The sequence below is a fragment of the Amphiura filiformis genome, chromosome 2 (genome assembly GCF_039555335.1).
Source record: "Amphiura filiformis chromosome 2, Afil_fr2py, whole genome shotgun sequence".
NCBI classification, from domain to species: domain Eukaryota; kingdom Metazoa; phylum Echinodermata; class Ophiuroidea; order Amphilepidida; family Amphiuridae; genus Amphiura; species Amphiura filiformis.
In genome coordinates this window covers 57,424,383-57,568,561 of record NC_092629.1, presented here as the reverse complement: position 1 = coordinate 57,568,561, position 144,179 = coordinate 57,424,383, and the positions used below count along the sequence as shown (strand labels likewise).

Genomic DNA, 144,179 nt, shown 5'->3' with positions numbered 1-144,179 from the left:
AAGTTATTCATCCTGGCAAAACAAATCTAGCATGGTATATTATAATCCAAGCTTTAAATTTGTTGACAATACCTATTATTCTCCTGGCATTGTTCCTTTGTGTTACCTATTGTGTGTGTATTGTGTTAACTCTTCAACAAAGATATCAGCTTCAGGAGTAAAAAAAAAATCCAAAATATGGCACAATTTTCCCCTTCACCTGCGATCTCAAGAACCACTAACCCATCATGATGTTCAAGCATTTTTAAAAGCTCTTTTATTGTGTACATGTTAAGTACAATGACAATGTTCATCTTTTGTTTCCTTTAAAAAAACTTTCATTTTTTAGTGATTTGTATAAGCACGTATAAGGTTATTGATAGTGGCTTTAAAAGTCTGTCTTTTGACTGATTTTAAGCTTAGTGAGAATTGCATTGTTGGCTCTAGTTATTATGCATATTATGACATATGAGACCTATTATACTTTATGCTAATTAGTCACTTACAATTGTAGACTTTTGGTTTTACATAATTAGAGAGTAAGGTTGCTAAACCCAAGATTTGGTAGCCCAATTGGGTGACTTTTGCAGATTTTCCCCCTGACTTTTGATGGGGTTGTGTCCCATAGAAAGTTAGAAACCAATGGTTAAGAGAAAAATTTGGCCGTTTTTTTTTCAAGGATTTGAACCGTAAATTCAGGCTGAAAATTTGAGAAAACCTAAGACTGCATAGTTACCAAATCTGCATTTTTTTAAAGAGAACTACATGTAAGACTGCTTTTTTGGTCATTTCCAAGAGAAACTTTTAAATTTGGGTGGCTTTTCAACCTGCCACAGCATAAAATTTGATACATAAATTATTTTTAAAAAATGCCAAAAAATGTTTACCCCTCACACAGTGACATCGCCCCGATATCTTCATGGTAGAAATCGCCATGGTAGGTTGAATCCACAGCCACCCATGGCCATTTTATTCGGACCTTATGACATGCATAATTAGCGAAGTGACCTAACTCAGGCTACTGTCAATAGACGGGGTATTTGATTTCTCGCTGTGTGAGTATGCTTGTATACGACATTGCGGTCAATGGTTATACTGTCTCCACTTGAGTGAGTGCCGCTATAGCCTGCTGCACGCTGTAGTCTATACAGGACCAACGCAATATAAAATTAGAGTTTTGGTCAAATTTTGAGTTCAAAACGCACGGCCAATTTTCAAAGCGCACGCTAACGACTATCATATCTGTTCAACACGTATTTTCAAGTGTATGAGACCAAATCTGGTTTCTTGAGAAAAAAAATCATGGCGGAGATATTCATCATTTTCTAACCCAGTATCCGAAGATTTTCGTCTGATATCAAAATCGCATAGCAATTCACGTGTATCGATCCCGTGTATTCATTTTAATGTCTCTGCTACACCAAATAATTATTAGCCAGGCGATGTCGGTGTGCCTCACCCCTTTGTCTTGCTAAACAATTCTCCCCTCCCCCCTCTCCATATTTTTTAACCCTCCCCGGGTCTCATATAATTATATTGCACCTAGCCCCTTGGTATAAATGCAAGTACTCACAATAACAACAAGCACATATCTATACCCATAGATTTTAAAAATCTATGCTACACCTCATCATTAAACCTTTGCCAGTTGGTGATGCTATCGATGCTTCTATTTTTAAATTATCTCTTAAAAGGGCATTTCGTGATCCACAGCCTCATCCCCCACTTTTCTCAAAAAAGTTGAGATTTTTATATCACTGGAAACCTCTGGCTACATAATGTTTATGTACAAAATATTTCTTGCAGATTAATTCGTTTTAGCAAAGATATCGTGAAATTTGAATTTCGTTCTGGTGCACCAGAACGAAATTACAACGCATTGTCTATGGAGCAGTGTAATACACATAATCGTGCATAACTCGCGAACGCAAAATCGGAATTAACTGAAATTTTGGGAATAGGTTTTTTCGTGGATATCTAATGAAAAATGACATAAATAGAGGATGCTAGGATCACGCAATACTCCTTTAAATGGAAACAGCAGAGTTGGGGACTGAAGGGACATACTGCTTCTAAGGTCTCATACCCCTCCCCTTGATTTGGTTGTGGACAGGTTATTTATGCTGGTTTTCTGTGGAGTTATGATGGAGTGCACTCAATCCATGCAGTTACCAGAATAGTTTTAAAAATCCACTCCTTTTACATCCCTTGGTATCTTTCCCCAGTTTTGGTTTACTATAGAGAAAAGTGACAAGTCATTATCATTGATGCATATCATGAATAATTAATTAGGGACACAAAAGAGGTGTGTGGTATCCTTGTATCCTTGCCTCTTGCTACTAAAAAATCAATGGTAATAGGTCATCATGTATTGATCACGTGAATGGGTATTAGGTTGAAATAATGCTTCTCATAAATATGATTATTATTTTCTGGACATATCCAATCATGTAGGGTTTAGTGGTGAGACTGGATTTGATTGGAAAAGCCCTGTTCTATCGTCACATGTTTGTTAGCATCAATCTTTTGATTTGTTCCATTATTTTTATTAACAAAATAGTTGCTGTATTTAAACTTGGGACAATATTTTTCACGTACATGTAGGTTAAATCACGGCATGTGCTCTAACCAGTGACTCACAATGCTCGGTTTGTTTTATCTAGCCACAGAGTTCTCGGTAAAGAATAGGACAACAACAGCGAGGAATTATTTAATCTTTTGTGTCAAACCAAATGTTTTAATAATTGTGTGAGTCATTGATATGAATATTTTATGTATAGGGATTGCTATTATTTAAGGCTCATACAAAATGTGAATAATCATAGGTCATATGGGTCATAAACCTCATCAGGGTGTATAGACCCTCATGAGAGTGTCCCCTGAAGAGTGCTTAAGATTGCTAATTATACACCTAGGTTTCATTATCATTGAGGTATAGGACTTTTTATTTTTTCGGAGAAGAGCAGGTAGGGCAACTACTTGATTATATTTCTACATGTTCATACTACATTACTCTGAAAATTTTAGAAAATTTGCACGAGTCCGTTTTTTTTTAATCACATTTTTGTTCCTAAAATGGGGGTTATAGCGCCCTCAACGGGCACTCTCTCCATAGGGCTACATGTAAAAACCAGTTATAGACAGATGGCCCTAAAATAAAACTCGTGCGAATTTCCTCAAATTTTGCATATGATGTAGATTTAACATCTGGAATGTAATGCAAGTGATGTCGTTGCTGCTCTTCTAAATTAATTTTTAAAATGTCCGCCCCAGACCAAGGTGTATACAATACTGCTCTCCTTATGGTGAGAGGCATGGCAGGAGCCAGATTTTACTGCTTTTACTTTTTTAGCCATTTCACTCAAAAAAACTGTGGTGCATTTCTCCAATGAAGCCATTACTTGCATTTCTACAGATCTTGTGGTTCTTAGATAAATGGCCAATATTATATTAAAACAAGTTTTTGGATATTTTACCCTTCCGGATAAAAATCAAGCACATGGGGCGGAAATGACACCCCTTAATTTATCAAGCATTGGGATCTACTTTCTAGAAACCATACCATACCTCTTGGTTGTCAAAGCTTTTGTTTCGAGAGCATGGTGGTCAAGTGGAATGGGCTTTGACTCATAATTGGAAGGATGCAGGTTCGAGCCCTGGCGACGCCATCGTGTTATGGCCTTGAGTATGGTACTTTATCTCGATCACTCTTCTCCACCCAGGTGTATAAATGGGTACCTGCATTCTTAAATGCTGGGAAGGTAGCAGACTCGCTGTGGAGGAGGTGTGGCGACCCCACACACACACAGTAACATTTCATGGTGGAGTCTGCCTAATCGCTAACAAAAGACAGATGGGCACTCCTTCCTGTAAAATACAGGTTCGACTCCTTTACCTTACCTTTTTTTTGTTTCGATAACTTAGCAGTATCTTTGCTTAGTGTGAACACCAGTAGGTCATGCTCCCCTTGGGCTGCAGGGCCTCAGAACTCCAGAAGAGCATTTTTATTGCTCCCTTGCATGCTTATTTTAGGACAGTCTCTGATTGAAGTAGTGTTTTTAATAATCATAGAACTTGCCAAGTGTAATTCCATAGCAGGATCTCAGCTAGGATTTGACAAGTGCCTGTCAAAACTGCCTGTCCAAAATTTGACTCCAAAAACATTAATCAGACCTCAGTCAGTTCAATTGCCATAACCTTGATTTATTAATCTGGTCTTGTTTTGAGTTCACAGGATTTGAACCAGCATTATTTTTATAATTTATAGACATTAATCACACCATTCCCAGAAGCAAACTGACCATCCAAAATGACATACAGACAAGTGGCTATATAATGCTTGGACCAGGTCAGTTTATGTTCTAAATTGTCAATCAAATCAGAGATCAAATTCAGTGCTAAAAAAGACAAACGACCTGTCAAACGTGGCAGCACCAAAATACCTACAAATTAATTTGATAAAAGGGCCACAAAATAAATTAAATTGGTTAAAAAAAGTGACAAGAAACAGAAAAAAAAATTGTTTTGCTCTGAACAATACTTGAATTTGTAAAGGACCACTTAAATCGTCCCAAACCTAGCACAGCTGCATTAGATTGTATTTTCAATTTGACTTTTGGATTTGATTTCAAGGGATATAATGGTAAAACAAATTTTACGCTCATAATATGTTTGTTCATGTCAGAATTTGCATTTGGAAAAGGCTCTCATCTAAATTTATTTTGCTCAAAATGTTTTCATGCCAGAGAAGGTATCTTACACTTCCCATAATGCATTTCTCCCATTTCAATTTCCTGTACTGATTTCCTTTCGATAGTGACAACATGTACCTCAGTGAACAGAGCACATCCAGATAAGCACAGGCTTCTGTGCTGTACTCTGATACCTGTATGAGGATCTAAAGATTTTCCAAAATCGCTTGCTGCTCGCTTCACTCACTGTTTGAGAGGCGTTGCAGGTTGAGACCGGCGCTAGTTCTAATCCAGATAAGAATGTTTGAGATCCTGACTGTACATGCACTATGAGCCATAATAACCTCGTCCCTAATGGCAAAGCTATATGACCTCCATTAAGAAACATAGCTCAAAATTTGACCTCAAGTTGTGGAGTATGAGTTTTTGTACCCAACAAGATCAAAGGTCATTCTATGCATAAAGAAGCCTTTTGGGGTTAAAGAACTGTGTACTGACAGATGAGCATGTATAGGAATCTTGTGATGCTAGACTAGATACTTTCTCAATGAAAACACATAAGAATATTATTTATCCAATTGCGCCACAAAAAGAAAAAGTTCATGCTTGCAGTAATGTTCATTAATTTCCTTCATTATTATACAGTAATAACATTTGTAGGTAATATGTTTCCTTGAAAATCAAATTAAACACAAATAATGAAACAAAACCCGGTCAAAATGCTGGTCATACATGGACTGGTCGAGATTAAAAGTTAATATTGATTTTGGAAAGGTCCCAAGTATGAACATTAATGTTGTGATCACATTCATGTAGATATTCAGTAAATTATTCATGAAGATTTATTTAAATTTATGGCAATTAGACCACCCAATAGACTTTTCATATTGCTGGATGTTTGTATCTGGCATTTGGGATGTTAAACAAGAAATGTCTTTAAAAAAGACAACGACATGGATAAAGTTCATGAGAAACTTCATGAGATAAATGTGCATTGAGACATGCACATTTGTTTTGCTTGATAAATATATAGACAAGAAAAAATTCAAATGCATGTACTGCAATGTAGATTGAAGCCACATTGTAGCATTTCTGTACAAACTAGATTAGTACACTGTAAAGTGTGCTGAGGCTTGTGGATCAAGGTGTTGTGCCTGTGCGTAGCGCACTAAAAATCACTGCGCTTTTCCTTTTTTTTTTTTCTTTGCCATAAAATATGTTAGCTTTTATGTTCAGATATGTCCACTTTTAATTTTGAGTCTTAACAACTGAAGTAAAGCAAAGAAAATTGGAATTTTCTACCAGCGCTGATGTCGCCAATGCATATCACTCTGTCGATCGACTTTGATGTGTGTGCCACCGTCCCGCACTCCATGTATGTAATTACGTACTGTGCTATTAACATTACATATGCGTTTTACTGGAGTTAAACAATGGTTCCTGCATTTTTATAATTTTGGATTTTAACAAAACTACAGCACCTGCAGTCTTGATTTTTGCAAGGTACACAAATGTATGTTAGTTTAATATTTAAAGTACAATTATAATCATGTAAAAAACAGAATTTTGAAAAACATTGAGGCTGTCCTCACCAGCAAATGTTACAATATCGCTTTAAATTAAGTATATTTTACACAATTTTTACCTGCCTTAGAACTACTTGCGCTTTGTTAATTGCTTTAATAATATCCACATATCCAGGTCAGTAGCTCCTAGGTCAAAGGTCATTCTGGTTGAAAGTTTGTTATCTTGATGTAGAAGAAGCCCGGTGCAGATATGGTAGAAGAAGTCTACATTTTGCAAGATTAAAAAATGAGGAAACATATTTGAAATTGTTGTAAATAAACAGTATGACTTCATAACTGGAGCTCAGATTAACTCTCTTCACGCGGGTGTCGACTGCAGACGACAAGTTTCAAAAAAAATTTAAAAATTCAAAAATTTCAGAAATGTAAATTTTCATGACAATATTTGGAATCAGCATGAAAAATGCATTAAAATGAGTACAAACAAGCCTAGTATTGATTCAGTTGTTCTTAAGATAGCTCTTGATATTTTAAGAAAATATTTCAAAACTTGAACTTTTCCCATTGAAGCGCATGGCTAGCACGCAGAGCATTAAGAAAGGAAGTGAAATTGCACTTAGAAGTCAAAGTTTACATGAACAACATTGCAAATGCAATTGATGTTGACTCTAAATGTTTCATGACTATTTCAAAAACCACTCTATAATGATATACAGTGTAGAACATGAAATATGGGTTGATAATAGCTATCATAAATTTAGGAAAAATCAAGATCATGTTTAGGTTACAAGTGTATGTGATTCCAATAGATGTGAAAGGGGAAGGTTGGTTGGTAATGGGCCATTCTAGATAAATGTTTAGGTTTAAATGTAAACTCCTCAAAAAAGGAAAGCTCCCACCTATTTGAGTTGTCATATCTTTGAGCACAAAGTGATCAGGCCCGTCCGTAGCCAGGATTTATTTTTTTAGGGAGGCCGATTCACAGATTTAAAAAAGTGGACTTGGGGGCAGTAGACCTTTTTCAAAATTTGGATATTTTTTGACCAAAAAGGGCTAAAAACCCTTTTTTTTGCTTGCTACACTCGCATCGGGTCTTTTGGGGTCAAAAAAGGGGATTTTTTAAATGGCATTTGGCATTTATGGAGGTATCCGCCCCCCCTTACTCCCTCCCCTGGTTACGGGCCTGGAAAGTGATGAATGTGAGAAGGATCACAGGTATGTGGAAGGATAAATTGTGTGCATATCACTAGTGGGGTCGGTGCCAGTTCAAAACCACAACGGAGAAAAAGGTTTTCTCCCCTTCTTCTTTCTTATCTTACCCCTTCTTCTTTCTTATCTTTCTTTCTTCCTTCCTTCTTTCCTTCCCTTGAACACCAAAAAGCAACTGGGTTGTTAGGGTTAATATGAAATTTGGTGTGATCCGAAAAGTCGCTGGTGACTGACTATGTAAAAGAGTGCTTTTGAATGGGGGTATCAACCATGTATAATGCACACCAATTTGAATTTACTGTCATTAGTGATGGTTCTTACCAATTGATAGCACGCTTTAATACCGCCACTTACTTCAAGTGAGTGGAACACGGTAGGCTATGCAATTTCATGTCGCACAATCTGTTTGAATTTGCAGCTTTTCTAATCACATCAAATTTTGTTTTTGATTTTTCGATGGTATTTACTGGAGCTAAAAAAAATCCCTTTTTTGTGTGTGTCATATGACCAATCATTGAATGGGAACTTTCTTTTTGTGAAGTGTTATTTTCATTATGTGAAAGGACAAGGCTGTATGGTTGTTATGGTTTATCATGGCAATGTTCCAAGAACATTTCCAGAAAATAACATTGAAATTTGTTTTATGGATACCAAAAATGCTAATAAGGGACCGATCGTTATTTACGGCAGGGGGGGAATGGGTGTTTTGGCAAAAATATAGACAAAAAATTTCGCGTTCCCCCCTCGCGTCCGCTCAAAATTTTCGCGTTCCCCCTTGTTTTCCAATTTTCTCCATTTAAAATTTAACAATCCCTCTCCTGGTTCAACTAAAATTTCAGGTTCCCCCTCAAGACCACAAAAAAATTTGGGAACACAAATTTACCCATTCCCCCCTGCCATAAATAACGATCGCTCCCTAAACATAATAAATGAGGACTGTGAATATAACACCGGTATCCCAAATGTCATGTGATGTGATCAAGCAAGATGAGTTGGATGTCGGCAATATTGATTTTTAGATTGAGCCAATAATATAGTATTCTTGGACTTTTTGTTAATTTCCAAGTTCTTGTGGCCCATATATGAAAAAATGGTGCAGCCCGGGCAGGATACATAACCCAGCATGCAATGTCCACTGTCCCCCCATCCTCCTTCTCCCCTCTCCTAATAGGGCTTGACTTCTAGGGAGAAAGTGGGTACAGGCAGAATAAGACATTGTGCCATATATTACTTGTAATTTTGCTATATCTACTGTCTGCCTTCATTGCATGGAAGCGTAACAGGGTTTAGGGACGTAAACTAGCATAACCAGGGGGAGGGTGGTAGAATGTTTGTGGGCCACAGAGGGCCAAATATATTTCAAAGACTTGTGTTTGAGGGCCACACACCTTGGTTTGCTATGTTTACTAAATACTTTAGAGCCGTTCAAGGACCAACCCCAATTGGTCAGCGGGCCATATCTGGCCTGAACCGGTCCCGGGCAACCGGTGGGCTGGGTACATGCATTTATATGTATGGTAACATGAATACTACGATTCTCATAGCCTGTATCAACATCGCTGCTCATGTAGGTATGTTGCGGGTTTTGATCATGATTGTGATGTGGTTGTGGTCAGTGTGGGAAACTACAAGGTGACAATTTATGGTAAATAATGTGATTTGTTAAAGAAACAAATTGTAAATCTGTATGATAAAATATGAATGTTGTAATTTACTTCGAATGTGTCTAAAGGCAGCGGAAAAACCAGTCCATATTTGGCATATTACATTTCTTGTATTAAATCATATACCTAAACCAGCGAAAGGCATGTATGTAATCTCAGGATTTTCCGCTGCCTTTGGTTTTCTTTCCAGCATCTGTGGTTTGATTTACTCCTTAATACATGTATGTTAGGCCAACCAAGAGCTTTTAAGGGGGTACTACACTCCTCGATAAATTTGTGTCTATTTTTGCATTTTTCTCAAAAACTAATAACACAGCAGTAACAAAAGTTACGTATATTATAGGGGCAAGGAATCCAATTATTACACTGGAATTTCAGTGACCCATAACAAGTGGTTCGTTATTTATGATAAGAAAAGAGGTACCGCTCGGATGTACCTCATTTCCAATCTTATACATGTATACTGAACCGCTTGCCTTGAGTCACTGAAATTTCAGTATAGTAATTGGATTCCTTGCCCCAATAATATACATAACTTTTGTTACCAGTGTGTTATTATTTTTGGAGAAAAATGCACAAATAGTCACAAATTTACAACAGGGGTGTAGTACCCCCTTAAGCCAACCGTCCTACATGTACATTTGTATCTGTGATCTGTGATGAGCTATATAATTTGCATGTAGTTTTCATGTCTTCGCTTTGCAGGAGCTATTGCTTAGAGTGCGCCAAATTACGTTTTCTTACCAAATTGGCACAATTTCGGCTCAACAATTCCTTCTAGATGAATTTTAACTCGCTCCCAACTTGTATTTGCAACCTGTAATTAACTAAAAACACCTTTAGCATCAAGTATGCTTGTAAAAATAGAATCGTACTACAACATTCTGTGAATGTTAAAACCTGAACAGGTATTTTTCTCACCATGAACGAGTTCATTTGATATCTTTTGCATTGATAGCAGACTATCCATTTCAATGCAAGATCTGACTGGACCTCCCAGAGCTGATAAAAATAGCAAAATCTTCCATAGTGTCCTTGCTTAATAGGTGGGAAGTACAATGTAGGCCTACTCTGTGTATATTGTGCAGGGGGAAGGGCTATAATGTGCATGGGGAGGGGCAGGGGGAGGTTTTTAGTGGAAAAGTGATGTGTGGGAGATTCAGATAGCAAATTCATGCTTTTTAACAAATTTGAGAAAACTGGTTTATAGAGAAGGGGTGCGTTTTAAAAAAGAAAATACCTAACACATCTGGGAAAAGTGCCAATTTTTTTGTGGCAATTTTCCAGACTTTTAGGAAATTTTCTAGCTTCATGACAAAAGTCAAGAACATATTTTGGGGTTTAATGATGTAGGATATTTATATGTAGCGATAAACTTCTTTAGTATGCTACTCAAATTTGGTACACTCACCAGCTCAACCGGCATCTTCAGCGGATGTTATTGCTGTGAAGAGATTTCTTGTTGCTACTGATGTTGACATCATCTACACCTGTGATGTCATCGGAGGCATCTGAAAATCACTAGCAACAACAACTCTTCAGAGCAATAACATCCACTGAAGATGCTGGTTGAGTTGATGAAAGCACTCACAGTGAGTGAGTGTACCACATTTGAATAGCATTTCCTCAGACAGAACAAGTTTGTTTCGGTAAGTGGGCCAAGATCACCCGAGGTCATCCAGTGGTCATCTGAGGTCAAATTAGTAAAAACTGTCGTATGGGCATGAAACTTGATGGGTACAGTCAACTTTTAGAGTCAAATTTTTTGATGGTCATTTTGGGGTCATCCAAGGTCAAATTACTAAAACTGTTGTATGGGCATGAAACGTGGTGTGTACAGTCAACATTTAGAGCCAAATTTTGGAAGGTCATTTCGTGGTCACAAGGGGTCATCTGAGGTCAAATTAGTAAAAACTGTCCTATGGTCATAAAACTTGGTGGGTACAGTCACCATCAGCCAGGTAATCGCGACAGCCGAGAACCGCCAAATACGGGTAACCGCCAAGTAGAAGTTAAATTCACATGGATGATCATTTTAATAGCTATCATTTGACACTGTGTGCTTGGTCCACACTAAGATATATCAAGTTCTACAATAAATGTACTTTTATTTTCGTATTGGCCTATAAAACACAGATCACAGATCCTGGAAATATTTAGGCCAATACCAAAATCATCACCACCAAGAAAGGATGTGGCTCCCCTAGAGTGACATACTACCACAGAAACCAGGTAAAAAGAACAAAACAAGTGCATGGCCATGGCAGAGTGTTTTCTATTGTCTACATCATTAACCTACAGGTCTACATTCCCTGCATTGTAGTCTGTCTACAGTGTTGCCAGGTCTGCTACATGGTAGCCCAATGTGGCAACTTTTGAAGATTTTTCCTCTGCCTTAATGTACAATTTCCATCAAATTTTGATTTTGTCATTCTTTATTCAAAATGTTGAAATAATATTAGTAATTACTGATGGGAAGGGTTGCTGTCCATTTTAGATTGAAATAACAAAGTAAAGTGAAAGAAACCCCACTGGTTATTTTGGTCATTTAACACATAGTTCTATAGGGGTACATATTATCATAATTTTTAAATTATGATAATATGTCGATTTTTGCTCTGTTGACCTACAAAGACAACAAATTCAGCCTATTCCATTTAGGTGCAAGTTAGGACATGTGTAAACATTACAAATATGCAAAAAAATCAGGTTTGAAAAAAATTAACCAATTTCATATTATAAGATCGTACATTAAGGCTTTAAGGAATGGGATATTAACGTTTAGCGATGTTTTCACATATTTTTTGTGGGAGCTGAGAGTACACCTCTCTCTCTGGGTCAGATGGCGCACACCAGACCTGCATTCTGAATACGAGGAATGTCCTTCTGATATCAAATAATTTTGATTTTTTGAAATTCAGCGATATAATACAAATTTTATGACAAATTATTAAAATTTGATATTTTAAAAATTTTGATATTTAACAGTCCTCGAAGTAAACTTTATAAAACTAATGATATGAACTGAAAGTATATGTAGCTGGGATGAAAAGACTGACGATCAATTGAAAATTTTGACCTTTCATATTTTTGATATACATTTTTTCCCAAAAAGACCTGGTTTTTTTTTTTTTTGGTGTTTTTGGAAAAAATTCCATATCTTCAATACGGGATGTCTAAATTTTCAATTGATCGTCAGCTTTTCTTCATAGCTACATACACTTTTTACGTACATATCATTAGATTTATAAAGTTTACTACGAGGACTGTTAAATATCAAAAACATCATTTTTTAATAATTTGCCATAAAATGCGTATTTACGGTATTATATCGCGAATTTCAAAAAATCAAAATTATTTGATATCAGAAGGACATTCTTCGTATTCAGAATGCAATTCAATATGCCTGATGTGCTCTCATGTCCCACAAAAAATACTGTCCAAACGTCCATACCCCATCCCTTAAACCGCATCCTGATCCTGCCCCATAGAAACAAATGGGTATTTGCACAAATCGTCTGACGAGTTGCACTAATTTTCTGTGCCATAGAAATCAATGATTTTAAGTGAAAAATTGGGTGAATTTTCAAAGGTTTTGGGCTGTTAATGTCAGGTAACCCTGTACGTGTCTACACTATGGCATAAAACAATGGCCTTGTTGTTGTCGTGATTTTGTGCACCTAGCACAAAAGCTTGGCTGTTCAAGAGGAAATAAAAATCCCTTTAAAAGGGAGTGCTCAAGCGGTATGAAGTCATGACTGTTTGGTATAACTGCTAAGAAGTAAGCATGTAGTCATTTAATAATGCTCAACTCATGGAGCAACTGCTTAAACAAACATTAAGCAAAAAAACATGCCCTTATATCACGGTTGTTTGATGGGATCATTTATTCGTTTTTCAAACAAAACATCGTGTACAACCAAAATTTAGGCTTAAACAGCTATAAATGATATCATGCTAATGTATACAGATGCTTTTGAGTCATTCTCAACTTTAATTTCCCCTCTTTTACAAAATGATTCACTTTTATAGCATTTTTTGGATATAAAATGTATCTATTAATGACAAAATTGGTGGCGCTATTTAGTTACTGGAAATTACTCTTTCAAGCTTTTAATGCAAATAATTCCTTTTATTGTTTGATAAAATATGTTTATAAAATTTCCTTGTTGCTTGTGTCACCTATTCCAGGTGTTTTAATGGCAGTAATAATCACCTACCCCTTGCAAATAGAGAAATATGATTTAGGATAAATAGCGCCATCTATAGTTTGCATTTAGTTAATAATGAAGCCAATTCTTTATACATCAAACAACCGTGATTATAAATATATATATATAAGACAAAGTGTTCTGGGTAAAAAATAGTATTTTTAATTTTTTTTCCCAAAAACTGTAGGCCCCACATTCATCCTGGAAAATGCATTTTGGACTTAATATGATTTGTTTTTTAGCTAAAGTTCTTCAATAAAATTACAACTTTGAGCATGTTGCACATGGGGTAAATAATGCTTTGTTCTATTGGGTAGTATGATGATATTTAATTATAAATGTCAGTCAAAGTGATCCTGCTTAGATCTGACTGTATCATTGATCACACACATTTAATTTTCATGGGTAACTGAACTTGACAATGCTTACGTTGTCAAAATATTATGCTAAATATAGACAGTCATAAGAAAGGGAGTAGTGAATTCAGTTGCACTCAAAGTTATTTATTTGGTTTATCTTTTATCTTGTGATTGAAACAATTTGGGAGTTGGTATTAATATGTGGTTATTCCTCAATGCATATTGTATTGTCATTGTGTGCAAAAAAAAGTTGGTTTATTGTTTTACACATATCCCAAAAGTTCAAATAGTTATAGCTCATTGTTATTACATAAGTGATTTATTGTTGTCTTTGGCAAAGGTATTTCATCTCAAAGTTCAAATAGGTTCAAATCAGAGAAGATGTTCCCACAATGCAGTTTCAGTGTTCTGTACTGATTTTGCAATCATATTGTTGATATTGACGATAGGAACCTCAATGAACAGAGCACATCCACATTTTGCAAATTGTGGTGTTTTTTTCATGACTATCAAGTATCGACCCATGTTAGCCAGTCTATTCTCAACTTGAAAATAAATGGAACTTGTACAAATTATAACATATAAAATGTCATTTGATGAAATGAGGTAATGTATCATGTTGCAAAGGATTCTGGGAAGGGTAATATATTTTCTCTGGGTTCAAATAATATAGCTGCATTTTTCTGATTTCAATAGAGCAGATTATTGACTCTATTCCTGCTAAAAATTTACATAATTTGGTCAACGACCAGACTCCATGGCATTTATGAAAACAAAATTGGCAAACTCTGTACCAAAGGTATTTTTGTGTTTTGAAGGAAATTTTAAGCTAGCACATGTTCAGTGTCTGTATGAGATAATGACAACCCCAGCGCAAGTGCCTCGTTGGCTGCTTTGCGGGCATGCGCGCTTTGCGCGCACCCCCCCCCCCCTCGAGGAACTAGAACTAGTTCTATTGTTCTACCATGTGCCTGCCAATCAGAGCATTTTTTTGAGGTGCTGTGGTAGGTTGCTACTCCTGGGTGTGCAACCCAAATTTCAAAACTCTATTACTAGGGTAATTTTTTCTCAAAAAGCTGCAAAAATTTAGGCCTACTCTTTTAGTGGGATTTTTCAAAACATCTGCCCTTGTCTAAGATTTTCTTTAAAAAACCTACCCACTTGTTTAGGAATTTGTTGTCAGTGGCGTAGCTAGGGGTTGTGGCGCCCAGGACTAAGGATACATTGACATAATGGCGAAAGCAGGTGTGCGAAAATGTGCACAATTAGGGCCTATCACTCAATAATTTTGGTTATAATTAAGTTGAATATCGGTCTTTACTCTTAATTTGATCTTTTAAATGATCTTTTGTTATGAAATGCGCGCTTGACTTTCATAGCTAGAAGGGGGGCGCATAATCGATGCTGAATTGGTCAATTCAGCATCCCCGCAAGGATGGCACCCAGGGCACGTGCCCCCCTCAGCCCTTCCGTCGCTATGCCACTGTTTGTTGTGAAAAACAAACCTATTTGATGACACAATTCTGAAATTTTCCTAGTTTCATAACATCTGACCTTCATGTGGTATAATTCTTATGTATCTTAAAACACAATACTATAGCATAGAAATACTCCCTCATATAACTCTCTTTCCAATTTGTTAGCTTTTTACTTTACAAACACAAAGAAACAAGGTGAGAAGGGACGTGTTTGTATATTTGGTCTGGGTCCCCTTTGGGAAGGCTAGCGGCACCCAACAAAGGCACAGGTATACAAAGAGATGGAAGAAATTGTATTATTTTTGATTAATTAGGTGATTTGGATGTCAGAATTACTTGTTTGTATCTTTAGATGTTATTCAGTCTTTTATTCATTGTATTCAATAGGTGTCTGGTTGAATGGCGTGACAAATCAGTGCTTATTTAGGTTTCATTGTGGGGAAGCTTTGCAATTGCACATTTTATGAAAAGTATTTTTATTTGTATTATATTTACTTCATTTTTGCTTCAGTTTAAGGCCCATGCAGTTAAGATCTGTGAAATTTGGATTGAATCTTTGATGTTTCACAATGTATCAATCATGTATTTAGCAACAGATTTTTTTTTTTTTTCAAAAAAAAATTATTTCACCTATTTTTATTATGTTCCATAATTGCTTATAATCAGGGACAAGCGATTTGCCCAGAACTTTTTTCCGCACAATTGGCTATTTTTTTTCTATGGGCAGGGATACATGATTTGCACTGAAAAAAAAGTTTCGCGCAATTCTGTGCAATTTGCTATTTTTCTCCGCGCAAATCGCCTGTCCCTGCTTATAATATCACATCTCTGTACTTTTCCAGAAAAAAAAAACATGTAGGCCTACTATGAAGATGATTCCACATGATTGATCCCTTGGCATCTCTATCAACATTTAAGATTTTGTACAGGGCCTGTTCCAAATGTTTGCTTCTATCACAAAAATTCACTTTGCCCCCCCCCCCTTGTCCGAAACACCATGGCCTTATTTCTTTCTGCCTCACACTAAGTCCATGAAAAACACTGTAATAGAAAAAGCAGTCATCAGGAATTGTTTTTTTTTGGGGGGGGGCAGCAAAGTGAATATCTGGGGGAAATCAACAAATTTTGTTCAAATCTGTTGCAAAAAGAGAACGTAGAGCAATAGTTCTCACAGGGGGATGTCCCCATGCCTATTTCCACTGTGGCACTGCCACGACACCCCCACACAAAAACATTTTGATTCTGGCCAATCACTAGGATCCACAACATGCTCATCTATCAAGGCACGGTTCTTTAACCCCAATACATTTGCACATTCATTGAATGACCTTTGAAAATTTGGGTACAAAAACTCATATTCTGCAACTTAGGTTAAATTTTGCACTATGATTAGGTAATTGAGGTTATTGGACTATGTCATTGGGATGAGGCTCTTGTGGGCCATAGTGTATGTTTGTTGGAATCAATTTGAATTCAGGCAAAGGACAATGTATTGTAATTTACCACCTTAATGTTTTGTGTGTTGATCAGTGAAATCAAGTGATTCAATTACAAGTTCAAGAGTTGAAAAGACAATGACACATTTCATGGTCTTTTGTTTCTCAGTATTGTTGTGTCATTATGACATGACAATACAGGTGCACAAGTGGTATTGTGTCATACATTGAGTGACAATAGGGTGACATGTAGGACAGTGACAACAATTGAACTTTGTGTCATTGAATGGAATGAGTGATATAAAGGTGACAATTAACTAAGACATTGACCATTGACTGAGGTGATCTGTCATTACCAGGCCAAAAAAGATGTTTGATTGTGACCACTGTGTGGAAGATAGGGTCGGTGGTCCGGATTTGTATTAATATTATTTATTTTTTTTGTATTTTAAAGGTGACGGCCTAGTTAGTAAATTAGCCTAATAGATAAATTATAGACTAAATTGGTATATTTAATGACTGGAGCACTTCATTCATGCTTTAAAACAGTTAAGTGTAAATTTTTTCAGGAATTTCTGAATGGAAAAATTCTTGAATACAGGAATAAAAAAAGAAATATAAAAACGGGTCTCTGAGATGTGGCATAGCAGCCAAAATTAGCAATTGGAGCAAATTGTAAATTCATCGGTCGGCTACCAAATTTGCAATATTACTGCCAAATTAGGTCCAAATTAGCTTTATTTTGGGATAAAACTGGCCAAAAATGTAAGTAAAGAAGCATCTTGCAAACTTTATATCACCCAACGATGGCAGCCCCCCAACCTGTACCTGTGCATCACTGGCCGTAATAACGAGTCATTGAACAAATGTATGAACTATTTTTTAATGGCAAATGACACGTTTTTGCAAGATCCTATCAAATTAGCATAGCGAAACGTATAGAACGATAGCATGTGGTATGTTGAAATGGTGAAAAAAGAGACAATTTTAAACTTTTGCACTTTGATCGTGACCATGATTAATTCACATTGTGGCAATCTTGTCATTATTTTATTGACAAATTGAATCAGGGCAGCAATGCCTTTTCTATTTATTTTATAGCTGCCTTTTGTCAAAGAAGCAGAGAACAAACACTTGGAGGCTGTGCAATTTCTGAACGGCCCACCAAAAATTGCTTGCCCCCCTTCTCGGCCTGCCAAAAATCACTTTGCCCCCTCTTGGCCCGCCAAAAAATCTCTGCCCCTTGAGAATGCCAAATATTTGGGATCCTGATTTCCAAACCTTAAATGGTCTAAATACTTTTTTAGTACATGTTGCGAGCGCAGCATGGCAAGCAGGAGAATTTGCATATTAAATCGTTTCTGTACTGTTTTCCCAATTGAGCCTTTTAGAGCGTTTAATTAAAAGGTGCCCCATGAATGTGTGCCAAAAATCACTTGCCCCCCCCCCTTTCGGCTCACAAAAAATTCTTGCCCCCCCCAATTTTACCCTCCCCAGGGCTCATAATTATTGCACAGCCCCTTGTGGTTTAACATTTGAACAATTCATATTGAAGATGATAACCCCAATGTCTCTGAAGGCCTATGCTCCAACTGGCAGCTTTTCAGTAAACTTGCATTCATACAAGAAAACTGAACACCAGAAATGTAGAAATCTTTGTTGAAATGTAACAATTCATAGATAAGTTGAAGTTCAGTCATCTCTTTCATGTATATCTGTGATAGGATAGGTCATGTAAAGGACAGTAGTCATATAAAAGTGAATGTATTATTGTTTGCCTGCATTTGTAGTCAATTTCATGTGGATTATATACTGTAAAAATGGAAATTTTCAATACTTTTTAGCTTTTGAACTGTTTCGTTTTTTTGGCCCCCACACAAATGTGGGGCTTATGTTATCATCCAAATGGTTGCTTGCCTGGTTATTTGGCGTTTGGCTGTCTGTTGTTTTTTTTTTTTGGCTGTCTTGGGCGGAAGCAAATCATTAATCCACTGTGCAGATCCAATGCAATAACCGATCAATTTCATTATTATGTTTTCAGGGTTATTAGGAGTTAAGAAGACCTAATAATGATAATATTGGATGGCTTTAAATTTTTTCGCATGATAACATAACATATCAGATTCGTCATACAAATATCGAACTCGCCGTTGGCTCGTCTGATATTTTTATGACTCATCCGATATGTTATGGTATCATGCTCAGCCATCCAATATTATATCAAACTTGGTATGGTGATAGTGTAAGGTAGCCTGATGTGCTGTATATTTTTGTGTCATATTATTTGCATATTTATGAATATTAATTAGCTTATTTGCATACTTTGCCTATATTTTCATAACGCAATCACCGATCAACTTTAAACTTGGCATTGTGATAGTGTATGGTGGCCTGCTGTGCTGTATAATTTTGTGTAATGTTATTTGCATATTTACGATTATTAATGAGCTCATTTGCATAAAAGTAATGATGGCACTCAACAGCTCTCAATTTGAGCCAGTTGGACTATCATGATAGGAATGCCACCATCATAGTACACAGTTTGCCCAATGCTTGGATCCATAGGGATGGAGGAGTGGGGTGTTCAGATTCAGAAATCTGAAACGGCTTGAATGTAATCATTTTTATTAATATACTGCATGTCTTGAATTTTTAGTACATTGAAATGATAAAATCCTATCCTTTCCAGGAGTAGCCAAAACTTAAAAACTTGTAGCCAAATCAGATAAAGAAAATTTAGTCTGGTATTATGCTTTGCAAAACACCTGTTTCCAAAGCAAATCAATCAAATATCTCCAATTACATATATCATTTTCTCAGACGTTCACATTGAATGTTCTTAGAAATGAATTAGATTTATATTGACTCCAACCACAGATATTGGTGCTCCAACAAGGATCAACATGCCCCCTATATGTGTGCATAATGCAATGAATGATCACTGCCCAGGACATTTTGGTAAAACACAGACAAGTTGGCATATTTATAATCCCTAACACCCAAAAATCTTACAAAATCTTACAAGGAAAACCACTGCGCATGCATGCATTCCATGTGATGGCATTGCGCAATCACCCTAAGTCATTTATGGGCACCAAGTCGCTGGCCGGGCAAGCGACTCCCCCGTGGCATGAGGTAGGTGATCATGTGCGTGGCACCCGAGGGGTCCTGGGGTCAATTCCCAGGGGTGCCAAGTGAAATCTTTCTTTATCTTCTCTCCTTTTTCGTTCCTTCTCTGCCTTCCGATAGCAAAAAAGCATGTTCCTTGTTAGGGTTAATTAAGATGAATTTTCCATTATAAGGCCTACATGTATACAATAACCCTAACACCCAAAAATCTTGCAAAATCTTACAAGGCCGGAAAACCACTGCGCATGCATGCATGATGGCATTGCACAATCACCCTAAGTCATTTATGGGCACCAAGTCGCTGGCCGGGCAAGTGACTCCCCCGCCCCGTGGCATGATGTACTGTAGGTGACCATGTGCGTGGCACCCAAAGGGTCCCAGGGTCAATTCCCGGGGGTGCCAAGTGAAATCTTTCTTCATCTTCTCTCCTTTTTTGTTCCTTCTCTGCCTTCCGATAGCAAAAAAGCATGTTCCTTGTTAGGGTTAATATGTAAGACCTAACATTATGCACACACAAATTATTATATTCCTAGAAATCATTGCCAAAGGTCCCCATAATTAGATCAATCTAATGAAATCAGTTTGCCAATTCACTAGGATCTACAACATGCTCACCCATCAGGGCACAGTTCTTTAACCCCAATACATTTGTACATGCATTAAATGACCTTTGAAACTTTAGGTACAAAAACTCATACTCTGTAACTTGAGGTCAAATTTTGCACTATGATTGTTTTATAATAAGGTTATTGAACTATGCCATTGGGATGAGGCCATAGTGGTCCATAGTGTAATGTAGGTACATTATTAAGGTGAAAATGGCAAGTAAATGACTAGAAATTATCATATGTGATACAACATATCCAAAGGGGGGACTTTCCAGGTAAAGTCAATTTTGAGTTTGATATTTCTGCTTTGAAGGAATTTTGCAATCTTTAAAATGACACTTTATTTGCACAAATTGATCACAGTATTCATATTTGTGTGAAAAAGCATTCCTCATATTTCATAAGTGAAAAAGCATTCCAAATTCTTTATCTTTTTCTTGTATATATTTTAATCTATATCTTGAAAAGCAAAGTCCCCTTTTGGTATGCTGCATTTTATTGCAAAAACTGTGATTCTTAGATAAGTTGTGCATGGGTATAGACCACTTGACATGTGACGTCATTGCCGGCAGTATGCGCACGCATTATGGCACTTTCCATTGTTCTTTGCCCTGCAGTGTGCGTGCGCATCGTAGTCTGCTCAGGGCATGTGTATTTTAAATCTCCCACCACATTTCATATAGTACAAGAAAGCCATTGAACAGTGAAGCGGTTCGTTCGGGCATATCGACAGACCAATCCCTCGCCTTTGTTGATAAACAATAATGTAAAGTGGTCTATAGGTGGACTGGCCCTCTTGCTGTATCAATGGGTCAGAAGCAGAAATTTAGGCATATATCTCTAGTAATACCTACTGTATGAGAGATTATATCTCAATTGACTAAAGGTGGAGTTATGTCTATGTGCTGCCTAATTGCACAAGTGGACATTGGCCAATGGGCATCAAAATTAAGTAAAATATAGTACAACATGACACACTCCATCACTTATTTTTTATTGGAAAAAAATAATACGGTATAAGCGTTAAGCATCAACAACAACAGAATGTCATCAAAGAAAATCAGTATCACCTTAGATCCTGAAAAGCGAGCAAAATCCCCCAGAAAATCCCCATATAATAACACCTTGCTGGGATTCCGAGGTCACATCAGGTCACACTGTCTTTTCTTTATTATTCTTGTCATAATAATACTAATCATCCACAGGGGAAAGAAACCACAAAAATTTGAGCCAAATTAAAACACATAAAGTTTTCGGAATCGTTTCCCACCATGCAGTTACATCGTATTTTGCGTGGGTGTTATTAAGCGGCTTTATTATTTTCTTGGGATATTAAACAAAGAATTTTATTTGAAATAAAATCAATTGAGCTTAAAAATACTTTTTAATATGTGTGTGGCTTTATTGTGCTATCTTTGCATGATTTCTACCCCCTGTGTTGCGTTTCAAACAAATATGAACTTGTTGCATTAACTTGAATAAGGTGTGTTCAGCCGGAGAATTCCCAAGGGTCGGCGTACTTGAGAATTGCGATTCCTAAGTCAATCCCTGACTGCATGTCAACACAACTCCATTGTAGACCCGGTTGTAGATGATGCCTGATGATGGCAGCTTTGGAATTACAACTGGGATCTTACTGTAAGTGGCAAGCCAAATTGAACCTTATTTATGTATTTAAACGAAGGTCATAGGTTAAGTTCAACACTCAAGAATCGCAAAATGGCTTGTTAATTCGCACGACAGTAGAACTCAAGGACCACTTGAGGTAGCCGCAGTCTGTGGCCCTCACAGATTTAGCGAGCATGAGCAGCCGAAGCGAATTGCAGACGTAACTTCTCTGGATATATGCTAAGCAACAGAGCCTGAAAGTAGCAAATGCTACACTTGAGGATCTCTTCTGGAAATTGTGAAATCCCCTAAATTTCTTGGGGGTAGATTTAAAGATAATATTAAATTTGGGACAAACTTTGATGGATTGGAATTCTCAATACATTTCACACAGCGGATTTCCCCAAGTTTTTACTCCAAGTCCTCCGTGTGGACATGCCTGTTGACTGTTGCGCTTACACATTGTGCATTTACCATAATTGTATAGAGCTCTTGTAGTTAAAAATCATCAGTCTCTATCATTGCTACATGCAATGAATCTAATTTGAAGAATACATGCTTGTTATAGAGCTCCGTGGATATATGAAGAGTTTGTCACATGCAAAACATGCCATTTTCAAACTTTTTGAGATGAGGCTACCTACTTCAGCACAGGCTCTGTGCGCGACACCCCTCGAATTGCGAGCTAGCCCCATTCGCAAACCACAACACCTCGAATAGAAAGTGAAGTGCATGACCAGCAAGCGAAGTGAGCAGTGAGTAAAGAAAGCTATTATTGGAATTTCTTAGGTCATCATACAGGTATCAGAGTACCTGGTCAGAGTCCCGACACAGAACCTGTACTATTGTTGGAATATCTTAGGTCATCATAACGGTATCAGAGTCTCTGGTCAGAGTCCCAGCATAGAACTTGGTCAGTTCCCTCGGATCGCGATGTCCAAACAGTAGAGGCGCGTAGCGCCGACACCGAGGCGCCGTGAAGAGGCGCGTAGCGCCGACATCGAGGCGCGTAGCGCCGAGCGAACTCGGATTGCTTGTGGTATGGTAGTAGTCAGACCTCATATAAAGTACTTGTGCTATTGGGGTGATGGCAGAGAGGCTCTAGTACTAGAGCTATCCCAGCACAGAGCCTGTACTATTGTTGGAATATCTTAGGTCATCATACAGTTAGGCCCGGGGGGGGGGGGTGTTCACTCGATTATGAAAGTGATGTACCTGTGCCTACCGGAATATCGGTGGCGATTTTTGTCAAAAAAAGGGGGTCATTCAGGGGCGGCTCCAAGAAAATGGGGGTCATTATGTGTGGAAATCCTTAGAATTGGGTGTCCTTGACCATGGAAAAAACAACTTTCTGGGCAAAAATTTGCCATTTTAAAGCAAAAGTTGCTACAAAAATGTAAAAATTGTATAATTTGCGCACATTTATCAGAGTCCCTGGTCAGAGTCCCAGCACAGAGCTTGTATTATTGATGGAATATCTTAGGTCATCATACAGGTATTCTGAGTCTCAACCCAGGTATAGCTGTACCTCTCCCTGTTCAAACATTTTTAAAAAAGAAAGTGACCTTAAAGTAAAACTTAATCAACTTCTGAAACTGATATTTGTAAAATCCAGCAATGGTCAAAGATTTGATTGATTTGATTCAGTTATGGCTTTGATTGTGTGATAACAAGAAAGGAAAAGGCCTTGACCAGACATTCAGACCAAAACAATGGTCATTTTTTGTGTGTGTTGATTTGTTTTGACCATTGTGCTGCCAACTGATGCATTTATTGGACATGTTTTGCAATTGGTGTATAATTTTTTTGTACCCAGGTGTTGATAAACACTAAATTGCAGTTAAATATATATCAAGTAAAGGTGTTATCTATTGTCCTTTGTGGTATTATCCTCAACATGACCCTAAATCCGACATGTTAAAATAAACTGTCCCTTTTCGACACTTTACGACACATATCAAACAGAAGAAAAATGAAATTTCCATGCCATTTTGTCCAAATAAGCTTACCATACGATCATGTTTTCATCGGAAAGTCAAAAATTACCTCCCGAGGTAAGTATATATTGCGCCCAACTGCGTGCATGGCATTCTATATGAATACACATGAGTCTTATTTTTTCCACCATATATAAACCGAACAAACTTTAATGATGTTTGTCACCCATTACGATACATCACCTTACATACATACATACATACATACATACAATATTTCTATAGCGCTTTTTCGCAGTTCAAAGCGCTTCACAATACAAAGAAAAACAAATGAAATTACAACAATTCAAAAAGTTGGGTTTTAAGATGCCTTTTAAAGATCTGCAGTGAAGGGGCCTCTCTGATGAAAGTGGGCAGTGAATTCCAGTGTCGAGGACCGTACACTGAGAACCCACAGTCACCTGCAGATCTTTTGGTCTTGGGAATAGTAAGTCTGGTAACGTCCTTGGATGAGCGAAGATTACGTTTGCTGGAATGGGTGTTATAAATAGAAATTAGCTCAGACAAGTAGGTAGGGGCACTGATACATAAGAACAAGGATTTTGAAGTTAACTCGCTGCTTGACTGGGAGCCAGTGGAGACGGGTGAGGTAATGTGATATATGATCGCGCCTACGAATACCGAAAATCAAGCGAGCAGCTTTGTTTTGAATGCGTTGAATTTTCGCGAGTTGGGCTTCGGTGATACCATGCAGCAAGCAGCGAGTTACCATAATCGAGGCGGGAGCTCACAAGGGCTCGAACAACATGATGACAGTTTTCTTCATTGAGGTACCGCCTTATACGAGAAATATTTCGGAGTTGAAAATTAAGAGTACGGCATAACCCATTTACATGATCTGACATAGACATAGTACTGTCAAAAATAATACCAAGATTACGAACCTTATTAATAGATAATTAATAATAACCTTGCATCACTCAGCAACCTTCTGCTCAGTAGAAACATATCATTCTTACAACTTTCCAATTGGATTTCCAAATAATGTAATATGTGTGCGAAAGTCAACAAACCTGTTTCAAAATGGTGGGAATGTCCTTTTGCATGTTACTTTCCTCTTAATATAGGTAAAAGGTGATATTAGAAAGGCATTTATAATCTGTCTGCAATATTTTGGATATTTATGATTTGTAGGGCAGAAGTGCACAGGAAATGAAAAGTATAAATATGTATGTTATTTTGACTCTTCACTATTTTAACTATAAGGATGTTCACATGGATTATCGGATCTCCAGATATTCCAGTAGTGATAGAGATTTTCATTTCTTGATCAACTTATTCGTCTTTTTTCTGCTATTTTTCCCCCAAAACTGTATATATGTATGCAAATTGATCCTTGCATTTCATGATAAAATTTCAAAAAATTCCTTGCTATTCATTACTGTTTATCTGATGTTTAAATGCCATTATACCAGTGTCTACTCCTTGTAATGAGGAAAACATGATTTAAGATAAATAGCGCCATCAATGTTCAACTTTTCTTTAAAATGACGTAGTTTTACATGCTATCAAACAACCGTGCATGGTTTTGGTATACAAGAATGTGTTTGAATGTACTGGCGTAGCCATCCAGTGTCTTCATCCTCTGCATGTGCCACATTGGATTATCATGGTTGGGTACCAAATACCTGTGGCATTTTAGTTGCAAGCCCGATTGGTAAAGTGCATATCATGTATCATGACACAAAACATGCTATATACACTTTAATTCAAAGTATGCTGAGCGCATGGAGATATGAGTCCTCTAGCAAAACACATACACAAACATGATGGAGTCTGGACTCGTTTAAAATCGTAATATTTTTGATATGATCTTATACTGTACTGTGTATCACAATTTGAAATGGAGGGTCGATCCAGCACGACAATTCTGATTTATTCACATTTTGAAATTCTTAAAGGTCTTGTGTGTGAACATGGCCAAAATCAGTTTCACTACAATGTTGTATAAACATTGCAAACTTGGAGTTGCTATGGTTGCAGCAATAAGAGTTAGTAGGTACATGCAATAGGATCCACAACATGTTCATCTATCAGGGCACAGTTCTTTAACCCCAATACATTTGCACATTTGTTAGCTGAACTTTGAAAATTTGGGTACAAAAACGCATACTCTGTAACTAGAGGTCAAATTTTGCACTATAATTGTTTTATTGAGGTTATAGAACTATGCCATTGGGATGAGGCCATTGTGGTGATGTATATCAGAATTTGTGATTGGTATAGCAATGTTGAGGTGTCAGCAAGGATTTCTGCTCATGGAGGATGTTATGAGAATAACTCTGGGAAAGGTGAGAATAGATATTTTGGGAAATGATTTTTATTTGAGCTGATATGGCAGCACACCACTAAATCCTTCCGCATTTGGTGTAACCTTTAATAGTCCCGGTAAACATAGGTCGGTAGTGCAAACAAGTGGGTGTCCCTTGGGAGCAAGATGAGTAGCCACGATTGTTTATTATAATTAAAGTAAAAGATATGCAATTGGTAAATGTTCAGAATATCACAAAATGGTGCATCTTGATCTGGTCAAAAGTTTGGCTCCCAAAACTAATCCAGCGTGACGGACATGGTAAGGAGGCATTCGTGCAAGCTGAAAATAAGGGTGGCGCTGTTCAAGTCCCGTAGCTTAAAAGTTAGTCTCAACTTGTGTCAAAAACCCATTTTAAATTAAATTTTAATCTTTATTTAAGACATTGGTGCTACCAAAATATGAAAAATGGTTTTACATGGGGTAGAAAAACAAACTTACTTTCATGTATATTTACACGTATTTCAATGGGAGTTTATTTAGTGGTGTGCGCCCATATGCATTATTGAATAAACAGCCTGTGGGACAAAATACTGCAAGTCATAGGGAGAAAATCTGGTCTTGTTTTCAGGCATGAAAATTGTCAGCATTTTAGCTGATTTCAGCGTTTTTTGTTTTCAGTGTTTTTCAGCCTATTTTTGAATGAAATTCACAGGAAATGGTAATAAAAACCCAAAAAACATGGTTTTCATGCAGTGTTTTTTTTCTTCAAGACCAGGTTTCATGCCTGTGTTTTATTTGATTTACTGTGTGTGATTCGGATTTGAACGATAATGTAAATACAAATTTATGAACACAACAACTAGTAATACCGTACCTTCTTTCCAACCATAGGGATCCTAAATAGGTATGATAGAAAAGATTTATAGCGTTTTTGATTTATGTGCTATGATTTTTGATTCACATATGATACGTACCCCCTAACTGTTCAATGACCAGCGCCCCACGGTTGTTTGATGGCATGGCGTGGCATGTAGAACTGTATTCATTAAAGCAAAGTTGAACACTGATGGCGCTATTTATCTTAAATCTGGTTTGCATCTTTACTGGGGTAGACACTTTTGTTATATGGCATTCAAATATCATAAAAATGAGTAATATATAACGAAGAAATTTTCAAACTACTTTTTATCATATGAAAGGAATAACGCATATTATTGACCTAAATTAAATTTAAAATAGTAAATAGCACCCTCAATTTGCATACTCAAATATACAGTTTGTAGAATTTAAATTAACACAAAAATGAAGAAAAAGATGAAAAATTTAGTAAAACACAGAAAATGTAAGTCGAACAGCTAATAAATATATGTCTACATTAGTGTGAGTGCTGCAGGTATTGTTAAGGTCTATAAATGGAAAATTATGTAATGTTATGTTACAAACATTACTAAATGATCACATATCAAACATTACCATGCCCCCTATTGAGGATGGATGGATAAGCCAAGGATGGTTATAGAAACACCCAAGACCCCACAATTCTGCTTGTATAAACATGATACCAGCAACAACATTCACACGGTCATAAAATTGTGGTGTACATTTTTGGCGCATTTCATTGAAAGTATTTCCTTTATGCATTAGGATATAATATATAGAGTCAATTATCACCAGGAAAAGTCACAACTACCACACTAACATAGTCACAAGTAACTATAGTTGAATCCAATTTCACGCATTCCTATGTAAACCTCAATGGCAGCCATAGCTGGGTCCCCGTCATTAAATCCTACCTGAAATGTGAAATTATGCGGCCTTTGTGGGAATTTTAAACTGCATTGCATCACCCTTGTGTAGACAAAAGATTGAAAGAATGATGAAAGTTTATAGTTTACAACACAATGCAATATTACATCAATTTTTACGTGGCATTAATCCTCCCAATTGGGCAGTCACAACACCAGTTTGGTGCCGGGGACCCAGACATTGCTGAATGAATTCTGACCATCACTTGGCTAGTGCGATTCGTCTATAGTCTACAAAGTTCTGAAATATGTGGTCAAATCCAATAGAATTCTACTCACTTAGACAGTTTCGTCACACATCAAGTACAGGTCGGGTGACTTCTTCAGTAATCATGGTAATGTGATGATCCGCCGGTTTTCCTGCAAGACTTCTCATCCCTAGGGTGCACAGTTCTTAGCAGCAGATCATATATGTGATTTAGAGAATATACACCTTCATCGCGATTTAGCGTCCCCTGCTCCCTCTTTCTGATCCACAGTGCCTCGTGTATCCATCTTGTGTGTTTATTCGAGTCCTTTTCGAGAATATTTGTCCCCTCCCAGTCAATGACATGGTTCTCCTGTGCTATATGGTCAGTGATGGCTGACTTAAGTGCTGTTCTGTGACGGATTCAGATTCTTTTCTCTTTGCTCTTTATATCGTATTGCAGTAGGATATCAAAAATGTGTATCACTGTGCTACGATTAGAAATGATATCAGAATATAATGTGGCGTGATCAAGCAAAATCAGTCTGAAGTCAGGCATATTCAATTTTCATTTTTGAACTTTGGTGTATAAAGCATTTGCAAAGCTATATTTTGGAGAAAACCCCATTGAAATTAGACAAGTTGTTCAAAAGATATGAGGAGTTGTTGGAAAGACAATAGGAAAGAGAAGGAATTATTTTCTTTGTTTGACTATATGTCAAAATCAATATCTCCGACTTTCGACAGATTTTGCTTGATCACATCACATATATCAAGAGTGAGAGAAAGCCCTATAGTCCCGCCTATAGTCCACTTGGGCTGTGCAATATAATTATGAGCCCTGGGGAGGGTAAAATTGGGGGGGGCAAGAAATTTTTGCACACATTCTTGGTGTGCCTTTTAAATAAAATGCTCTAAAAAGGCTGAGGATAACCGTACAAAAACGCTGAAGTATATATGCAAATTTTCCTGCTCGATGTGCTTGCAACATGTATATAGACCATTTAAGGTTTGCATGTTGGGATCCCCCAAAATTTGGCATGTGCAAGGGGGAGGCAAAGATTATTTGGCAGGCCGCAAGTGATTTTTGGTGGGAGAGAGGGGGGGAGCAATTTTTGGCAAGCCATCTGGGGGCTCATAATTATTGCACAGCTCCTTAGTCGTGCAAAAAATTCCCAGTAATTGACAATTTTTTTTAAACAGGGTCCAAAAGAGGCTGAATAGATCTATTGTCTGTTCTGATTCCACTAGAGTCTATAATTTCACCCACAAATATCTGCGGGGGCGCTGTGCCGCTTTCTATATATCGTTATTGAAGAAGGATATCAAAAATGTGTATCACCGTGCTACGATTAAAAATGATATCAGAATATATATCAAGAGGTATAGTGAAAGAATGCCCTATCTGCAATAGCTGCCCTATAGACATTTGACAATTTCTGCATTCTATACTGTACACAATGTATACATATGACACCTGGCAGCTATTGCAGATAAGACCTTGTTGCGATTACCTGGATATATAACATCATGCTACAATAAACACTTTGTTATGAATACATTGTCATAGTACTACAACACATGACATTTGACCATGCATTCTTAATAGTTCACTGAAATTGCCTGTTATTGTGCCGCTGTAATCAGGCTCGTCAATCACACCATGCAAAATACTATCTTCGGGAAGATCAATTTTTCACAAATTCGAAAAGTGGAAAATTGATTTTAATCTTTCTGGAACAAACTTGTACCAATTTATTCTAATCTGCATAATCTTATTTCATCATAAAGAATATTCAATTATCACTTTGAGAATGTTAAAGGAATTCAGACATTACGTAAAAATTGCAAATTTGAAACGTTCGGAAAAAAAAGTTGCTTCGTAATATATGTTTGTTGATTGTGATATACTGTAAAAGTGGAAATTTTCGCGGTACATTAATTTTTGCACTTTTTCCGCACAACACAGCTGCCGCAAAAATAAAAACATGTGAATATGTTCTTTTAATGTTTAGATCTATGTAAGAAAACTCAAAATAGCGAAATTAAAAACAAGCAATATAGTTCAAAATCAGCAAAACGCAAAAAATTACATGCGCGAAAATTACCACTTTTACAGTATAATAGAAAGAAAGGCATCATTGATAATGATTCCATTCAAATTTACTACTTGATGATTAGCTTATTGTAGGCGTGCTATGCACCACCAACCATGACTAGTTTGCGTGCCAAGTGCCTAGTGCCTCCAGTAATGACAATTGTGACAATTTTAATGCTTTATTGTTATTATTGTTATTATTAGTTTATTAAAGGTTTTGTGTCCTTTTCCCTGACACACGTTGGCATAAGTTTGCATAGAAATTTATTAGAAAATGAATATTAATTCAGAAACCAATTTTGATTTTGATTTTTCTGTTACATGTACAAATGTAAAACTTTTTAACAATTTTAAACTTTTCTCTGAATTGCTTTAATATTATTGACAAATGCCAGTGCACCGTATTTGAACTAATTAGGTATGCCCTAATTAGCTTATGTATGACCCCTTTCCGAGTAACATTTATTAAGGCCTGGGAGTGGTGATGCACCCCCTATCCACCAAAAGCATGAAAAACCAACTCTTTTGTGGACATATAATGTTATATGTGCCCGAGGAAAAAAGTCAAATACAAGGGTCCACTTCTAGTTCTTCTGGGGACATTGACAGTCTACATTTTTATGCAAAATTGTTGTTGTTGTTGTTGTTGTTGTTGTTGTTGTTGTTACTGTTGCTGATGTTGTTGTTGTTGTTGTGACAGGAATCCAGCAGCCCGCCCGCCTTTGTGGTTTATTTCAACATTGTTCCAAAAAGTACAACAATTTTTTTACCACTCATTTGAAACTGCATTACTGAATACAGGTATTCCAGGATACTGCCAAAGCCCCATAGTCCAGCTATGGTGTCAGAACCGCCCTAGTTACTAGATTTTGTGATTAATCATTTTGTAAATTCTGTTTTCATCTTATTTTACAGCCATGGAAAGACATCTCCCCAGCTGCCAAAGACTTCATCGACAAGCTCCTAGTCGTCAACGTAACAGAACGCATGAGTGCCATGGTGGCGCTCAAACACCCATGGATCATCAGCAACGCAGCACAATCCAGCCTCAAGAACTTACAGAAATCCATCAGTCACAATTGGCTCAAGAGGACATCTACCAGGAGTAGGTCTACCAAGTCGGCACAGTCTAGGAGGTCAAACCGATCCAAGGGGTCATCTCGGTCACTACGCTCGGACAAAAGTAGGGACAAGAGGAAACTTCAGGACAAAGAGCTGACTGCACTGGCTAAAGAAATGAAGAAGGTTGGTTTCCCATATTATACCCTAGTAGTCCCTCTGCACCTCGGTCATCGGGGACATTTCCAGGAAATCATCCCACCAGCTCGCTCCCCTAATAAAGTGTACACAAATGTGCAATTTAATACAAATCAACACCAACTTAAACAAAATCAGGCATATAATGATTAATGATTGTTGATGAAAATACTGATTTTCAGACCCGCCTGTCCAAATTCTTGTTTTGGCCGGCACCAACTCAATTTATGGCCGATTTGGAGAAAAAAGGTGTCAACATGCTTATTCATACTGCATCAATATTAAGCTGGTTCCATGAGAAATTTGAAACATCATTATTTTTTAACCCACCACTATTAAAAAGAGGATGCTATCGCAAAATACCAGCATTCTCAACATTTGAAAGCTCTGACCTTTGAATGCTATGATGGAGCATGCAGAATGCATGTGCTGATACATGTGAGTTCATGTGCTAGTGCATTGTATTTTGAAACATTAATTATTTGTATCAAGCCCATGATCTCTATAAGCTTCTATAAAAAAGTAATATTGTCACGTGGGTTAGACAAGACTTGTTGATTTTCTTGAATATAGGCCAAGAAAAATAAATTCCACATCACATTTTTTTTCTGCATGCCTGAATGAGACCAGGAGGTGCCCCATAGCCATTCATACTGATTAGGCCTACTGAGACTACTTCCGCAGAAGTAGGGCCTAGAAGGCATGTCATACTCCCGGGTCATACTAGGCAATCGCAAGGACTTAGCATTTTTTATGACGTAACTAACGTCACTTATCGGAAGTGATTGCCAATATGTGATCGACAAGTCGCTAGTATGCCATAAAATATCAGATCACAAGCAGTTGACTTGAAGCCCGGGACTTGAAGGCAATTTTGTCGTGATGTCGCTAGCTTCAACTGGACGCTGTTAGCGATTGTGAAAACGTTATCAGGGTTTGATAAGAGATTGTGAAAACGCTATCTCCCAGCTATTGATTAAAAATTGATGCTGCGATTATTAATATGATATAGGGGAGACCAGGGCAAAGTGGAACTTTTTTTTTTGTCCAGCCTAAACAGGATTATGAAACTTAAGGTTTATAATCTGACCTTATGACTGCAACTAACAAATGACATTAATGAAGTTGATCAAAAATGCAGCTTTATTAAATGGTGTGAACTTGTAAAAGGTCGTTTCGCTTTACCCCAGATTCATTGATAGAACATGGAGGGGGAACTACAGAAATGCATCCCCTTCAGGTGTGTCTTCATTGTCAACACCACTTAGGGCCTACCTCTTGGTATATCAGTATACTATAGCCAGATAAATTGCTGTTGCATAGTTCTGAGTGGGGTCTGTTTCTGGTGTTCCACTTTGACCCATCCACGTTGATTATTGTCCACTTTGCCCCGACCAGGTGAGATTTTTCTTGTACGCTAATGTATGCTATTCCTGTTACCATGCATAGAATAGGCTTAAGCCCATCTATCATTAATATGGCTATCAAAGTAATTTGGCTTTGGCAGATAACAATATCTATAAATTATCGGGTTAAGTATATGAAAAACAGACATTTTCTGTAAAAATCACACATACCTGACTCACTCGATTGCCCCCTATCACAAACAATGCTGGATCCATGCCGTGTTCTAAATACATGAGCTTGGAGATTGAGGGCAGCTAGCATATAAAGAAGTTAATGGGGGTGTTTCGTTTTGCCCCATGGTCCACTTTGCCCCGGTCTCCCCTACCCTTAACAGGAAGCTGAAAATCAACTTCCATTGGCCTAATCATTATATCTGATACCACATTTGATTCAGACACTCCAGGTACTCTGCTCCAGACAGACACAAATGTCTAAAAGTTTAATCACCTCAAGATACAAGTGACCCACTTAGTTAACCCCCAGCTCATACAAAAGGTACATGCATGAACCAAACTGTCATCATGCTCATTGAACATGTCGGAGACAAGGGGACATTTATGCTCTCAATTCTGTAAGGCCACAATTGGTAACAGAGTTGTTGTTAGTAGCTGAACATTCAGACAAATAATTATGTTGCATCAGGCTGGTACGCAGGATTTTTTTTGGGGGGGTGCTGATTTTGAAAAGGTGGACTTTTTTTCAAGGGGGGCGATTTTGTGAAAAGTGGACTTTTCCCCCCAAATTGGACTTTTTTTGACCAAAAAAACGTAAAAAACCTGATTTTTTGCTCGCTACGCTCGCAAATTCTTTAATTTTGGGACTTTTTGTATAATTTTGCAAATTTGGGGAGGTGCGGTCGCACCCCCCCTGCGTACAGGCCTGTGTTGCATGCATCTGCATAGTGCCTAGCTCAAGCTGTTTTGTTTGAAAATGTTGGTGTGATAGGAGCTATACATAACCGCCATTTAACTTATTTCCATAGGTCTTGCGATTCTTGAATTACGGCCAATAATATATCAAAACACAAGTTTTGGATGTTTACCCCCTCAAGAAAAATAATGCACATGGGGTGGGAATGACACCCTTTAAAATTATATGAAACCTTGAGATCTCCTGTACAGAACATATATCATCCTCTTGTCATGCTTGTGTGTCAGCTTTATTTGTCTCAATGTTCAAGTGCAAATCCCGGGGTGCAAATGCTCCCCTCCGATCTGCTTTAGGTAATTTTGATTTTGGTTTTGGTGGATAACATTTCGGCTTTGATTAGGCAACACGAGTTGTCGTACCTCATGTTGGCCTAATGAGTGCAGTTTATGGGATCCTAGTGTAAACGTATAGTTATCAGTGGCGGCGCCACAGGGGTCGGGGGCATGGGGGAAAATGCCCCCCTCAGTCAGAACTCTTGGCCCCCTTCTTGCCCGCCCAGTAAAAACCCAAAATTGCGGAAATTTCCACTTTTTGCAGTAATTTTGACTTTTTGCAGTAATTTTGACCACCCGAAAAAATGACTATATGGATGCATTGCATATAGACCACCCTCTAGTATGTATGGGAGAGCGTGGCGCAATGGTTAGGGTACTTGCCTTTAGTGCATGAGGTCCCGGGTTCGATTCCCGGCGGTGGCGATTTGCTGGGATATTGACTTGGAAAAAAAAAAGTCTGAAATTAATTGGCAACTTCTGTAGATTAAATTCAGACTTCCGCTCTCCCCGTGGTTCATTTAGAATTGGGTAAATGAATCATGAAAGTACTCTGTCCTTCGGAGGGGACGTTAAGCCGTCGGTCCCGTGTACAGAGAGCCATACCTGTACATGTATCTCGCAGCGAGTTTTGAAAAGAGTAGGGTGTTAACCCCTGACTGTTCCCAACCCGTCCCGGTGTTCAAATGGACCCCAATGGAAATAAGCTTCAATAGAGGCTTTCTTGGGTTATCCAGGGTTGTCAAACCCGAACAAATCAAATCAAATCAAATCAAAAATGTCATGGGATGCGAACAATTGAAATATGTCATAATGTTGAAGAAATAGATCATTGAAATAAATCAGCTGCTCAGTGCCAGAAGGGATAAGTGCAATAGCTGCCCTGTGAACATTTTGGCAATTTACACACAGTATATTGTACTCATCTACACATGGCAGCTATTGCACTCACCCACTTCTGGCACTGAGCAGTCCACATATTCAAACATGAGGTATTAATATAAATATTAAATAGATCTAAATATTCAGAAAAAAAATTGTTGCAAAAGGTACCAAAATTGTCACATAGTGTGGTTCAAAATAACACTCTAAAGTTGGGTGGGTTATCAATAGGTGTCAATCAACAAGGTTATGATCCCAATTAAGTCATCCATTGTTTTATAAGCTACAACTGTGCTTGTAGACTACCGTAAACGTTCGCCTAATGGCGCTACGGAGTTCATGGAAATGAGAGAGCGCCATCTCTGTAAAAGCCGACTATTATCACTGATCATTAAGGGTGCGATGTAGTTAAAGGGTGAAACCTATCGACACATACAATTATGAACAAGATCGAACAAACTTGTTCATGATAATGCGGTAATCATTCACCTGATACGTTGTGGCCCAGTGAGCAGAGCATTAGACTATAGTGCGAGGATAAAGAGAACTTGTGGAGAAGATTGATGGTTGAATCTCATGCAGTAATTTTGACAGATTATGATGTCTGTCAATGTTTTTTTTCTGATTTGAGGAAATTTTATTCTCTATTTTCTTGATTTTATCTTTAACATTGTTTATATAATTTTATTATTTTATCTTGTATGTGTCTTTTTTCATGATTCTTTGTTTTTATCGTTTCATTTTAGAGTAACTCAATCCATTCAATCAAATGTTGTAATGAACCTATTTGATTGTATAGGCATTTGTTATGTGTGTGAGACCAACTGTCGCGTGCGACAAGTCTTTCATTTCGCGGGGGTGTCCTTGCCTAGGGATTAGGGGTCATAAGAGGTATATCTTTTGATTCGAGGGGGGGGGGGGGGTCCCAAATATACTGGGATCATAAAGTCTTGGAAAGAATAATAGGAGGGGTCATAAAATGTTTTATGACCAAAATGTAGGGAGTCACACGATGACCACAGAAAGTGTGTTATTTTATTCAAAAGACGGATTTCAATACAATTTTGGGGTTTGGGATCATAAATGTTTTGTTGCCGAAATAGGGGGTGCGTAATTTTATTGACGCAGACTTTTTGTAAATTTGGGACCCCCCTTCCGAAAAAAATGATAACCCTCTAAGATGATTCAAAAGATAATCTCTGCCCCAATAATCCCTAGCTATATGTTTGAAACTGTTCCACGGAGGATGTATCATAATAGGTTCAGTCTTCAAATGATATAAATAAAATTTGAATGAGTGAACGAACAAAATCATACAACGACCAACTGAATAGAGGCTGTGCATATGACGTATCATTCCGTAAATATGGCGGACTACTCAAATGCATTCAACAAAAGCATGATTGCATCTACCGCGACAGTTCGTCTCACACACATAACAAAATGCACTACGATCAAATAGGTTGATGACAACATTTGATTGAATGGACTGCACTGCGCCATGATTACGGGGAAGAAACCGGTTCAAATCCTTTATTTGGAGCCAATCGATAAATGCAAGGCCTCTATAGCTATCATTGAATACTGGCTAGGATTAGCTCGAGATACTCTAGCTAAAATACAGGTTTACATTTACTATCTTACATTATCTTGCTGTATTTCAGCTAGAGCTCCAAACGACAAGCTTCCGGGTTTTTTGGAGAACAATACTGTTACGTAAGATGAAGAAGAAACCCGCCTCGAGCCCGCCCTACTCATTATTTCATTGTACTTATTGCAATTTGCCTCCACACATTACGTAATCAACACAAAGCTTTTGTGAGGATTAGTGAGTGGATAAGAAATTGACAGTGGAGGATCTGAAGGACACGCCGATTGTTAGTTGTCAATCATGAATTGCCGCAACGTATTAATATTTTACTGCATAGCATTCTGCAAACACCAAGACAAATTATGCCGTATTTTTCCAAAGATCATCTCATATGAAGTAAGCTGAATGCGATCTGTACTTTTGTAACATTCCGATCGCTTTTGATCACCTATTATCGGCGAATTTGCTTGAAAACATGTGAGTTCATGTTGTGTAAACATAATTAGCATAGACACAAATGAAATTACGATGCAATACAATGCAATTTGAATGCGCAGCAGATCTATAGAAATAATGTTGCCCGGTTTTATGCAGAATTAGACCCTGTCTGGCTAGGATTCCACAACACAATGAGAACATGTTATAAGGCGCTTTGGAAGGCACACAATACCCCAATGGCTTTCCATATTATGTGCACTCAACAACTATTCAGTATCGAAGCCCGCATCGGGTTACGTAATGTCACTATGTCAACGGGATCACACGCTTAAGTAATGAACCACGATCGAAACAATCAGTACACAAAAAAGGCATACCAAAATAGCGTGATCGTAATGATCGCCATACAAACAGTGTTTGGTTCCGATACCATCACGGAGTTACGTAACTACTTCGTGGTGTGATAGTTATATGATCAATGGTCTCATCTACTTGGGTTCGATCCATTTAAGAAAAGAAAAAATAGCTGATCATTTATAATGCATAAATGAATAAAGTAATGTAGTTACACAATTTGAAACATTGAGGCCGTTCTATTTTTCAAAGGTCATTTAACTGTTAAATGTAGTGGAATATATCACGCATTGATAGGTAGCAGGTGCAGCACATTTTGTCAGCGGTTTTTGTTGCCGTTTGTTCGCAGTGCCTATTTATCTATAAAAAATAAGAAAATTAAAATTAAATTTAAAAAAAATCACAATATTCGTTCGTAAAATGGGGACAAAATCCAAAAACATTTCTTGACCCTTCTTCACATAAAAGTGGGAGCAGAAAGCAAGATTCGAACAAGTACCATTCACCATTCAAGGCGGATACTCTACCGACTGAGCTAACCATGCTAACGGGTCAGACAATAGAAGGGTGTAATTTTGAACTGAAGAATATTGAAAAAATATGAAGAAATTACAAAGTTATAAAAAGATTTACCAAAATGAGTTTGCATAACGTATGAATCGATTTACAAATTAAGTCCAATGGCACTTTGAGAAAGAATACCTGAAGAAACCCCAAAACATTTGCTGCTCTAGCAACTAACCTAGTGACCTAAAGTATTGGGTCATGTCACGATATTTTTTTCTGAGGCATGTCCAGTTTGCTCAATTAACATACACGTATCCTTAATGCTGTTGAGATTTTACAAGGATGGCGCTCTCACATTTCTAAGAATCCAAAAGCGCCATTAGGCGAACGTTTACGGTATATGGGGGAAACTGATTGTAGACTATAAGGAAACTGATGAGGTCATATGCACTCTGTTCCAGTCTGTCTGAAAGTTTTAAAGCAAGCCTATTGTCTTCTGTTGTTTCAATAACTACATAGTTAAAATGCTGGTCAAAACTTTAAAACAACTGTTAACGGTTGTTCAAAAGTAAAGTTTTCAACAGTATTTTTAGGTGTCCTGTTTATACTGCCCAAGTTTTACAACTTTTCCTAAAAATGTTGTCAAATTTGGCAAATTTTAGTTAGAATTAGACAAAATTGGCCCAGAAAAAGGGGTAATCGATATACAAAATGGCTGAAAATGTGACCGAGTATTATACTAATCATACAATTGAAGACCAAATTAAAAAGACTAGTTTGCGTACATATGATGACCTGTCAACCAGACCAAAAATGCTGTACTGCGCAGGTCAGCAACCAATCACGTCGTGCCTTTGCTCGTCAGACGTAAACTAGTCTTTTTAATTCGGTCTTCAATTATAGCCCCTCCCCCCTGTAATCCATATAATATAGTCACTGAGTTGACAAGATACATAACAGTAGACATGGTAGAAAGATGGAGTGTTAACTTCTGAAACCCCCTCTCAAAAGTGAAACATATTCATTTGCTGAAATACTGGAAAAAATGGAAAATTTTGTGGTATATTAATTTTCGCACTCAATGCAGCTGCTGCAAAAACTAAAACATGTTATATGTAAGAAAACTCAAAATGGCGAAATTGGTTAAAAATCGGCGAAACATCAAACATGAAAAATTACACAGACAAAAATAACCACTTTTACAGTACATTATGTTTTAAAATGTTACACATTCTGTTACAGTCTTGTAAAATATATCATACATGTGAAGTTCAGAAACGAATATCACTCAATCTCTTGTCGTTTTCTCATTTTTTCTGTATACAGGAGGATGTTACCAATGGAAACAAACCAATCAAATCACAGGAAATCAGGTAACCATGGCAACACCATCGGCTGCAAACCAAAAAAGACAAATCAACAATTAAATGTACAGCGTAATACCAAAAAGCAGATATGACTCATGGAGCAGAAAAGATATCTTACCCTTCCCAGAATCCTATGCAACATGATATGTCATCTCATTTCATCAAATGACACTCTTATTAAATGTATACAAGTTCCCTTTGTTTTCATTTTGAGAATAGACTGGCTAAACATGTGTTGAAAGTCAAGAAATAAACACATTTTTCAAGATCTAGATGTGCTCTGTTCATGGAGTTACATTTCGTCACTATATTGACTCACGTTGCACTAATAGCAAGTCAGTACAGAAAATTGAAATGGGAGAAATGCATTGTGGGAAGTGTGAGATATCTTCTGTGTGCTTCTAGAGAATTATGTACAAAATCTGTCAAGCCACAGGACTTTGAGGACATACTGATAGGATGACAATGTCACAAAATGAGATTTATTAAGAATATCAGGCTAGGCTGGAAACAGAAGCATAGGACCAGAGTGTAGGCCAACAGCTTCAGGACCAACAAGGATGTCCATTCAAGTCCGTGGTAGACGTATATCGTCGTTGGGCAGGAAAAACCTCATATGTAACAGTGGCCCGTGAACATGTTTAAAACAAAACTGCCAAGGAGTTACATTAGTTACATGTTCAGGGGCCAATGACACATAGAGGGGAGGAAGGTGTGTCCCATAAACTAAAGAGATCATACACAAACAGCTTTGTATGGTGTGAGTTCTTGCATATTCATGAGGGCTGACCATTCAATAGTGTGTATTTAACAATCACGCCAGTATTCAATTACGTGCTTTTGCATAATACACGTAGAGCGTTTTGTGTCTTCGCAAAAGACCGTAAAAGTATGCAGTATGTGCATAGCAGTTATGTCTGTCCTGTCGCACTTCGTGGAATGATCGGCCCTCAATAACAGGTGATGTTGGGACTTGACTTGCTTGCGGATAGTCTCTATCTCTTTAGTTTATGGTGTGTCCCCTGACTGATATGGTTTGTGTGTGTAAGTCACTTTCAATATGCCGTGTGTGATCCATAATTTCAAAAGTATATAAACTGGCCTCAAAAAGAAACTTATAATTTTTCAAAAGGTCATATCTTAAAATCCTCTCCATAAAAATGAACAAAAATTGCACACAGGATTACTTCAATACTCTACTCTAAACACTGGTCAGTAACCAAACAGTTGTCCAACTGACACAACAGCAAAATGCACTGACATGGAACACCTTCCTGGACCAAATTCACATCCCAACAGATTTCTATAGCTGGGTTCCAATTATTCGCCTGTGCATGAACGAAAATTACACACAGGATTACTTCAATACTCTACTCTAAACACATGTCACTAACCAAGCAGTTGTCCAACTGACACAACAGTAAAATGCACTGACACGCAACAGCTTCCGGGACCACATTCACAGGCGGAATAATTGGAACCCAACAATAGAAATCGGTTGGGCTGTGAATTTGATCCAGGAAGGTGTTCCATGTCAGTGCATTTCGCTGTTGTGTCAGTTGGACAACTGTTTGGTTACTGACGTGGGTTTAGAGTAGAGTATTGAAGTAATCCTGTGTGCAATTTTTGTTCATTTTTATGGAGAGGATATTAAGATATGACCTTGTGAAAAATTATAAGTTTCTTTTTGAGGCCAGTTTAGAGAGAAATGTGTCTGTATTCCGTTATGAACTTCGGATCATATATCCCCATATATTCCCCATCATACAACATGAGTCCAAATTTCAATTTGTTTTGTTGAGATTGTGTTAAATTTGGTGAAAAATCTAGGTCGCGGGTATAAAATGGGTCTACTTTCAGACTCTCAGAGGCATGTCCCTACCCAAGCCAAACTTGAGTACCTCCCCCAGGGTTCAGAACACAGTTGTCAAGCCTATAGGTTAATTATCCATTGTGGTCTATCTATGTTATCAGTCTATAATACCCCCGGTTGATACTAATATATGACAATGTATGGAGGAAGTATATGTCAACAAAAGTGAGTTTTGCAAGCCATTTTAGGGGTGTTCTACCTGAGGATATTGAACATGCAGCGGGTATATTCTGTGTGCCCTTTTGCAAGCCATTTTAGGGGTGTTCTCCCTGAGGATATTGAACAAGCAGCGGGTATATTCTGTGTGCCATTTTGGGCTTTTCTTGTCATTGCCTTGAGGAAGCCAAATACACTATACTAGCATTGTTGGGCAGGAAAAACCTCCTATGTGTCCTTGGCCCCTGAACATGGTTTAAAACAAAACCTCTTGTAACCTGCTGGCAGTTTTGTTTTAAACATGTTCAAGGGCCACAATCACATAGGAGGTTTGTCCTGCCCAATGATGATAGTCTGTAGTTCATCGCTATTACCGTATTGGCCAGGAGTGGATTTCACAAAACTCACCCTAGATGCAAATCCTCAAGCCAAATGTAAGTTTGATGGATTTGATGAATTCACGAAGGATTGCTATGCATGGGAAATAATAGAGACACACTACAAGATTCCTATTGGGGCCACCTGCACAGTTACACCATCCCAAGGTACTGTGTAGGTACTCTCTGTGTACCATCCAGATACCTTAGGAATCTTGTAGTGTATATGTAATAGGAACATATCGTTGTAAACCTGGAATATGACCAAAAAAATGCAAGTATAGGGCGCCGTCTGTCGACAGATAAAAGCAATACAAAAGCTTGGTCGCTACTCGCGCTCGGCAAATCCTTCAAGAAATGCTTCACATGTTTATAGGAACGGTTTATAGTAACCTGTTATTTGTCTCTCTGCCAAATTCATAATGATATGGTACAGTTACGATGGATGAAGAGTAAGTTCAATGTTATCGGCCCAGACCATATTTTCAGGAGCGTAGCAAAAGCATCGGGGGCCATGGACAAGGAGGCTGCGGGCCTTCTTTTTTCCCCCTTATTTTGTTTTTGCTTTTGCTCGAACCCTTGGCCCCCCTGGACTTCATCCACCGTGTCCAGTATTGTCCACTCGTTTAATACGCCCCTACATATTTTGCACTATGGTTTGATCAGCAAAATTTTCAGTAAATGTTCTAAATTTGCTCAATTTACCATGTTCACATTGTGGTCAGTATACCCTTGATGTGCCCTGCCTTCACCTGATTGAGTGTTTTGTGATAAAAATATAAATGTATGATTTTGATGCCAAATTCCATAGGAATTTTTAGAATAAATGTTGGTAATTTTTTTTTTACTTAATTCTTTTGACAAAATTGAACATTTCAATCCATTTGTGTTCACTCAAGACCAGGTTTATTTTTAGAAAACCAGGATTTTACTGCACATGTCACGTGTCATTCTTTTACACCACTTGACAATGGGCTATTTCATTCAGTTGAAATCCATACACACCTATGGAAGACATGACCTTAATCTCCCACACAGGGAGTGTAGATTTCAAATGGAGTCACCCATTCAGGTAGCTCCATTTAAAATGTACACTATGTGCAAGACTAAGGTCATGCCTTCCATAGGGGGTGAGTGGATTTCGAATGGAATGGCTCGTTTTGTTCACCCGAGTATCTTGAGATATCAACTTGTTTGATTTAAGTCGCATGTTATAAATCCCTGTATTTATTTTATATTATTTCATATACTGTTATCAAGAGTCCTGTAGTAATGTGTACTGCAAAAGTATTGGAAGCAAGAGTCATAGGTGACAATCGGGAGGGGGGGGGTCTTCCTCGCGATCCTTCAAATGGCTAGGACTGAAGACTTATTGTCATTATCATGATCATTGTAGCATGATTTCTAATTTATTAATTCTTACAGTGTGATAGACCTAGTGTGAATACCTCTTATATCAAGAATTATATGAACGTAACATTGAATATGAAAACATATTAATGAGTATTTTTGTAATCCTCATCATCATCTATAGAAAGTACAGTTCAGTGGTTACACAGATATGAGAACTTTGCAATTACTAATCTATATATTTGGCTATTCCATTTAAAATCCACACCCCTTGGAATATATATTTTGGAAATATCATCCGCATGCGGAGTATGAATTTCAAATGGAATTAACACATTAGCAGCTCTATTTGACTCTCCCTCAGGGGAAGATTCAGGTTGAGTCTTTCTCAGAGGGTGTATGAAATTCAAATGGAGCTGCTTAATGCAGCCATTCCATTTGAAATTCATACTCCCCCTGTGGCAGATATTTCCAAAATTTTCCACAGGGGTGGTGTGGATTTTAAAAGGAATAGCCAATTGCGTAGTATGTACTCAAATTTCCAGATGCAATTTATGCAAATGTAGATCACTGTGATTAACAATGAGCACAAATTTTACATTACATTTCCTGAGTCCACCGATGGGATATTTACTCCGCATCATGTAGTCATGTGGTAGACTCTTTTCATGCTCATTCACCTGAAGGCAAGCTGGAAACCTCAGTGTGAAAGCTACGGAGTGTAAACTATCTCATTTGCATAACAAGGAACCACTTTAATAAGAGCCAACGCCTTTTATATCAATTTAGTTGATGCCTGATATGATATGTCACGTACGATTCCTCTTGTAAAAAATATTGCACAATAAATTTAGTATTGAATGATTGAGTTGATCTCCTCCTAAGTTGAGAGATGATCAACTGCTGTGATATAGTCATGGAGCAGCATTGCAAAGTTCAGAGAATTGACTCTTTGATGTATGTCATAGAACTGTACTCTCTAGAAGATGAGATATATTGTATAATGATGATGAGTCCATTTCTGTACAAATTTGTACAAGTACAAAAACATAGTGTACATATAGCTTTATTGTATAAAACAAGTTATACATGTATGGAAGAATAGTGTAAAAAAAACCCCAGAAAATAGATATTTTTTCATGATGTTTTGTTATGTATGTAAAAGTCTATTGTCATAATTATAATGTGTATTAGATGTGGCAGTATAGGTCCAGATGGAGAGCACACAATATGTTTGCTTTGTTATGCTGAAAGTTTGAAAATATTCCTTGCAATCAAAGAATTCATGGGGAATGATACACGGACATTTTATTCATAGCATCCTGGCAGTGCCATATTGATCCATCCCTGTTATATGGAGATGCATTTGCTTTGCTTTATGTATTTTTATGAGAAGACATATCAATTAAAGTTAAGTGCCATCCACAGAAGGAGAAGGAGAACCGGGACTCCCTATACCGCCACGTACAATCGCGCCGTCAGCTATGTGGAGAAAATTGGGGGTATTCGGGTCCTTGCCGACGGTGCGCGGAGACGAACGAAAACAATATTGCATCTCATCTGAAGCGTGATGGTACTCGCGTGCAGGTCGCATCAAGTGCGTCTCTCAAATGCGCCCATCATCCATGTCGCGCTTGCATGACAACGAATGCCTCAAGCGCATTCCGAGAAAAACCGAATACCCCAATTTTTGCTCCATGCCTGTATCAAGATGGTGATCGAGTCCTGGTTCTCTGGTTTTAATTCTGTGGTGCCATCAGTATGTTTATGCTGTTGCATCGCCAGCTTTCAAACAAACCCCAGCACATATTTTAATGTTATTAGATATGAAGAGTTCAAGAATCAAAGTTTCTCAATTTGGGAATTGGTATATTATGCAAATATACACTCATCAAATATTAAGAACAAAATAAGAAAATATGTGCTGATTTTTATCCTAGTTTTAAAAAAAATATTCAAAATTAACAGAGCAGATGTTGGTGCCCTTGATACAAATCATTCTACCAAATAGGCTATTTCAGTTTAAATCCATACACCCCCTGTGGAAGACATCTCGACCTTAGGGACGCACCATTAGATTCTCAGGGTGGGGGTAGGAAGTTTTTCAAAAAAAAAAACTTCACCCACTACATGAGCAAAAAAAAAACTTTCCCCACCAACACTAAAAAAAAAAAAAAAAACCTTCCCCACCTAACTGTGTATAATGCATGAAATTAAAAAAAAAAAAAAACTGTGAAAAAAACATTCTTCCCCGACCCTAACTTCCTACCCCACCCTGAGTATCAAATGAAAGTGCGTCCCTTAATCTTCCACACAGGAGTGTGATATTTTCAAATGAGGTTATCTGAATGAGTGACTCTATTTGAAATCTATACCTCTGTGCGGAAGATTAAGGTCTTGTCTTCCATAGGGGGTATGGATTTCAACTGGAATAGCCCAATATTTTTTGCTCTTATTTTGTTGTTATGCACTTAGCTTAACAAGTTTTTATATCATTTCAACTCGTCTTGATTTTCTGTTGCAAAAACATGATAACAAACAACTATCTCAAGCGAATGTGAAACTTTTAAAAGAAATTATGATTATATGAAGGTATATTTTGCCGGTTGCAACACATAGTGGCGTATGTGAAGGACAATAAGTTTCCTAGAAAAAATGTGTTACTAATAACAGAGTCGATACTATAAGGAGAATGAATTTCAAATGGAATGAGCACATTAGCAGCTTCATTTGAAACTCACACTCCCTCAGTTGAAGATTCAGGTTGAATCTTACTCAAAGGGTGTATGAAATTTAAATGGGGCTTCCTAAAGTGTTCATTCCATTTGCAATTCATACACCCCCTGCTCCAAAATCTTCACAGGGGTAGTGTGGATTTTAAATGGAATAGCCCAATGAAGTTGGTATTACAAGAAGCATATTTAGAGAGTGGTTTTCAGTGTATGTAACTGGCATCGAAAATGGCAATCTCTTGACACATTTACAAAGCTCGAGCAAAAAGCTTTTTAAAAAGTTCTTGTTGGTCTTTGTTTCTTTTCTTTTTTGAACACTTTATCAGGGGTGTGAAATATCCTCTTTTAAGCTGAATTCCTCTTTTTTGGAAATTTCTTTGAAGCAAAATTTTAGCTTTTTCTTTCATTTTCAACCCATTTTTAGCATATTTCAGTGCTTTTCCTCTTTTTTCCTCTTTTGACCAAAGTTCCTCTTTTTTCAATAGAGGTCACTCACACCCCCGCTTTATATAGGCTAAAGTGTAACATGTTCTTTGTCAAGTCAGCAAACTTAGCGATCAAAAACAATATTGTTAGCAAAATTTATCTTAACTTAGTTTGAATAATTGCGAAGTAATGCTATAATTAGTTTGTTTCATTTTCAATATTTTGCTATAAGGAACTAAGATAGTGTACTCGGGCAGTATTCAGCAAATTTAGAGCTGAAATTGGCATTTTATAGTGCATGTTTGTGCAAGTATCGTTTAGACTGTGATGGACACATAAAAAGCAGAATGTAAAATTGAGTGCACTGTGAATCTGGTGTTTGTTGAGAAGAAATGGCAACATTTTCATGTGTACTACTTCACCCTCCATTTGTGATTATATGAAAATATTGCAGAGTATGCATGAACTCTCCATGCAAATCTAAAAAACAAGAACTATAGGCCTTACAGATCTGTAAGTGCAATAGTTATGTGCCATATAGATTTACTACAATACGATGCATGTGTGACCAGCTCCAACCAAACCCGGAACAAGTTGCCATAAATATTTCTGAGTTATAGGCCTTTAAAGATGACATTCCCGTAAAAAAAAATCAAATTTGGGAACTCTTAATTTCATTGTATTTGACTGCGGGCCTATGTGGACTTTCAAATCCTTGAAAGTACTTATTAAAAAGAGGTTTATTTAATCAATAAATAACAGTTGAACTATGATAATCCCTATTCAATCCTGTGCAAGGCATGAAACTAATTGGCCGATTACTCAGAATAGCAATTTGGCAAAAATATCAAGGTATCATTTACAAAATTATCTTATAAAAGTATTGATGCTATTTATATATATGATATTTTGGTATCATTTTAAAGCTTACTGTCTAGTGCTTACATTTTTATTCAAATCATGAAATTTAAAAAATGTGACTTGTTCCTGGTTTTGTCAGAGCGAGTCACATATATGACCAAATCTGGTCCAGTCAGACTAAAAAACATAAGAAAATGGACACATAAAAGGTTCATAACTTTGCAACCAAGTATTCAAGATACCTGGGTAAGTGAATAGGCCTAGGTACTGAGAAAGTTGTAATGGGCTATTCCAGAAAATAGATGCACACCCCCTATAGAGGAGTTCGGATTTCCGGACTTTTTGTCCAGTCGTGACTGTCAGAAATCCAGACTTTTAAAGTGTCCAAAGGCAAAAAAATCCAGCATAAAAAAAGCTCAAAATCAGAAATCCTCAATTTGAGAGCTCCATTTTAGACATTTCCGTTATTTTTTCAGAATTTAATTGAATTTCCAAGCTTTTTAAAGTGCCATTGGCAACTGGAATTCCGGTCCTTTTTGAGAGTGGAAATCCGGACATTCTTTAATTGAAAATTTACTCCTCTATAGGGGGTGTACACTTATTTTCTGGAATAGCCCAATGGTAGTAACTCAATTTTCAAAATTTTCAACTTTGGCCTGAGTGGATCAGATCGGGTCACATATTAGGCCTGTACTTTTCGCATTTCTTGTATGAATTTTGCGAAAACTGCAAAAAAAAAAAATTGTTATGATCTGTTCATTTTGTATCATGATGTAATTTGTTGATAATTGTGTCTGTATAGTGTGAATATGATGTATATCTGTCAATTATAATAGCATGATTGTATTCTCTACCAGTTTATTCTGTTTTGTATTTTTTTCTGCATGATTATGAACTGTGTTGGGTCATTAGGTATATACAGTAAGCAAAAAAATTAAGGTACCAGTTGTGTTTACCCCTGTATATCCTAAATAAAGACAAATATGTCAAAATTGAGACAAGCAGCCAATACCTGTACTCTTTATTTCTGATGTAAGCCCTTATTTGTTGAAATTGTTTGAGAATTAAAGAAACGGTGATCTAAAACCTAATGAAGAAACAAAGTCAAAATTTGCACTTTTGTGTTCTAATCAATGAAAGCACAACGCTAGTTTTAATGCGCTAATCAGTGGAAGCACGGTGCTAGTTCTCTTGTTGGCGAACGCTTTATGTACAAATCAATAGGGCATGCAATCGAGCAAACTGCAACTTTTAAATTGGCATCTTCCTTGGGGTTTTGGATCGTCGTGTCTTTATTTCTTGAACAATATCAACGAATGAGGTCTTAAAATTTGTGCTAAAAGATGTAGCTATTTGGTGCTGCTTCCAATTATGTGATATCTGTCTTTGAATACGATATACAGGGGGACGGGGGGGGGGGGGTGCACTAACTGGTACCTTAATTATTTGGCTTACTATACTGTGGTTCACCCCAATTTCGGTAGTGAATGTCAATGCTTTGTCACGGTTGCGCCACAAGTGTGCGAACAAGCCACCCTTGTACGTGTGTGTACGTTACGCACATGATTCGATACTGCACATAGCAAAATACGCACCTTCATCATCACTACTGAACTTGAGGCGAACCACACTATAGAAAAACACCCCGTTAGCCAAGATTTTGTCATGGGGGTGCAGATTTTCCAAATGCAGACCTTGTAAGAGAAATCTTCATTCTGAGCAGAAGCAAACCTTAATGCCTCTTGAATTGATTGTTGGAATCTATCATTATTCTCAAAGTTCATGATTTGGGAATATTGAACTAAAAGTTTGACATTCATTTTGGGCCCAATTTTGCTATTTTTTACAGACAAAAAGCAGACCTTTTGCCGATATCACCTCGGCTATGGGTCTGCAGAAAAAGGGACCCAGATCAGAGTGCCAAGATGGGTATATTTCCCGATCTTGGGCTTTTCCAATTCGGGCTCCCCTCGCAAAATTAAAAATGGGGTAAATGTCGACCCAATACTTTCCTTATGAACTTCTTCCAGAATTAATATATGTCGCCCGTCAACCTAACCTGTCAAATTCTCTTAAGGGATCAGATAGCAACATTTGCACAGTATTTTGGGACATGAGAGCACATCAGACATATCGTATTGCATTCTGAATACAATGAATGTCTTGTCTCTTGATGATATTAAATAATTTAGATTTTTTGACATTCAAGATATGGTACAAATTTTATGGCAAATTATTAAACATTGATATTTTTGACATTTAACTGAAAGTTTTAGGTCTTTTGGGGAAAAATTGTATATCTTCAATACAAAAGGTCAATATTTTCAAATGATGGACAGTATTTCCTCCCAGCTAAATACACTAAGTACATGTCATAATATCATTAGATTTATTAAGTTTACTTCGAGGACTGTTAAATATCAAAATATCAATTTTTAATAATTTGACATAAAATATATGTCATGAATTAAAACAAATCAGTTTGGTGTGTCTGATGTGTTCTCATGCCCTTCAAAAATACTGTGCAAACATTGCTATCCGATTCCTTAAGAAATTAACTAACTTGGCAATAAGGCCCAGGTTGGACTATTAAGTAAAAGTTTGACCAAGTACTAGTAGGATCCACAATATGCTCATCTATCAGGACGCAGTTCTTTAACCCCAATACATTTGTATGAGGGTCATTCAAAAAGTTCTACTTCCATCATCACATCTCTGTTACCTTACGTGCCAGCAAGTTAAAATTACCCATGATTATACTCTTAAATCTTGGCTACAACATAAAAGTTATTTGATGAAAATGTGATTTTTGGTTGGTAAGATATGTTGCTTAAAGCAGATTTGGTACATAGGAAACAGTTAAGGCCAAGGAAAGTCGATTTTGAGTTTCCCGTCACCCACCCTCACTTCATTTTCTGACCCTCACTTGAATTCATTATTGTGATTTTCTAAAAAATACTAATGAAAACTGGTTAATATATTTGCAAAAAAATTATGAATATCCCTTTATTTTTTGTGGAAAAATCAAAATCAAAACATACATTTTGCTGTCAACCTTGCAGACTCTTTAGTATACTTTTGAATCTCATTTGGGCTAAACATCCATCTTCAAGTAAGTGAGCGGCAAATAACAACACATTTTACATGCGTGTTGGTCATAAATGATATAGGCAGACAAATAATGAATAATGAAAAAGTTACCTCACTTGTTTTCAGAAATTATGTGACGGGAAACTCAAAATTGACTGTTAGGGGCCTAAAAACTGAAGCCAAAAGTTGAGTCAGCATCATATTGTAGCTAAAATGTTTTCAAGATGTGGTTGTCCAACTGCTTACTCAGGATAAATATTTTGGTCCTTTTTAAGATCCCTGACATGCTTTGGGACTTCAAAACAAAATGAAACACGTTTTATATGAGAAGAATGCATGGAAGGGTTCAACAAACACACAAATATTAGGGAAATTTGCCAGATTTCGACTTGACCACGTTGAAGGGTAATTCATAAGTACTTGTTATTTTAAGCAATGCATCTTAACCGGGAAATAAGATGAACAGTTTGTTAATAACCTTGTATATAATTACAAAATACAAAATCTGTGCATAAGACTTATTTCATTTTAACTTATGAACCAATTAATGACTTGAACCAACAAGCGGTGACACGAATGAAGTCAAATGGTGTGCAAAATTTACGATACGCATTAAAACTGTACTATCTGCAAGCATTAGATATTGATTAAATTGTTTTAAAAAAATAAAGCAATTTAATCATTTTTAGAAATAAATCTGTAATGATTTCCACATAGCAACACTTTTTAACAACCAAAAATCACATTTTAATCAAATAACTTTTATTTTGTAGCCAAGATTTAAGAATATAGGCATGTGTAATTTCAATATCATGTCACGTAAGATAACAAAGATGTGATGATGGAGGTAGAACTTTTTGAATGACCCTCCTTGTTCATTCATTGAATGACCTTTGAATACTCCGCAACCTTGAGGTTAAATTTTGCACTATGATTGTTTAAGGTTATTACTTATTTTAAACTGTTGTGATTTGGTAGTTCACAGCATCTTACGAATGGTAGTGAGCTTTGGCAAAAATTGCATTGCTCAATTCATAGCGAGCATGTAGAAGAATTAAAATATCACAGATATACTATTATAGGTGCTGCGGTTCTTGAGTTACGTTGTGAAGAGGGCTGAAACAACAACACTTTTGTAAAACATACATAACTAATTAACAATAATAAATTAAGCAAGTTTGCAGAGTATACGATTTGTAGAATGAACTTTTGCAAAACATCAAGGTGTTAATTTTCAATAATATATTGATCTAGATAATGAAAATCGATTTTTAGGCTGCTTCGACCAACAATACCTCGTCTACCCTTAATTGAGATATTGAACTATGCCATTTGGGATGAGGCTAATGTGGTCCATAGTAAGTCCAATACTTTGGTAAGTCTTGTAGTGTTAAACTGACCTTGTCAAACTGTCATATCAGATATATTCCACATATATGATTAATTATTTTAGAAACCTTGTCAATTAAAATGTAGATCAGAAAACAAAAACAATAACAGCAATATGTCATTGTCACTCACTTTATTTGGTGTCAAGTATGAAAAATTGGGCTGTTCCATTTAAAATCCACACTACCCCTGTGGGTATGAACGTTTGGACAGTATTTATTTTGGGACATTAGAGCACATCAGACATATTGAATTGCATTCTGAATACTGAAGAATGTCCTTCTGATATCAAATAATTTTGATTTTTTGAAATTCGCAATTTAATACACATTTTATGGCAAATCATTAAAATTATAAATCTGGGATAGGTGGGATGAAAAGCCGACGATCAATGGAAAATTTTGACCTTTCGTATTGAATATATGGATTTTTTTTTCCAAAAAAAAAAAAAAAAAATCCATATCTTCAATATGAAAGGTCAAAAATTTCAATTGACCGTCGGCTTTTCCTCCCAGCTACATACACTTTAAGAATACATGATAAAACTTAGATGACCCTGTCATGTATTAAGCTCCCTTCTTGGTTGAGCACTTTACCACGTCCATGGTTTCAACCTTTCTTGGATTTTTATATACACTTTAAGAATATATCATTAGATATATATAATTTACTTCGAGGACTGTTATATATCAAAAATTTGAAAAATATCAAATTTTTATCATTTGTCATAAAATTTGTATTATATTGCGATTTTCAAAAAATGAAAATTATTTGATATCAGAAAGAAATGCTTCGTATTCAGAATGCAATTCGATAGGTCTGAGGTGCTCTCATGTTCCACAAAAAATACTGTCGAAATGCAATAAACGCTCATTCTAGATCCCTTAATAGTTCCAACAATGAATAATTAGAGTCTGTGTGGGCGAAAGATGGGTTCATAAATATTTGCAACCTGAGATAGAGGGTTATAAAATTTTTTTTACTTCAATCACAGACATAATTATGACCCCCTTCCAAAGAAAATAACAGCCCCCTAAAATTGCAGGAACTTTCTCAAGTGTTTAAGAATTTATTGTATTCTGCAAGCATTGTGTAGGCTTGTATAATAAATAGAGGTTAGCAAAGGGTGAGAGGGAATCAACAAAGTCTTGCACTTGCTGAGATTTTGTTTTGATTCCGAAGCCCAGTAGGAAGCGAGGATTTACTGTTGAACTGTTCAAGTTGGTTATTTAGTTGGCATGTGAATTTCACACGATATACTTTTCTTCAACACTGGTATATATATTTAAAATTCTTACAGGCCTAAATATCAAGTCTAGCACTATGTTGCTGCTGCTGGACAATGTTGTGAGCGTGTGTAAAGGAATACAGTTTTGGTATTAAGGACTGCGGCGCTCACAGAAATGCATTAACAAAAAGCTGTAATTTCTTAATTATTCATGCAAGATATGTAAAAGTATAAATTTTTGGAAAGGATAAAAATAGTCAAGGAATATTAACACAGATTTGATGTTAAATACAATTTTGGAGAAAATCACACAATACGACAACTTATTTTGCTTGAAATGTTGGTAAACACTAGAAATAGTTTTAATAAGCCACAATTTGGCTTTTCTAAGCCACAATTTGGCTTTTCTAAGCCACAATTTGGCTTTTCTAAGCCACAATTTAGCTTTTCTAAGCCACAATTTGGCTTTTCTAAGCCACTAATTTGGCTTTTCTAAGCCACAATTTGGCTTTTATAAGTCACAATTTGGCTTTTATAAGCCACAATTTGGCTTTTATACTCCACAATTTGGCTTTTATAAGCCACAATTTGGCTTTTATAAGCCACAATTTGGCTTTTATAAGCCACAATTTGGCCACAATTTGGCTTTTATAAGCCACAATTTGGCTTTTATAAGCCACAATTGGGCTTTTATAAGCCACAATTGGGCTTTTATAAGCCACAATTGGGCTTTTATAAGCCACAATTTGGCTTTTATAAGCCACAATTTGGCTTTTATAAGCCACAATTTGGCTTTTATGAATATTGGTTATATTCTTCGAATTATTGGGTATTGGCTTTATTGTTTTATTTATTTTTCTGATAGCTGTGCACACCCTACCTTCCAATACCAAAGTATACTGGAACCAGTTGTAGACTCCCCCTGTACATTTGGGTTGCAATATAAAAGCAGTACAGCGGGTACCCTAGTGATTGCCACAGATGTGAAACCCAAGTAGGCCTAAATCCAGCATTGATCCTGTGAATATGAGAGCTGTTAAGCACCCTGAGCTATGTAAGCCTATTTCCTGGTAATACCACGTAGATGTGTCCACACTATAGCACATCACCTTAAGTGTGTTTTTGTCCTTAGTTTAGTGACTTACAGATCCAGGATGTAAAGCATTAACCATGGTCTAATTAGATATTAAAGGCCCATTCATTGATCCCAGAAAAATTGTAAAAAAATTGAAATTGTGTATAAATTACTTAAGTGAAGGGTAAAGTCATTTAAATTGTCAAGAGGTATTTTTGAAATGAAAATTTGGCCAAAAAAAGAAACAAACAAACCACACAAGGAAAACAGCAGTATTGACAAAGTTGAAGCCCCATTCAAATACATAACAAATTTCATACAGAATGTCCTATTTTGTCTTGAATACACGTACAGCTTTCGATATAATCACTTCAAGTTGCAGGCTATGTTTTAGCACATCTATATGATACTAACAAAGGTGTCAGAAACAGAATTTATAGCTAAAGAAATCATAAAAAACGTTTTGGGTAATTTTCTCCAAAAATGAGCATTTTGGCCCAAATTTGACCTCGCAGATGAACTCATCATGTCTTTGGCATTTATACTTTTATATTCTTTAGACCAACAATTTAGCAGTTATGAGGCCCAAAAGTTTCCACTCAAGATTATACTTAAGCAAACGCTCCCGGGCAAACGCTACTGGTGAAAAGAACTGGAGTTTTAACCCCAGAGTTTTAACTTGAGAATAACTTGAAAAGTGTGTAAACTGCTGTTGTGCAAAAATATTCACTTTATATTGCTATAAACACATGCACTAGTTGCTCCAAAACTGGAGAATTAGAACCCTGAGGTGTGGACATATTCAATATGGCATAACTGGTCAGACCACAAATCTCTGCCTCCGGGTTGCCAGACCATGACCTTGTATTCTTGAACTTGAAATTATTATTTTGATTCAGCCATTTAAAAATATACAGAGTTTTATTTGACAAAGATAAATGAGTTCAGGTATGAGCTATCAGATAGAACTTGGGTGTTTGCCCATAAAATTATGAAATACAAAACTTTTGAAGTTCCCAAATCCCAACTACCAATGCAAATAAATATATGTTCTGAGAAATAATAATCAATACAGACCCATAGTCATTATCATATATTCTGAAGATCCAAGGAGTTTTGGAATTTTCTGAACCTTAATAATATCAACCTCATTAACCTTTGGAACAGAAAAGGTTTGGCCACCATGTTCTCTTTTGAAGCATTGAGCCATATGCTGGCTGCAGGAAGGGGTCAGCTTTATACATCCCACACAGTGAGTCTGAAATAAGGAGGGTGTTCTTCAAAAACATTTTTACAGGGTGTGCCATGCAGACTTTCGGATGTCGACTTTCTTTAAACCTACTTTTTGCTGTTTTTGCCGCCCATCAGTATAGGCCTACAAATCAGAAACACACAAAGAGCACCCAAATTTGCCCTAATTGGGCGCTTTTAGGGGCAGTTTTGGTACATTGGTCTCCACTAAAAACCCACCCATCACTGAAAAGGTACCCCAATACCTTCGAGAAAAAGACCCCCCCCCCCCATGTCTAAACCTACAGGCATACAGTATACCTATTTATAAAGTCAGGTGGAGAGACGATCAACATGATTAAAGTACCTTGTCTATGGTAGGCCTTAATATCATGAATATAAGCACACAATTAATGGCATGGCATTGGTGGGGTTTGAACCCCGGGTTCGAACCCAGCAATATTCAAGATCATGAGCCAGCATGCCCATGGAATAATATAATATTAGGCCTATAATCAGAACCTCATCTCGTACAAATAATAATAACTTTAATTTATTTAAGAGAACAGTCATACCATGCATAGGCCCTATACATGTATCAATTCTATCAAGTTATTCAAGAACAAAAAGTTTTGTTGTTTGAGTTATATTTGAGCATGGAAGAAAGAGATAACTCTTTCTTCCATGATTTGAGGAATAAATGTAGGCCTACATTGTTTTTGTCTATAGCTTGGTTATGCATGCTATTATAATACAATTGCTGGATACTCTTTTGTCCGAAGTTACTCCATCCATCACAGCTCCCACCGCCACCAACTCCCACATGAATTGATTGTACTTGAAAATTTCTAGTTCTACATAAAACACGATCAAGGTTCTTCATTTAGGCTGTATGTATACAACCTTAAAATATCATAAACCAATAAGGGTTTGGAAAGGCTATAGAAAGAACTGAAATAAGTTTTTTTGGATTATTTCACAGTTCAAGAACCTTTTGTCTTGAGTGTTATACATAAAAAAGTAGTATTTTGGGCATTTTTCAAAGAAACAACGATTAAAGGTCTGATGGACCCAAGGCACATGCCCCCCACACAACCCCAGACTAAACCAAAGTGTGAAATCACATCATGCTGGGAAAGTGTACAGAAAGTGTACATCCATCGGATATTTGATGATAGAAATGTGAAAATGAACAATAAGTGACCAAATACCACGTCTATAGCTCTATTTCTTTGTGTTATTTATTCAGGGCTCTATTCCTGGGGCAAACAATGGCAAAAACATGAATTTGATGGGAACAACACATGACAGTCTCAGCTAGTCTCATTCTCGGTATATGAGTTTGAATACAATGATATCTCTTGTACATATGTCTGGATGTGTTGTGGAAGAGACTGATGCGGTCACACCTGGGGGATAAGAAATGCTTGGTTCCAGTATCTTTTTTGGCTCTGAAATAACACACGATGTTGCTGGAGAGTTTGTTGGCCTATGAAACCAGCCAGAATAGTCAGTTGCCAAGGGCAACATTAGTAAACAATCATCACTTGCACAGGTTGTGTGTATGACCTAGATTTAGAGCAAGGGGTAAAACTTGGTTTGAACACAATCTGACCTTTCTTGTCATGTGATTCTGGCATCCTCTTTTTATGAAATTTTTCAATAGATGTCCACGAAAAAGCTTCAACTTAAATACTGGGGAGGGCACCAACAAGCCGTTTTTCTATAATTTTCCTAGGTTTTTTTTTTAACAATTTCACTAGGCCTATAATCCTAACCCTAAACCTGAATCTAACCCTAACCATTATTCCTAAACATAATCCCACTCTAATCCTAAATCTAACCCTATAATCCTAAGTTAATCCTATCCCTAACCCTAATACTCACCCTAACCTTAGGGGAGAGCGGGGAGTGTTCGCCCTAGGGGCAGGTTCGCCCACCCCTTGTTTCTCAGCACTACGGCTATCGCGGGATTTGGTGATGGCAAAATTAGGTGACATAGGTCATTATAAACTTCTCATATTAGCTACGCGACATATAGGGACGTGTTCATCGAACTGCAGCCAAAACAAAAAAATTACACCAAAACGTAATTTTTTCTTGCATTAATAATGTTGTATTATCATTGATACATAAATACAAATGGTTTTAATGGAAATCTGTATTTGGAACATATGGGATTTGTTAAAGATTTAATGCAGTTACAAACTCCTTATTCGATTTGTATTTTGCATACCCTGAAGAAAAAACAAAAATGTGCACAAGGGGCACGTTCGCCCTTTTGAGGATGGGGCATGTTCGCCCTCTATCTTCCCCGGGCGGACTTACCCCAAACTGCAGGGCGGACCTGCCCCATCAGCGTATTATGCAAAATATTGATAATTATACCATTATACAAGGTAAAACTACTGAAAATCATGTTTTTTAAAGTTATGTGATATCAGTATTACTCATACCACCGTTTATGTCCTAATCCATAATCCCCCTGAAGTTGTAAACATGATACGTTTAAGCTCACTTTGGACCCCTACATTTTACCCTGACCCGACCCCTGCAACAAATTTAGTGATTCCCCAGAATAGAATGAATGCCCTGTATACACTTGCTAAATGTTTGCATTGAATATGTTATTGTTATGCAATGTTTACACCTTTTTTTGTGATTAGGGTGAACTTACCCCACCATATGGGCGAACCTGCCCCAATATGGGGCAAGTTCGCCACTTTGCAAAACTTTTTTGTTTGCTCTATCCTGTTGCTATTGTAAGGCCTATAGTTCTGGGATTGTGGTCGTATATAGCTAAGACATAGGGCTTTCACATGGGCTAATCAGGTCATCCCTAACCTTAAAATTGACATCGCTAGGCTGGTCAGAAAAAAATAGGGCGAACACTCCCCGCTCTCCCCTAATGCTAATCTTTACCCTGACCCTAAATGTTACTCTAACCAAAACACTATAGGCCTATAATCCTAAACCTGCATATAACCCTAACCATTAGCCTACTCCTAACCATAACACCACACTAATCCTAAATATGACCCTAATCCGAAGTTAATCATATCCCTATGTTAACCCTAACTTTAATGCTAATCCTGTCACTCTAATTTTATAACGTTAGCAGTAATCTTAACCCTAAACCTGAATATAACCATAACCATTATTCTTAAACATAACCCCACTTAAATCATAAATCTGACCCTAAACCTAAGTTGATCCTAACCCTAATATTAACCGTAACCTTAATGCTAATCTTTACTAGCTCTATATAACCCTAAATGTCACTATAACATCGTAACCCGAACCTTAGCACTAACCCCAAACCTGAATGTAATTCTAAACATTATTCCTGAACATAAATCCACTCTAATCCTAAATCTGACCCTAAACCTAAGTTAATCCTATTCTTCACCCTAATAATAACCCTAACCGTTATGCTAATCTTTACCCTAAACCTAAATGTCACTCTAATCCCATAACCCGAACCTTAGCACTATAATCCTAACCCTAAACCTGAATGTAACCCTAACCATTATTCCTGAACATACCGTAAATCCACTCTAATCCTAAATCTGACCCTAATTCTAAGTTAATCATATCCTTAACCCTACACTAAAATAACCTTAATACTAAACTTTACCCTAACTTTAAATGTCATCCTAACCCCCTTACCCAAACACTGGGCCTATAATCCTAACCCTAAACATGAATATAACCCTAACCATTATTCTTAAACATAACCCCACTCTAATCCTAAATCTGACCCTAAAGCTAGGTTAAACCTAACCCCTAAACTAAAATAACCTTAATACTAATATTTACCCTAACTTTAAATGTCACCTAACCCCCTAACCCAAACACTATAGGCCTATAATCCTGGCCCTAAACCTGAATGTACCTACTAACCATTGATATTCTATAAACATAACCATGACTCTAATCCGAACTCTGGCCCTTATCCTATATGGCCCTAACATAATCATATCCCTAACCTTAATACTAACACTATATAACCTTAACCCTAATCCTATGACTCTTCGGACCAACGGGCTGATCTTTTATTTACCTACGACGTATTAAGGGCTAGGGTATGAACGTTTGGACAGTATTTATTTTGGGACATTAGAGCACATCAGACATATCGAATTGCATTCTGAATACGAAGAATGTCATTCTGATATCAAATAATTTTGATTTTTGAAATTCGCAATTTAATACACATTTTATGGCAAATCATTAAAATTGATATTTTTGATATTTAACAGTACTTGAAGTAAACTTTATAAATCTGATGATTTATACTTAAAGTGTATGTAGGTGGGATGAAAAGCCGACGATCAATTGAAAATTTTGACCTTTCGTATTGAAGATATGGATTTTTTCCCCAAAACACCAAAAAAATTAGGTCTTTTTGGGAAAAAAATCCATATCTTCAATATGAAAGGTCAAAATTTTCAATTGACCGTCGGCTTTTTCCTCCTGCTACATACACTTTAAGAATATATCATTAGATTTATATAATTTACTTCGAGGACTGTTATATATCAAAAATTTGAAAAATATCAAATTTTTATAATTTGTCATAAAATTTGTATTTATATTGTGATTTTAAAAAAATGAAAATTATTTGATATGAGAAAGACATGCTTCGTATTCAGAATGCAATTCGATAGGTCTGAGGTGCTCTCATGTCTCACAAAAAATACTGTCGAAACGCAATAAACGCTCATTCCAGATCCCTTAATGTAATGACTAAGTAACACAGGCCTTCTCCTATTCCAGAAAAATACAGCACTAATGTTTTGGGATTAGAAAAATACTATCCTGTTTTGCCAAATGAAAAATAGCTAAATCCTAATCCTCTAGTTAGGCCTAACTAGCAATAAAAGTCAAATGTTAATATTTGGCCAATTTTTGGAAATAGGGGCCAAAACATGCGTTTTTAGCGTGTTTTTCGTATGCTGTGACAATCAAGCCCAAAAACTAATTGCACTAAGATTTATTTCAGTTTTTGTATTCTAATTTTTGGAAAAAACATGTTTCATTCTTTTTACCAAACCTGAAAATTAGAGCAAAATTTCGGCATATAGGCCTATACTCACGATTTTGAATGCTTAGACTTGTTCCAAGTCTTTGATTTTTGTGACTCGACTGTCAGAAAACATGACGAAAGTGCATGCTTTTGGCTCTTTTTTCAAGAAATTAGTAAAATTGTGAACTTTTTTCTTTTATCTCCAGGTAGGACTAAATGAATGATTAGGATTGAGCTACGTTTTATTTGGCAGAATTTGATAATATTAATTTATTATTTTTTCTAAAATGCTCAACTTTGGTCCTAGTAGGCCTAGGTCAGATCATTGTCATATCATGCATATTGAAGCTAAAATAGTAAACTGAGGTTGAAGTATACACTTTTAAGCTGAAATGGCCAAATATGAGACCAATTTAGTCAAAATCACACCCCCACACCGTACCCTCTATATAGATCGGTGCCCCTGCATATATGGGCCCGGGTCCACTTGGCCGTGTGGTATTTAAAATCTGGTCCTGTCCACGTCCCTCGCAAACATGTGTCAACAGCCACTGAACTTTTATAAAACTGGGCCAGAAGCTAGAAAGCTACCCGGACCTACTTGAAATCCAAATTAAGGTTAATCCATTTGAAATCCATACACCCCCTGTGGAAAATATGACATTAATCTCCTACACATGGGGTGTATATTTCAAATGAAGCCACATGCATTCATGTAGGCCTAACCCCATTTGAAATTCACAATCACTGTGTGGGAGATTAAGGTACTAGTATGTCTTCCATTGGGAGCTATTGGGGTGTATGGATTTCAACTGGAATAGTCCATTAGGGCCATCTTCAGGTATCTTTATGATATCTTTATCTCACTATTCTGTTTGTCATGTTACCTGAAGCAGGATTATAAAGATAGTGCTCTATGTTGGTATGTCTTTGCAAAGAGTCCATGGCATCCCAAAATGCCTTCCTATATACCAGTGGCGTACCCAGACCGCTCCTACCGGGGGGGTGAATTTTGCCGCCCCCTTCATCAACAGCCCGAATAGATTGACCCAATATGTTTTTGGATGGTTTGAAAAGGTGAAGAGACTTTTTTTTACAATTTTCCGCCCCCTTCTTCAATAATTCTTTTTGCCGCCCTTCTTCTTCTGCCGCTCTTAAAGGGCATTTCGTGATCCACAGCCTCATCCCCACTTTTCTCAAAAAGGTTGAGATTTTTATATCACTGGAAACCTCTGGCTACATAATGTTTATGTACAAAATATTTCTTGCAGATTAATTCGTTTAGCAAAGATATCGTGAAATTTGAATTTCGTTCTGGTGCACCAGAACGAAATTACAACGCATTGTCTATGGAGCAGTGTAATACACATAATCATGCATAACTCGCGAGTGCAAAATCAGAATCAACTGAAATTTTGGGAATAGGTTTTTTTCGTGGATATCTAATGAAAAATGACATAAATAGAGGATGCTAGGATCACGAAATACTCCTTTAATACGTAATAATTATATAGATGTCTGTTTGTAGACCAAATTAAATTCAAATTGGATTATTCCAGAAAATAATTATGTGAAATGCCCCTTTCAATTAAAAAAATGTCTGGATTTCCAAGTTTGCTTCATTAATTCCAGTTGGCCATGTCATTGGAAAAAGCTTCGAAATTCAATTAAATAATGAAAAATCAGCGAATTAACATTGAGCCTCTCAATTTGCATGATTTGAGGATTTCCGATCTGGACATTTGTCTGCTGCTTTTTGTTTGTTTTTTGCCTTTGGACACGTTAAAGTCTGGATTTCAGCAATCATGAAAACATCTCGGCAAATGAGTAACCTACTTATAAAGTCGAATTGCATCTTGGGATTGTATGAAATTAAAACTTTGATAAGCCTCAGACCTCGGTCGGAATGGTATAGGCCCATAGTATGTAGTCAAAAAAGGTACGAAAAAAAAATCCATACCAAACTCAAGGAAGTTAAAACTATTATTTTGTAGGCCTATCTATATAACAAGGAGGCGTTGTAGCAGTTGGAATCGAAGAATAGCATTTTAAAGAGAAAAAAAATGCGAGTTTTGGTGTTTAGCTGTGTTCTAATCATTCTAACCATCCAGACGGTTGGTAGTCAGACGACAGGTAAGACAAGAATTCATAAATTATAGGCCGCTTGCTACCCAAATTGTTATTATCTATACATGTAATTGAATACCTGAGTGGAAGAAGGGCCCAACTCCATCAAAACTGTTTTCGAGATGTTAAGAAAAAACTTAATATTTGGAAAAGTTTTATAGACAGAATGTTTTCATCTTTAGGGGACCTTCAATACATAAACATACAATATTACATACATTCAAAATTATATATGATGTTTCCATGGTAACGGTACAGGTCTTAACACGAGCCCTTCTTCCACTAATATACTGCAAGTGGCAATTCCGTAAGCAGATGTGTTATAAATAGCTACAGAAATTTGGTAATTATCCATTAATTGCACAAATAGAAGCATGTAGGCCTAGTATGTTGGCAAGAAAGTTTATTGTAGTGAAAAAAACCAATATTTGTGGAAGAAAGGCCCAACTCCATGGAGTTGGGCCTTTCTTCCATGAAAACCATGATTAAGTGTAAGTGGAAGGCTATTTCGAGAGTGGATTTTGGCTCATCTTTCACACACAAGGAAAAATAGTCTGCTGGCAATAAAATGCTGGGTCTAACTCATTTTCGTAAAAAATTGGAGTTGGGCCCTTCTTCCACTCAGGTATTCAATTGTATGTAGGCCTACTTTTATAGAAAAAGGTTTCATATTTTGAAACCTATTCTAAACATCACAAATCCAAAATAAAATCAACACCGTCCCTTTAGTTTACAATAATTAGTTATCGTTACACGTTGAATTTGTATCTTAAGGCATCCTAAAAGCTCCTAAACAATACTGCATCCTATAAACACCACGTTTAGCCTGTGTTTAGGTTGATGTTTGATACCTAAACATGTCGCTTAGCTAAACGGTAGCATTTAGAGACGGATGTAAGTGTTTAGGATGCGTTTAAATACAAATTCAAAGTGTGATAAATTGTAAAGAAAAGGGACAGTGTTGATTTTATTTTGGATTTGTGATGTGTAGAAGCATAGGTTTCAAAATGAAAACTTTTTTCTGAAAAGGTACATGTAGATAATAATAACAACTTGGCTAAACGCCTAACGTGTTACAGCTAGGGATTTACAGTGTAATTATTGCAAATAAAGTTCAAACAGGTTATATTTTGGGGTTTGGTTTAGATAAAAACGTTTTAATAACATTAAACTCTACCAATATTAAATGTCGGGTTATATAAAGGTCATGATACGTTACAGCAATGTTTTAAACATGTATTCAAATTTGTATTGCAAACTATTTTTGCCAACATTTTTTGCCAAATATTTTGAATATTTGCAGTAGGTTATCAAAAAATGTTTTCTTATGTTATTAAAACGCTTTATACCCTTTATATAACCCAACATTTAAACGTTTTCTGGCAACCTTTTCAACACAATCCTATAAAATGTTAACAGGGGCAAGTAAAGATCACAATTTGGGTCTAAAACATGCTAAAAGGATGCATCATGATCAATGGCGGCACAAGGAAATTTTTTATCGGGGGGGTCAAAGTGAATTTCAGGGGGAAAATCAACAACTGATGATTTTGCCCAAAATTGTCGCAAGAAGAGGAACATGTGTAATGTTTGGGTTTTTACCTTGAAAGGGCAGGGGAGAGAAAAATATTGCGGGGGGGCACCCCCGTATCGCCGCCATTGATCATGATGCACATCACATACTTTGGTCAGAGTCAGGGGAATGCCCCCAGTCAGAAGTCTGTAGTCCCCAGTTGCCCTCCTCCAGTAAAACCCCAAAATTTCCCATTTTGCTGCAATATAGCGCACAATTTGTTGATTTTGCCCCTCCCCCCACCAAAAAAAATATTCGCGCCACCACTGGGGTTAAGAATGAACGTGTAGACCTACTTCTACTTTTGGTGAAGCTTTTATATATTTTCGACAACAGATGAAACAACAACTGAAAGTGAGCTACTGCTGCAAACAACAAACGATGAAATTGTAAGCAGTGATGAACCATCAAGAACTGCGACCCAACCGGGAGTCGAACCCGTGTCCTCTACAGTTACTGGCTCAACAATTACCACGGAGGAGATTAGACTTGTCAGTAAAACTGGTAAATACTAAACTAGTCGAAAAGTAGAATATTCGTACAACAAGCATTCGTTATTCCATCTAGTTCAATTCATTTTTATCTTACGAAATGTGTGTTGACGAAAAATCAATTATATGTTATGTCGAATGTCTGGTGGAAATATACTGTCGATTGTTGGTCGTCAAACATTCGTTAACATTACTTGAAATAGAATGCGGATGAGATTCAATATAATAACGAAAATATGTTGCATTGGATACATATACTATATTACAGTGCGAACCATATTTAAGACTCGTATAGGTCTATATCGTTATCAATTATTATTGTATTGGCCTTCTAGAAGAGGGAGGCTCTTATAAAATCTTTTTATTTGATGATTTCCCGTTTTTAAAAATGGACACAAGGTTTATATTGCCTGAATTGCTACTATGTTAATATATTTACAAAAAGTGTTATGAGCGTCAATGTTTGTTGGACGGGTGAAATCTAATATGCATGCATGCGGGTTTGAATGTTTTGAAGACAAGAATCCTTAGACATGGGATTAAAAAAAAAAAAAAAACTATTTCCGCTTTAAATATTACAACATTTTGAAAATGTTATCAAAATGTTATTGTGATATATTTGCTGGCTAATGTTTCTGCAAATTATTTTCTAAACACTACAGGCTATGTTAGAATACTCAAACGCAGTATTTCATAAACGTTTTTAGTATAGTTATGAAGGGGTACTACACCCTCAATAAATTTAGTGTCTATTTTGCATTTTCTCAAAACTAATGACACACTGGTAACGAAAGTTATCTATATTATAGGGGCAAGGTATCCAATTACTACACTGGAATTTCAGTGACCTAAGACAAGCAGTTCGTTATTTATGATAAGAAAATAAGGTACCGCTAGGATGTACCTCATTTCCTATCATATATACTGAACCGCTTGTCTTGAGTCACTAAAATTTCAGTGTAGTAATTGGATTCCTTGCCCCAATAATATACATAACTTTTGTTACCAGTGTGTTATCATTTTTTGAGAAAAATGCAAAAATAGTCACAAATTGACCACAGGGTGTAGTACCCCTTAAAAGATTATAGGACCATGCCCTTTATATAACCCGACATCTAAACGTTTTGTGTTTGCTGGGTAGGCCTATATCATGTGTCACCAAAGTTGTTTTTTTTGGGGGGGGGGTGGGGGTGGGCAGGCTATTCCAGGAAATAGATGTACACCTCTTATAGAGGAGTTTGCATTTCCAGACTTTTTGTCCACTCGTGATTGTTGGAAATCCAGATTTTTAAAGTGTCCAAAAGTGAAAAAATCCAACAGAAAAATAGTTCAACGTCGGAAATCTTCGATTTGAGAGCTCATTTTGGACAATACCGTGATTTTTCATTCATTTAATTGCATTTCTAAGCTTTTTTCTGTAACATTGGCAACTGGAATTCCAGTCATTTTCAGAAAGCAAACATGGAAATCCAGACATTTCTTTTATTGACAAGTTACTCCTCTAAAGGGGGTGTGCACTTATTTTCAGCCTAATGCGCAAAAGCGGTTACATTACAGGTCAGTAGTTCGAAGGGTCATCAGTCCTAAAACCCAATTAAAGTATATTATAAACCCTAATCCTTACCCTAACTCTAAAACTCACTCTAACCTATAACCTAAGCCTAAAGTTAACCCAACCCTAAACCTAGTAGTAGTAATCCTAACTATGACATTAGCCTAACCCTATTCCCAACAGTAAACGCTAACCATAAATCTAACCCTACTAAATCCCAATGGCCTAAACTCTGAATTTAAGTTGAACCATTTTTGGACCAATGACCCTGCGGACTCAAATGAGCTGTTCACGAAAAGGTTGGCCTACCCCGGCCCAGGTCTGGTTGTACGGTAGGCCTATTCTAAAGTTTTTTTCCGTTTTCTTTCAGAGAAGATCGTGTTTTATTCTGTGATAGCATCTCTAGGTATCTTGTTCATCTTATTGCTGACAGCTTTGGTTTTATATCTGTGTAATAGGTGAGTAGGCCCTATCGACACGTAACAAGTCCGGGGCCCGGGGCACATTCAATGGGGAGCAATACCCGAACTGACGGCGTATTGGTAAAAGGCCAAATCTTATAACCTACTTAGCTATACACGGCTTTCTGGTTGAAAATCGCCTTGGGGTCGCTCTGTAGACTAGGCCTATTACTTTGAATTCCGGGGTATTTTAGAGCTGCGCGGTCCAAAAAACATGCGTCTTTCCGAGGAGCATACCCGTAAGGTCATTTTTGTTCACGTGCCCCCACCCTCCATCTCTGCATTCTTAGAAAAAAGTACCAAATTGTTTTATTTGACCTCTCAGGAGAACCCTTGATAGTTCGTGATGGAAAAATAAAAGGGTCTGGTAACTTCTTCTGTGCTCCAAAGAGGCTGCAGAACCTGCAATGGTTCTCTAAACATGCTAAAGAATAATTACATTTTCAGTGTTTCCGATAGTGGCGGACAGACATCTCACTTCAGAGCTCTTCAGAACCCTTTTCGAACTTTTTTTTTTTTTTCGATAGTCCGCCTTTAAGGGCTGGGGTATGAACGTTTGGACAGTATTTATTGTGGGACATTAGAGCACATCAGACATATCGAATTGCATTCTGAATACGAAGAATGTCATTCTGATATCAAATAATTTTGATTTTTGAAATTCGCAATTTAATACACATTTTATGGCAAATCATTAAAAATTGATATTTTTGATATTTAACAGTACTTGAAGTAAACTTTATAAATCTGATGATTTATACTTAAAGTGTATGTAGGTGGGATGAAAAGCCGACGATCAATTGAAAATTTTGACCTTTCGTATTGAAGATATGGATTTCTTTTCCCAAAACACCCAAAAAATTAGGTCTTTTTGGGAAAAAATCCATATCTTCAATATGAAAGGTCAAAATTTTCAATTGACCGTCGGCTTTTCCTCCCTGCTACATACACTTTAAGAATATGTCATTAGATTTATATAATTTACTTCGAGGACTGTTATATATCAAAAATTTGAAAAATATCAAATTTTTATAATTTGTCATAAAATTTGTATTATATTGTGATTTTCAAAAAATGAAAATTATTTGATATCAGAAAGACATGCTTCGTATTCAGAATGCAATTCGATAGGTCTGAGGTGCTCTCATGTCCCACAAAAATTACTGTCGAAACGCAATAAATGCTCATTTTAGATCCCTTAATGATTCGCGTGCATTCTCTAAAAACGACATGTAGGCCTAGACCTATTTTATAAGCAGAGACGGCAAGGGGTGGCATGCAAAGTAAAACCGGGTATCGGAGGGTTCTGAAAAGTTTACATTTGCCGCTCAAACCTGAATTTTGATTATTTTTGGCTCCGGGCGAAACCATGTTGCGATGTGGGGCGGGTGTGTGTGGGGAGAGGGAGGCGTTGAGGGAAGATGAATTTCCCACCTTGTAGCGCCGGCACTGGTAATTACCAAGTAGGCCTATGTTTGAAAGTAGTAACCCCAGTGGCGCGGGGGGGAGCAAAGTGAATTTCGGGGGGCAAAATCGATAAATTCTGAAAGTTACGTAATGCCTAAAAACTGGGGGGGGGAAATATTGGGGGGGGGGCAAAAGTCCCCCTTGCTCCCGCAGAGCCGCCACTGAGTAAACATATCTCAATCTTTTTCTCAACAGTTATTCCTGCCATTGCTCAATCAAAAAGAGAGAACCTCCATTTGATAAAAATCACCATGGCAACAACAATGAAGATGACTTCACACCAGATATATTGAAATACAACAACAACTTCAAGCACGTGTCTTTAAGTCTGCAACCTTTGACTAACGTCAAAGATCCTGATGAGACCGATCACCCACAGGGTGATGAAGAAGAGAACCCCCGAGAAGAGTCCCCCGCTCCTGGTGAATCATCAACTGTTCCAGCTAGCCAACATGAAGAGGAGTCCCATTCAGGTGGATATTCTACATATCTCACTGAAACAACCCAAAGTCGGGTTAAAGAAGATCATGGTTTCTTGGAAGGAGCCCAGTTCAACTCATCACAGAACCAGCTAGAAGGTTATTCCACTTATCTGGCACCACGAAATACAGCAGAATCAGTCGGAAATCAGCCACAATCCTTTGAAAGTGATCACGTGCACAATGTAATGTCTGTTCCTTGGCAAGATCAAGTTAATGATCCAGATTCTGCTCTCCAGAGTGATTCCACTCAGATATATGCTACTTCTTTACCAATGAGTATACATTCTCGTCCTATATCGGAAGCTTCTACTGAATCATCCCAAGACCAACCCTTGTCACAAATAGCTCACCGTACTAATCCACCACCCGTGGCGCAAACAGGTTCCCATACTGCTGGGAGTCCGCCGGGTACATCACAAAAGCCAAAGCATGATGTACGAGGAGAGATCAGTTCGAGACTCCTGAATGCTGTCGGGGCAGAAGCTCCACCTACGTCACTCGAGAACATCTCTATTGATTTTTCTGACAATCAACTTGGTAACAATCTCTATGGCAACATTAACTATAACAACGGGCCTGATGGAGATGACGAAGATGTTCTTATACATCACACGTATCTGGCACAAAGTGACATTCCGAGACAACTTCTTCGTGGCATGCAGACTTTCGCATATGATAATGCTATTAGTGATGTCGCGGTAGACTTTGGGGCAAATTATGCCAACTTTAACCCAAGATAAAGGGATTATTAGAATAGAAGCAGTAAAAGCGCCACGTGGCGGGTGCATTTTCCCCTCCTCCAAGTGTCTCCAATCAGAACATAAAAGTAACCGAAAATCCACGTGGGGGGGCAGTGACGTAGCGTCATAGGGCACGATTCGGATCGTTATATTAGAAATATCGTTTGTGTTTTTAAGCAAAAAAAAAATAAAATAAAATAAAAAATGGGGCATTGTTAAAAGGCAAAAAAGTTTTTGTTTTTTTTGCTATAACTGCTGAATCTCTTCAGGTAGGAGGGGATAGCATGATTCTAGAATTATGGAAGTATTCTCAACGCTGACACCACCACGTCAATGGGTCACAAATGTAATCATTCCTCTACCAAAGAAAGGCGATCTCTCTCTCATGACAAAACTACCATGGTTTACCTATGTCCATTGCTGCAAAGGTGTACAACAAGATCCTCCTTAACAGGATCCGACCTCAGTGATCCTCTACTGAGAAGCAACCAGGCTGGCTTTAGATCAGGTTGCAGCTGTGCTCAGCCCATGTCACAGACTTCAAGTACTTGGGTTCCAAGATGGCCTCTAGTGTTGAAGACTGGATGAACGCCTTTGGAGAAGCCCATCCCTGCCAATCAAAACCAAAATCAAGTTGTTTGAGACAACTTGTGTTACTGTCAGGCCCGTACGCAGGGGGGGTGCGACCGCACCTCCCCAAATTTGCAAAAGTATACAAAAAGTCCCAAAATTTAAGAATTTGCGAGCGTAGCGAGCAAAAAAATCAGGTTTTTAATGTTTTTTGGTCAAAAAAGGTCCAAATTTGGGGGGAAAAGGTCCACTTTTCCCAAAATCGCCCCCCTTTGGAAAAAAGTCCACTTTTTTAAAATCAGCACCCCCCCAAAAAAAATCCTGCGTACGGGCCTGGTTACTGTTGTTCTGTATGGTTGCGAGTCATGGGTAATCACCAAGGTCATGGAAAACAAGATCAATGCCTTTAAAATTTGCAACATCTGGCTACAGGTGAGTCATGTTAACGTGTAGATCGGATTCCAAATGAAACCGTCTACAATCTGACTAACACCATTCCACTGGTTGCCAGAGTCAAGATTCATCAACTCAAATGTTCGGTCATATACTGCATCTTGAAGACAACAAGCCTGTGAAAGAATATGCCCTTTATATTCCACCACATGGGAAGAGGAAACCTGGACGGCCACGCACACTGTATGTCCAGCACCTCTTGGGAGATACTGAAAGGATGCTGCAGCCAAACAAAATTGTTTCGCTTGCCCAAGATCGCAATAGTTGGAGAAAGCTTGTAGTCGTCTGTTCCGCAGCCGACTAAAGATGATCCAGTTTCATAGTTACGAACCCATGTGTTTCCTCATAAGGCATATGACACAATTTATTGACACACACTTTTTTGACTTATCCTTTACCTAGGTAATTTTTATTTTGTTTCCACTTTCGCTGGGATATCTCAATAAGCCTTTACAAGAATTGATAAAAATCTAAAGTTGGTACACCACTTAAGCATGCAATGACCTAGTGTTGGTCGAATAACAAGTAGTGATCCCATCAAGTAAACTAATATTATTATGCCTATGAAGTAGGCTAAATGTACCTTGAGCTATTTAATTGATACAAAATGGGTACTTTCATCTTTAGTGACTTTTTGCATGGTGTTCCATAGTACTTTTGAATGCAAAACGTTCCTGACAATAACCACACTGATAAGGTTTCTCTTTGGTGTGAGTTCTAATATGTCTTGTTAGATTACCGTAATCTGTGAAACTTTTTGACAATATTCACATTGATATGGTTTTTCTTTGGTGTGAGTTCTAATGTGCAACTTGAGAGAGTAACTTCGTCCAAAACATTTCTGACAATACTCACATTGATACGGTTTCTCTTTGGTGTGAGTCATAACATGGTTCTTGAGACCGCTGCGTTGTGCAAAATATCTCTGACAATACCCACACTGAAATTGCATATCTTTGGTGTGAACTTTTGCATGTGGTTTCTTTTCCATGGGAGTTTTTGCATCTGTTCTTAGAGCACCACTGTGTGCAAAATATTCACACTGATGTGTTTTCTCTTTGGCGTGAGTTCCAATGTGTTTTGTCAGGTCGCCTTTATTTTCAAAACCTTTATGTTTTTTCTCTTTGGTGTGAGTTCTGATATGGATCTTGAGATCATTTCGCCAAAAGAAATTCTGACAATATTCACACTTAAAGAGTTTCTCTTGTTTCTCTTCAGTGTGAGCTTTTGCATGTGCTTTGAGAGTGGAATTTGATGCAAACCATTTCTGACAATACTCGCACTGATATGGTTTCTCCTTGGTGTGAGTTCTGATGTGCTGTTTAAGACTATAAGATTCTGAGAAACATTTCTGACAGTACTCACACTGATATGGTTTTTCTTTGGTGTGAGTTCTGATATGTCTTTTCAGGCTACCAGATTCTGCTAAACATTTCTGACAGTACTCACATTGGTAGGGTTTCTCTTTGGTGTGGGTTCTAATGTGGGTTTGGAGGTGGTAATTACTCTCAAAACATTTCCGACAATACTCACACTGATATGGTGGTTTCTCTTTGGTGTGAATTCTAATGTGTATTTTAAGTAGACCATATAATGTAAAACATTTCCGACAATACTCACACTGATATGGTTTCTCTTTGGTGTGAGTTCTGATGTGCTTTTTAAGGCTATAAGATACTGAGAAACATTTTTGACAGTACTCACAATGATATGGTTTTTCTTTGGTGTGAATTCTGATATGCCTTTTCAGGCTACCAGATTCTGTGAAACATTTCTGACAGTATTCACATTGGTAGGGTTTCTCTTTGGTGTGAATTCTGATGTGTTTATTGAGATTTTGTTTTAGACCAAAACATTTCAGACAATACTCGCATTGAAAAGGTTTTTCTTTGGTGTGACTTCTAATATGGGATTCGAGACGGTCTTTTCGCGCAAAACATTTTAGACAATACTCACACTGATGAGGTTTCTCTGGGTCATATTTGTCTTTTGAATTATTTGCACTATAAGTCCGCACATATTTCATCCTATGCCTTTCTACATGGTATTTCAATCTATCAAAACTGTAGTGGGTGTTTCCACAAAATTTGCATGTAAACGGTTTCAAAAATTCCATTTTCCGAACAAAATTACAAATTTCGTGCAAGTAGTTGAATTATAGATACATGTATATCCTCTCAAGTACAAAATGTTTGGTAAATTGCTAGCAGATACTGCTTTTTTTGTTGGAAAATTTTCCCCGCAAATTTGTCAAAATGTTTGCCTCCGAAATAACAATGCAATAGCCATCTAACTGTAATTAATTACTGTGTTTTGACTTTGTGAGGACACTGATTCAAAACACCTGCCCTCAAAAGTAAAAAGAAAACAGTACTTAGGCTATACCTGTGTTTTGTCATTAGTTTACAGATAGTACTGTCTTTTTACTTGGGAGGGCGCTGTACAGGTTAAAACTAACAAGATGGAAAAGATTGAGTTTGTGTTCAGGATTACTCAGTGGTTACCATGGTTATGGAAGCAACAGGCATCAATCTATCATTAAGTTTATGGTTTTGTTGGATTAAAGATCCGGAATTACATTGAAGTAGTGATGAAGCTGGAAAGAAATCAGAATAATTTTCTGGTGCTTGTGATGTATAATGGATCTGTATTGGTTGCAAAAAAAAAAAAAGACACTGGCTTCTTTTAAAGTTCTGGGTTATGTGACGACATTGGCTTTATGTCCTGGGTGAAATATTGGTGAAGTATTGGTGAAGCATCAAGCAGACAATGATATAAACTTCTATGTACTGTTGGTCAGCTGTGTTGGTCATGAAACAGGTTGAGAACAACTTCAAGGCAACAAGGCTGCTTTCTGTATCATGTAAAGTATTGGTTGGACAGCACACTTCATCATGCCTGACGATGCTTGCTATGACCGAAGAGCTCTGCAAAAATAAAATGAATTGAATATACTGTACTAAAGGTCAACACACTGTTTATTTGTTTTTTAAGGAATGCTTAGTGAAAATTGAGGATGTTTTTGTGGTAGTGGTCTTGTATTTTCTGAAAAGTTGATGTTTTTTTTTATGTTTTAGGTTTGGCCATCTATGGTTTGACCTTTGACATCTGTGAGTGAGTTAGGTCTGTGAATGAGTGAGTGAATTAGGTCACTTCAGGAAGTTCCAGTATAATTATGTGGATTCGATCTGGATTGAATCCACATTATCGCATTCACATAGGGTCCAAACTACCTTGACCAGGTAGTTGTTGTTTATAATGTGGGTTCAAATCCAGACTTTGTGTTCACACTGCACAGGTGGGGGGGGGGGAGTGGTTTCAATATAGGGTCAAGGCCGATCGACTCACGTCCCTACATCAAATGGGCCTGCCCTGATCTGATCACGCCTTAATAGAGTCATTCCATGCCAACTCAACATGAAAGTTAACCCATACTCATGGATTTTTTTTCTTATTTTGTGTACTGGTAGATATTATTGAGAAATGAAAAACCTGAAAATTTGAGGTCGTAACTCCTTTTCGTTTCCACGCTACAGCCATTTGAAATTTAGGGGGGCCACACGAAAATAACGTGTCACGAGGTCTACTTTGATTTTCAAGGTGGCGTAACTTCTAAAAGTATATCCCACACCCCTGAAAATTTGTATTCTGGGCTAACTTTTTGTGTAGAATCCAAATATGCAACTTTGAAGTTCATAGGATATACCATATAAAGATATGATGGTTTAAACATAGCCGAAAATCAAAGCTGGACCAACTTCAGGGGGGTCGTATCACCAAAACCCAAAATATTTTTAGGGTTCAAATTTTGTCATCTTTAGCCTGCACCCCCTACTACTCAAACACAAAAGAAGGGGCCAATTCCAAATTGTTCAACTGAGTTACAGGCCTTCAAAAATGAACAAAATAAATTTTGGACCTAAATTGACCCCCCTGGAAATCCACATCAGACACCTCGAACCAACTTCTCTTTGAGATATGTTTGAGCTACATATAACTAAGCCTTGAAAGAGGCATTTTGGTTTCTAAATTCCTTCAATATGAATCACTAGTATCATTCTCATCATAGACTTCTACAGTTAAGCAAATGGGGTCAACGCACTTTTCACAATAGAGAGCAATGGGAATAAGGATGCTGTTGATTCTAAGTGAAGGAATCAAGAAACCAGATTGAAACTTCTCTAGCTACATTATATGGCATATATTTCAAACATATCAAACAGAAGTTGGTTTGAGGTGTCTGATGTGGACTTTCAGGGGGGGGGGTCTATTTAGGGCCAAAATTAATTTCGTTCCGTTTGAAGACCTGTAATTCAGTTGAACAAGTTGGAATTAAGTTAGGCGTGCAGCCTAACTTATTTTTTTCTTGCCATTTCTTTCTTCCTCTTTCTTCTTTCTTCTCACAATTTGCTACTGCTTCCACATCGTTGATCGGATTTCGACCAAACTCAGTCACAAGCAGTATTGGGTAGCTGGCTACAAAAGTTGTGGGTTGTTTAACGTCAGAGGTCATCCAAGGGGTCACAGGGGTCAAAAAAGGTCATCTTGACCGAAAATACTCCAATTGAGCTGACATTTATATGCAATGATCCTTATGACATTCTAAACATGTTTAAAATATTTTAAAATTTATTTAAGGTCATTAAGGGGGTCATAAAGGGGCCAAAGGTCAAGTTTTTCAAAAAAATTCAATTGAGCTGAAATTTAAATGCAATGATCCTTATGACATCCTAAACATTTTAAAAATATTTTAAAATTCATTTAAGGTCATTAAGAGTCATAAAGGGGGTCAAAGGTCAAGTTATTTAAAATGCTCCAATTGAGCTGAAATTTAAATGCAATAATCCTTATGACATTCTAAACATGTTTAAAATATTTCAAAATTCATTCAAGGTCATTACGGGGTCATAAATGGGTCAAAGGTCCAGTTTTTAAAAATGCTCCAATTGAGCTGAAATTTAAATGCAATGAACCTTATGACATTCTCAACATGTTTTAAATATTTTGAAATTCATTTAAGATCATTAAGGGGGTCATGCAGAGGTCAAAGGTCAATTTTTCAAAATGCCAGCTTTCCACGATCAAGGTAGGCTATATTAAAACGGCAATTAATGAAAATTTAGAAAAATTATTATTATTAAAATTAATCTTATCCAGCACACTAGTATTGCTGCTTGATCAGATCATCACAGTCATCCGCCTAACTTCCCTCATGCCCTTGCAAAGGGCACAGTTGCTCTAGTTGACTCTTTTCTTTTGTAAAAGTAGTAGTAGGGGTGCATACTAAAGATGACAAAATTTGGGACTTAAAAATATTTTGGGTTTTGGTGATACGACCCCCTGAAGTGGGTCCAGCTTTGATTTTCGGCTATATTTAGGCCATCATATCTTCAATATATTGAGGATATGATGGCCTAAATATGGTATATCCTATGAACTTCAAAGTTGCATATATGCAACTTTGATTTGGATTCTACACAAAAAGTTAGCCCAGAATACAAATTTTCAGGGGTGTGGGATACTTTAGAAATTACGCCACCTTGAAAATCAAAGTAGACCTCGCGACGCGTTATTTTCGCGTGGCCCCCCTAAATTTCAAATTGCTGTAGCGCGGAAACGAAAGGGAGTTACGACCTCAAATTTTCAGGTTTTTCATTTCTCATTAGTATAGATCTACCAGTACACAATAAGGAAAAAAATCCATGAGTATGGGTCAACTTTCATGTTGAGTTGGCATGGAATGACTCTAGAGAATGTATAGGTATGCCAGGCAAACCTTAATTAACACATTTGCTAGTCAGCCAAATTCGCCTAGAACACAATATAGAAATATTAAAGAACTGGCCGGTCAAGGAAACCTAAATATGTTGTCTATACTTCACTTAACCCAAATATATGATTTTTTATGGTGATAAGTCACTCGCACATGGAATTTTAGAGGGATTTTGATAGCAGTACCATTAAGGGTGGTCTTAACCCTGGAATTATGGAAACTTTGGCTTCATAACTGCTAAATTATTAGTCTAAAGAATATAAAAGTATACATTTTAGACTGGAAATGACTTGCTGAATTCATCTGTGAGGTCCAATTTGGGCCAAAATGTTCATTTTGGAGAAAATCCCAAAAACGGGTTTTTGGCCCAAATTTTTCGTGTAACGTAACAAAAAAAATTGTTTGGCCAAAAAATTTTTTTTATTAATTTTTAAAAACTAGATAAAAATATCTAGGGACCGTTTTTTATTTTTTTGAATTTTGACCAACTTTGAGAAATTTGCACCAAAAAAAAAATGCAAAATTTTCAAAAAAATCATAAAAAAAGCCTGATTTTCGCCCAAATTTCAAATATTTTTGGTGAAGATGGTCAAAATTCAAAAAAATGAAAAAACGGTCCCTAGATATTTTTATCTAGTTTTTAAAAATTAATAAAAAAAAAATTTTGGCCAAAGAATTTTTTTTGTTACGCTGCACTAAAATTTGGGCCAAAAACCCGTTTTTGGGATTTTCTCCAAAATGAGCATTTTGGCCCAAATTGGACCTCACAGATGAATTCATCAAGTCATTTCCATTCTAAAATGTATACTTTTATATTCTTTAGACTAAAATTTAGCAGTTATGAGGCCCGAAAGTTTTCATAATTCCAGGGTTCAGACCAACCTTAAAAAAGCTAGCTGCTACCAACATGAGACTAAGATCTAGAAACACCAAATTTTGTTAGAAATTTTGATTTTTTGATTAAGTTGAATTTTGTTGTTGAAAAGGGCTTTTTTAGGCTTTTTGATATAATGATGTAGTTTGATGAAATTGAATTCACCTCTTACATGTACTAGGTATGCCAGGTCAGGTGAATTCAAATTTGCCATCAAACTGCATCATTTTATATATCAAATTAAAGCCCTTGAGTAAAGAAAGCCAAACTGAAAACCTTTTTTCATAGCACTTTCCAGTAGCAAAGTTACATCTTGTCAAAGATTGACTTTCATCAAAAAGATTCAGCTAGCAAAATTCCCAAAAAAAGCATTTCGGTGGTGTTTCTAGATCTTAGTCTCAAGTTGATAGCAGCTTTTTTAGGAACTGCTATCAAAATCCCTCTAAAATTCCATGTGCGAGTGACTTATCACCACAAAAAATCATATATTTGGGTTAAGTGAAGTATAGAAAACATATTTATGTAGGTTTCCTTGTTAGACTAGTTCTTTTATATTTCTATGTAAATTATGTATTGTGTTCTAGGCGAATTTGGCTGACTAGCAAATGTGTTAATTAAGGTTTCCCTGGCTGGGATACCTACATGTACCTAGAAAGTACCTAGTGCCGTACTATTACGCTGACTTTCGTATTCGACGAGGAGGACGATTTCGACCTCCTGGTTTGTTTACAAACAGAGAGGTAGACAAAAGACCGTTCCGCTTGTCCAAACACTCAAGTATCAGAAGGATGGTCCACAATAGCGTGATTCACGTAACATGAATAGGGATTAAAAGCTGTCACGTAGAACCATGTGCTTCTATTGTCCAATTTGCCATCAAGATTTCATATGGAAACAGTTCAGACCCAGTACACGATCATGTCAGAAATTAATATTTTGTTCTGGGTCTGATTATTCGGACTAGAATGTACCTTGATTTTGATTGAAATTTTTTGATCCAAACACAAAGAAAACATTCCTACTCGGCCCTTTCGAGATGCGTTCTGTATTATAAGTCCTGGCTATGTCCCAGCAGTGCGGGGACCCAATGAGCTGTTATTACATGCAGGGTAAGTTCCGGCTATAAAGTCCCCGCTATTGCCGGGGTTCCGGGGGCGGGGACTGCAATTGATAGGTGCATTATGAGCTGAAAAAATGGGACGATCAACTCAGCCAGCTCAGCATTGAGTTTCAAGGGACTAAATGATGTCTTAATGATAAATGAAGATACTGTATATCTCAGACTCGGAACATGCATACAACATTGAACATGTAAAGTTGACATAAGCTTACCGTATGTGATGATAGATACAATTAATAAAACTGCTCCGAAGCGAGGGTCGCGCCGCGATCTGTAAATAGATGATTTTTTCCTATTTATTCGCAATATCAAAATGATTATCTGCATGCATATCACGACAAGTACTCTTGTTATTCAGATAATTGCACCACGTACCACTCAATAATCCCGCACTCCCTATTCGCTACTTGCACGGTTCCGCCATTATGCACTATGTGCGGGGAGAGCCTCGAACTGGCAGCATACATTATTACATGAAAGGAAGAATTATGTAACCTTACACAGAACCAGGGATATAAAGGGATAGGCATCGTAGCTATTACGTAACACACCGAATGATGTAGTTTAACTCTAGACAATAGGCGCCATATTGCAGGAGGGTTAGAGTTCATAGAGGAAACGTTAAAGGTTAGTAGATTAGGTCACCCAGGCACATCACTAATGTGTTTCACGAGTTGTAATACCGACAGGTAAAAACATTGATTTTGTAAAATTCTCCCGATTTTTAAAATTACTAAATAAGGTTAGTACTTCAAACCATTCTTTGATGAATCTATGCAATATGACGGTAATTTTTGAAACATCTAAGGGAGCGATCGTTATTTATGGCAGGGGGGAATGGGTAAATTTAGGGGGGAACATGAAATTTTTTTGTGGTCTTGAGGGGGGAACCTGAAATTTTTAGTTGAATCAGGAGGGGGGATTGTTAAATTTTAAATGGAGAAAATTGGGAAAACAAGGGGGGAACGCGAAAATTTTTTGAGCGGACGCTTAGGGGGAACGCTAAATTTTTGTCGACATTTTTGCCAAAACACCCATTCCCCCCCCTGGCGTAAATAACGATCGGTCCCTAAGAATCAATCTTAAACATCTTCATGATATTCATTTTTTTGCGCATGGTCAAAGCATGCTCTTGCGCTATCCACAGACTATCCGGTGGAAACTTCAAAGCAACGATCATGCGTTAATATTTACAAAATGGCGAATGATGTAGTTCAAGGGCGTAAACCACCAAATAACTTCTCCATTGAAAAGCACGTAAAAATCAACTTTTTCAAACGGCGATTTCTACCAGGCGTGACAATATTTTTCACTTTTTTACGTCATCCCTGTATTAATTAAGGACTGAAATTTTATTTAAGCTTCAATTTTGGGGAACTTTATAGAATCAGTTTTTATTAAAAATGTTGAAAAGCGACGCCGCTATTCAACACCAAAACTAGCATTAAAACTTGTTCCGTTAGCAGTAATTCGGACAGGGCCTACTTTTCTTGTGAAATCGATTTGTATAATTTCATATCTATTTTAGTCATTAATAGGTTAGTATCTTTCATTTAAATCAGAACATGCCAACCTCACGAAGAACATGGTCCCTAAGGACACCACATTGTCTCATGTAGCCATATACGTTTAACCGGAACTCATCACCATTGCACCTTTCGCGCAGTGATTTAGTGTAATACGCCCTTGAAGTCGAACAATAGCGTGACCGGCGTGACGTAGTTTTTGGCATTGTTCCTATATGCACTTTCACCCTCCTGATATAAATGACAGAACGTTATGACTAGTTCAATTCCCATTCATGTATGCTGCCAGTTCGAGGCTCTCCCCGCACATAGTGCATAATGGCGGAACCGTGCAAGTAGCGAATACAGCTACAGTTTGTATTTGTCTCACTTATGACGTCACAAGCCTCCTAGTTTGCTAGAAATGTGATCTGCGCGATTAGGAAATAATTCTTTTAAAAAGGAAAGGCTCGATCATTCGTAGCTATTCATAGAGCTTCATAGAACTCCCGAGCAGCCTGGATCCTATAAACCCTAACGGCCTAAGGGCTTTTTGGCGACGGGAAGGGAAAGAAAGAAGGAATAAAGAGAGAAAAGAAAGAAAGTTGTGATGAGATGATAGCGGCGGCAAAACATGAATAACTGACTCACGTTGATTAATGTGTGTTTATTACTCCACGTTATGATTTATTAAAACAACTGTGATTAATTCTGAAACAATAATATAAAAAGAAACCTTCATTTAAAATATGCACAAGAAAAAGACTTAATAATTATAGGCCTACAATGCTTTAAACTTCTTGCACGAACGGAATGAAATAATAAATAATCTTCCTAAGATATTCATAAAATAACTATTAATTGACTAAAAGATAAATTGGAATTGCTACAATGAATTTAAGCTTGCAATGCAAAACCAATGCTAAAACATGCTAAATATAAAATACGATTCACGTCAGGAGATGATCTAAAATACGGATTTCAATGATTTTAACTATAGTACACCATTAGTAACAGAATCTTCAAAGTCTATATAAATATGGTAATCATTAAATATAAGTTTCAACATACCTTGTTTCTAGGAAATATATGTAAAAAAGGCAATTTGAACAGGCCTACCGCTAAAACTTTGCGTTGACTGATGTCTCATTATTATGTATTTAAGGTGGGACTTACCAGAATGGTATAGAGTCCAGTGATTATCAAAAGGTCGAAGGCAACGTCCTGGGCGATATCAGGTCCGTATTATGATAAGTAGGGATGGGCGTATTCCCAATATACTACACTCCTCCTTTCTTAGCTTGTTCCGTGGTAATTCGTTGTATGTAGCAAAGTTCATAAATTCTAATAACTTGTAACGTAACACAAACAGTTTATAACTTCAACTCCAAACTTGTAGAACAATGTTCTTGAAACGCGTAACTTGGCTAACTCAACTTTTAAAACGTAACGTATAATACATAGTTCTTCTGTGACCTTGTTACAGCTCCTCAATTAGTCTCCGCGGAGGTCGTGTATTCCTCTGCGAGCGACGTGGCACTGATGATGGACTTGGACGTGCATTTCTTTGAGCTGCTGCTTCCGGAACAGTTCCGCGAGATCCTATCGCTTGACTTGGAACATCTACCGGTGTCTTGTCACTAGTGCTTTCACTTGGAGACTGAAGATTTGGACTTGTTTCTCTTGGAGTCCATTCCCTTGGAGTTGATCTTTGACACGGCGTTAGTGTCAAATCACTCTCTGTAGCTGGTAGCAAATTGCTTTGAGTAGCTTGTCGCGATGACATCACCTCTCCTCTCCGTAAGTGATCTACATGTCGTTTCCATACTCTTCCATCCGTAAGCGTCACAATGTACGACTTTAATAGGCGCTGACCGCTCTGCAATGGTACCAGGCCACCATGTTTGCTCCTTTCTACAATCTTTCACCAGCACTGTCTCACCAGGAAAGAATTCTCTGTATTTGCTGTGCATGTCATAATGGTCTTTCTGCATTGCTTGTTTACTGATGACTCGTTCTTGCAGATTTGGACGAACTAGCGATAGTCGTGTTCGGATTTCTCGTCCAATAAACAGCTTCGCTGGACTGCATCCTGTTGTTGCGTGTTTGGTAGATCTGTATGTCATTAAGAAGTTGTCCAATCTTTGTTGTATATTCCCTGTAGCTGCGCTGATACCTTTCTTGAATGATTGTACCATTCGTTCAGCTGCTCCGTTGCTAGAGGGTTGATATGGTGATACTCTTATACTTTTTACTCCTTGTTTCTTCAGGAAGTTTTGATATTCTTCGCTCCTGAATTGCGGACCGTTGTCGCTTACGATTTGAAGTGGTAACCCATATCTCGTGAATAATTCTCGTAGCACGTTAACTGTCGCTTGTGCTGTCGTACTCTTCATTAGTGTAACTTTTTGAGTATGCATCTGTAATGACTAGGAAATTTTGTCCATCTTTCTCAGCGAAATCTATATGGACTCGTTGCCATGGTGCTCCAGGCCACATCCAGGGCATCAAAGGTGCTGTTGCTGGCTTGTTTTTCACTTGTTGACAACTGGAACACAGTTTGACAGTCTCTTCAATTTCGTTGTCCATGTTTGGCCACCAAACCCAACTGCGTGCAATCTCCTTCATTCGAACCATACCTGGGTGCGCTGTGTGTAACTCTTGCAGTATATCTTGTTGATACTTTGCTGGAATCATCACTCTTAGGCCCCATAATATGCAGTCTTGTTCTACTGAGAGCTCGTATTTGCGATTGAAATAGGGTTTCAAACGTAAATCGTCTACTTCCTGTGGCCATCCAGTTCTAGTAAACTCTAGTACTCTTGACAGTACTGGATCACGTAGTGTCGCGTTCTGTATCTCCTTACTCGTTATTGGTAAATTCTCCAACATCTTGTCTTCTACTCTGAAGATTGCGTCTTCTTCTTTCTGTATCACTGGTAATGGTAGACGTGACAAGGCGTCTGCTAGCGTGTTCTGCTTTGTTGGGATGTACTTGATGTCATATGTGAATGCTGAAAGCGTAATAGCCCATCGTTGCAGACGTTGTGCAGCTAATGTTGGTATACCGGTCTTTGGTCCTAGTATTTGTTCCAAAGGCTTGTGGTCAGTCAGAATTGTGAACTTTCTTCCGTAAAGGTACATTCTGAACTTCTTGAGTCCAAACATAATTGCCAAGGCTTCTTTGTCGAGTTGAGCGTAACCCTTCTCATGCTTGTCCAGACTTCGTGATGCATATGCGATAGGTCGTCGTGATCCGTCTTCGTAAACATGCATGATCACCGCTCCAACACCGTATGGTGAAGCGTCCGCTGCCAACTCTAACGGCAATCGTGGGTCGTAGTGTGTCAGTATCTTTTCAGATGTCAATATGTTCTTGACTGTCTCAAAAGCTGTCGTGCAAGCGTCTGTCCAGTTCCATGGTTTATCACATAACAGTTCATTCAGTGGATGTATCACCGTAGACAGATGAGGTACGAATTGAGCTTGAAAATTCACCATGCCTAGAAATGATCGCACTTCCGTAACATTATGCGGTTGTGGTGCGTCCTTGATAGCTTTGATCTTGTGATCCGTAGGCTGAATTCCTTGAGCTGAGATTCTTCTACCCATGTACTCCACTTGCTGTTCCATGAACTTGCATTTCTCTGGTTTTACTCGTAATCCATACTTCTGCAGTCGTTGAAGTACTTTCTCCAGATTGTGAAGATGTTCTTCGTCATTTCTTCCGCTTACTAAAATGTCGTCCATAATGGCACATGTGTAATCCAATCCTGCCAAAGCTTGATCCATAAATCGTTGCCAAATGGCTGGACTCGAGGAAATTCCAAAGGGTAAACGTGTATAGCGGAATAACCCCTTCCATGTGGATATTATCACCAATTCTTGAGATTTGTCATCTAACAACATCTGTTGATAAGCGCATTTCAAGTCAATTTTGGTAAATTTCTCACCTCCCGCCATCTTGCTGAATACTTCCTCTGGCGTCGGCATTGGAAATTCGTCTGTATGTATCGCTTGGTTGACGCTAACTTTATAATCTCCACATAATCTCACCGTTCCGTCTTGCTTTGGTATGCAAACCAGGGGTGTCGCCCATTCACTAAAATCTACAGGAACGATAATACCTTCATCTTGCATTCTCTGTAATTCTCTATCTACCGCTGGACGTAGGGCGTACGGTACAGGTCGTGCTTTGTGAAATACTGGAACTGCGTTTTCCTTCACATGAAGTGTTGCTTTCATACCCTTCACTGTACCCAATCCTGGTTGAAAAACCTCACTATACTTCTGCTTCAATTCAGGCACCGTGCATGAACTCTTGACACTGTATTGACCTTGTTGTGGAAACAAATTATGCCAGTCTAAGATCATCTCCGCTAGCCAATCTCTACCAAATAATGGTGGTGCATAGCTGTCTGCATCTACAACAACTAATCGAAGTAATCCTGCGTGTTGATCTTGGTACTTTACATCAACATTGATCTCACCTGCCAAGTTCAAAGGTGTACCGGCATAAGCATGCAGTGGACGAGACACTGGTTTCAATGGAAAATTACTGAAATGCTTCAGGTAATCCTTGATATTGACCATCGACGGTCCTGCTCCCGTGTCCAACTCCATCTGTAATTTCACTCCTTCAATTTCCACTGGTAGGAATACTGGTTTTGACGATGTGTAATTTACACTGTCTTGCGCGTTGTCTTGTTTGTCGTCAACATGCGTGTCGTCTCGTTTGTCGTCACTATCGTCTGTAGTCGTAATGGTGAAAGTAGCGTCACGAAAATCTTCAAATTGTTCATCGTCTTCTGTTACGTAGCGTACTGTGTTTTGTTTTGCATGATAGCTTGACGCTGAGTGAACATTACCACATTCTGATTTCAAATGTCCTACTCGATTACATTTGTAACATGTAAAGTTCTTGTACTTGCATTCATTTGGGGAATGATTAGTTAAGCCACACCTGTAACACTTGCGTTTCCCATTGTCGTTAGGTCTGCCGTCTGTGTTGGTTGACTTCCGTTGACCAAATTTGGGTCTAAATCTCCCCCGTCCACTTCCAGAACTTCTGTTGTTACCTCGTCCATGTCCTATTTTGTTTACCGTTGATGGCGTTTTACCGCTGATATCCTTAACATTCTTCGTTGCCTCTTCTTCAGCTATTGCCATGTCTACCGCTTGAGCAAAATTATAATCCTTTGCTTGGGGACCCAACAATTTCTCTATCGTATCTTCAGATCTTAAACCACAAATGAACTGATCTCGTAAATTCTGCTCCAACTGATCTCCTTGAAATTCACATGAAGCAATTAATTTCTTCAAATTGGTAGCATAATCACTGATAGATTGACCAGGTTGTTGTTTACACGATCTGTATCTAAATCTTTCTGCTACTACTGAACGTTGTGGTCTATAATGCTTCTTTAACAGGTCTGCTAATTCCTTGTAGGTCTTACCGTGAGGCGGATCTGGGTAGCTGACGTCCCGTAAGGTTTTGTAGACATTATTTCCAACGCTACTCAGGAGTATTGCTCTCCTTTTTGGCATCTTATCATCCGTGTCAGCAATATCCATAGCGATAAAATATTGCGATAATCTATCCAAATAACACTCAATGTCGCCATCGTGATCATTAAATTTCTCAAAAATTGGCCTTCGTGACATCGCGATTGTCGAGTAGATCGTCGATAGGTAAGCTTATCTCTTCGGTGCAAAATTCTGCAGTTACGTCGTATGTCGTCTGCTCGCGAGTCAAAAGTTCGCGATCGTAAATCACTGTTTTAAAGTCCCAAAATGTCCGTCGTACGTTAGCCAAGTTATCCGTAGGTGCTATAACAGTTCTGTCACCTGAAACTTTGCTGTAGGTTCCATAAAAATGATTCTCGTCGCCAATATTATGTATTTAAGGTGGGACTTACCAGAGTCCAGTGATTATCAAAAGGTCGAAGGCAACGTCCTGGGCGATATCAGGTCCGTATTATGATAAGTAGGGATGGGCGTATTCCCAATATACTACACTCATCTTTTGATTTGCTGTTCTAAATAAAAAATACGGCGCGCGTCGCGACACTAAATTTAAAGACGCGCGATACAATTTAAACGCGAAAAATTGCGCAAAACGCGAGATTACATGACATCCCAGCCCCTTAAACGTGACGGAATGTCACAAATAATTAATCAACAAAAATGAATTAGAAAAAGGATTGTCTTGGCTAACACTGTCTTATAACTACGATTAATAGACCAAATCATTGTTTACATTATGATAAACAATTTTTGTTTTTGTTTTGTTTTTCAACATAAATAATTAGGATCAGCAAATTACAATGAATGAAATCAATGGATTTACAATAATTTCTTGGACAGCGCATGGCGTACATCCAATTTTAGACTCAAACTTCTTGGACAGCGTACAAGCATACATCCAAATACATCCAGTTAGATCTTAAATCATCAAGTTATTCAACATAAATAATGGTCAGAATCAGATGAATCAAATCAATGGCTTTAACACCAACTTCTTGGACAGCGCATGGCGTACATCCAATTTTAAACATAAACTTCTTGGACAGCGTACAAGCATACATCCAACTTAGAAACAAACTTTTTGGACAGCGTACAAGCATACATCCAACTTAGAAACAAACTTTTTGGACAGCGTACAAGCATACATCCAACTTAGAAACAAACTTTTTGGACAGCGTACAAGCATACATCCAAATTAGAAACAAACTTTTTGGACAGCGTACAAGCATGTACATCCAAGTTCAGATTCTGTTTAGTACTTCATGGAGATTCAAGGTCTGACCTTTCTGAATTCTTCATGAGAAGAATGAGTTTCGTCACAGGCCGCTTAACCTTTGATCCATCAGCGTACTTGATTCCGACGATTCTCACGAGGTTATCTTCCCCTGGGTAGACTTCGACAATTTCGGCCATCTTCCAGGAACCGCGCTTTGTGTCTTCACCAACCACAAGTACAATGTCTCTCTCACATAGGTTTTCGCTTGTTCGTTGCCACTTCTGACGCGGTGACAGCTTGTGGATACACTCCATCCAACGCTTCCAAAACCATCCACCATGGCGTTGCAAATCTGTCTGCGCTTTCGTAGATCTCCGTTGTACTCTTCACATGGAATAGCGGGGCATGGTAAATCGCCTCTTCCGATCAAGAAATGATTTGCCGTCAACGGCGGATGATCTAGAGGTGACGACGACTTGGCAGTCAAAGGTCGTGTGTTAATGAGTCCAGATATCTGACAGAACACAGTCTCCCACTCGACGAACGTTAGTCTATCAGACTTTACTAGATGCCTCATTCCCTTCTTGACTTCCTGCACCATCCTTTCCACAGCACCCTGAAAATGAGGTCTACCAGGAGTCCAGTGATTATCAAAAGGTCGAAGGCAACGTCCTGGGCGATATCAGGTCCGTATTATGATAAGTAGGGATGGGCGTATTCCCAATATACTACACTCATCTTTTGATTTGCTGTTCTAAATAAAAAATACGGCGCGCGTCGCGACACTAAATTTAAAGACGCGCGATACAATTTAAACGCGAAAAATTGCGCAAAACGCGAGAAAACGCTTCCAAAAACCATCCACCATGGCGTTGCAAATCTGTCTGCGCTTTCGTAGATCTCCGTTGTACTCTTCACATGGAATAGCGGGGCATGGTAAATCGCCTCTTCCGATCAAGAAATGATTTGCCGTCAACGGCGGATGATCTAGAGGTGACGACGACTTGGCAGTCAAAGGTCGTGTGTTAATGAGTCCAGATATCTGACAGAACACAGTCTCCCACTCGACGAACGTTAGTCTATCAGACTTTACTAGATGCCTCATTCCCTTCTTGACTTCCTGCACCATCCTTTCCACAGCACCCTGAAAATGAGGTCCACCAGGAGGCCCGAACTTCCACTCTAGGTTGTAGCGTTGGCAGTGAGATCTTAGTTCATTATGGTCAAGTCGCAAGTTCAACTCATTGATAGTGTTGTTAGCTCCTCTGAAGCAGGTTCCATTGTCACTAACTATCAAGGAGGGAGCTCCTCTGATGCTAACAAATCGTTCCAACGCCTGAAGAAATGCTTGTGTAGACAAATCTTGGACACATGTTAAGTGAACTGCCCTAGTTACTGCACACGTGAAAACAGCACAGTAGCCTTTGGTAGTCGTGTTTCTGTTGAGTTTCACGGTTATAGGTCCAAGATAATCCACCAGCGTTGTCTTGAAAGGTGGAGTACATGGCGCCACACGAAACTCTGGTAAATCTGCCATCCTCTGTTTGGTCGGGGTGCCTCTGTGTTTCCTGCATGTAATGCAATCGTGCACAACTTGTCTTGAGATATTGATGTCACCTATGATCCAGTAAGCCTTCCTAACTTCGGCTGCTGTCCTCAGGTGACCTCCATGGAGGGCATGGCTGTGTCTTTCACGTACGATCAACATGCTCAGGTGACTCTTCTTCGGAAGGAGGTATGGGTGTCTAACATCATGGGATACTGGTGCGCGACCAACTCGTCCGCCTACGCGGTACACTAGTTCCTCTTCATCGAAGAAAGGATCAAGCTTCATTATGTTAGGATCTTGGAAATTCAATTCTCTTTGTGCTTGCCGGATCCAATACAACTCTGCTTCCTTGACTAGCTGAGTGGAAGGCCACTGTGATATCTGGGACGTGAGTTCCTTTAGCCACTTATGCTTGGGCAGTTTCTTCAACGATAACACTCTAGCCGTCACCATCTTCAACTTAGTCCAACTGGAGAACTTTGTAGCATCCAATATTGGTGATGACTCTGATACTTTGTTAACTTTGACAGCCAAAGTCTTGGCATTCCGCACATGGAACTTCTTCTGTTCTTCATCTTCTGGTTGAACAGGGATATTTGTAGGTGTCTTTGGCCAAGATGCAGGTGGTAGTTTCAAGTATTCAGGTCCTTCCAGTACTTGTTTCATAGCAGTTGCTGTTCCTCCTCTGGAGACTAGGTCAATCGCATTCTGATCAGTCGGAACATAAGCTACATCGGTGACTGGGTCGAACTCTGATGTGATTTCACCTACGCGATAGGCAACATATGAGCGGAAAGACTTAGATTGACCTCTCAGCCAACTGATGGCAGTCATACTGTCAGTCCATATCTTTGAGTACGAGATATTGAACCGCAGGGCATTTTTTACTGTGATCATCAAGCGGGACAGTAGAAGGATCGCCTGTAGTTCCTTCCTGGGCATACTGGACTGCTTCAGAGGGGTGAGTCTAGCACGTGCGCATACGAAGGAAAAATCAGCCTCACTGTTCTCGGAATCTGACCATCTCAACCATACTCCCATGCCCATGGCATCTTCGGAAGCATCACTAAGACCATGAAGTGAGATTTCTGGCAGGGGTCGCTGTCCTCTGTACCGCTCTGGAATCAGGCATCTTGGGATCTCTATGGTGGCTATCTCCTCCAAATCTCGGTTAATGTCATTTAAGATGGCATAGAGTTCACCCTTTGGGTTGAGAGGGGTATCCCAGTCCATGTTGAGTTGCCAAAGTTTCTGAAGTAGGATCTTTGGTCGGATGAGAACTCCAGACAGTATGCCGAAAACATCAAAGTACGAAGCTGTTTGTGATAGGATACTGCGTTTAGTTGGGACATCATTCTTAGGCTCCACTTCTTTAACCTTGAAGGTGTCCTTCTGGAGGTCCCACTTTGTCCCCAAAACAGTTGCTTGTTTGCTGTCTTCCGTCTTGTCACACACTTCTTTAGCATTTGATTGCCATTTTCGGATGGTAAAGTTCCCTTTGCTAGAGTCCTAGTTAGAGTGGTCTTCAGGCCCAGTGCCTCTTCCTCGTCAATGACAGACTCATTTAGGTCATCCATATAAAATTGTTTAGTGATGACTCTCTTCAGCTGGTCATTGTCAGGAGCATTCTCAGCTACTACATGCCTCAGGGTAACAATAGCAGCAGTCGGGGATGGCTTATCTCCAAATGTCACGGTTGTCAGTTCATAGACTTGAATGGGGTGACTTGGATTTTCACGAAACACATATCGATGAAACCGGGCATCCTCTGACTTGATCTTGATAGCCTGAAACATCTTGCTGGTATCCGCAATTACACCAACTTCATTCTCTCTGAATCGCAATGCTACTTCAAACAGGTCGGAGTTGATGTTGTCTCCCTTCACAAGGTAGTCATTGAGCGAATGACCTTGATATCTAGCTTTAGCATCATACACCACTCTCACAGGCGTTGTCTTGGAATCTTTGACAACAGCAAAGTGTGGAAGGAACCACATCTTCTTCCCACTTTCCCGGTCTTGTCTTAGTTCCTCTTCTGTTACGCGACGAGCTACACCTCTATCTACTTGATCTCTCATCTGTTTACAGTAGACTTCCCACTCGTTAGGCCGCCTAGAGAATTGGTTTTCCAAACTCTTCAGACGCTTGACAGCATACGTATAGTTATCAGGGAGATCGGTTGGTGGTTTCTTCCACGGTAGTTGTATTTCATAGGAGCTATCTGCTCGTTGTGTCACGCTTTGTTGCATCGCCTCTGTTGCTTCTGTTGTGACGATAATTCAGTCAATAATTGATTATTGATCATAGGGCAGAAAGCCATGAATAACCATTCATCAAGTGAACGTTTTGATATCCAATTCTGTGCATCAATTGCACTGAGTGAACCAATGATTTGTTTCTCCGTTAATAAATTCGTCACTCCTTGCTAGCCCTGCGACTGATGCACACCTACTCAACTTTGGTTCACGATGAATAGTTAGACTGGTAAACATGATGACGATTCTAATGTCATCATGTCTTGCACGTGATTCATATTAAATTATACTACTTATGTGATGTAACTCTGGTAAGGTTTTATATTAATTCATACACCTTGTATTTTGATCAGTTTAACGTAAATTCCTAATAAATTCTATGATACGTAATTTCTGTTTCATCTTGTTCATTTAGAGATTGTCATTCCCGTTTCCGTTCATTCCCTCATCCCTTGGGACTCCAAATCTAGTACCTCGCACTTCCTTACCATGACTAATTCCCCAATTTAAAAGTCATAATACATGGTGGAAGAATCCTTTCGGTCAATCATTTTTATGTTATTTGGAGTCCCGTTTGCATTTTGTTCATTTCTCGCATACATTCACACACATTATACACACAAGGGTATTTTGAGTTACATGACAGCATTTTTCGTCACAAGAATGGACAGCTTGGCTGGCAAGGAGGCCGTGTATTGCACGTAAAACATGTAAATCTTGTTGTTTTGTGTTATTTATCGTTTATGGCAAACTAGAATTTATATTTATTTTATTATGTATTGGCGAGCTAGCAAAAATATTGTACATGCATTGTGATCAAGCAGACATTTAGGCCTTTTCAATTTCAGAAGCGTATATAGTGTTTGGGGCAATGCCCTATAAGTTCTTTGTCTGGTAAAGTATAAAGATTCGTTCTTTGTCAGTTTCTGTCAGCTTGATCTCATTATGCATAATCTCAGCCACTTCATGTGAAATTATTGATGATGTTCTGTTTGGACTCAATCCTATTGATTGACACACCTTGATTTACCTTTGTTATATTGTTATCATTGATTTGAGATACATGCAGTAATTCTTTCAAATTGAATAGGGCGCGTGGTACTTGAACAATTTCTAAGCGCCTGACTGATTGTCTATTCAATGAAACATTGGTTCATCGTCCTATGGACTTAGAATATTTAGATACTGGTGCGTCAATAAATTTGATTGATTATGATTGGCTTATTGCAAATTTGCCTATGGGTTCTTACAAAATGGAACAATCGCGTATAAGTCTAGCTCGAGCAGCAAACGGTAGTGATATGCATATTGCTGGTTTTGTAACCCTTCCATTGTCAATAGATGGTAGTATTTTTGTCACACCTTTGAATGTTGCTCATAACCTTTCTGAGACTGTTATTTTGGGATCCATAAGGAAACACGGCGCTGTGATTTGTGTTTGGGGCAATGCCCTATAAGTTCTTTGTCTGGTAAAGTATAAAGATTCGTTCTTTGTCAGTTTCTGTCAGCTTGATCTCATTATGCATAATCTCAGCCACTTCATGTGAAATTATTGATGATGTTCTGTTTGGACTCAATCCTATTGATTGACACACCTTGATTTACCTTTGTTATATTGTTATCATTGATTTGAGATACATGCAGTAATTCTTTCAAATTGAATAGGGCGCGTGGTACTTGAACAATTTCTAAGCGCCTGACTGATTGTCTATTCAATGAAACATTGGTTCATCGTCCTATGGACTTAGAATATTTTTGCAGTCATTTATTTTTGTAATCCTTCACTGTTTGGACTTTGACAATTTTTCGTAGTGAAATATTTGTTTCATTCTTTACCGTCTGGACTTAGAAAATTTTTGATTTTAATTTTCAAATCGTTACGCGGCTGGACTTAGTTTATTTTCATTGATCATATCCAAACTGTCATCACTATTTACTGCGTATGTTGCGAGTAATATATTATAAACAATGTTATATCGTATGTGATCCGATGATCACCGTGTATTATTTTAGCATGTTCTCTGGTTATATGATATGATGATCGTGTGTATTTGTTAACATGAGTGATAATGATGTAAAAGAGGATCGAGTCTCAAAGTGATCATAGTAATTCAGATAGTGACAGTGAGACCGATAGTATTGTCGAGTATTCAGACATGTCTTTCAAATATGACATGCGTGGTTTTGGTCTCAAATATTCAGGGGGTCCAAAGGATGATCTTGATACTTTTATTCGCAAATTCAATAATTATGCGCAGTTGAGAGATTATACCGATGCAAAATCCCTCTTGGCTTTAAATGCAGTCATTGATGGTCACGCTAGCGTTTATTTGGAAAGAATTGAGGAGGCTGACAAAAACACTGTTGATAAAATACACAAGTTACTCAAAGATCACTTTGAAGGTCAATCTTGGTTATGGGGCATTGAGTCGCAATTGTTAACCCGTCGTCAACAGGTGTCTGAATCTATTGATGACTATGCCTCCGATATTATGTTGTGGGGTAGGCAGGCAAAGAAGACAGACGCTGAGCTTATGTCAATTTTTATTCGAAATTTATTGCCAAAGGTGCGGGCTTTTGTATTCTCGAAACAGCCCGATTCGTTTACGACTGCCCTTGAAGCAGCGAGACTGGCCATTTCAGTAGAGCGCACGGCAAATGAGCCTTTTATTTCACATCATGACAAAGCTAAACAGTCGCCTGTCTCCTCTGATCCTACAACTTCGGCCTTAGACAAAATTACTGGTTTGGTGGCAAATATTTCTTCAAGATTGGAAAATGTAGAGAAAAATGTAAATACCACTCCAAATCCCAGTAGAAATTATAGACCTACTAGGTCAATTGTATGTTTTCGTTGTGGCTATACAGGTCACAAATGGAGGAATTGTTATGCACGAAAAGGCATAGACGGTAAACCGTTAAACTAACATCCCCATTTGCCAAGTTTGAAGGGAAATATGTTGGGAAACATGCAAGTGGGGAAGATAGAAATTCTTCTCAACATGAACGTAAATCAAGAGTAAAACAAAGATGTGAAAATGCACGCTCAGTCCGCCCACCTTCACAAAGTCCAGAACGATCGCGTAGACAATCAAAATCTTCCAGGCATGACCGCAAGATCGATATTAAATTATCTGAGTGGAATACCATCTCAGCGTCTATTCAAAACAGATCAGTTCAATGTCTGGTAGATACTGGTGCGTCAATAAATTTGATTGATTATGATTGGCTTATTGCAAATTTGCCTATGGGTTCTTACAAAATGGAACAATCGCGTATAAGTCTAGCTCGAGCAGCAAACGGTAGTGATATGCATATTGCTGGTTTTGTAACCCTTCCATTGTCAATAGATGGTGGTATTTTTGTCACACCTTTGAATGTTGCTCATAACCTTTCTGAGACTGTTATTTTGGGATCCATAAGGAAACACGGCGCTGTGATTAATTGTGCGACAGACACGCTTACTCTAAACAAAAAGAGCCAAATTCGTGTTCTTGAAAAACAAGAAATCCCTCCGCACACTCAATCAATTGTTCGCGCCAAACTTTCCAATAAATTGCCAGTAAATTCTATAGGCCTTTGTCAAGGTGGAAGACGCATTACAGCGCTTGGTGTTTTAGTTGCAAACACTACATCAAGTGTTATCGACAATTGTGCGCATTTACTAGTTATGAATGCTACTGATGATCCAATTACTTTGTATCCCCGCACCAAGTTGGGTACATTTTCTCGTGTTCTTCCAAAACTTGTAACTCCATTTTCATCAGTAACATGTGAAAAGGTCAATAGTGTAAATATGTCTTCTAAAGAAAGTAGCAAAATTGATCAAATAAAAAATAATATGGAGTCTAAAGATACTATTATTCCACAAGTGCAAGAAGTTATGTCTAAAGTGAAACTACATGAAAATCATTTGTCAAAAAATGAAATGTCTGAAATTACAGGGTTGATATCAGATTATGTTGACATTTTCCAAGTAGATGGTGGGCCACTTGGCAATTATTCAGGAATTAAACATGAAATTCATACCGATAGTCGCCCAGTTCGTTCCCGGCCGTATAGACATGCACCTCATGTTCAAGCAGAAGTTCGAAGGCAAGTTGATGTAATGTTAGACCAGGGAGTTATTCGTGAATCAACTAGCCCTTGGAGTTTTCCGTGTGCATGATACCTAAACCAGGGACAAATACTTGGCGTTTTTTGTATCGATTTTAGGAAATTAAATAGTTTAGAGCCGCGTCAGAATTGGCCGATTGCTCATATACATGACGCTCTAGACAGTTTGGGGTCTAACGAACCAAAATACTTTACAACTTTGGACTTAGCCTCTGGCTACTGGCAAATAGGCCTTGAGGAGCAATCTAAGCCTAAAACCGCATTTATCACCCAAGACGGTCTGTATGAATTCAATGTTATGCCATTTGGCCTCCATAATGCGCCGGCAACCTTCCAGCGAGCGATGCAAGAAGTATTGCGAGGGCTAAATTGGAAATTTGTATTCTGTTACTAGACGATGTGATTATCTTTAGTAGAAGTTTTGAAGAACATTTGGATCATTTAAAACAAGTATTTGATAGACTAAGAGAAGCAGGATTAAAGTTACAACCCAAGAAATGCACTTTTGGACAAACTGAAGTCAAGTATTTAGGGCACATCGTTAGCAAAGATGGCATAGCTACAGATCCCGCCAAGCTGCAAATTGTTAAGGATTATCCTACTCCAACCAAAGTTTCTGAAGTTCGTTCTTTTTAGGTTTTGTGGGGTATTATCGCAGATATATCAAAGATTTCTGTAAAATTGCTGACCCACTCACAAATTTAACCAGAAAGAATATTCCTTTTCGTTGGGATGCAAAATGCATTGAAGCATTTGAAACTTTGAAGCAGAAACTGCTGGAGCCTCCAATTCTGGCCTATCCAAGATTTGATGGTACTGAGTTCATTCTTCAAACTGATGCCTGTTATACAGGGCTAGGTTATATATTGGCTCAGAAACAAGACGACAAAGAAAGAGTTATTTCATACGGTGGTCGAGCATTACATGATTCAGAGCGCAATTATACCACCACTGAGTTAGAGGCTTTAGCAGTAGTCGAAGGCGTGAAGAAATATGCGCCATATCTTCAGCATACTGTCAATTTCGTCGTGGTCACGGACCATTGTGCCCTAAAATGGCTATTTTCGAATAAACCATCCGGGGGACGCTTAGCTCGATGGGCCCTTAAACTTCAGTCTTACAATTTTGAAGTTGTGCATATTCGCGGACGTAACAATACCAATGCAGACGCTCTTAGTAGACTTAATTATGCAAATTCTCATAGTCATTCCCCTGAATCCTTACAGACAGAGTGGGAAAAGTCTGATTTTGATGATATGGCAGATGACGTTTTGCAAGTACCGCAAAACCCTCAAGTTCATCCTCAAGTTGATGCCATAAGAAATTTGCGCTTCAATCACGGTAAACGGATGAAGATTGACGATGAAACAGCAGCACAAAAGGCCCCCTCCATTCCCAGTGATATAGATTTGGGGAAGTTCAAAGGGGCATTGTTGACGGATGGGTTTGCTAGTTCAATGTTGGCTTATTTAGATCATGATGAGTTGCCTAAAGATGCATTAAAGGCTAGAGATATTGTTCTACAGTCAGAACAATATTTTGCTCTGGGTGGTTTGTTTTATCATATATGGCACACCCCGGCAAGACGACATTTACCAGAAAGAAATGTCGTACGTCTTTATGTTCCCATGATATTTATTGATACAATTTTGAATAATTGTCACGACCATGTACTAGCCGCTCATTTTGGTTTCCAACGAACTTATGATCGGATCCGTCAGCGAAATTTCTGGAAGGGCATGTACCGAGATATAGACAATTGGGTTAGGTCATGTATTTCTTGTTCACAAAGGAAAACTCATAGACACAAAGTTTTGGCACCCTTGGTCACATGAAAGAACGGAAGAGCGGCGTGTAGAGAGAGAAGGTAGATGTGCTAGGACCATTGCCAATTACTGTATCGGGAAACCGTTATGTTTTATGTTTCACAGACCATTGCACAAGATGGCCTATCTTAGTTCCATTAAAAGAAACCGATGCATCTACAGTGGCTAGAGTTTTCTTTGACTATGTAATTTGTGAACATGGCTGCCCAAATTCCTTATTAAGTGACAGAGGGACAAACTTTCTCAGCAAGGTGGTACTTGAAGTATGTCGCATTATGCGTACCCAGAAACTAAATACTAGTTCATATCACCCACAATGCAATGCAATTCAAGAAAGGTACAATGCAGTGATATTGGATACTATTTCACATTATGTAAATCAATTTCATAATGACTGGGATAGATACTTATCAGCGATACAATTTGCATATCGTACCACTCCTGCAACAAATTCTGTTGGTTTTAGTCCCTTCTTCCTATTGTATGGCAGGGAAGCAAGATTTCCCATTGACGTTACTTTGCTGAAAGAATGTCAATATCCTGACAAGACATTAAGAGATCATATACATGTTCTCATTAGCCAATTAGAGGTATTCAGAGCAGTTTCCAAATCTCATGCCGAAGAGCATCAAGCCAATATGAAAGATCGGTATGATGAACGTTCACATGAAGTTGAATATCAGATAGGGGATACTGTTTGGATATATATCCCAAAAAAAAAAAAGGTCTCTCCCGCAAATTGATGAAGTTTTGGTCTGGTCCTTACTTGTTGGTTGAGAAAACGGGTCCCGTTAATTTTCGAGTCAGAAACTTGGAAAACAACAAGTTAATCAGTACGCCGATTCACGTGAATCGAATGAAATATGCGTACGATAGGTATGTTAGGCCAAGCAACCAAGATCTTCCCTTAGACCAAAATCAAAGAGATGAAGTACCAGGTCTAATACCGGATGACTGTCCTGAGGATTCATTTGAACCTCTCTTAGCAACTCAGGAAGCACACAAGACAGTCATTCCCATTATTCCAGGTCTTCCCGCGGTTCAGGAACCTGCTCTAGAATACGAAGTTGAACAAATTGTGAGAGGACGTTACCGAAACAAACGTCTTGAATATCTGATCAAATGGAAAAATTTTCCTCACTCCAGAAATACTTGGGAACCTGAGTGTAATTTAAATGCTGCTGCATTAAACTTTCTCAAGGAAAATCCTGTCAAAATTACAGGTAAAATGTAAACTGGAGTCAGAGACAAATAATTACGAGTCATTCTTGTTACTTGATGCTAAATGTGAAGAAGTGTAAAAGAAAGTAGTGTTGGTTAAAATTTGAAGTGTAAAATGTAAATTGACTTTACATAAAAATTTATGTTTATCATGTCTGTTGACATTATTATTGACATTGAGAAATATAGTCATAAAATGTATAAAACTGTATCATGTTTAAACAAAATATGAGAATGTATATCTTTAAATGGCCAACATGAATGAAATCTCGTAACTTATAAAAAAAAATGACCTAGATTGCCGATTGTGACAAAATATTGTATATTTGATTAATTTATCACATGTTTTAACATGTTTAATGTGATGATGAATTGTGGTCTATGGTGACAAAATAATGACTATTGTCTTGCATGACAATATTAAATTTGTTTTTCAAAGACACAAAATAATTGTGAATAATGTAATGATGCCAGGAGTTCATTTGTGTTTGTGCAATGTCAAATCCATCCTAGGTAGGATTGTGATCTCGATATTGTAACTAGCGAACAATTGGTCGAGTTAACTTGAGTCGACGCAAGTTGTCTTTTATACCAAATGTTTGTTGGTTTACACTATCAGATTCACCATTGCATGATCCGAATAACTTTGGTTACTGAAAAGTTAACTCAAATAATTTTGAGTTGTTGAGGGTAACATAGGCCCATGTGTTAATGAAATGGTTATCATTTCTATTGAATGTATATAGAGGGCCTATGCCTAGATTTATAAGTAAAATGCAATTTGAAATGAAGTTGTATGAGTATTTTGATGAAATGTATTTGAAATGTGTGTTCGTCAAATTATATAAATAGACGAAAATATGTGTTAATTTTGATATACTGAGTCATTATCTATTAAAAGTAGCATGTGATACAAAATTGTTGAACAATGTGAAAAGTCGGACTATGAAGTTATTTGGTGTTTAATATTCTGTGTGAATGAATAGATGTTATTATATGGTATAGATGTGGTTAAATAATCTGTGTGATACGTGTTAAATTTCCATAATGTATTATTACACTTAGGCGCACTTGAATATACCTAAGGGGTTAAGCGTATGTTGTGTACTTTGTGTTATTTTTTGCTAGTTTGCCATAAACATAATTGTCCTAAGTGTTTGTGTTGTCACTCAAGTCTCTCTATGTTTCGTGTACATTGTTAAATTTAAAAAAAGCAATGAAAAAAGAAAAATTATCTTGATTGTACAATGATTGAAAACAATGTATCTGAGAGAAATGTGTTTAAAAGATAATTTGGTATGAAATTGGGAATGTACAATATTTATAGGCCAAGCAAATTGTACACGTTCATCTGCATGTAATCAGTTGTAAAAAAAAATGTATGTGCTAACCATTTATTTTTTTTCTTCGCGATAGCTTGGACAAAATCGCAATTAGGCCATTTTAACACCGACATTTGGTGCGTGCACGTGTTGAGTTTCAAGCTTGGACATCGCGCGGTCCCTGATGAAACTTTAACGCTTTTATAAAATTATTCGGTTGGACGCAAAAATACGAAGTTATTGAGTCTACATAAATCTTCTAGCGCGGAGATCTACTTCAAGTTCAACTTAAAAACAAAATCATTGTCTTCAAGTTCTACGTGGCTTCAGATGTATTTTATTGTATCATTTATATTTGTCGTATGTATCTGGTTAAAAGAATATGACTTATATGACTTCCATCTTGATATTATGTGTCAATGATGCATGGTCTATAAATAGGTCGGATTCAGTTTTGTTTAAAAAAAATGGCATTTTATTAGCAATTATTGTATGTTCTTAAATTGCCAGGAGTCAATTATTTAAGGGGAGCGTATGTTGTGACGATAATTCAGTCAATAATTGATTATTGATCATAGGGCAGAAAGCCATGAATAACCATTCATCAAGTGAACGTTTTGATATCCAATTCTGTGCATCAATTGCACTGAGTGAACCAATGATTTGTTTCTCCGTTAATAAATTCGTCACTCCTTGCTAGCCCTGCGACTGATGCACACCTACTCAACTTTGGTTCACGATGAATAGTTAGACTGGTAACATGATGACGATTCTAATGTCATCATGTCTTGCACGTGATTCATATTAAATTATACTACTTATGTGATGTAACTCTGGTAAGGTTTTATATTAATTCATACACCTTGTATTTTGATCAGTTTAACGTAAATTCTAATAAATTCTATGATACGTAATTTCTGTTTCATCTTGTTCATTTAGAGATTGTCATTCCCGTTTCCGTTCATTCCCTCATCCCTTGGGACTCCAAATCTGGTACCTCGCTCTTCCTTCCCATGACTAATTCCCCAATTTAAAAGTCATAATACTTCTTTATTCAGCGAATCTGTCATGCAGCTACATTTCTTTGGTTCCATTCCAACCTTCTCGAGACCAATGAAGTCTTCTATTGGACCAATCGCTGTGACATTGACATAGTTTGATAGAGACGACGGACTGTTGGTGCGTCCACCTTGTACGAACCAACCCAACGGGCATCTGACGGCGATAGGCTCATCAAATCTTTCTCCCAGAATGTATTCGTCCCATACCATCAGGTGAGTATTGTCCACGCCCAGTAGAACATCAATAGTCTCTGAGGGAGCAATCTCGATGTCAACGTCTCTGAGATGACTATACTGCTGAAGTTGATCTGGGTGCACAATCGGTATGTCCCCACAGGGCGTGTCAATTTCAGTGAGTGTCAGTGGGTAGGACCAGTTACGTCCAATGTCTTCAATATGGCAGTCCAAGAGCCTTAACTTTCTGTTGACTGTTGTGCCTCCAACCAGGGTCAAATTGTGATCTTGGTATATGTCTTGAGCTGTCTGGGGAAAAATGCCTTTCCTCACAAGTGTTGCCTGGCTACCATCATCTAACAATAGGCGCACTTTGTATCGCTGATTTCCACATCTTAAGTAGCCCATGGCAGTGGGTAACACAGCTTGTAACTTGTCATCATCAACAGTATGTGTTGTCACATGGACACTGGCGTTCCGTTGTCCGGTGTTTCTTTGTCGTTCTTGATCACCATATACGACTGGGCAGATTGAAGAGAAGTGTCTATTAGAACCACATGTTGGAATGCGGCATGGCGCCGCAAACTGGCAGGAGTTGGTATCATGAGGGGCTTTCCCTGCTGAGCAATTATCGTGTCCACAGCGGAAGCAAATTCCACTCTCTTTCATGATCTTGTACTTTTCTTGAAGTGGTAGGGCTCTGAATTTATTACACATCTTCAGATAATGTGTCTTGGCATCAGGATGTAGTGCACACTGACGATTATTGGCTCGCGGACTCCTGTTGTTATTGTTGTTGTTGTTGTTGTTGTAGACAGTAGCAGCGTTTGTAGATCTGGAGACTTTGCGGAAGTCGTACTTGGCTGGTGGTGGTGGAGCTGGGGCATCTGCAACCGTCGACTTGACTTTCTCGAGCAGCATGAGATGAGCGTGCAGCCACTTGACAAGACCGGTGAGGGAATCTGTGTCACCTGAGTCTCTAATGCTCTTGTAATATGCTATTCGGTGGTCTTCCGGCAGCTTGTGTTTTATTTGACTCAACATTATTTTACTGTTTAATTCTCCACTCAATCCAATCGCCTCTGCATGTGTCTCAAAGTTTTGAAGTGTCTGGACAAATTGACTCATTGCAGGAAGGTCAGCTTTGCCTCTTCTCTCATACGCCTTCAAATTTTCCAACTCTGTTAATAAGCTGTCGACTAGTTTATCTTGGTCACCATAACACTCATCAAGTTCCTGCCAAGCACGCTCCAAATTGATGCATCCCTTGATCTTGTTTTTCTCAGTTGTATTGACCATGGACTGTCTAAGCTGGTAGAAGCAATGTAACTCTGACATACCTGTTGTGCAGTGTGTAAACATTTCTTTAAATCTTCTGTATTCTTTGAGATCACCGTTGAAGGTAGGAAACTGCATTCTGGTCATCCTTGGAGTTGATGATGAATAAGCATGAGGTGTAGGAGCTGTAGATTGAGATGTTGCGGGTAGGCCTACATCAGATGGGCGTGGTTGCGACTCTGCTTGCTGATTGACCACTGGTAAGATTGCGGGTGACTGTGTCTGCGCGACATATTTTTTTGCATGTAACATCGCTTGGACGTATTCCATTTCGCAATCGGACATCCAACTCTCCTCCTCTTCAAACTCATGCTGATCTTCTACAACCTCCATTAATTCTCCATGTTTTTCTTCAACCTTCATAAACTGGTGTTCAGCTCGTCTCATGTATTCCTTTCAGCGTCATCTCCTTTCATTAAGCTTGCTAAGGTACCTAGTGTTCTTGTGAGCTGACCCTTTGTGTTCCGTCTTGATAACTTCAACTTGTTGATGTTACTGCTACTGGCACTGTCGCTAGGACTGGCAGTGTCAGGCATTTTGAATCAGTAGTTGCTGAAGTTGTTATTTGTTTCCACAAAGTTGTTTTAAGATGTGATGAGATGATAGCGGCGGCAAAACTTGAATAACTGACTCACGTTGATTAATGTGTGTTTATTACTCCACGTTATGATTTATTAAAACAACTGTGATTAATTCTGAAACAATAATATAAAAAGAAACCTTCATTTAAATATGCACAAGAAAAAGACTTAATAATTATAGGCCTACAATGCTTTAAACTTCTTGCACGAACTGAATGAAATAATAAATAATCTTCCTAAGATATTCATAAAATAACTATTAATTGACTAAAAGATAAATTGGAATTGCTACAATGAATTTAAGCTTGCAATGCAAAACCAATGCTAAAACATGCTAAATATAAAATACGATTCACGTCAGGAGATGATCTAAAAATACGGATTTCAATGATTTTAACTATAGTACACAATTAGGAAAAGAATCTACAAAGTCTATATAAATATGGTAATCATTAAATATAAGTTTCAACATACCTTGTTTCTAGGAAATATATGTAAAAAAGGCAATTTGAACAGGCCTACCGCTAAAACTTTGCGTTGACTGATGTCTCATCTTTTGATTTGCTGTTCTAAATAAAAAATACGGCGCGCGTCGCGACACTAAATTTAAAGACGCGCGATACAATTTAAACGCGAAAAATTGCGCAAAACGCGAGATTACATGACAAAAGTTGTTTGCTCTGGGTGGGATTCGAACCCGAGATCCCACGCATGACAAGCACACTCAGTCGGCGACACCTTGCCACAGGTCTTGGGCTTCGCTGGCCGCGAAACCATGCCTATACGTATATATATCACTAAAGCTGAATTTATACTCACGATCGCCGAGCGATTGCGATTAAACGCTTTTAAAAAGCGATGGGCAATCACCGAATTTTGCGATGCATCGCTCGTCGCTTTTGCATTTATACTTATCATGGCGACAGCGATTGCAGATGATAATTAAAATATTCTAAATGCCACAAAATACATTTTTAAAACAGTTGCTGTCAATAATTATTACTTTGAATTAATTCATCGCCAAAAGTTAATAATCGAGAAAGGTAAATTAATTAGCAAAATAATAAATCCAGTTGGTTGTATATGATTGGTTGACGCATTCACGTGTCAAGCGATATCGCTGGGAAGTTGAGATTTCAACTTGCAAAAGCGACGTCATTTTTGCCTCGGCTATTTGAATCGATCGATTGGCTCGACGCTCTGGCCCAATGCAAGTAACACTGAGCATCCGTGAGAATCGCTTTTCTGCAAAAGCGATCGAGTATAGGCCTAAATTCAACTTTAGGGCGATTGCGTCATCATACCACGTGGGATGCACGCACGAACAGCGCATATATCAAGAAGTATTTTGTAGTACACGGGTACGGTTATGCACAAATCAATTGTAGTCCCGGCCCCCCGGGGGCCGGGGATAGCGGGGACCTACCCGGGGATGTAATTTGGAAACTGTTACAAACATGTTACAGTCCCGGCTTAGTCCCTGCAGGGCGGGGCACTATTTCTGTGTACATCCTGGGGTACATCCCCGGCCAAGTCCCCGCCCCTAGCCCCAGGCACCATATTCGAAGTCCCCGCGAGTGTTTCCCCCGCATACGACCCGGCACAGTTGTGAGTACTCTTCTATTACGTCGCGGGTACACTCCCGGGGTAGATCCCGGCCTGTTTGAGAGGCATTACATCCCTGTACATATTCCCCCACTATGAGCTGTTACATCCCCGGCCAAGTCCCGGCCAGAGAGTTGATATTCTTGAGAGGGCACTCTATTCACGTGGTTTCTTTTCCAACGCTAAAAGATCACGAATTTTGGTGGTTTGCAAATGAAAAGTGTCCGCACTATCGATTGATTACGTAACTGTTATGAATAATTTATTAGGTTTTTCAATGCAATCGCCTCGACCCATTAAAGGTCCGTAACCCGATCGACAGCATCATCCCCCGATTTTTTTTTTCATTGTTGATGAGGTTTTGGTATCACATAATAGATACTATTTTTCTCATTACTATCCTGAAATTTGACGCTCCAAGTCGATGTATTTCCGTAGAAATCATGAATCACAGCGGTTTTTACAGGTTACCAGTTTGTAAACAATAAAAATTTCTTCGGATCATGGGAAGAGAAATAAAAAACCCTTTAAAGGGAGTGCTCAGGCACGATTGGAAAACATGGTTGTGCAATGCAGGTCGGTTGTAAATTCATGTTTGTAGGTAGGAGCTAGGAGGCAGTTGGTCAGTCTGGGATTTATGCACCCTTGTGGCTGCTATGATGGATATGCAGGCATCGCATTTATTTGAGCTGGAATGGGTATACTAGTAGATTGAATGAACAGTTGGAGACATTGTTTTTTATCTATAGCGATATTATGTTTATTGACGCAGTAAAATGTTTAATATATAAGGTAACAATAGAGTAAAGCAAGAGGCAATGTATGAGACAATAGTGAAGTAGAATACAGTTATAATATTAATATGTATGAATTACCTAGAAGAATGGACAGGGTAAATATTCTTTAAACTGAAACTAATATTAAATGCGAATGCAGGTGACAGAGTAATATTCAAGGCAATTTTATCCTGTTATAAGCGTGTACTATAAGTCTATTCATAACATTGTTTTACTGGTGAACTGTTCAAGAAGAAGTTTGAAATTAAATATATTTGATGACTGATCATTTTTTTTCTAGTGATACTGCATTTTGATGTGAACATATGCAGTGTTTTATTGTAGTTGTTCATGTGCTCACATGTTTAAATGAGAATATGATTTTTGTTTAAATAGCATTACTAAGGTGATGCATGCCTCCGCACTAAGCTACTTTGAATATACTGAAACAATATGATATTATTAATAATATCATGCATAGGTATAGTTTCGCAGACCTTCAACTGTTACCCTCCCTTTCATGTTGAAACGCAGTGGCTATTATTTTTTAGATAAAGAAAGTTTGAGGAAAGGAGTCTTGAGGCAGCTGTCATTCTTTTTAGATGATAAAAATATAAATTTGGGCCGAGTTGTGGGTTAAATTTAGATGGAGTGACGTAAAATGTGAGTGACCTCTGCATTGGGTAAAAGTTGAAGGTATAGAACTGGGCCTGTTTGGGTTAATTATTACCCTCCACAACATGCTCATTTATTAGGGCAATGTTCTTCAACCCCAACATGTTTGTATGTTCATTGGATGACCTTTGAAAATTGGGATACGAAACTCATACTTGGCAATTTGAGGTTGAACTGGACAGTGGACACTATATTGTTTAACTGAGATTATTGAAGTATGCCTTTGGGATGAGGCCATTGTGGTATAGTGAGTGCTGGGAAGTTCATTAGTGGCCACTGTTCTGCTATAAAAAGTGAAGGTCTCCAGTGGGTGATGCTTGTAATTTTATGGACCAGTAATTGAGCTAAATAGCCAAAATTGTCTTGGGGCTTTTCTCTCTGATACACAAGACAATAAATTTGGTCCTGGTTAGTCGGCTTGTTCTGTGTATAATTCCCAGGTTAAGTGTATTACCAATTATAGTTAAAACACAAGTATTGACAGATTTGGCAAATTTTGCATAAATGGGACCTTGGCAGTGGGGTTAATTTCAACAAGAGAGGGATACATGTAGTAAGTTGAAGGTCTATGGAACTATACTAATGATAAAACTTGATAAATTTGTGTCTGCGGGATATTCCAATCTGTTGGTGTTGAAGATGATGCTGTGGATATAAATTTGTATCTGCGGAATATTCCAATTTCTGGAGACATTTGGTAAACTTGGTATACCATGCAGGCTGACCTAGCTTGCTGAATGTCCATAAAACAAAATCTGTTCATGGCCAATAGGTAACTTGCTAACTTCAACTTCAACTGACACACCACTATCAATCTGTCAACATGGTCAACGCTCATAATTATAGAAACTGATTATCATTCCCAGGTAACAAAACCCTCCACTAATGGCAACAGAACATAGTTTTATAAATAATTTCATGGGAAATGAGGCTAATATTTCATCCCCACCTCTGTTTAAAATCTCACTGCTGCATATATTTATGAACTATGTCATGAGGAGTGAGGTTAATTTTGGAGCAGGCATTAGTCTGCACTTAGTGCATTTCTATTACTGAGATACCATGCATTATTCCACAAAATATTTTTAGTGATTACAAAGCAAAAGCATTTGCAAAAGAAGCTCGACTTAAAGCTACTTAGGTTCAGAGGTCGATTTTTTTGATTTTTATTCCAAGGTCTAACCTGAATGTATATATTCACTCAGGTGTACCTGAGCGAAAAAAGCGAACTACGCTAAGTGTAGTCTCGCGGCCAGACTGTATGTGGCTATCACGAGGATCGACGAGTGTCAGACCGACGCAAACTGGCTGTGTAGGAGACTACGCTAAGTGCTGAGGAGACGGTCCGCCGTATATAATTAAAACAATTCCTTGATTATTTCAGTTGGTGAAATAGCTCAATTGGCTAGCGCGCCGTTCTTTTACCCGAGAGGTACCCGGTTCAAAACCCGGCACCGGAAGGTTTTTTTCCTCTCCATTTTTAACCCAAACATTTTTATATTCATTTGAAATGTACATATTGCATGGGGAAATATATTTTGTTTCCTTTTTTCTGAAACGGTACGAAAAAACAAAAAAAAAAAAAAAACAAATATTTTCCGTTCAATACGGGCCGGGCATTGCAGCATGTCAGCATTCGTCATACGAACGGGAATTGTTGTTGTTGCATGCCTACCCAGAATGCAATTCACGTATACAAGGTATTGGATTGCAAATTTGGCTATTTATTCACATTTACGCTGAAAATGCTCTCGTTTTTTCACAAAGCAGCATAAAGGGGGAGATATTTGATATTATTACGTAATTTTAAAGACAATCCATATCCAAAACCAATAGGGTTACCCCCCTTTAATACATATTATCTGTATTATCAAAGTACTTGGAACAGCAATCCGGTGAGTTCACTGAACTACGCCCTAATACTGATGGAGTTTTAATGGCGTTAATCCTCTCCATACACAGATGAACAAATACAATAGATGAAGGTCAACACGTATGACCTCCTATGTGACATGTTATATGTGTGATGTACAAAAACCTGAATATCATAAAGATGAGTATTCGTTTGTGCATATGAACTGCACATTTACGTTGCTAAATATTACTCATCATATATAATGACAAATATTGGTATTATGACAATACGGTATATACATTGTATATAAAACGACTATCATGGCGTCAGGTCAATGTTCATCATATCCCGTAGCCTATGTTTCTTAAAATTCATTCATATTTGAGACAAATTGCTGTGCCCATTTTATAGGTGCACAGGTAGATCCGTGTTTTTTTAATTTTCATTTCCTTTTAATGAAAGAATTAAGGTTTTCCACTGCACGGGGGCCACAAGGGTGATACTAATTTTAATGCTATATTTTCAAAACGAATACGTGTTCCCGATTGGCTCTATAGCGATTTCACAAAAAGGTATTTCTAGTACAATGCAGCGCCGGACTCTCGCTGTGAGCGTAGCCTAAGTCATTATAGACTCCAAAAGGGCTCTCCATACACAAATGAACAAACACAAAGGAGGTAGTCTCCTCCGTGACCAGCTTGATTTCGATGGAGCGAAACCAAATTGGCTGCAGAGGAGACGGGTAATTTTGCCATGCAAATGAGGTGAGTGTCATAGCCCTGTCCCGGCTCGGACCCCGCTATTGCCAGGCCCCTGGATTTGTGCATTAGGGTTAAAGGGCATATTTATCGGCAAGTTTACTTTGCATAACAAAATGCGAATAAAACTGCATAATTCTACATACCAAAATGCCAAAGATTCTCAGGCTAAAATGAGTAAAAATTAGGAGGGCTCCCAACCCGGTCCCCGCACTCCGTGCATCCGCGGGTATTCATGCTTGTCGGTGAACTTTAAAAACACCCCCTTTAGCACCTCATTTCGCGAAGTTTTTAGGAGAATAATATACTCTTTTCTGGCAGAAACGCGTAGGCTGCTCGATGAAAATACCCTTTTTTTTAATTTCGCGAACACGTTGTTTGAAAAAACACCCTCTTTTTTGTGTGTTTCGCGAATCGCGTTTCTTCATCTGAAAACACCCCTTATTTCGCTAAATTTTCGACAAGCATGAATACCCGCGGATGCACGGAGTGCGGGGACCGGGGCTCCCAAGCACGGCTCCCAAGATTGAGGAGTTGCATTGCATTTTCTATAATTATACATGTACTTCCAAAATCACGGTGGTAGACTTGTTTTCTTCGATAAGGGGCTGTGCAATAATTATGAGCCCTGGGGAGGGTAAAATTGGGGGGGGGCAAGAAATCTTTGGCGAGCCGAAAGGGGGGGGCAAGCAATGTTGGTAAGACGAGAGGGGGGACAAGCAATTTTTGGCACACATTCATGGGGCGCCTTTTTAATAAAACGCTCTAAAAAGGCTTAGAAAAACAGTACGGAAACGCTTAAATATGCAAATTTTCCTGATCGCTGCGCTCGCAATATAAATCTAGACCATTTAAGGTTTGTAATTTGGGATCCCAAAAATTTGGCATGTTCAAGGGGGCGCAAAGAATTTTTGGCGAGCCGAGGGGGGGAAGCGATTTTTGACGGGCCGAGAGGGGGGGCAAGCGATTTTTGGTGAGCCGTTTGGAAATTTTACCCCCCCGGCTCATAATTATTGCACAGCCCCTATAAAGTGTTAAGACTTGTTTCAAGTCTTTGGGAGCAAACCATCCTCATTTCCAACGGCATAGTTCAATAGCATCATACAAGTGCTTAAAATGCAAACTCAAATTGTGGAGTATGAGTTTCTGTACCCAAGGACGCTCAGTGATCAAAGTGTCTATTATACATTTTATGAATAATAAAATTCCTTTAAAGGGAAAGCCAGCCTCAATGTAGAAGAGGTCTTGTAATTAGTTTTGGTCAATGTGAAAGGCATTTTTAGGATCACGCTTACATCTACATGACAGTCCACCAAACCATCAACGATGAGAACATGCACACTGAAACAGCAGAAAACATTAATTCCTAATCTCATGTCAACTCTTTTAATTCATTACATGTACTCCAAATTGTTCTGGTCTGTTTGTTTGTTGTTGTTGTTGTTGTCGTTGGTTTTTTTTGTCTTTTCAGCTTTTTACCCACGATATCTCAATTTCCAATTTTGTAATACCAGAACTTACGAACTCAATCTCTTCGCTTAGGCTGTCAGATTTCACTGCTTTCGATATATACACTGCTGGTTTGAGTTAACTTACATGTACGTTTTATTTTAAAATAACTTAATTAATTCGCAATGTATAGTTTAAGCCTACTATATTATAATAGATAGTGGCCAGCACATTTATAAAGGACTGGTTACTCACTACAATCTTCACTCTTAAACTGTGTTTTTCTGAATGTGCTGATCATGTTGATTGCTAGTCGGAAACTCCTGCGAAGCTATGGACATGGCATCTTACATACTCCATTCTATAACAGTCGGCCTAGTGCCTTGTGTGTTTTCTCTTCAATCATTTTGTTGAATGTAATTTTATGAATCAAATAGTTATGTGTCATTTTATTTATAATAAAGAAGTTATTAAATTAATAAAGTAAGACAATTTATTTATCTATAAGTGCATGTCAAATGGGGTACATTGTTCAATACTATATGCATAAATTATGCCCATATTATAGCTAGGCCCTAAAAACTTTATTTTGCATCGGATTTTTCCGTTGAAAAGACAAAACTGATGTTTATGATAGCAACCATTTCATCAATAACATTTTGAGTCATTTTATCCATAAAACGACACAGGATATGATAGATAACTACTTTCACATCAATATGGTCCATATGATCACAGATTGTTGAGAATCTGTGATATGATCCGGGGATATGATGAAGATTTTGATTCTATAGATCTGTTATCAACATGATATCACGCTGTTCAGTGGTCAAGGAGTAAGGACCCCCGGTCAAGGACACTGATATGACATCATAGGTGATGTCAGATTTTCTTCTGCTGACCATATGATGCTATATATATTAACTATTATTGTTACATTTAGGCCTTTAAACTTTTAAAGTCATAATTAATTAGTTCAAACATAACTTTGGTAATACTCACTCGTTTTCGTTCGTTGAAACGGCAAAACATACTTACTTTTCCTAACAAATCGAATTAAAATATATTTAAAAAAATTTAACCACAAAAAGTAAAAAAAAAAATCATTCCAATACCACTAAAATATAATCTCTTGAGTAAACTGACCCCAAACCTGAAACAGGTACCAGCCCCGAATGGGCTGGCGAAAATACATCCAAAAATGGCCTCAAGTGCATAGTTTGGTGACATGCATGTAACAAGCATAACCCACAATTTGACCTCAAATTTTGAGGTATGAGTTTTTACACCTAACACATTAAAAGGTCACGTAAAGAATTTACAAACATATTAGGCCTATGAATAGAGACATGTGTTTTACAGATGAGCATGGTTGAGATTCTGCAACGTCTTGTTTCTGGGCTTGGCCAAACTTCTCTGGAGGTCTGACATAGGCATCAATAATATGTAACAAAACAGAACTGTAGCAGCTACAATAATCCTTAAAAGAAAAACGCATATAGCAAAGTTGCGGGCTGGGGTCCTTTTGCTGCAGGACAATGAAGAGCACAAATTGCAGTGGCTGAAGCTGCCAAGTGTGGCTTTGAATTGTTGCCACACCCACCTTATTCACCAGATCTGGCACCATCTGAGTTGGCCAGTTTCCATAACTCAAATCCGAAATTTGTGGACACCATTTAGGGGAGCTTTGGGTGCTGAAGCCCCCCGCACTTTGTTAAAAATCATGTAAAATCAGCCGTTTTTTGGCGATTTTAGCCATAAAGCCCCCCGCATAAATCTGAAAGAGGGGCTTAGCCCCCCGCAGGAAAAGATCCTGGACACGCCGGTGCATTGGGCTATTCCAGATAAAACATGCACCCCCCCCTATAGAGGGCAACGGAAATCCAGATTTTTTGGTGGTCTTTGGGGCTCGGAATTCCAGCCTATTCTACTTATGCTGTTCCAAATTCCAGCCTATTCTGCCTATGCTTGGCGCAAAATTTCCAGATTTTTCCACCGTTTTGTTAGTCTGAAGGCATAGAGGGTGTTGGAATTCCAGGTTTATTGTGTTTATCCTTGGTTAGATTTCCAGACTTTTTTGCCTCTGGTCAACAAAATTTCCAGATTTTTCCACCGTTTTGTTAGTCTGAAGGCATAGAGGGTGTTGGAATTCCAGGTTTATTGTGTTTATCCTTGGTTGGATTTCCAGACTTTTTTGCCTCTGGTCAACAAGATAATCCATATTTTTGTCCATTGAGTTGCTGGAATTCCAGATGGTTTTGTTAGTATAGTAATTTGTCGGGATTTCCAGCCTTTTGTGCAAATAGATATCAGGAATTCCATTCTCTTCCAGTTCAATGCAATTTGTCATTTTGTATGTGCATTATGTATGTTGGGGGTGTTTTCTCCCACCCCACAAGTTGGTGGTGGGTACTAGTTATAATCATCATGATTGACAGCCCAAGTGACCATGACAACCAACATTCTTGCTGAGTAAGCCTTAATTATTAGTAGGAAAGAAAAAGAGCAAGGCACACTAACTTGGCAGAAAACAAGTCGCAGGGTGGCGAATCAGACCCCTCCCCTACTCAGTTGACAGATATGTTGTGACAAACAATTTGCATCTCCCTTTTGGTCTATTTTGGCCTAATTAGTCTCAAAATATGGTATACCATATTTGAGACTAATTTGACAGTTTTTTGATGATTTCTACGGAAATATAACGATTTGGAACGCCAAATGCCAATATGTTTATGAGAAAAATATGAGCTTTCATCTGATACCAAAATCATCATTTTGATGAGGTAACTGAGTGGGGGATGAGATTGTCAACCAGGTTACCCACCTTTAAGTCAATGAAAACAAGTTCACAGAAAGCAAGCGCACTTCGCGAGGGTTTTATTTTCGCGGATTTCACGAATGGAGTTCCATCCGCGAAATTAACACCTCGCGATTACTAGTATATATAATAATGTATTACAAGTATAGGGCAAGACTAAGCATCGCGAAAATAACAATTGCAAATATGATTCTGTAACTCCAAATCGCAAAAATAACTGTACGCGAAAATTACCACTTAAACAGTAAGACTGACCAAGTCAATACTATTATGTAATTGTTTGTTCATGGTACATTGCACACATAGATAGTGCACACACACTTTCATCCATGCAGTACAAAGTGTTATCTGTTTTCAAATTTACTGTGTTCTTTTAAGAATATTTTTAGCAGATTTGGGTATTAAAAACAAATCAACCCATCGTGGCTTGGGGTTTTAATAACAAGTTTAATTTCCGGAATTGATTGATTTTCAATGATGGATACAAATTAAGTTTAGCGTCAGTTTTTGTTAATATTTAGTTAAGTTTTATATGCTGCAAATAAAAAAAATTAATAGTATCAAAGGCTACGAAAAAACCCTTCTCTACGGGCCCAACCGACCTGGAATTTGTTTTTGAGAATTAAAAAAAAACATTTATTTTGCTCAAATCATAGAAAATATGTTTGTAAAAATTCTTCAGATTTTGGTGATATTTTAGCGTAATTTCAAGATAGCCTCTCTCTGAGAAAAACAAGTACAAAAAACACCCGACCCTATACTTGAAGTTGAAAGGTCCGCCTGTAGAATAGGGTGGGTTTTTCTTTTTTTGTCGCCAAAAATACAATAAATAACATGACACCAAAAACAGAAATTTTGACAATAATAGTTTTTTTCTGATCATTTTAATGTAAATTTTGACCAAAGTATCAGTAAATTATGATATAGCGAGATTACACATAAATATAAAATTTGAAAGAGGGACTCTTTGGTTTATATTAAATGATGCTCCCCGCCTAAAAATCCGGACATTGAGTTTTTTTTTTGCATGTTTTGCATTTGGAAAATGTTCCATTACAAACCAAATGTCAGACGAATTCGTCTCTATGGATAGGCTTCTGAGGGATAGGCCTATATGAATCCAATATCATACTAGCTAAAACTACTGTTCTTTGAATGGAACAAAATGCAGATGTTCAATCGAAATACATCTTCTCTGATGTTATGCAAAATATAGTAATATCAAATATCATCCCTTTTATTCACGGGATGTGATTAATTAGCATATTATAAATTTGATGAGGAATTTTAATATTTATATGCCATTGGATTTTGTGTAGGGGATGGAGGAAAAAAACTTTGATTGATAATGCCATTAAAATATTAAGATACCCTGCATCTCGTTTCTACTAGGCTTTATTTAATTAACTCATTATAATTATAATTGAAGTTTTGCTTTTGTAAAACCTACAATGTTCTTAGCACATCTAAAATTCTCCTGCATGCTGGTTGAACATAAAAAGGTTGAATAACACATGGAGATTAAAAAAACGTAAGTAAACAAAATCAAATCTGGTAATTTGCAAAACTTTAACCACAGAGCAGTACATGTGCCTGTAACAGAACAAGATCTTGTTCATGGTTGTTTGTTTAACCATGGATAAAGATAATTATGCTCTTCAAACACATTTAAGGTTCCATTACTTGGCAAACAAAGTTATACACACTTGTGTTTATAATACATGCAGTCTTCACAGTCACTCCAGGCTATGTTTTGGATCAGGGGGGTCTTCTTGATCAGCAGAAGAGATATTTCTCCCATCTTCTGGTATACAGTAAAGCTATCATTTGCTGCATATTTTGCTCAAATTTGTACTTCTTACATGATTGTAGTTGCCCAATGCTATCTGAAATACCATGTAAAGGACTAAACCTCCAATGTAAAATTTAGAGTTTTATAATAAAACTGAGATCCCCAAAGCTCCACAGTTAAGCGGCTAAGTCGGTTTTTTACTTTTTACCTCACTATTTTCGCTTAGTTAAAACTGAGACTAGTAAACTTGAGACTGTTGGTTTACTAGTCTCAGGTTAAAATGATCAGAAGAACCACTTGAAAGATAAAGTGTTACTAGTACATGTAGTAGTAATATTATGTAATCATAGTAATTTTTGACAAAAAAGAAGAACAAAATTAAAATTTTACCAAAATCGTACATTATGTCTTTTATCATCAATCTCCAAAATAGGAAAGGAAAGATAAGTGGTCTATGGTAAAACCAAATTTATCGAACGTAATCAAAACAATAAAATAATTATTTGGCCAAAACAACAACAACAAACAAACATTTTATTGTCCCTGTCCCTTTGAGGGATTCTGATTTTGGCCAGCTAAGAGCTGGCTATCTAATTCCGAGATCGTCTTTGTTTGATAAAGAGATTACGGGGTACTAGCATTGGTTTGAATTACTTAGCGGAAATTTTTATGGTGAAAATATATAAGACATGTTATTCGATTTGTAAGAAAAAGAAAGTATGTTTTGCCGTTTCAACGAATGAAAACGAGTGAGAATTTCAAAAGTTATGGTTTGAAGGAAATATGACATTAAAAGTTATATGCCAGGCCTATAATAGTTTCCACAGCATGTCAACGAAAGAACATGATAGTATCCTTGTTATCAGGCGTTCTTAGATTTACATTTTCAGACCTCATGGAGATCAGCACAGCATGAGATGTGTGTATTGATAACATGATTAAAACCTTTATGGACGTAAAAGTCAAAGTAAAAATCTCCTATATCCTGTATCGTTTTATGGATAAAAATGACTCAAAATGTAATTTATGATGAAATAATTGATATCTTAAACATCAGTTTTGTCTTTCAACGGGAAAAATTCGATGTAATTTCAGGGCCTATTTTTGATATGGGTATAATTTATATACATGTATATAGGCCTATATTGAACAATATCAGTCTTTATACATTTTATAATGTGATATGCATAAATTGCGAATTAATATATAAATTAATATAAAATTAATGTGCATGTATAAGGGATCTAAAATGAGCGTTTATTGCGTTTCGACAGTATTTTTTGTGGGACATGAGGGCACCTCAGAACTATCGAATTGCATTCTGAATACGAAGCATGCCTTTCTGATATCAAATAATTTTCATTTTTTGAAAATCACAATATAATACAAATTTTATGACAAATTATAAAAATTTGATATTTTTCAAATTTTTGATATATAGCAGTCCTCGAAGTAAATTATATAAATCTAATGATATATTCTTAAAGTGTATGTAGCAGGGAGGAAAAGCCGACGGTCAATTGAAAATTTTGACCTTTCATTTTGAAGATATGGATTTTTTCCCAAAAAGACCTTATTTTTGTTTGGTGTTTTGGGAAAAAATCCATATCTTCAATACGAAAGGTCAAAATTTTCAATTGATCGTCGGCTTTTTATCCCACCTACATACACTTTAAGTATAAATCATCAGATTTATAAAGTTTACTTCAAGTACTGTTAAATATCAAAAATATCAATTTTTAATGATTTGCCATAAAATGTGTATTAAATTGCGAATTTCAAAAATCAAAATATTTGATATCAGAATGACATTCTTCGTATTCAGAATGCAATTCGATATGTCTGATGTGCTCTAATGTCCCAAAATAAATACTGTCCAAACGTTCATACCCCAGCCCATAAGGCAAGTAGGATGACAGTTTTAGCCAATTAACTAACAACTGCAGTGTATTTCTTTATATTAATAATGAGCAAGGGTAGCCTAAAAGGCAGAAAAGACAAAAAGACAGAACAATTTGGAGTAATTAATTGAAGAGTTGACAGGAAGTTATAGGAGTTAATGTTTGTTCAATTACACAGTTGACGATGAAAATGCAATGCGAACACCACCTGGTTTGGTGGACTGTCATGAAACATGATGGATCATAAAAAAGAGTGATCCTAAAAATGCCTTCCACCCAAACTAATTACATTGAAGCTGGCTTTTCCTTTAACGGGTTATGTCAATATAAATCGACTTTCGAAAAGTTTTTTGATACATTCATTGATTTCTCAAAAGTAAAAATCGCAGTTTAACAAATAACGGTTCAAATGAAAGCCATTATTGGGGGCTAATTGTTGTATCACTATGATAGGCCTGACACCAATATAAACACTTGTTTCGGTGACCCAAGTTCATGGTCATTTCTGCTCACGCACTTTTTACAGATGGCCTGGAATTTCATATTTCGGTTTCAGCGATTGCCCGAAAAAGGTGGTATGTTTTTGAAAAGCGTTTCCGCTTGGAATGTAGATAGTTATTGTTGCTATTACTCTTCGCGATTTTAATTTATGCCCTCTTTAGCCGACAATTTTCAATGCATTTTACACAATAGATACGTCGCTTGCATAAATACCGCTATTTTTAACAGTATCGTTTTTGTTAACCAACATAACATCCAAAAGAGTTCTCAAGACTTTGATGAGACCATAGATACCAAATCGGACTACATGTGATGAACAGATTTTACACTAGAATCAAAAGAACCAGCGTAGGCTAGACTCGCCGAGTCTCATGGACGCCGTTCCTATGTCCATCAGACTCGTATTTCCCATTTTGGATGTCAATGGGAAATACACACTTAACGATTTGTGCCGGTTAGAAACTTGAAAAAAAATCTTTAAAATTTTATCAATGTATATAAAAGTGGTACCAACCTTATTGTGCTTGCTAATTTAAGACTCGGTTGAAACAAAATTAAGGATCGAATGCATTTTAGTGTCCAAAAGGCAAAATTATCGTCAAAGTTCTGTTGAAATCGGCACCCTTGCGAAGGGTTCAGAATTCGAATCGGGAACGAAAATATCCGATCTTTGCGATCAAAAACACAAAATTACAACTTTAAACATACTATTGGCAAAAGACATTATTACCAAACAATATAGAATAGAAAATTTGACATAATTTTCTCAAAATATTGAAGAAATTTGCTCACTAGACATCGAAAAAGTACGCAATCCAATTCCCGTTCAAACGCGTGAGAAACTGAAAGTGCATAATCCCGACTAGCGTAGGCCCTCTCAAAATGTACTTTTTTAAAATATCGCGTTGTGATAAAAATGACTGCCTTTTCCTTGTTTTTTATAAGAAGGAAAAGCTTTACTTACCTCAAACTTCAAACGTAGTGCTGTCTCAGTGTCCGTTACTGGTTAGTATTATTCCGATTAAGCGATTTTCATGATTTAGGCCTACTTAGCCTACATTTGAGCAACTATTTGCCCACACCGTGTACGAATATATTCCAAATACGGCGCTGCATTCAGTATCACACTAACGACAAGGTTATAAGATGTGTAACACTTTCTGACACTATATTCACGGTTGTTCTAATGGCTATTCAAACTTATGACAAATTTGGCTGGTTTGCGTTGTTCAATACCATTTCACCTAGTCTTGGTACCAGGCGGTTTGTGCTCCTCCGTCACTAACGGTGACGGAGGAGCACAAACCGGCTGGTACCGAGACTACATTTCACCCTGATGTGACAGTGACGTCACATCCGGGGTCACGTCAGGAGAGCGCACCACCATTAAACGCGCCATTGAAATACACGGGAAAAGACCCACTTTTGGATGGCGTTTTGGCTATGCAGAAACGTACCTCAGATATTAAGTTTGGTATCAAATTAAAGCTGATTATGTGTACAATAATATTCTTTTAACAGTATATATTGGTGACCATCTACTTTTTTTGCTATTTTGCCGTGAATAAAACAACTCAGAATTTTACCAGTACAAATCACCCAGATTTCAAAACGGGAAGTTGTACAAATCCGCGTCAGGAATTTACCTTTTCAGTGCAAATGATGTTTGTTTGCTCACGATTCTTGATGAACACACTTATCAAGATAATTTGAGTTCATTAACATGTGTCTTTAAGTCAAAATTTGAAAGACAGGGCCACTTCAAGCTCGTAAACGCCACGGACTTTATTAACCGAATTCCGCTGGTACATAAAACGTGGAGGGCTTTGGTGGTGCGCCCTCTTATAAAGCTCATTTATCAAAAATGCTCATTGTGACTGCTATATTTCAATTTTTGACATAATTTCAAGTAAAGTTCCAAAGTTTCAATGGTTTCCGATGACTACTTTTTAAGTTATGGCTCTTTGAAAACGCTTGAGATTTTCACAAAATGCCAATTTTGGCTCTGATCACGTCATTCGCTTTTTACATGTTTTTAAGTTTAATTCTCAAGTGTAACGGCAACTAAAAGCGGTTAATGTTGAAAAACTTTGTTTCCTCCATTCCTCCGATTGCTGTCGTCATAAATATACCATTCCTCTGTATATTTATAACCAGTAGACCCTGAAAAGAAGCAAAAATATCTAGTTTTAAGCAAATATAGGCCTATTAAATGGAATATTCATTATGTCATAAAATATTGATATTTAGATCACTGTTTGTGATGTTTACTGCCAATTAGTTCCCTCATTTAAATATTATTAATATAAGTAAGCCTATTTAAAATTGATATGCAGTGTGATTTTTCTCTAGCCTATGTTTATACCACAGATACAGCTCATTTTGTTGGCTTACTGTAGGCCTATAATACCTGTAAATGGATTAATGAAGTCCAATAATAGTAATGTGCGTAAACATCGCGCGAGTCGCGATTCTCGCGCCGTTTCAAAGGAGATAACGCCGGCGTTTCGAGCAAACACAAGCACTGGACGCATGGACATTTATTTGACCCATTTGACCCAAGGTCAATGTTTGGATCCGTTTTGACTGTCAACCCAGATACAAAATGGTAAGGCGTCTAGATATTGGAAAGTCGGGTTCAAGAGCGAGAAAAAAATCTCAATTCAGGAAAGGTCACGAGGGACACTTTAAGGGTTATCAAGGATACGTTCCACAAGACACATCTATCTCCGGAGAGTCATTAAGCTCAGATCATATAAATGGTAGGTTTCACATGTTTCATACTTTTCTTTTTCTTTTCTCATTTCATTTAATTTGGTTTTGTTTGCTCACTTGTAACGAAATGTCTGATATATATCTGCCATTACCTTATGTTTCATTGCTCCAGTTGATGACGGTGGTGCTGAAAGATGGAAGCGGGTGCCTGAAAAACTCTACAATATGGCCATCGATCCGAGTACACCTAGGCTTGTTCCTTCAAAGCTCAGACCACTACGCGATGCTGAAAACGTCAATGATGACCCGGTAGTCCCTAACAGATTAACAGGAAACGTTATCATGCATGCTGGTAGAACAGAAGAGCACTTCAACCGTCACATTAAAAGCACCTTATCAAGCATCCTTCTTGTAACGGCAAGATAGTGTTCAATCCACAATCATATAAAAATGGGGCTATCATTTTCGTGTAAGCTGACATGCACAGAAGAAAGTTGTGGATACTCATCTTCATATTTAGATTTTTATGAACACATTGACCATGTTGACAGCAGTACGACAAAAATGAAATGCGGTAGAAAACCGGCAAAACTTAACTTACAACTGCAAGTCGCCCTGTCCAAACAACCAATCAGCAATGAAGGCATGAGGCAAGTTCTTCTTTCATGCGATATCAATGCTCCATGCACGTCATCCATGCAGAAAACTTCCAACAAGGTCATGGACTCCTTTGTTGGTGTCACTCAAGATCAGTTGAAAGAGAATCGCATCATGGTGAATCAAATAATGGTAATGCGACATGGCAAGAAAGTTGATGTCATCGCTCAGACAGACACAGCATATAATAACCCCCCAAAAGGGCGATCGTTTTACCAACCAGGTACGCAAGCATGGGCACCTGTGTTCTGTTCAGAACCAGGACTGGAGAGGGTGGTATTGGCATTTGAAACGAAAAGCAAACTTTGCTCATGTGTCGGCGATAATCATCTGAAAGAGTGCCAAAACAATTTCCCCATGGAGGAAGCCATGGGGAATGCAGAGCACATGCTGGGTAAGGCTTGTGCGAAGGATTTGGAGACAAGTATTGGCGTTCGGGAACTTATATCCGACGGAGATTCACACGCATTTAAAGGATTTCAAGAAATCATGCCAAACACCACACAGGGAAACTGCACGTTTCATCTGACTAAAACGATTTCAAGAAACATAATGAAAATCCCAATTAGAAGCTGTAACGGAAAGACTCTTCAAGAATCCACGAAGAACAAAATATCACTTGCCAAATTTATTGAAAAACGATGCAGCTGGGAATTTCGAAAGGCCTATGACAAACACGGAACCAACATCACCAAATTAACGAAAGTATGTGGGAAAGCCAAAACAGGCATCATCAGCTGCATAACGGGAGATGTTGACGGCTGCAGAAGATCATCCCTTGTATGTGCGGCCCATAAAAAGAAGAAGAGTGAACCCAAGGTCTGAATTTACTTAGAACTGAGTAAGACAAACAAACAAACAAACAAACAAACAAACAAACAAAACAGGATGTGAAATGAGAACATCGAATATAAATGATTGAAGTTTTCTTAAGAAGCAGACATGTCGTGTTCAGCGTAGGCCTACGTGTGGTGTCAATCATTATCTTACCGTTACTCAAAATACGTAATTCTGGTAACCATGGTAACGATTAAACACGAATCTGTGCGTATATCGAAAATGTGATAATTAATAATAATATTGATATGATATATCTTAAATGTCATTTGACTAATATTTGGTGCAAATAAATTACTGTAAGTGCACGAAATAGACTTAAGCTAATGCAAAGTAGGCCTGTACAAATCAACTTGCAATGAGCTTTAATTTTATCATTATTAGGCCTATTATTATTATAAGTGCTGTAATTATTATTATTATTATTATTATTATTATTTTAGCCACCCCCGGGACTTCCAAGAAAAACCTATGTGGATTTGACCAAAGCAGAGGAGACTAGAATATTACGAGTAATAGAGAACAAACTGGGCAAAACAGCCATCTTGAGACAAAAGAGAAATCTCACTACTAACCGTTGTGAAGCGACGCATAACACCATCCTGAAGAGTGTTCCGAAAAACCGGGTATTCCGAAGAAATTTCAATGGAAGGGCGCAGTCAGCAATACATTCGTGCAGCATTGGGTTGACACAATCTGTTATGCATACCAACGCACTTCTGGGAGCTTCTAATGACGAGTTTGCACCTGCGAACAAAACCAGAATGAGAGAAATTAAGCGTGATATTTACAACAAGGATAGAAAACGGTCTTTCGAGTACAGGCTTCTGAAGAGATATTGTAGAGACAGGAAGAAAATGTTTCAGAACAGTTCAAAATCATCAGGCTACTCTCCAGGTTGTCAAGATCCAGTTGTATGTCTCGATCACGGATATCAGAAAAAAAGCTAAAAAATCATTTAGGAATCCTGAACCGCGGCGTAGGCCTACTACCAGGTCTATGTGTACGCGCAGCAATACCTACTGAGAACTTCTAGAAGTAGGCCTAGGCCTACATGATGACTGATGTAGACATAGTTAACAACATTTTGTGTTTATTATATACACAACCAGAACAGATTACACAGATATGATTAAATAAAACAGTGAATTTTACTGATTCATTTTGTAACACAATGTTTTCATTATCTCTCTTGTGATATGGTGGCCTTGAAAAAGGCCGTTTGGGTATATGACATTGGACTCAATTAGCTTGGTTCTGAGTTATGCACGGAGGGTTGCATCTACATCTGTAGCAGCCTGGTCTCTGCCTATTAAGCCTATGGCACGTTCTTCGCTGATCATTAGCACATTTAGTTTCCAGGACCAGATGCCCTAGGTTAACACACAGCGGCACACTACACCTATGCGACACCTCGCCATCTTCACGGTGACCGAGCAGATTTGGTAACCTCATGGCCAGAACATAAACTGCTCTCGAAACCGTGGTTTGAACAGCTTGGTGGCCTGGGTACGTTAAGCAAACCCGACCGTACATCCCGCTACCATTTCTGGACGGCCCTTGCCATATCAGACATTCTCCCTGTCTCCTAGTATTTCCTAAAATTGTGCGCAGCCGGGCATCAATTCTCTCCTCTGCTGCAGTAGCCGCCGACATGTTTGCACTTTGAAATTAATGAGCTTAATTCACGTCATGAAAGTTTTTAAGATCAACGATTAACTAGAGGGTAGGGGCCTAACAGGCACTATATTGGAGCCAAAACAATTTATAGCTAGAGCAATAAAATATATATTTATAGTAAAGTTTTGACGTCTACTATTAAGCTTACCTATTCTTGATCACAATTTAAATATTTTGTTTATAAATGACGAATTAATGTTTGATGCACTCATTAGACCATCCCTATATCAGTATGAAGAATGAGATCGTCCGTGACCTGGGTCACTGATCTGGATGGCCGAAACGACAACCCGCTTAATTATCTAACTAACCATTCCACAAAGCCCCTGTATGATATTAATATTTAGCTATTGCATATGTTATCTTCAATTACAAAACTTACAGAAACCTTGTTGTGTTCAGCTAGAGGTTATGTTTTCTGTCTGTTTCAACACTGTTGTCCGATTAATGCTTATTAAATGATGTTTTTCTCGTCGTCCGTTGCCCGACATAGCCTCACACTTTCCAGTCCAGTCTCGGCTCAGCCTGCACGGGCCTACATTTAAGCTTCCTGCATGCTTCCGTAACACCTGCGGATCAAAATATAGCCTCGAAATGTGTTAGATATTACACATTAACATTATAATAACGTGTTTCCTTTCATAATTAATGTTTTACATCAAATTACAATACTGTTATTAATAAACTCGCGTACATGCGCCGTCCGCATAGTATACGCTTATGCCCTCTTTATAAGAGAGCGCACCACCATTAAACGCGCCATTGAAATACACGGGAAAAGACCCACTTTTGGATGGCGTTTTGGCTATGCAGAAACGTACCTCAGATATTAAGTTTGGTATCAAATTAAAGCTGATTATGTGTACAATAATATTCTTTTAACAGTATATATTGGTGACCATCTACTTTTTTTGCTATTTTGCCGTGAATAAAACAACTCAGAATTTTACCAGTACAAATCACCCAGATTTCAAAACGGGAAGTTGTACAAATCCGCGTCAGGAATTTACCTTTTCAGTGCAAATGATGTTTGTTTGCTCACGATTCTTGATGAACACACTTATCAAGATAATTTGAGTTCATTAACATGTGTCTTTAAGTCAAAATTTGAAAAGACAGGGCCACTTCAAGCTCGTAAACGCCACGGACTTTATTAACCGAATTCCGCTGGTACATAAAACGTGGAGGGCTTTGGTGGTGCGCCCTCTTATAAAGCTCATTTATCAAAAATGCTCATTGTGACTGCTATATTTCAATTTTTGACATAATTTCAAGTAAAGTTCCAAAGTTTCAATGGTTTCCGATGACTACTTTTTAAGTTATGGCTCTTTGAAAACGCTTGAGATTTTCACAAAATGCCAATTTTGGCTCTGATCACGTCATTCGCTTTTTACATGTTTTTAAGTTTAATTCTCAAGTGTAACGGCAACTAAAAGCAGTTAATGTTGAAAAACTTTGTTTCCTCCATTCCTCCGATTGCTGTCGTCATAAATATACCATTCCTCTGTATATTTATAACCAGTAGACCCTGAAAAGAAGCAAAAATATCTAGTTTTAAGCAAATATAGGCCTATTAAATGGAATATTCATTATGTCATAAAATATTGATATTTAGATCACTGTTTGTGATGTTTACTGCCAATTAGTTCCCTCATTTAAATATTATTAATATAAGTAAGCCTATTTAAAATTGATATGCAGTGTGATTTTTCTCTAGCCTATGTTTATACCACAGATACAGCTCATTTTGTTGGCTTACTGTAGGCCTATAATACCTGTAAATGGATTAATGAAGTCCAATAATAGTAATGTGCGTAAACATCGCGCGAGTCGCGATTCTCGCGCCGTTTCAAAGGAGATAACGCCGGCGTTTCGAGCAAACACAAGCACTGGACGCATGGACATTTATTTGACCCATTTGACCCAAGGTCAATGTTTGGATCCGTTTTGACTGTCAACCCAGATACAAAATGGTAAGGCGTCTAGATATTGGAAAGTCGGGTTCAAGAGCGAGAAAAAAATCTCAATTCAGGAAAGGTCACGAGGGACACTTTAAGGGTTATCAAGGATACGTTCCACAAGACACATCTATCTCCGGAGAGTCATTAAGCTCAGATCATATAAATGGTAGGTTTCACATGTTTCATACTTTTCTTTTTCTTTTCTCATTTCATTTAATTTGGTTTTGTTTGCTCACTTGTAACGAAATGTCTGATATATATCTGCCATTACCTTATGTTTCATTGCTCCAGTTGATGACGGTGGTGCTGAAAGATGGAAGCGGGTGCCTGAAAAACTCTACAATATGGCCATCGATCCGAGTACACCTAGGCTTGTTCCTTCAAAGCTCAGACCACTACGCGATGCTGAAAACGTCAATGATGACCCGGTAGTCCCTAACAGATTAACAGGAAACGTTATCATGCATGCTGGTAGAACAGAAGAGCACTTCAACCGTCACATTAAAAAGCACCTTATCAAGCATCCTTCTTGTAACGGCAAGATAGTGTTCAATCCACAATCATATAAAAAATGGGGCTATCATTTTCGTGTAAGCTGACATGCACAGAAGAAAGTTGTGGATACTCATCTTCATATTTAGATTTTTATGAACACATTGACCATGTTGACAGCAGTACGACAAAAATGAAATGCGGTAGAAAACCGGCAAAACTTAACTTACAACTGCAAGTCGCCCTGTCCAAACAACCAATCAGCAATGAAGGCATGAGGCAAGTTCTTCTTTCATGCGATATCAATGCTCCATGCACGTCATCCATGCAGAAAACTTCCAACAAGGTCATGGACTCCTTTGTTGGTGTCACTCAAGATCAGTTGAAAGAGAATCGCATCATGGTGAATCAAATAATGGTAATGCGACATGGCAAGAAAGTTGATGTCATCGCTCAGACAGACACAGCATATAATAACCCCCAAAGGGCGATCGTTTTACCAACCAGGTACGCAAGCATGGGCACCTGTGTTCTGTTCAGAACCAGGACTGGAGAGGGTGGTATTGGCATTTGAAACGAAAAGCAAACTTTGCTCATGTGTCGGCGATAATCATCTGAAAGAGTGCCAAAACAATTTCCCCATGGAGGAAGCCATGGGGAATGCAGAGCACATGCTGGGTAAGGCTTGTGCGAAGGATTTGGAGACAAGTATTGGCGTTCGGGAACTTATATCCGACGGAGATTCACACGCATTTAAAGGATTTCAAGAAATCATGCCAAACACCACACAGGGAAACTGCACGTTTCATCTGACTAAAACGATTTCAAGAAACATAATGAAAATCCCAATTAGAAGCTGTAACGGAAAGACTCTTCAAGAATCCACGAAGAACAAAATATCACTTGCCAAATTTATTGAAAAACGATGCAGCTGGGAATTTCGAAAGGCCTATGACAAACACGGAACCAACATCACCAAATTAACGAAAGTATGTGGGAAAGCCAAAACAGGCATCATCAGCTGCATAACGGGAGATGTTGACGGCTGCAGAAGATCATCCCTTGTATGTGCGGCCCATAAAAAGAAGAAGAGTGAACCCAAGGTCTGAATTTACTTAGAACTGAGTAAGACAAACAAACAAACAAACAAACAAACAAACAAACAAAACAGGATGTGAAATGAGAACATCGAATATAAATGATTGAAGTTTTCTTAAGAAGCAGACATGTCGTGTTCAGCGTAGGCCTACGTGTGGTGTCAATCATTATCTTACCGTTACTCAAAATACGTAATTCTGGTAACCATGGTAACGATTAAACACGAATCTGTGCGTATATCGAAAATGTGATAATTAATAATAATATTGATATGATATATCTTAAATGTCATTTGACTAATATTTGGTGCAAATAAATTACTGTAAGTGCACGAAATAGACTTAAGCTAATGCAAAGTAGGCCTGTACAAATCAACTTGCAATGAGCTTTAATTTTATCATTATTAGGCCTATTATTATTATAAGTGCTGTAATTATTATTATTATTATTATTATTATTATTTTAGCCACCCCGGGACTTCCAAGAAAAACCTATGTGGATTTGACCAAAGCAGAGGAGACTAGAATATTACGAGTAATAGAGAACAAACTGGGCAAAACAGCCATCTTGAGACAAAAGAGAAATCTCACTACTAACCGTTGTGAAGCGACGCATAACACCATCCTGAAGAGTGTTCCGAAAAACCGGGTATTCCGAAGAAATTTCAATGGAAGGGCGCAGTCAGCAATACATTCGTGCAGCATTGGGTTGACACAATCTGTTATGCATACCAACGCACTTCTGGGAGCTTCTAATGACGAGTTTGCACCTGCGAACAAAACCAGAATGAGAGAAATTAAGCGTGATATTTACAACAAGGATAGAAAACGGTCTTTCGAGTACAGGCTTCTGAAGAGATATTGTAGAGACAGGAAGAAAATGTTTCAGAACAGTTCAAAATCATCAGGCTACTCTCCAGGTTGTCAAGATCCAGTTGTATGTCTCGATCACGGATATCAGAAAAAAGCTAAAATATCATTTAGGAATCCTGAACCACCGCGTAGGCCTACTACCAGGTCTATGTGTACGCGCAGCAATACCTACTGAGAACTTCTAGAAGTAGGCCCTAGGCCTACATGATGACTGATGTAGACATAGTTAACAACATTTTGTGTTTATTATATACACAACCAGAACAGATTACACAGATATGATTAAATAAAACAGTGAATTTTACTGATTCATTTTGTAACACAATGTTTTCATTATCTCTCTTGTGATATGGTGGCCTTGAAAAAGGCCGTTTGGGTATATGACATTGGACTCAATTAGCTTGGTTCTGAGTTATGCACGGAGGGTTGCATCTACATCTGTAGCAGCCTGGTCTCTGCCTATTAAGCCTATGGCACGTTCTTCGCTGATCATTAGCACATTTAGTTTCCAGGACCAGATGCCCTAGGTTAACACACAGCGGCACACTACACCTATGCGACACCTCGCCATCTTCACGGTGACCGAGCAGATTTGGTAACCTCATGGCCAGAACATAAACTGCTCTCGAAACCGTGGTTTGAACAGCTTGGTGGCCTGGGTACGTTAAGCAAACCCGACCGTACATCCCGCTACCATTTCTGGACGGCCCTTGCCATATCAGACATTCTCCTGTCTCCTAGTATTTCCTAAAATTGTGCGCAGCCGGGCATCAATTCTCTCCTCTGCTGCAGTAGCCGCCGACATGTTTGCACTTTGAAATTAATGAGCTTAATTCACGTCATGAAAGTTTTTAAGATCAACGATTAACTAGAGGGTAGGGGCCTAACAGGCACTATATTGGGGCCAAAACAATTTATAGCTAGAGCAATAAAATATATATTTATAGTAAAGTTTTGACGTCTACTATTAAGCTTACCTATTCTTGATCACAATTTAAATATTTTGTTTATAAATGACGAATTAATGTTTGATGCACTCATTAGACCATCCCTATATCAGTATGAAGAATGAGATCGTCCGTGACCTGGGTCACTGATCTGGATGGCCGAAACGACAACCCGCTTAATTATCTAACTAACCATTCCACAAAGCCCCTGTATGATATTAATATTTAGCTATTGCATATGTTATCTTCAATTACAAAACTTACAGAAACCTTGTTGTGTTCAGCTAGAGGTTATGTTTTCTGTCTGTTTCAACACTGTTGTCCGATTAATGCTTATTAAATGATGTTTTTCTCGTCGTCCGTTGCCCGACATAGCCTCACACTTTCCAGTCCAGTCTCGGCTCAGCCTGCACGGGCCTACATTTAAGCTTACCTGCATGCTTACGTAACACCTGCGGATCAAAATATAGCCTCGAAATGTGTTAGATATTACACATTAACATTATAATAACGTGTTTCCTTTCATAATTAATGTTTTACATCAAATTACAATACTGTTATTAATAAACTCGCGTACATGCGCCGTCCGCATAGTATACGCTTATGCCCTCTTTATAAGAGAGCGCACCACCATTAAACGCGCCATTGAAATACACGGGAAAAGACCCACTTTTGGATGGCGTTTTGGCTATGCAGAAACGTACCTCAGATATTAAGTTTGGTATCAAATTAAAGCTGATTATGTGTACAATAATATTCTTTTAACAGTATATATTGGTGACCATCTACTTTTTTTTGCTATTTTGCCGTGAATAAAACAACTCAGAATTTTACCAGTACAAATCACCCAGATTTCAAAACGGGAAGTTGTACAAATCCGCGTCAGGAATTTACCTTTTCAGTGCAAATGATGTTTGTTTGCTCACGATTCTTGATGAACACACTTATCAAGATAATTTGAGTTCATTAACATGTGTCTTTAAGTCAAAATTTGAAAGACAGGGCCACTTCAAGCTCGTAAACGCCACGGACTTTATTAACCGAATTCCGCTGGTACATAAAACGTGGAGGGCTTTGGTGGTGCGCCCTCTTATAAAGCTCATTTATCAAAAATGCTCATTGTGACTGCTATATTTCAATTTTTGACATAATTTCAAGTAAAGTTCCAAAGTTTCAATGGTTTCCGATGACTACTTTTTAAGTTATGGCTCTTTGAAAACGCTTGAGATTTTCACAAAATGCCAATTTTGGCTCTGATCACGTCATTCGCTTTTTACATGTTTTTAAGTTTAATTCTCAAGTGTAACGGCAACTAAAAGCGGTTAATGTTGAAAAAACTTTGTTTCCTCCATTCCTCCGATTGCTGTCGTCATAAATATACCATTCCTCTGTATATTTATAACCAGTAGACCCTGAAAAGAAGCAAAAATATCTAGTTTTAAGCAAATATAGGCCTATTAAATGGAATATTCATTATGTCATAAAATATTGATATTTAGATCACTGTTTGTGATGTTTACTGCCAATTAGTTCCCTCATTTAAATATTATTAATATAAGTAAGCCTATTTAAAATTGATATGCAGTGTGATTTTTCTCTAGCCTATGTTTATACCACAGATACAGCTCATTTTGTTGGCTTACTGTAGGCCTATAATACCTGTAAATGGATTAATGAAGTCCAATAATAGTAATGTGCGTAAACATCGCGCGAGTCGCGATTCTCGCGCCGTTTCAAAGGAGATAACGCCGGCGTTTCGAGCAAACACAAGCACTGGACGCATGGACATTTATTTGACCCATTTGACCCAAGGTCAATGTTTGGATCCGTTTTGACTGTCAACCCAGATACAAAATGGTAAGGCGTCTAGATATTGGAAAGTCGGGTTCAAGAGCGAGAAAAAATCTCAATTCAGGAAAGGTCACGAGGACACTTTAAGGGTTATCAAGGATACGTTCCACAAGACACATCTATCTCCGGAGAGTCATTAAGCTCAGATCATATAAATGGTAGGTTTCACATGTTTCATACTTTTCTTTTTCTTTTCTCATTTCATTTAATTTGGTTTTGTTTGCTCACTTGTAACGAAATGTCTGATATATATCTGCCATTACCTTATGTTTCATTGCTCCAGTTGATGACGGTGGTGCTGAAAGATGGAAGCGGGTGCCTGAAAAACTCTACAATATGGCCATCGATCCGAGTACACCTAGGCTTGTTCCTTCAAAGCTCAGACCACTACGCGATGCTGAAAACGTCAATGATGACCCGGTAGTCCCTAACAGATTAACAGGAAACGTTATCATGCATGCTGGTAGAACAGAAGAGCACTTCAACCGTCACATTAAAAAGCACCTTATCAAGCATCCTTCTTGTAACGGCAAGATAGTGTTCAATCCACAATCATATAAAAATGGGGCTATCATTTTCGTGTAAGCTGACATGCACAGAAGAAAGTTGTGGATACTCATCTTCATATTTAGATTTTTATGAACACATTGACCATGTTGACAGCAGTACGACAAAAATGAAATGCGGTAGAAAACCGGCAAAACTTAACTTACAACTGCAAGTCGCCCTGTCCAAACAACCAATCAGCAATGAAGGCATGAGGCAAGTTCTTCTTTCATGCGATATCAATGCTCCATGCACGTCATCCATGCAGAAAACTTCCAACAAGGTCATGGACTCCTTTGTTGGTGTCACTCAAGATCAGTTGAAAGAGAATCGCATCATGGTGAATCAAATAATGGTAATGCGACATGGCAAGAAAGTTGATGTCATCGCTCAGACAGACACAGCATATAATAACCCCCCAAAAGGGCGATCGTTTTACCAACCAGGTACGCAAGCATGGGCACCTGTGTTCTGTTCAGAACCAGGACTGGAGAGGGTGGTATTGGCATTTGAAACGAAAAGCAAACTTTGCTCATGTGTCGGCGATAATCATCTGAAAGAGTGCCAAAACAATTTCCCCATGGAGGAAGCCATGGGGAATGCAAGCACATGCTGGGTAAGGCTTGTGCGAAGGATTTGGAGACAAGTATTGGCGTTCGGGAACTTATATCCGACGGAGATTCACACGCATTTAAAGGATTTCAAGAAATCATGCCAAACACCACACAGGGAAACTGCACGTTTCATCTGACTAAAACGATTTCAAGAAACATAATGAAAATCCCAATTAGAAGCTGTAACGGAAAGACTCTTCAAGAATCCACGAAGAACAAAATATCACTTGCCAAATTTGTTGAAAAACGATGCAGCTGGGAATTTCGAAAGGCCTATGACAAACACGGAACCAACATCACCAAATTAACGAAAGTATGTGGGAAAGCCAAAACAGGCATCATCAGCTGCATAACGGGAGATGTTGACGGCTGCAGAAGATCATCCCTTGTATGTGCGGCCCATAAAAAGAAGAAGAGTGAACCCAAGGTCTGAATTTACTTAGAACTGAGTAAGACAAACAAACAAACAAACAAACAAACAAACAAACAAAACAGGATGTGAAATGAGAACATCGAATATAAATGATTGAAGTTTTCTTAAGAAGCAGACATGTCGTGTTCAGCGTAGGCCTACGTGTGGTGTCAATCATTATCTTACCGTTACTCAAAATACGTAATTCTGGTAACCATGGTAACGATTAAACACGAATCTGTGCGTATATCGAAAATGTGATAATTAATAATAATATTGATATGATATATCTTAAATGTCATTTGACTAATATTTGGTGCAAATAAATTACTGTAAGTGCACGAAATAGACTTAAGCTAATGCAAAGTAGGCCTGTACAAATCAACTTGCAATGAGCTTTAATTTTATCATTATTAGGCCTATTATTATTATAAGTGCTGTAATTATTATTATTATTATTATTATTATTATTTTAGCCACCCCCGGGACTTCCAAGAAAAACCTATGTGGATTTGACCAAAGCAGAGGAGACTAGAATATTACGAGTAATAGAGAACAAACTGGGCAAAACAGCCATCTTGAGACAAAGAGAAATCTCACTACTAACCGTTGTGAAGCGACGCATAACACCATCCTGAAGAGTGTTCCGAAAAACCGGGTATTCCGCAGAAAATACAATGGAAGGGCGCAGTCAGCAATACATTCGTGCAGCATTGGGTTGACACAATCTGTTATGCATACCAACGCACTTCTGGGAGCTTCTAATGACGAGTTTGCACCTGCGAACAAAACCAGAATGAGAGAAATTAAGCGTGATATTTACAACAAGGATAGAAAACGGTCTTTCGAGTACAGGCTTCTGAAGAGATATTGTAGAGACAGGAAGAAAATGTTTCAGAACAGTTCAAAATCATCAGGCTACTCTCCAGGTTGTCAAGATCCAGTTGTATGTCTCGATCACGGATATCAGAAAAAAGCTAAAAATCATTTAGGAATCCTGAACCGCGGCGTAGGCCTACTACCAGGTCTATGTGTACGCGCAGCAATACCTACTGAGAACTTCTAGAAGTAGGCCTAGGCCTACATGATGACTGATGTAGACATAGTTAACAACATTTTGTGTTTATTATATACACAACCAGAACAGATTACACAGATATGATTAAATAAAACAGTGAATTTTACTGATTCATTTTGTAACACAATGTTTTCATTATCTCTCTTGTGATATGGTGGCCTTGAAAAAGGCCGTTTGGGTATATGACATTGGACTCAATTAGCTTGGTTCTGAGTTATGCACGGAGGGTTGCATCTACATCTGTAGCAGCCTGGTCTCTGCCTATTAAGCCTATGGCACGTTCTTCGCTGATCATTAGCACATTTAGTTTCCAGGACCAGATGCCCTAGGTTAACACACAGCGGCACACTACACCTATGCGACACCTCGCCATCTTCACGGTGACCGAGCAGATTTGGTAACCTCATGGCCAGAACATAAACTGCTCTCGAAACCGTGGTTTGAACAGCTTGGTGGCCTGGGTACGTTAAGCAAACCCGACCGTACATCCCGCTACCATTTCTGGACGGCCCTTGCCATATCAGACATTCTCCCTGTCTCCTAGTATTTCCTAAAATTGTGCGCAGCCGGGCATCAATTCTCTCCTCTGCTGCAGTAGCCGCCGACATGTTTGCACTTTGAAATTAATGAGCTTAATTCACGTCATGAAAGTTTTTAAGATCAACGATTAACTAGAGGGTAGGGGCCTAACAGGCACTATATGGGGGCCAAAACAATTTATAGCTAGAGCAATAAAATATATATTTATAGTAAAGTTTTGACGTCTACTATTAAGCTTACCTATTCTTGATCACAATTTAAATATTTTGTTTATAAATGACGAATTAATGTTTGATGCACTCATTAGACCATCCCTATATCAGTATGAAGAATGAGATCGTCCGTGACCTGGGTCACTGATCTGGATGGCCGAAACGACAACCCGCTTAATTATCTAACTAACCATTCCACAAAGCCCCCTGTATGATATTAATATTTAGCTATTGCATATGTTATCTTCAATTACAAAACTTACAGAAACCTTGTTGTGTTCAGCTAGAGGTTATGTTTTCTGTCTGTTTCAACACTGTTGTCCGATTAATGCTTATTAAATGATGTTTTTCTCGTCGTCCGTTGCCCGACATAGCCTCACACTTTCCAGTCCAGTCTCGGCTCAGCCTGCACGGGCCTACATTTAAGCTTCCTGCATGCTTCCGTAACACCTGCGGATCAAAATATAGCCTCGAAATGTGTTAGATATTACACATTAACATTATAATAACGTGTTTCCTTTCATAATTAATGTTTTACATCAAATTACAATACTGTTATTAATAAACTCGCGTACATGCGCCGTCCGCATAGTATACGCTTATGCCCTCTTTATAAGAGAGCGCACCACCATTAAACGCGCCATTGAAATACACGGGAAAAGACCCACTTTTGGATGGCGTTTTGGCTATGCAGAAACGTACCTCAGATATTAAGTTTGGTATCAAATTAAAGCTGATTATGTGTACAATAATATTCTTTTAACAGTATATATTGGTGACCATCTACTTTTTTTTTTATTTTGCCGTGAATAAAACAACTCAGAATTTTACCAGTACAAATCACCCAGATTTCAAAACGGGAAGTTGTACAAATCCGCGTCAGGAATTTACCTTTTCAGTGCAAATGATGTTTGTTTGCTCACGATTCTTGATGAACACACTTATCAAGATAATTTGAGTTCATTAACATGTGTCTTTAAGTCAAAATTTGAAACAGGGCCACTTCAAGCTCGTAAACGCCACGGACTTTATTAACCGAATTCCGCTGGTACATAAAACGTGGAGGGCTTTGGTGGTGCGCCCTCTTATAAAGCTCATTTATCAAAAATGCTCATTGTGACTGCTATATTTCAATTTTTGACATAATTTCAAGTAAAGTTCCAAAGTTTCAATGGTTTCCGATGACTACTTTTTAAGTTATGGCTCTTTGAAAACGCTTGAGATTTTCACAAAATGCCAATTTTGGCTCTGATCACGTCATTCGCTTTTTACATGTTTTTAAGTTTAATTCTCAAGTGTAACGGCAACTAAAAGCAGTTAATGTTGAAAAACTTTGTTTCCTCCATTCCTCCGATTGCTGTCGTCATAAATATACCATTCCTCTGTATATTTATAACCAGTAGACCCTGAAAAGAAGCAAAAATATCTAGTTTTAAGCAAATATAGGCCTATTAAATGGAATATTCATTATGTCATAAAATATTGATATTTAGATCACTGTTTGTGATGTTTACTGCCAATTAGTTCCCTCATTTAAATATTATTAATATAAGTAAGCCTATTTAAAATTGATATGCAGTGTGATTTTTCTCTAGCCTATGTTTATACCACAGATACAGCTCATTTTGTTGGCTTACTGTAGGCCTATAATACCTGTAAATGGATTAATGAAGTCCAATAATAGTAATGTGCGTAAACATCGCGCGAGTCGCGATTCTCGCGCCGTTTCAAAGGAGATAACGCCGGCGTTTCGAGCAAACACAAGCACTGGACGCATGGACATTTATTTGACCCATTTGACCCAAGGTCAATGTTTGGATCCGTTTTGACTGTCAACCCAGATACAAAATGGTAAGGCGTCTAGATATTGGAAAGTCGGGTTCAAGAGCGAGAAAAAAATCTCAATTCAGGAAAGGTCACGAGGGACACTTTAAGGGTTATCAAGGATACGTTCCACAAGACACATCTATCTCCGGAGAGTCATTAAGCTCAGATCATATAAATGGTAGGTTTCACATGTTTCATACTTTTCTTTTTCTTTTCTCATTTCATTTAATTTGGTTTTGTTTGCTCACTTGTAACGAAATGTCTGATATATATCTGCCATTACCTTATGTTTCATTGCTCCAGTTGATGACGGTGGTGCTGAAAGATGGAAGCGGGTGCCTGAAAAACTCTACAATATGGCCATCGATCCGAGTACACCTAGGCTTGTTCCTTCAAAGCTCAGACCACTACGCGATGCTGAAAACGTCAATGATGACCCGGTAGTCCCTAACAGATTAACAGGAAACGTTATCATGCATGCTGGTAGAACAGAAGAGCACTTCAACCGTCACATTAAAATGCACCTTATCAAGCATCCTTCTTGTAACGGCAAGATAGTGTTCAATCCACAATCATATAAAAAATGGGGGCTATCATTTTCGTGTAAGCTGACATGCACAGAAGAAAGTTGTGGATACTCATCTTCATATTTAGATTTTTATGAACACATTGACCATGTTGACAGCAGTACGACAAAAATGAAATGCGGTAGAAAACCGGCAAAACTTAACTTACAACTGCAAGTCGCCCTGTCCAAACAACCAATCAGCAATGAAGGCATGAGGCAAGTTCTTCTTTCATGCGATATCAATGCTCCATGCACGTCATCCATGCAGAAAACTTCCAACAAGGTCATGGACTCCTTTGTTGGTGTCACTCAAGATCAGTTGAAAGAGAATCGCATCATGGTGAATCAAATAATGGTAATGCGACATGGCAAGAAAGTTGATGTCATCGCTCAGACAGACACAGCATATAATAACCCCCCAAAAGGGCGATCGTTTTACCAACCAGGTACGCAAGCATGGGCACCTGTGTTCTGTTCAGAACCAGGACTGGAGAGGTGGTATTGGCATTTGAAACGAAAAGCAAACTTTGCTCATGTGTCGGCGATAATCATCTGAAAGAGTGCCAAAACAATTTCCCCATGGAGGAAGCCATGGGAATGCAAAGCACATGCTGGGTAAGGCTTGTGCGAAGGATTTGGAGACAAGTATTGGCGTTCGGGAACTTATATCCGACGGAGATTCACACGCATTTAAAGGATTTCAAGAAATCATGCCAAACACCACACAGGGAAACTGCACGTTTCATCTGACTAAAACGATTTCAAGAAACATAATGAAAATCCCAATTAGAAGCTGTAACGGAAAGACTCTTCAAGAATCCACGAAGAACAAAATATCACTTGCCAAATTTATTGAAAAACGATGCAGCTGGGAATTTCGAAAGGCCTATGACAAACACGGAACCAACATCACCAAATTAACGAAAGTATGTGGGAAAGCCAAAACAGGCATCATCAGCTGCATAACGGGAGATGTTGACGGCTGCAGAAGATCATCCCTTGTATGTGCGGCCCATAAAAAGAAGAAGAGTGAACCCAAGGTCTGAATTTACTTAGAACTGAGTAAGACAAACAAACAAACAAACAAACAAACAAACAAACAAAACAGGATGTGAAATGAGAACATCGAATATAAATGATTGAAGTTTTCTTAAGAAGCAGACATGTCGTGTTCAGCGTAGGCCTACGTGTGGTGTCAATCATTATCTTACCGTTACTCAAAATACGTAATTCTGGTAACCATGGTAACGATTAAACACGAATCTGTGCGTATATCGAAAATGTGATAATTAATAATAATATTGATATGATATATCTTAAATGTCATTTGACTAATATTTGGTGCAAATAAATTACTGTAAGTGCACGAAATAGACTTAAGCTAATGCAAAGTAGGCCTGTACAAATCAACTTGCAATGAGCTTTAATTTTATCATTATTAGGCCTATTATTATTATAAGTGCTGTAATTATTATTATTATTATTATTATTATTATTTTAGCCACCCCCGGGACTTCCAAGAAAAACCTATGTGGATTTGACCAAAGCAGAGGAGACTAGAATATTACGAGTAATAGAGAACAAACTGGGCAAAACAGCCATCTTGAGACAAAAGAGAAATCTCACTACTAACCGTTGTGAAGCGACGCATAACACCATCCTGAAGAGTGTTCCGAAAAACCGGGTATTCCGAAGAAATTTCAATGGAAGGGCGCAGTCAGCAATACATTCGTGCAGCATTGGGTTGACACAATCTGTTATGCATACCAACGCACTTCTGGGAGCTTCTAATGACGAGTTTGCACCTGCGAACAAAACCAGAATGAGAGAAATTAAGCGTGATATTTACAACAAGGATAGAAAACGGTCTTTCGAGTACAGGCTTCTGAAGAGATATTGTAGAGACAGGAAGAAAATGTTTCAGAACAGTTCAAAATCATCAGGCTACTCTCCAGGTTGTCAAGATCCAGTTGTATGTCTCGATCACGGATATCAGAAAAAAGCTAAAAAATCATTTAGGAATCCTGAACCGCGGCGTAGGCCTACTACCAGGTCTATGTGTACGCGCAGCAATACCTACTGAGAACTTCTAGAAGTAGGCCTAGGCCTACATGATGACTGATGTAGACATAGTTAACAACATTTTGTGTTTATTATATACACAACCAGAACAGATTACACAGATATGATTAAATAAAACAGTGAATTTTACTGATTCATTTTGTAACACAATGTTTTCATTATCTCTCTTGTGATATGGTGGCCTTGAAAAAGGCCGTTTGGGTATATGACATTGGACTCAATTAGCTTGGTTCTGAGTTATGCACGGAGGGTTGCATCTACATCTGTAGCAGCCTGGTCTCTGCCTATTAAGCCTATGGCACGTTCTTCGCTGATCATTAGCACATTTAGTTTCCAGGACCAGATGCCCTAGGTTAACACACAGCGGCACACTACACCTATGCGACACCTCGCCATCTTCACGGTGACCGAGCAGATTTGGTAACCTCATGGCCAGAACATAAACTGCTCTCGAAACCGTGGTTTGAACAGCTTGGTGGCCTGGGTACGTTAAGCAAACCCGACCGTACATCCCGCTACCATTTCTGGACGGCCCTTGCCATATCAGACATTCTCCCTGTCTCCTAGTATTTCCTAAAATTGTGCGCAGCCGGGCATCAATTCTCTCCTCTGCTGCAGTAGCCGCCGACATGTTTGCACTTTGAAATTAATGAGCTTAATTCACGTCATGAAAGTTTTTAAGATCAACGATTAACTAGAGGGTAGGGGCCTAACAGGCACTATATTGGGGCCAAAACAATTTATAGCTAGAGCAATAAAATATATATTTATAGTAAAGTTTTGACGTCTACTATTAAGCTTACCTATTCTTGATCACAATTTAAATATTTTGTTTATAAATGACGAATTAATGTTTGATGCACTCATTAGACCATCCCTATATCAGTATGAAGAATGAGATCGTCCGTGACCTGGGTCACTGATCTGGATAGCCGAAACGACAACCCGCTTAATTATCTAACTAACCATTCCACAAAGCCCCCTGTATGATATTAATATTTAGCTATTGCATATGTTATCTTCAATTACAAAACTTACAGAAACCTTGTTGTGTTCAGCTAGAGGTTATGTTTTCTGTCTGTTTCAACACTGTTGTCCGATTAATGCTTATTAAATGATGTTTTTCTCGTCGTCCGTTGCCCGACATAGCCTCACACTTTCCAGTCCAGTCTCGGCTCAGCCTGCACGGGCCTACATTTAAGCTTCCCTGCATGCTTCCGTAACACCTGCGGATCAAAATATAGCCTCGAAATGTGTTAGATATTACACATTAACATTATAATAACGTGTTTCCTTTCATAATTAATGTTTTACATCAAATTACAATACTGTTATTAATAAACTCGCGTACATGCGCCGTCCGCATAGTATACGCTTATGCCCTCTTTATAAGAGAGCGCACCACCATTAAACGCGCCATTGAAATACACGGGAAAAGACCCACTTTTGGATGGCGTTTTGGCTATGCAGAAACGTACCTCAGATATTAAGTTTGGTATCAAATTAAAGCTGATTATGTGTACAATAATATTCTTTTAACAGTATATATTGGTGACCATCTACTTTTTTTGCTATTTTGCCGTGAATAAAACAACTCAGAATTTTACCAGTACAAATCACCCAGATTTCAAAACGGGAAGTTGTACAAATCCGCGTCAGGAATTTACCTTTTCAGTGCAAATGATGTTTGTTTGCTCACGATTCTTGATGAACACACTTATCAAGATAATTTGAGTTCATTAACATGTGTCTTTAAGTCAAAATTTGAAAGACAGGGCCACTTCAAGCTCGTAAACGCCACGGACTTTATTAACCGAATTCCGCTGGTACATAAAACGTGGAGGGCTTTGGTGGTGCGCCCTCTTATAAAGCTCATTTATCAAAAATGCTCATTGTGACTGCTATATTTCAATTTTGCCATAATTTCAAGTAAAGTTCCAAAGTTTCAATGGTTTCCGATGACTACTTTTTAAGTTATGGCTCTTTGAAAACGCTTGAGATTTTCACAAAATGCCAATTTTGGCTCTGATCACGTCATTCGCTTTTTACATGTTTTTAAGTTTAATTCTCAAGTGTAACGGCAACTAAAAGCAGAAAAAAAAAAAAAAACTTTGTTTCCTCCATTCCTCCGATTGCTGTCGTCATAAATATACCATTCCTCTGTATATTTATAACCAGTAGACCCTGAAAAGAAGCAAAAATATCTAGTTTTAAGCAAATATAGGCCTATTAAATGGAATATTCATTATGTCATAAAATATTGATATTTAGATCACTGTTTGTGATGTTTACTGCCAATTAGTTCCCTCATTTAAATATTATTAATATAAGTAAGCCTATTTAAAATTGATATGCAGTGTGATTTTTCTCTAGCCTATGTTTATACCACAGATACAGCTCATTTTGTTGGCTTACTGTAGGCCTATAATACCTGTAAATGGATTAATGAAGTCCAATAATAGTAATGTGCGTAAACATCGCGCGAGTCGCGATTCTCGCGCCGTTTCAAAGGAGATAACGCCGGCGTTTCGAGCAAACACAAGCACTGGACGCATGGACATTTATTTGACCCATTTGACCCAAGGTCAATGTTTGGATCCGTTTTGACTGTCAACCCAGATACAAAATGGTAAGGCGTCTAGATATTGGAAAGTCGGGTTCAAGAGCGAGAAAAAAATCTCAATTCAGGAAAGGTCACGAGGGACACTTTAAGGGTTATCAAGGATACGTTCCACAAGACACATCTATCTCCGGAGAGTCATTAAGCTCAGATCATATAAATGGTAGGTTTCACATGTTTCATACTTTTCTTTTTCTTTTCTCATTTCATTTAATTTGGTTTTGTTTGCTCACTTGTAACGAAATGTCTGATATATATCTGCCATTACCTTATGTTTCATTGCTCCAGTTGATGACGGTGGTGCTGAAAGATGGAAGCGGGTGCCTGAAAAACTCTACAATATGGCCATCGATCCGAGTACACCTAGGCTTGTTCCTTCAAAGCTCAGACCACTACGCGATGCTGAAAACGTCAATGATGACCCGGTAGTCCCTAACAGATTAACAGGAAACGTTATCATGCATGCTGGTAGAACAGAAGAGCACTTCAACCGTCACATTAAAAAGCACCTTATCAAGCATCCTTCTTGTAACGGCAAGATAGTGTTCAATCCACAATCATATAAAAAATGGGGGCTATCATTTTCGTGTAAGCTGACATGCACAGAAGAAAGTTGTGGATACTCATCTTCATATTTAGATTTTATGAACACATTGACCATGTTGACAGCAGTACGACAAAAATGAAATGCGGTAGAAAACCGGCAAAACTTAACTTACAACTGCAAGTCGCCCTGTCCAAACAACCAATCAGCAATGAAGGCATGAGGCAAGTTCTTCTTTCATGCGATATCAATGCTCCATGCACGTCATCCATGCAGAAAACTTCCAACAAGGTCATGGACTCCTTTGTTGGTGTCACTCAAGATCAGTTGAAAGAGAATCGCATCATGGTGAATCAAATAATGGTAATGCGACATGGCAAGAAAGTTGATGTCATCGCTCAGACAGACACAGCATATAATAACCCCCCAAAAGGGCGATCGTTTTACCAACCAGGTACGCAAGCATGGGCACCTGTGTTCTGTTCAGAACCAGGACTGGAGAGGGTGGTATTGGCATTTGAAACGAAAAGCAAACTTTGCTCATGTGTCGGCGATAATCATCTGAAAGAGTGCCAAAACAATTTCCCCATGGAGGAAGCCATGGGGAATGCAGAGCACATGCTGGGTAAGGCTTGTGCGAAGGATTTGGAGACAAGTATTGGCGTTCGGGAACTTATATCCGACGGAGATTCACACGCATTTAAAGGATTTCAAGAAATCATGCCAAACACCACACAGGGAAACTGCACGTTTCATCTGACTAAAACGATTTCAAGAAACATAATGAAAATCCCAATTAGAAGCTGTAACGGAAAGACTCTTCAAGAATCCACGAAGAACAAAATATCACTTGCCAAATTTATTGAAAAACGATGCAGCTGGGAATTTCGAAAGGCCTATGACAAACACGGAACCAACATCACCAAATTAACGAAAGTATGTGGGAAAGCCAAAACAGGCATCATCAGCTGCATAACGGGAGATGTTGACGGCTGCAGAAGATCATCCCTTGTATGTGCGGCCCATAAAAAAAGAAGAAGAGTGAACCCAAGGTCTGAATTTACTTAGAACTGAGTAAGACAAACAAACAAACAAACAAACAAACAAACAAACAAAACAGGATGTGAAATGAGAACATCGAATATAAATGATTGAAGTTTTCTTAAGAAGCAGACATGTCGTGTTCAGCGTAGGCCTACGTGTGGTGTCAATCATTATCTTACCGTTACTCAAAATACGTAATTCTGGTAACCATGGTAACGATTAAACACGAATCTGTGCGTATATCGAAAATGTGATAATTAATAATAATATTGATATGATATATCTTAAATGTCATTTGACTAATATTTGGTGCAAATAAATTACTGTAAGTGCACGAAATAGACTTAAGCTAATGCAAAGTAGGCCTGTACAAATCAACTTGCAATGAGCTTTAATTTTATCATTATTAGGCCTATTATTATTATAAGTGCTGTAATTATTATTATTATTATTATTATTATTATTTTAGCCACCCCCGGGACTTCCAAGAAAAACCTATGTGGATTTGACCAAAGCAGAGGAGACTAGAATATTACGAGTAATAGAGAACAAACTGGGCAAAACAGCCATCTTGAGACAAAGAGAAATCTCACTACTAACCGTTGTGAAGCGACGCATAACACCATCCTGAAGAGTGTTCCGAACAACCGGGTATCCCGAAGAAATTTCAATGGAAGGGCGCAGTCAGCAATACATTCGTGCAGCATTGGGTTGACACAATCTGTTATGCATACCAACGCACTTCTGGGAGCTTCTAATGACGAGTTTGCACCTGCGAACAAAACCAGAATGAGAGAAATTAAGCGTGATATTTACAACAAGGATAGAAAACGGTCTTTCGAGTACAGGCTTCTGAAGAGATATTGTAGAGACAGGAAGAAAATGTTTCAGAACAGTTCAAAATCATCAGGCTACTCTCCAGGTTGTCAAGATCCAGTTGTATGTCTCGATCACGGATATCAGAAAAAGCTAAAAAATCATTTAGGAATCCTGAACCGCGGCGTAGGCCTACTACCAGGTCTATGTGTACGCGCAGCAATACCTACTGAGAACTTCTAGAAGTAGGCCTAGGCCTACATGATGACTGATGTAGACATAGTTAACAACATTTTGTGTTTATTATATACACAACCAGAACAGATTACACAGATATGATTAAATAAAACAGTGAATTTTACTGATTCATTTTGTAACACAATGTTTTCATTATCTCTCTTGTGATATGGTGGCCTTGAAAAAGGCCGTTTGGGTATATGACATTGGACTCAATTAGCTTGGTTCTGAGTTATGCACGGAGGTTGCATCTACATCTGTAGCAGCCTGGTCTCTGCCTATTAAGCCTATGGCACGTTCTTCGCTGATCATTAGCACATTTAGTTTCCAGGACCAGATGCCCTAGGTTAACACACAGCGGCACACTACACCTATGCGACACCTCGCCATCTTCACGGTGACCGAGCAGATTTGGTAACCTCATGGCCAGAACATAAACTGCTCTCGAAACCGTGGTTTGAACAGCTTGGTGGCCTGGGTACGTTAAGCAAACCCGACCGTACATCCCGCTACCATTTCTGGACGGCCCTTGCCATATCAGACATTCTCCCTGTCTCCTAGTATTTCCTAAAATTGTGCGCAGCCGGGCATCAATTCTCTCCTCTGCTGCAGTAGCCGCCGACATGTTTGCACTTTGAAATTAATGAGCTTAATTCACGTCATGAAAGTTTTTAAGATCAACGATTAACTAGAGGGTAGGGGCCTAACAGGCACTATATTGGAGCCAAAACAATTTATAGCTAGAGCAATAAAATATATATTTATAGTAAAGTTTTGACGTCTACTATTAAGCTTACCTATTCTTGATCACAATTTAAATATTTTGTTTATAAATGACGAATTAATGTTTGATGCACTCATTAGACCATCCCTATATCAGTATGAAGAATGAGATCGTCCGTGACCTGGGTCACTGATCTGGATAGCCGAAACGACAACCCGCTTAATTATCTAACTAACCATTCCACAAAGCCCCTGTATGATATTAATATTTAGCTATTGCATATGTTATCTTCAATTACAAAACTTACAGAAACCTTGTTGTGTTCAGCTAGAGGTTATGTTTTCTGTCTGTTTCAACACTGTTGTCCGATTAATGCTTATTAAATGATGTTTTTCTCGTCGTCCGTTGCCCGACATAGCCTCACACTTTCCAGTCCAGTCTCGGCTCAGCCTGCACGGGCCTACATTTAAGCTTCCTGCATGCTTCCGTAACACCTGCGGATCAAAATATAGCCTCGAAATGTGTTAGATATTACACATTAACATTATAATAACGTGTTTCCTTTCATAATTAATGTTTTACATCAAATTACAATACTGTTATTAATAAACTCGCGTACATGCGCCGTCCGCATAGTATACGCTTATGCCCTCTTTATAAGAGAGCGCACCACCATTAAACGCGCCATTGAAATACACGGAAAAGACCCACTTTTGGATGGCGTTTTGGCTATGCAGAAACGTACCTCAGATATTAAGTTTGGTATCAAATTAAAGCTGATTATGTGTACAATAATATTCTTTTAACAGTATATATTGGTGACCATCTACTTTTTTTGCTATTTTGCCGTGAATAAAACAACTCAGAATTTTACCAGTACAAATCACCCAGATTTCAAAACGGGAAGTTGTACAAATCCGCGTCAGGAATTTACCTTTTCAGTGCAAATGATGTTTGTTTGCTCACGATTCTTGATGAACACACTTATCAAGATAATTTGAGTTCATTAACATGTGTCTTTAAGTCAAAATTTGAAAGACAGGGCCACTTCAAGCTCGTAAACGCCACGGACTTTATTAACCGAATTCCGCTGGTACATAAAACGTGGAGGGCTTTGGTGGTGCGCCCTCTTATAAAGAGGTATAAAGCTGGTTTCCACAGAGGAGTAAGATATCTTACTCCTCTGTGGTGGTTTCATACTACCATGCCGGTTGCAATGAGCGGCGTGGCGCACGCGCATTGCAGACAAACGGACACAATCAAGACTTGTCATTGGTTGAAACGCTCTGCCGCTTGCCGGGTGTTCGTGATCGCGCGCCATTATCGTGATGATCGGGGATTCCTTTTTGTGATGAAGGCACCAGCCGAAATGTCCGTTTTCCAGAATGCAATGAACATAACTCTGTACTCCCCCGGGGAAATGATGTATTTTGCGACACTCATGGCGGGAAAGAGATATGAAACGAATTTTATTAGGCGCAGCATCACTCGCTGGAGCGCGCTTAAAGACACCGCATAGATGCGTGAGCGAAACAGCTGTTCACAACGCGTTGACATCACTGCCACATCGGGGTGAAAAATGGTATACATGTAGGTAATAGATGACTATGAAACCTCAAACTCGCCCCTCGATAAAGGTTGG

The 144,179-nt window shown here is 38.0% G+C and overlaps 5 protein-coding genes and 3 long non-coding RNA genes across 8 annotated transcripts in view; 2 read left to right on the top strand and 6 right to left on the bottom strand.

The window, feature by feature from the left end:
• LOC140146440 (serine/threonine-protein kinase H1-like) overlaps positions 1-43,284 on the top strand; it is a 70,599-nt gene extending 27,315 nt beyond the window's left edge. The window contains exons 2-3 of the mRNA XM_072168291.1: positions 31,155-31,484; positions 39,204-43,284. Of these exons, the coding sequence (XP_072024392.1) occupies positions 31,155-31,484; positions 39,204-39,254 (381 nt within the window). The 3' untranslated portion in view covers positions 39,255-43,284. The remainder of the gene's footprint in view (positions 1-31,154; positions 31,485-39,203) is intronic.
• Positions 43,285-70,304: 27,020 nt separating this feature from the next.
• On the bottom strand, positions 70,305-78,137 carry LOC140146438 (uncharacterized). Its single transcript, XM_072168288.1, has 2 exons — positions 77,956-78,137; positions 70,305-72,903 (listed from the first exon to the last, which is right to left on the bottom strand). The coding sequence occupies exon 2, from the start codon at positions 72,090-72,092 to the stop codon at positions 70,707-70,709; it is 1,386 nt and encodes a 461-aa protein (XP_072024389.1). The 5' UTR covers positions 72,093-72,903; positions 77,956-78,137; the 3' UTR covers positions 70,305-70,706.
• Positions 78,138-86,801: 8,664 nt separating this feature from the next.
• LOC140141599 (uncharacterized) lies at positions 86,802-89,788 on the bottom strand. Its single transcript, XM_072163514.1, has 2 exons — positions 88,945-89,788; positions 86,802-88,855 (listed from the first exon to the last, which is right to left on the bottom strand). The coding sequence occupies exons 1-2, from the start codon at positions 89,786-89,788 to the stop codon at positions 86,802-86,804; spliced, it is 2,898 nt and encodes a 965-aa protein (XP_072019615.1).
• A 9,528-nt stretch (positions 89,789-99,316) lies between these two features.
• Positions 99,317-101,239, bottom strand: LOC140141588 (uncharacterized). The gene has a single exon (XM_072163503.1). The coding sequence runs from the start codon at positions 101,237-101,239 to the stop codon at positions 99,317-99,319; it is 1,923 nt and encodes a 640-aa protein (XP_072019604.1).
• A 17,157-nt stretch (positions 101,240-118,396) lies between these two features.
• On the bottom strand, positions 118,397-121,954 carry LOC140136338 (uncharacterized). Its single transcript, XR_011856650.1, has 3 exons — positions 121,835-121,954; positions 120,348-120,519; positions 118,397-118,594 (listed from the first exon to the last, which is right to left on the bottom strand). It is a non-coding gene; the product is annotated as an uncharacterized lncRNA (long non-coding RNA).
• Positions 121,955-123,650: 1,696 nt separating this feature from the next.
• LOC140136331 (uncharacterized) lies at positions 123,651-127,206 on the bottom strand. Its single transcript, XR_011856649.1, has 3 exons — positions 127,087-127,206; positions 125,601-125,772; positions 123,651-123,848 (listed from the first exon to the last, which is right to left on the bottom strand). It is a non-coding gene; the product is annotated as an uncharacterized lncRNA (long non-coding RNA).
• A 6,945-nt stretch (positions 127,207-134,151) lies between these two features.
• Positions 134,152-138,410, bottom strand: LOC140136325 (uncharacterized). Its single transcript, XR_011856648.1, has 3 exons — positions 137,591-138,410; positions 136,104-136,275; positions 134,152-134,349 (listed from the first exon to the last, which is right to left on the bottom strand). It is a non-coding gene; the product is annotated as an uncharacterized lncRNA (long non-coding RNA).
• Positions 138,411-139,854: 1,444 nt separating this feature from the next.
• Positions 139,855-141,391, top strand: LOC140141578 (uncharacterized). The gene is made up of 2 exons (XM_072163492.1): positions 139,855-140,652; positions 141,230-141,391. Exons 1-2 carry the CDS (start codon positions 139,855-139,857, stop codon positions 141,389-141,391), a joined length of 960 nt encoding a protein of 319 aa, XP_072019593.1.
• Positions 141,392-144,179: the final 2,788 nt, after the last annotated feature.

Bases quoted from the DNA above. Each gene is read 5' to 3' on its own strand.
- LOC140146438 (XM_072168288.1), bottom strand. From the start codon at position 72,092: ATGGAATTTTTGAAACCGTTTACATGCAAATTTTGTGGAAACACCCAC.
- LOC140141599 (XM_072163514.1), bottom strand. From the start codon at position 89,788: ATGCAACAAAGCGTGACACAACGAGCAGATAGCTCCTATGAAATACAA. The intron at 88,856-88,944 runs GTGGGACCTCCA...TATCACAAACAG, and splicing joins GCAACTGTTTTGGGGACAAA to CTTCGTACTTTGATGTTTTC.
- LOC140141588 (XM_072163503.1), bottom strand. From the start codon at position 101,239: ATGAGACGAGCTGAACACCAGTTTATGAAGGTTGAAGAAAAACATGGA.
- LOC140141578 (XM_072163492.1), top strand. From the start codon at position 139,855: ATGAAATGCGGTAGAAAACCGGCAAAACTTAACTTACAACTGCAAGTC. The intron at 140,653-141,229 runs GTATGTGGGAAA...TTATTATTTTAG, and splicing joins ACATCACCAAATTAACGAAA to CCACCCCCGGGACTTCCAAG.